We start from the raw sequence: 144,179 nt of genomic DNA on the forward strand, positions 1-144,179 counted from the left end.
ATGGAAAGGACGCACCCGTATGACAGGGTGGGCCTGGAGTTATTTTACAGGGACCCTAGAGATGCCCCTCTCCCACAATTGCCTCCGTTGTCTTCATTAGGTGATTTAGATGAGGCAGCCAACCTATAATTAACTGCCCTGCCGTTGGTTTGAAGTAATGCGTGGAGCCCAATACTTCCTCGGCGTTCCGGCCACCGGTTATGCGCCTCAGTAGGATATTGCCGATCTCGGGGCACGACTCCTACTGTTTCTTTCGCCTTTGTGCTGTGATCTCGTTTCTCACTTCTCCACAATAAACCTCGCTTCTTGTCCTTTCTTAAGATACCGCCGCAATGAACGACTCCGTAACGATCTGTCCTTTTCGCTAGGCCTCTGTCAGGATCCCACCCCTGACAGGGACCCCCCTGAATCTTCCCAAGCAACCTCTTCTCTCACTAGGTGTTGCCTGGGCAAAACTCAGTCAGCTTCTCCCTAACTTCCTATCCAGCCCCCAGTTTTACCAGAGTGTGAGGAGTGGCCTAATACATAGAACCCTTTGCTCCCCCTGGTGGCCGGAGTGTGAAGTGTAATGTGTGACTGTGATACCTGGTCAGGTGAACTCCTTTAGTGCCATCAGACGTACCATCACTCCCCTTAGTGGCGGAGCGACAGTACTGCAACGACCAGGACTCTGGGGCGCTGCACAGGCACAGCTTTCTTTGAGAAGTATTTGCGAATGGGCAACTTGTATTGGTGGACTGCAATGGCTATCAACTTTTAGAAAGTCTGTATCCACCAGGCGGAAAGAGAGCATTTCCATGGCCAACAGATTGGAGATAGTGGAGTTCAAGCTCGCAGTGGTAGTCACTGAACATGCGCAGACTCTCCGCCTGACGCGGTGAACTTGACAGCGTGGGAAAATGTTCAGAAACTTCCCCACGCTACAGAGTTTATATCCGGTCAGGCGGGGAGGCTGCGCAGGCAGCTTTTCATTCATTCCTCTGTGGTTTACAGCCTGGCCGATGGCATCAGCAGCGCTCCGGGATGAAAACTATTTAACCCCTTGAGATGAATTGCAGCTTGGGACTTGAATATACAGTGGACAGGTATGGGATATTGTTGCTTTTTTATTTTGCATTTTTTTACAAGAGAACGAGGGCTTCGCTTAGATTGAGAGTGCAATAAAGATATTAAACCTTTGTGTTTAAGAATACAGTCTTTTAATGAAATAATTAATGTGTGTATGTATTTTTAACAATTTCATACTATTGGATTAATAATGGATAGGTGTCTTATTGACACCTCTCCATTATTAACCAGGCTTAATGTCACTTTACAGTAGCAAGGTGTCATTAACCCCTTATTACCCCATATGCCACCACCACCACCATCACCACAGGGCAATGGGAAGAGAGAGGCTAAGTGCCATCTTACAGATGCGCTTTTTCGTGGGTGGCTGGGGCAGATATTTTTAGCCAGGGGGGTGCCAATAACCATGGTCCCTCTCTAGGCTATTAATATCTGCCCTCAGTCAGGAAATTGTGCGGGAGCCCACGACAGTTTTTTCCGTGAATTAATCCTTTAATTTAACACCTACAGCTCCAAAATTTTACACACACACACACTACTAACATTATTAGTGAGGGACATATAAAAATCTAACGGATATGCAATGGTCTACTCTATGCAAACCATGTCTCATATCCTGTCGGGCTCTGTAATGATTTTACAGAATCCAACAATTGAATTATCAGCTATTCTGCTACTTCTATGAAATATATATATATATATATATATATATATATATATATATATATATATATATATAGTACAGACCAAAAGCTTGGACACACCTTCTCATTTAAAGATTTTTCTGTATTTTCATGACTATGAAAATTGTATATTCACACTGAAGGCATCAAAACTAAGAATTAACATGTGGAATTATATACTTAACAAAAAAGTGTGAAACAACTGAAATTATGTCTTATATTCTAAGTTCTTCATAGTAGCCACCTTTTGCTTTGATGACTGCATTGCCACACTCTTGGCATTCTCTTGATGAGCTTCAAGAGGTAGTCACCGGGAATTGTCTTCCAATAATCTTGAAGGAGTTCCCAGAGATGCTTAGCACTTCTTGGCCCTTTTGCCTTCACTCTGCGGTCCAGCTTACCCCAAACCATCTCGATTGGGTTCAGGTCTAGTGACTGTGGAGACTAGATCATCTGGCGTAGAACCCCATCACTCTGCTTCTTGGTCAAATAGCCCTTACACAGCCTGGAGGTGTGTTTGGGGTCATTGTCCTGTTGAAAAATAAATGATAGTCCAACTAAATGCAAACCGGATGGAATAGCATGCCGCTGCAAGATGCCGTGGTAGCCATGCTGGTTCAGTATGCCTTCAATTTTGAATAAATCCCCAACAGTGTCACCAGCAAAGCACCCCCACAGCATCACTCCTCCTCCTCCTCCATGCTTCACGGTGGGAATCAGGCATGTAGAGTCCATCCGTTCACCTTTTCTGCTTCTCACAAAGACACGGCGGTTGGAACCAAAGATCTCAAATTTGGACTCAGCAGACCAAAGCACAGATTTCCACTGGTCTGATTTCCTTGAGCCCAAACAAGTCTCTTCTGCTTGTTGCTTGTCCTTAGCAGTGGTTTCGTAGCATCTATTTTACCATGAAGGCCTGTTGCACAAAGTCTCCTCTTAAGGGCTTGTTTCCACATGCGAGAATCACGTCCGTGTCTCGCATATAGAAACCAAGCTCTGGCGCCGGCACTCAGGAGCGGAGCTGTGCGGCTCCATGTGTTCCTATGCGGCCGCACGCTCTGCTCCGGAGTGCAGACACCAGAGCTTGGTTTCTACATGCGAGACACGGACGTGATTCTCGCATGTGGAAACAAGCCCTAACAGTTGTTGTAGAGATGTGTCTGCTGCTAGAACTCTGTGTGGCATTGACCTGGTCTCTAATCTGAGCTGCTGTTAACTTGCGATTTTTGAGGCTGGTGACTCGGATAAACATCCTCAGAAGCAGAGGTGACTCTTGGTCTTCCTTTCCTGGGGCGGTCCTCATGTGAGCCAGTTTCTTTGTAGCGCTTGATGGTTTTTGCCACTGCACTTGGGGACACTTTCAAAGTTTGCCCAATCTTTCGGACTGACTGACCTTCATTTCTTAGAGTAATGATGGCCACTCATTTTTCTTTACTTAGCTGCTTTTTTCTTGCCATAATACAAATTCTAACAGTCTATTCAGTAGGACTATCAGCTGTGTATCCACCAGACTTCTGCATCACACAACTGATGGTCCCAACACCATTTATACGGCAAGAAATCCCACTTATTAAACTTGACAGGGCACACCTGTGAAGTGAAAACCATTCCCGATGACTACCTCTTGAAGCTCATCAAGAGAATGCCAAGAGTGTGCAAAGCAGTCATCAAAGCAAAAGGTGGCTACTTTGAAGAACCTAGAATATAAGACATAATTTCAGTTGTTTCACACTTTTTTGTTAAGTATATAATTCCACATGTGTTAATCCATAGTTTTGATGCCTTCGGTGTGAATGTACAATTTTCATAGTCATGAAAATACAGAAAAATCTTTAAATGAGAAGGTGTGTCCAAACTTTTGGTCTGCACTATATATATGTGTCAATGACACACACGTATATCTATCTACCTATACTATGTGTAGACATTTATTTTATCTATTCTATTTTTAACCTGTCAATGTGATTTTACATTATACTGCACTGAAATGCCGGCTTTTCTAAGGGCACCGTTGCGTTTTTCTCGCAAGTGACACTGATGGTCCGCGTGGTGTGCGAGTTTTTCTCGCACCCATAGACTTTCATTGGCGAGTCTCACCGTAATACGGTGACAATCAGGGCATGCTGTGATTTCCTCTGCACGTATAATACGGTCGAGAAAATTACGCATGATGTGAGCTACCCCATAGATTAACAATGGTCCGAGTGCTATGCAAATTTTTCTCGCATAGCACTCGTCCATATTTCTTGCTAGTGTGCCTCCGGCCTAAGGCATGTTGATTGCGCATGTGCCGTGTGCCGGTTTGTGCATGTAGTTGTCAATATCCTCCTCAATATTCCAAATCTCTCACTCCCATCTCAAAATCTTCTCTTGAGCTGTGCCTGTGCTCTGGAGTGCTTCACCCAGTACAATTCAGTTAATTTCCAGTATCCATAGTTACAACCGTGCTTTAAAAACATATGTCTCTAGACTGGCCTATCACCTCACTGTTCCCTTTTCTTCATTCCCAAACTTTCTTCAGAAATTTGACCCCTTTTTCACCTGGTTCCACACCCTCCATACGCTGTCTGTCTGTAAATATGCAGCGCTATTTGAATATTTCTATTTATTTTAGTGATGCACCATACTCAACAAAAACGTTCACCTTTTCCAAATACACTGTAAGCTTGCAAGCATGGCCATCACTGCTCTTAGTAATTGTAGAATCAAGTATTGCTGTGTAATATCAGATAATGGTCTGTACATTTCCTCTCTGAATTGTAAAGTGCTGCGGATTATGTTGGCGCTATAAAATAAAGATTATTATTATTAATTATCAGCTCATCAGGCGGTTTCCCTCTGCAGCTTATTCGGGAAGCGCTATAGCTTGCTGAATAAGAGGGAACCCAAGCAAATTAGCTCAACTCTAATCCTTAACAGTAAAAACACTGGTTCTAGTATCTACAACCCCAGTTCAAAAAAAGAAACGTGTATAATGTGAAGAACACGAGAATAAAATCTCTTACAGGAATATTTTATTCACAATAGAATATAGAACACAGACCAAACCATCAGATATTCTTCCATTTCATTTAAAAAAATATATTAATTTCAAAATTGATTGCAGCAACGTATCTCAAAAAAAGTTGAGACTAGTGTGACACCCCAGGTTCCTGGTTGTCACAGTGGCATTGCTTTCCTCACAGGGAGAGTGATGTCACGCCTGGAAGCGAGGGAAGATCTTCTTTATCAGGTACACAAACATGCAACATGTTCACACTCCCAAGCAATCAAAAGGGGGAGCTCTGATCCAGCTTATGGGTGGCTCCCCTATATATATTCTGGCCTGGAGGGAAAGTCAGAAGAAAGCAGAAGGGCCATGCAGCTATGAGAAGTGCTGCAGCTCCTAGAGAAAGAGAAGGAGAAAGCCGAACAATTTGTAGAGAGCGAGTTGGAGAAGTGAAGCACAGGAGAGTAAGAGCTGGGGAGGACAGCTGCGAGTGTGCTACCTCCCTACAGAATGCAGACACCGGTAGCCAGAGGTCTGAGGTTGTGAGGGACTCCAAGACTCGCAGCAGAAACAGGCAGGACAGCTGGACTACATGTCACCTGTCGGCCCTAACACCTGGAGACACAGTGGAGCATAGAGCCCGGGTCATGATAGAGACCCTGTAAAAAGGCTCAAGCCACCTGTCATACGGGTTAGTGTCCCACCTTTAAAGGGAACCTGTCACCTTAATTTGGCGGGACCGGTTTTGGGTCATATGGGCGGGGTTTTCGGGTGTTTTATTCACCCTTTCCTTACCCGCTGGCTGCATGCTGGCCGCAATATTGGATTGAACTTCATTCTCTGTCCTCCGGAGTACACGCCAGCGCAAGGCAATCTTGCCTTGCGCAGGCGTGTACTCCGGAGGACAGAGAATGAACTTCAATCCAATATTGCGGCCAGCATGCAGCCAGCGGGTAAGGAAAGGGTGAATCAAACACCCAAAAACCCCGCCCATATGACCCAAAACCGGTCCCGCCAAATTCAGGTGACAGGTTCCCTTTAAGGACAGAGAGAACAGTGAGGACCTTGACAGAAGCCACAGGCAGCAAGGGACTACACCATAGAGCTAGTAGGAAAGCTTCTAACTCCACCTGGTAAAGGGGACCCTGCCTGTACCTGTGATATGGTGCCCTGGGCTGTGGCTGCCTGAAGTCTTCAGTAAACCAGGCAAAGAGACTGCAAACCTGTGTCCTCCGTTTCTTTCTACACTACTCACCATCTCCATCTACACACTGGGAGCCCTGGGGACCCAGCTTCACCTGTGGGAAGCTATACCATCTTAGCTGCCATAACATCACCCCAGTGGACCCCTTTAAGCAGCGTTGGTCACCTCTGACCGAGAACCACAGGTGGTGTCACGAACGCAAACTTTATTCAATACCCCATAAAAAGACTTTTCCTTTAACATAGGCACCCAGGGCCACGGACCGGGTCACCGCCACCGTGACATCCCCCTTTAAGTACCAGACCCAGTACAGAGTACCCCACGGCCCTGGCGGATGACTCAATAGATTTTCAAATTATTGCATTTTTGTTTTCTTCAAATTTTGCACAGAATATCAACTTTTCTGGAATTGGGGTTGTACCAAACATTATTTAATTTTATTTAGTATTGAAAGACAAATGTCATGTAGTATAGCTGAATGCATGTGTAGTGACCACTAGAGGGCAGTACATTTCCAGCAAAGTTATCAATGTGAAATAAATACGTACATAATTTACTTTTTACAATACTAAGTGGAATAAAATAAGTTTCTTATTTACCTAATTGTATGCTGAATGAACTGAATGAAAAAATAACTACATTTTAGTTTCTTAATGTTTCACTAATGCCAATGTCGCAGCTGTTTGTCACTGTTTTATCTAATATATAAAGCTGAATGTGTGTGTGTGTATGTATGTGTGTGTGTATGTCTGGGATTGGCATCTGCACCGTCGCAGCTACAGCCACAAAGTTTTGCAGTGTCACACGTCTGGACCCTGAGAGCGTCATAGGCTATGTTGTGAGGCGAAATTTTAATCCTGCGCTTTCGAATTCACCAAACAATTTTGCCCCTATCTACATAATGGGGAAAAAGTGAAAGGAAAAGTGTTGGAGGCAAATTGACAGCTGCCAGATGTGAACAAGGGGGACTTAAAGAATGAGAACGATGGCGCCAAAGAGTATATACCGTACAGTTGCTAAGGTGGGGCCCCGACATGGGATAATCACCACACACGGGGATATGAACACACACACAAAATGTGCCACACACTACCACGTGCTTGAACACATATACCACCCTCAGCACACATTTCACCACACATACACCAACCTCACCACATAAAAGTCAAAACACAAAAGTCGCCACTCAAAACTCGCCACGCGCAAAATTCGCCACATGCAAAACTAGGCTCACGCAAAGCTAGGCTCGCGCAAAACTTGCCACACATGCAAAACTCACCTCATGGAAAACTCGCCACACGCAAAACTTGCACACGCGGAAAAATTGCCACATGCACAAAAGTTGCAACACATACAAAAGTTGCCTCACACAAAACTTGCAAATACTCAAAACGCACCACACATAAAACTCGCCACGTGCAAAATTCGCCATGTGCAAAACTTGCTGCACACAACTTGCTACACTAACCTGTCACATGCAACTCGACACACAGAAAGTTGCTACACGCATGTCGCCACACAAGACTCATCTCACAAAAGTCGCTACATGCATGTCGCCACACGCAACTCAACACACATAACTTGACACATGAAGCTCGCCCTAAAACACACACAAGTCTGGTATTATCCTTCAAAAATAAAAATCTGATTAATTAGCAAACTACAAGAGCAACAAATGTACCATATAGGAAATACGGCAGCTGTCAGTCACATGACCTGTCTATTATGTGTATGTGTGAGCTAATATATACTGCCAGGGGGGAGGGCTTCCTGTTGGCTGGGGATTTATCAGGCTGCCAATAGCAACCAATCACAGCTCAGATTCTATTTTGCTACAGTTAATTAATCTGAGCTCTGATTGGTTAATATAGGAAACAAAGGACATTCTCAGTATAACAAAGCTTGTGTGAGGTAATAGCATGTCAGTTAGGGTGTGTTGGTGGAAAGGCTGATGTCAGTCACATTACCTCTATGTGAGAGGATATAGAAACTGCCAGTTACAGACTATTTTTACCACAATAATGCCTCATAAGAAAAGGAATTCCATGGCACGAATGTCAGCTGATGCGAAAAGAAAAGCTGCATTACGGGCCAATGAAAAATGTGAAGACCGAGAAACAAGGCTTACACACATGAGAACAGCAGCTGCTTCAAGAGCCAATGAACTGTAACAACTCTACTGGCATCACGGCATGGCCGCTCATCTCTCACACTATCTTACCCACTGCTCCAGGTCATGTTTTAGTTTCTGTTTCTTGCCAGCTCCATATTGTGCCTCTGCTCTCGGCATGCTTCCTGGCTGTGTGCATAGGGGGGTGGCGCCTGAACTCTCTGGTTCTTATAGGAATCAGGTGCACCTGTCTAATCTGTTCCTGACCAATTCCAAGAGACCGCCAGTATTTAGTGCAGCTCCACCCAGTGGACTGGGCCTGTGCAATGTGTTAGCTCAGTTTGTGTTTAGCTTCTGAGTTTGCCAGGCCTTGCTCTGTGTTACTCCCTCTCTAGAGGCTTTTCTCAGTGTTCTTGCCTTGATCTTGTTGTCCGCCCTCCAGGAGGCAGAATATCCTGGTCCCTGTGTCTTAGTTCTGACAAGGTAATGGAACAAGACAAGGAACAAGAACATAGTCCTATCTCTGTCTCCTTGTCTGTGGCTTCCTTCCCTGCTATGTCTTTCCTTGTGTTCTCAGTCTGCTTATGCTCCGCACTCTTGCGGCTCTGCCTGCTCTGAACCCTTATGACTTTGCCTTGGCTCCGCTCTCTTGCAGCTTTGCCTCTGCTCCGCCCTCCTGAGGTTCTGCTCCGTTCTACTCTGCTCTGCTGTTGAAGAGACCTCTTGCTGCAGCTCCTCTCCACATTCCTTGCGGTTCTGCTCTGCTTAGCTTTTGCTGCTGCTCCATCTCCTGCTACTCTACCATTCCTATCCGCAGCCTTGCGGTTCTCTTCCTGTGTGAACAGGTCCCAACCTGTTCCTTCACACTCCATTCCTTCCTGCTTGTTTCCATACCAGCATCTCCTGTGTGTACAGGTCCCAACCTGTGCCTTCATACTCCACACCAACCAGCCCTGTCTCTGCCGTTCCTGCCAGCCCTGTGTTCTCTGCCATTCCTGCCAGCCCTGTGTTCTCTGCCGTGCTTGCCAGCCCTGTGTTCTCTGCCGTGCCTGCCAGCCCTGTGTTCTCTTCCGTGCCTGCCAGCCCTGTGTTCTCTGCCGTGCCTGCTTGCCTACTCGTCCAAGTTTCAGCAGTGCTCATCTGCCAGTCGCCTGCACCTGTCCTAGTGTTCCTGTCTCCCAAGTGGGAGCAGCAGCCACAGCCAGACACCACCCTGGAGTAGCACCTGGCAGCTGCCTGCTGCACAAGCCTGACCTCACCATCAGAGGCTCCAGCGAAAACCCAGGCAGCTGTCATAGTCACGCCCCTTCCAGGGTAGTCTGTTTTGTGGCTCAGTGGGGCCACAAACCCCCCCAAGCTCTCGCCCTCCAATCAGGACGTGAGCGTGACATGAACTTTCTGAGGAGGGGGGAAGCGAGGCTTGCAAACAAGAGAACAAGAGCTGCTTCCTCAAGGGCCAATGAACTTTCTGAGAGGGAAGCGAGGCTTGCAAACATGAGAACAAGAGCTGCTTCCTCAAGGGCTAATGAACTTTCTGAGAGGGAAGCGAGACTTGCAGACATGAAAACAAGAGCTGCTTCCTCATGGGCCAATGAACATTCTGAGCAGAGGGAAGCGAGGCTTGCAGATAAGAGAAAAGCTGCTTCCTCAAGGGCCAATGAGTCATCTCAGCAGAGAGAAGGCCGACTTGCCACTAAGAGAATTGCTATTTCTTCCACCAGGGCACAGGAAATGGTTGGACATTTGAAACATGCTGCCTTTTTTTAACAGTCAGACATAAACTATCAGCATAATCCTAAAGTTAAGATAGGAAAAATGGATATGGTCTGCACGTACTGCAGTGCCCTGAAATGGGAAGATGAACCGCCAGGTTTATGCTGTGCAAATGGCAAGATAAAACTTCCACCTCTCCTGTCACCACCAGATCCCCTAAAATCTCTGATGACAGGTACCAGTACAATATCAAAGCATTTCTTGGACAACATCAGGAAGTACAACTCCTGCTTCCAAATGACATCATTTGGTGCAACAAAAGAAATGTTTACACCAGTATTTATGCAGACATTTAAAGTTCAAGGACAATTGTTACCATCCACCTCTTGTGTCTCCCCTTTTCCTCATAGATTGTAAGCTTGCGAGCAGCAGGGCCCTCATTCCTCCTGGTATCTGTTTTGAACTGTGATTTCTGTTATGCTGTAATGTCTGTTGTCTGTACAAGTCCCCTCTATAAGTTGTAAAGCGCTGCGGAATATGTTGGCACTATATAAATAAAATTATTATTATTATTAAGGACAGGTTTACCACTCAATTGGCTCAACCACTGGACAGATCACCTTCCCAAGCAACTTTTGTTGCATTGTGACTTCCATTGAGGAGTTGAAAGCAACGGTTTTTCCAAACATTCAACTCCACTTCAAAAATTCTGGCTGGCTGTGTGAAAGGGCTATTCTAGCTCCCAAAAATGACAGCGTCAACAAGATCAATCTTCAAATTCTAAATCTCCTTCCAGGTGTGTGCACAACCTACAAGTCAGTGGATACAGTAATAGACCCTGCTCAAGCATTATTTTATCCAACTGAGATCCTCAATTCCTTGGAGCCACAAGGACTTCCTCCTCATGACCTCTTTCTAAAACCTGGAGCACCTATTCTGCTATTGAGAAATTTGAATCCACCAAAGCTGTGTAATGGAACAAGACTCTTGATTAAAAACCTGGTTTCCACATGTAATTGAGGCAACTATTTTGACAGGGTGTGCCACAGGAGAAGATGTTTTCATTCCAACAATTCCTCTCATTCCATCTGATTTGCCTTTTGATTTTAAACGCCTCCAGTTTCCAGTTCGACTGGTATTTGCTATGTCCATCAACAAGGCTCAGGGACAGTCCTTGAAAGTAGTTGGAATCGATTTACAATCTCCATGCTTTTCTCATGGTCAACTTTATGTGGCCTGTTCAAGAGTTGGAACAGACAAAAATCTGTTCGTCTTTGCACCTGAAGGAAAAACTAAGAATGTCGTTTATCAAAAGGCTCTCGAATAAGTAGTAGAAGATTACTTCACATTACTTGGCCAATTTAGATAAATCTGTGTGGAAAATCTCTGGTGTTGAAATATATGTTGTGAAAAGCTTCTATTAGATTAGTTTTTGCCTTTTAATGATTACATTTCTATCTATTTGTTTTGTGGTTTGTGTGCAGAATAAATTTTTGTTAACACATTCTATTTCGCAAGTTATTTCTGTGACCATTGTGAGTTTTTCAGTCATTAAACGATGACAACAATTTTGACCACGTGTGTATGGTCGGGATGCATATGACCAGCGATAAAGCAGAGAGTGTGGAGTTCGAGGCAAAGTTTGGAGACCCGTGGTGTAGTTTATACGGAATGTCAATACATATTACAATTTACATGGTTAATATTAATTAGAAAGTAAATATTTAAAATGCATTTTCCTCACAAATATAAAAGCTAACACAAAGAATGAGGGTGGATTTGGGCACCGGGCGCATTGTTAATACGCCGTTTTGAGCTAGTTTTGAAGCCTCTATTGGCAGTCAATATCATTATTGACTCCAAAAAGAGGTAAAAAAAACACTCAAAAAACTGAAGGGAATCTATCACCAGGTTTTTGCTATGTAATTGAGAACACCATGATGTAACGGAAGATAGCCCAATTCCAGGGATGTGTGACTTACTGTGCTGTTTTGTTGCTTCTATACAATCAGTGTTTTGTCAGTAGGAGATTATCACAAGATGCTTTCCTGCCAATTAGTCCAACTATGCCCCCAGTACTGATTAGCAGCTTTCTGTCACTATACAATGTACACAGAAAGCTGCCGATAAGTGGTGTGGGTGGGGATATACAGAGTTCAGCATTCTGAGCTCTGCTTGATCTGCAGCAGAGAAAACTGTGATTCTATCACAACTGTTGCAACCAATAAACTATGTGATACATCGTTGGAATCAGTGTATCTGTCTCTACATCATGCTGCTGTTAGATAACATAGTAAAAACCCACTGGCAGATTCCTTTCAAAATGGTGTTTGAACCCAGACTAGTGACTACCTTCTTGTATGTGACATCTCCGAGCTGGTAAAAGTCTAATGTGCAGTATACATATTGTTATTATACATTACATTGATATTTTTGGCACATGGATGTCAAGAAATTGAAAAACTTTTTTTTATTTAATGCCCAACACTTAAACAGTACATTCATTGTACATTGGCTTACAAGAGGTAGACTATTCACTTAAAGGCAAAAGTTTTAATAAAAGAAAGATCATTGAAATGCCAACCACTAAATTGCATAAAAGTGGAATATATATTTTTTTTAAAAACGTGCAAAGTTGTGTAAATTTTACATATAAACAATATCCTCATAAGGAATCATTAGCATAAAGACCATACACTCATCAAGGTGTTTTCGCCAGAATATGATGTAAAACACTTTAAAATGTTACTAAATTTTTGCACAATTTGAGGTTCTGACTGCCAACAAACAACATTATGCTTGTCCCTGTCAAAGTGGATGGAACCAGGGTGTGACAGGGGCATGATACATCAAATTCACTATTAGTTGCACCATAAAGTGGTGTAAATTATATCACTGGCTGGAGGAATATTTCTGGCGGTGGTGCACATCAGTTGTAAGATGTGACAGGTTCATTAGGAGGCAAACACCTCTTAAAGAATTTGGTGCACCTCACTCCAGCGCCGCTTTCACTAAGGCTGGTGTGCACAACTCCAGCCCTGATGAATCAAGACCTAAGTGCTTGTCATCAGAGAGAAGTCCTCTAAGCAGAATAATAATTCACATTGCAGGAAATTTAAGTGTGACCCCATGGTACAGGAGTGTGTTATTTGGTTCAGTTTGGTTTGATAGATTTTTACTGTGACCTATCATTCTGACATCACACTAGTTCCAGCAGCATTAGCAGTACCGGAATAAAAATGATGCACAGATTTATAACATTCTGCCCTTCTTTTTTACTTCTAGATGAAACCTAAAAAGTCAAAGCACCCAAACTATCATGAATCCAAAACCTGGAGTGTGACTTGAAAAATATAGAAAATACAGAAAAATAACATTTTAAAAACATATTTAAAAAACTTGAGAAAAATAAAATCTACGTAAAAAAAATAAAAACACGGAAAATTCTTCCAAAGGGATTTCTTCTGTTACATCCATCTTCATATTCTAATGTTTATTTCCAGTCTGTTCAAAAAACATGAAATCCTGTAGAAAAGAGAGAGAAGAATTAGAGTCCTCTAGTTACCTGGGAAACTCACTTTTAAGAGTTACAATAAGCCACTTCACAAGAATATATAGCCAGAGATAAAAAAAAAAAAAAAAAAAATCAATGTAAATCTTTATTGATAATATACAAAAAATTGTTAATAAAATGGTACAGTGAGTAAAGCATGTGGTGTATATTTGGGGTGTTTTAGCAGCTATTTTTTCGAGCGGAAATGGGCCAAACACACTAGGGAATCCTTATACCAGTTATTTCAATGACAATCCTGAAGTGTTGTGCACACGATCAGTCATTTTCCTTTGAGTACTTGCAGTGCGTTTTTTCTGCTGCGTGTCAATTCTTTGTGCGGATTTTTAGTGTTTTTACCCATAAACTTCAATTGAGTCAGTCAAATCTTAAGCAAAAACACATGTATTAAAAGGTTTGCTGATTTGCTGAATTGTTGCTTGCATTTTTACGAACTTCCTATAGTGTTTCCCACGCTGTCATCTGTGTGACAGCACGAGAAACAAGGGGGGTTCTGATCGGTGGTAACATTGCTACTGCCATCAGAGCGCTGCGTAGTCATGCTGTCAAGGTGACCCCACAGCTGTGAAATCTTACAGCAACTCAGCAGGTGTTGGCTGATGAGAGACTACTACTCCTATCAGACGATGCCTGCTGTCAGTGATAACAGTGAAAGCAGTCACCGCTGATGGGAGAATCAGGAAAAGTGAAGAGAGCGGCACTTCCAAAGGTGAAATAAAAGCAATATTTTATTTCTTTAAAATTGCAAAACCTGACATACAAAAGATAAAAAGCTGATGCGTTTCTGGCGTCCCAGACACCCCTAATCATACAATGGTAATGAAAAGGCAATGGTCCTGTTTTAAAGCAAGCGCAGCCAATCACAAAGAGGCTGAAAATGACGTGTAATAAGCAGGTGTGCAGGAGCAGAGAACATGCAATGGAGTAAAAGAAGCAACTAGTGATGAGCGAGTGTACTCGTTACTCGAGATTTCCGAGCATGCTCGGATGTTCTCCGATTATCTTGGGCGTGCTTGTAGATTATGTTTTAGTCCCCACAGCCGCATGATTTATGGCTGCTAGATAGTCTGAATACATGTGGAGATTCCCTAACAAACAGGCATGTGTTCAGGTTGTCCAGCAGCCGCAATTCTTGAATATGATAAACGTCTCCTTGAGAAGAATAAAAGTTTTTTGTTTTGTCCGCAGCAATGGCGCACATGTTACATCGATTTCCATTAACCTTGAAAAAACCTTTGTGTTTTAACCAACAGGTCTTTTTGGTCGGACTTTGGAACAGGTTTGGCGAAAGTATATTGCCCAGAGTCCATCCTCTATTTGCCACAAACCTACAGCCCTGAGATATGATTTTTATAAATGTGTCACCTTGATTGATGACTGGGAGCTTTTTTGGGATAATACTTGTAACTTGATCATATTGTAGGCCGTAAGGGTCACGGGTGTGTCAGATGCAGCAGACTGTCGCTCTGCACCTGGATGCAGAAAGTCTCTGCGTTTGGCATTACAGATGCCTCCTTAATCCTTCTGACTCTTGGACCCAGCGGCAACCTCCCTCTGACTTTAGTTGACACACCTGGACCTGCGTGTTTTAAATCCCCATTCTGCTGCAGAGAGTTGTCGGTGAAATGCACATTTTTCCTTTGTGAAAGCTTGGAGCTACAGCAGTCGGCAAACTTCTTCTCTGGAGCTGTTTGAGGACGTTTGGTGTTGCCTCTCTGAGTCTGCCCAAGCTAAGTTCATTCCTCTTGTCTGTCTACCTTTTTGTCTTTAGTTTACAGTGGGGGCTGACAAGTGTTCATCCCTTCCCCCTCCCTATCCAGGGCCTAGCTCTAGGGAGATACAGGTCTTAGGTTTCCTTCTCGGCGATTGGTGAGGAACCAATTTAGGGATGGTAGGGCAGGTAGGTTATCAGATCTGCCTAACAGTCTCCACTCACCCTTTACCTACTGTCTGGGCTTCCTTCCCCTTATCCCTTTGTGTTGCACTTAGTTTTCCCACACTGTGCGTGACAGTAAGATGTGGAAAAAGTAACAGATGCGTTAATAGTTATATTTAAAGGATTATTTTTCTTATCAGATAGGAGTTGATTTCTTGTTTTGTTTTTCACTTTGATAAATGCACTGTGAGTTACCTGACTGCCATATCCCCTTTGTTGCCATTTGTACAATATTACTCTCCGCAAGAAAACAGTTGTCATCTGAACAAGTGCACCCAGCAAGTAACATATCTCCATAGTTGAAGGCCCCCTGCTAGTATGTTTGGGGTAACAGCTTGTCGATTGGAGAATAGTATTGCCTGATATACTTTCCTGCACAAAGATGTATGTACATGGTCAGCAATGCAATCTCGTTCCAGGAAAATATCCAAAACTGAAATTTGATTGGAAAGTGAATCAGCTGTAAACTTCAAATTAAATATATTCTCATTTACATATGCAACAAATTCTGAAAATTCTAATGTAGTTCCCACCCACACCAAGAGGAAGTTGTCCATACCACCTGATGTGGTGGGGAAGGGTCTGTCAGGGTTGAAAATGAATTTGGTCATTGGTGCTCCAACTACTTGTATGAAAAATGTAGAATTATCACGCACTGGTAGTGCCGTGAGAACACCTGAGCTCATTCGCTGATGAATTTGTGTGACCCCCTCACGGCAGCTCAGCGCTATACTGCGGAAGCGATGACACTCCTGTCACTGTTTAGCCGGCAGCTGATTAGAGCAGTCACATTTCCCGATGTCACTGTTCTACAAGTGAGATCACCATGTGACACTCTGGATTATGTGGACTACAGGCGAACAGGAGAGCATATGGTTGTTTATTATTTTTTATTGTGTACAGGGAACATGGGCATCGGGTACTGGGCATTTGGGGAGTATGGTAAGTTTAGATTTAATAATGGAGTCTGTCATTTTTTTCAAATTAAGAACTTTATTCTGGGAGTATTTTATTTACAAACTTTTACTGTGGGGTTAGTAATGGAGGCATCTTATAGATGTCTCGCCATTACGAACCTGGGCTTCATGTCAGCAGCCAATACTATTACCCCACTTGCCAACGCACCAAAGCAAGTGGGAAGAGTGAGGCTAAGTGCCAGATTTGGCACATCTTATTGATGTGCTATTTCTGGGGCGGCAGAGAGCTGATGTTTTAGTCTGAGAGATGGCCAATATCCACGGTCCCTTCCTAAGCTATTGATGTCAACCTGCAGCTGTCTGCCTAGCCTTTGCTGGTTAGATTTTATAGGGGGACCCCAAGTGAATTTTTTCTGGTCCCCCTGTAAAGTAATCAGTAAAGGCTAAGCAAACAGCTATGAGCTGATATTAATAGCCTATATTATGCATTGTTGCCATAGAAGAATCAACTAAGATGCAAATGAAAGAAAAAAATAACATATGAATAGCTGTATTCATCTCCTTCTGCTAGAATGGCGCAGGTCCCAACACTTATTTTAGCGTATAGCCTTTGTCAAGGGGTGTGGTGTCAGACCAACAGGAGGCACATTAAATACTAGTACAGACCATTAGTGTCCAGCCACGTTTTAAAGCATATCCAGTTTGTATGCAGCTGTCACAGGTGTGCCAGGTGCAACAGCCAGTCATTTTGGATCCAGCTGTAAAAGATCTTTGTGCTTGGCTTTGCAAGCACCATCTTGATCTTCATCTCTGTTATGGAGCGATACCCTTCTCCCTTTGGAACTTAGCAGTGACCTCCACCTTCTGCTGCTTATTGACACACCTTTGCTGGATGTTTAAATACCCTGAGTTGTTTCAGTAATGCGCTGGTGTTAGCTGTATTTACCTCTGTCTGTTGCAAGTGCTAGAAGTCAACTAGTTTCTTCTTGAAGCCTCTTGGAGGATTGCTGGCGTGAGTGTATTCCCTCGTTTGTCTTCCTGCTTTGTCTTTAGTTGCAGTGGGGGCTGACTAGCGCTCAACCAGTCATCTCCCTATCCAGGGCCTATCGCTAGGGGCTTTCAAGGACTAGGTTTCTGCTCAATAAGTGCAAAACCTATTTAGGGACGTTAGGGCTGACAGGATGTTTGTCAGATCAGCCTAGGGGTCTCCACTCCCCCCTTTGCTAGTGTTTGGGCTACCCCACTCTCTGTCAGTTAAGCAGCCAGCTTCTCCCTCACCCAGTGTGACAGCGGTGCATTCAGCCGCTTCTAGCTCCATGAAGGCTCATCCCTCACCGTGTCATCTGAAGGGGCCAGGCCGGATGACGTGAGCAAGAACCCATCACGAGATGAGTCACATGATCGGGAGTGGGCCTGGGATTGTATTTACTGTGCCTGATTCTTCTATGGCAACAATGCAACATATATTTGGCCTATTGGTTACTACTTATTGGATATATATCTTCTTTGCATTTTGTACTGTATTTATTACTAATTATATTTTTTCATCTCCTCCTGCTGTTTATGTATCGTCTTTACTGTGCCTTTTTATTAATGATTTTTTGCATATTTTCATTAAACATTTACAATGATTTATTTACAGTACAGGCCAAAAGTTTGGACACACATTCTCATTTAAAGATTTTTCTGTATTTTCATGACTATGAAATTTGTAAATTCACACTGAAGGCATCAAAACTATGAATTAACACATGTGGAATTATATACTTAACAAAAAAGTGTGAAACAACTGAAAATATGTCTTATATTCTAGGTTCTTCAAAGTAGCCATCTTTTGCTTTGATGACTGCTTTGCACACTCTTGGCATTCTCTTGATGAGCTTCAAAAGGTAGTCACCGGGAATGGTCTTCCAACAATCTTGAAGGAGTTCCCAGAGATGCTTAGCACTTGCTGGCCCTTTTGCCTTCACTCTGCGGTCCAGCTCACCCCAAACCTACTCGATTGGGTTCAGGTCTGGTGACTGAAGACAGGTCATCTGGCGTAGCACCCCATCACTCTCCTTCTTGGTCAAATAGCCCTTACACAGCCTGGGAGGTGTGTTTGGGGTCAATGTCCTGTTGAAAAATAAATGATGGCCCAACTAAACGCAAACCGGATGAAATAGCATGCCGCTGCAAGATGCTGTGGTAGCCATGCTGGTTCAATATGCTTTCAATTTTGAATAAATCCCCAACAGTGTAACCAGCAAAGCACCCCCACACCATCACATATCCTCCTCCATGCTTAACGGTGGGAACCAGGCATGTAGAGTCCATCCGTTCACCTTTTCTGCGTCGCACAAATACACGGTGGTTGGAACCAAAGATCTCAAATTTGGACTCATCAGACCAAAGTACAGATTTCCACTGGTCTAATGTCCATTCCTTGTGTTATTTAGCCCAAGCAAGTCTCTTCTGCTTGTTGCCTGTCCTTAGCAGTGGTTTCCTAGCAGCTATTTTACCATGAAGGCCTGCTGCACAAAGTCTCCTCTTAACAGTTGTTGTAGAGATGTGTCTGCTGCTAGAACTCTGTGTGGAATTGACCTGGTCTCTAATCTGAGCTGCTGTTAACCTGCGATTTCTGAGGCTGGTGACTTGGATAATCTTATCCTCAGAAGCAGAGGTGACTCTTGGTCTTCCTTTCCTGGAGCGGTCCTCATGTGGTCCTCATGTGAGCCAGTTTCTTTGTAGCGCTTGATGGTTTTTGCAACTGCACTTGGGGATACTTTCAAAGTTTTCCCAATTTTTCGGACTGACTAACCTTCATTTCATAAAGTAATGATGGCCACTCATTTTTCTTTACTTAGAATTTGTATTATGGCAAGAAAAAAGCATCTAACAGTCTATTCAGTAGGACTATCAGCTGTGTATCCACCAGACTTCTGAACAATACGACTGATGGTCCCAACCCCATTTATAAGGCAAGAAATCCCACTTATTAAACCTGACAGGGCACACCTGTGAAGTGAAAACCATTTCCGGTGACTACCTCTTGAAGCTCATCAAGAGAATGCCAAGAGTGTGCAAAGCAGTCATCAAAGCAACAGGTGGCTACTTTGAAGAACCTAGAATATAAGACATATTTTCAGTTGTTTCATACTTTTTTGTTAAGTATATAATTCCACATGTGTTAATTAATATTGCCATTGTTTATTCATATGCCTTCAGTGTGAATTTACAATTTGCATAGTCATCAAAATACAGAAAAATCTTTAAATGGGAAGGTGTGTACAAACCTTTGGTCTGTACTGTATCTTTGGCTATATTTTCTTGTGAATTGGCTTATTATTGCTACTTTGCATATCTGTATTTGTATATATTTAGATAGATAAGTGCTTTGATATTTTATCTTCTTAACTGGAACTTTTTGTTTTGCTGATGATCGGCTATTTTTAAGAGTTACACTAGATTACCAGATGCAGATATTCAGTGAGATATAAAGTGAAAGGAAAACAAAAAAAAATATGACCAGGAATGTATATTGGTATAAGTGTAATGTGTAGGTGCACATTGACACTGGCCACACAGCCAGAACGTAGGATAAAAACAATGAGCAAATACCCTGGAGTAAGTAAATAAATAGTAATAGTGTCAATTAAGTAACCCATGTTATTTACATGCACTATTTTGATTTAAAAAAAGGCAATAAAGCCGTCCCACCACGACAAGGTGTACCAAATCAGGATGGTCCCTAACTTTTGTAGTTAACTTCACAATGTGTCAGCAGATATCAATATAGATGGGGGCAGAGCAGGACCGAGGCCTGACTGTTCAGATATCTGCCAGTGGAAAGGTATAGAAACAAAATGACCAGACTGAGAAGTACAAAGTACAAAAAGCAAATGAGCAGGAACACATGTTGGTATAACTAGTGTGTAGGTGCACATTCACACTGTGGCCATTTAACAGGCAGAACCTAGGATAAGTACAAAATGAGCAAATACCCTGTTGTAAGTAAATAAATATAGTAATGGGTTTCACAGTATAGTAATGAATCGGGTCCCCTTGTCACGGTGCAATAGCATTTACGTTTTTGTTTTTCTAATCAAAAAAGTGTCAACTAAGTACTCTGTTACATGTACTATTATTCATTCACTTACTACAGGCTATTTGCTCATTTTGCTTGTATCCCAAGTCCTATAAAGTGGAAGGAGTTGCTTAGAGCATGACAACCACTGGGAGGCAATGTACGATCACTGCATTGTGCAATGCGGAAAGACCTGGATGCTACAAATATCAGATGTATTAAACTTGTTGGTGCACTAACAAAAGGGCTATTCCCATTTTCATGGGTGGATATTGCCTGATATTTCTTGTTAAAAAGGATCTGTCACCAGGTTTTTCCTACCCCATAAGGGAGCAGCATAATGTAGTGGTAAAGATCCTGGTTCCAGCACTGTATCACTTAGTGAGTTGCTTGCTGTTATTTTGATAAAATCACAGTTTTCTCTGCTGCAGGTTCAGCAGTTCACAGAAAGCTGTCAATAGTAGGAACAGGGTTATAAGGAGCTCATGAATATGGAGGACTACCCTGGCAGCAGATTTACTGGTCCTGTAATGATAAAATCACTGTTTTATCAGCTTGAAGTTATCAAAACAACAGGCCAGTAAGAGACATCGTTGGAATCAGGGTCTCTGCCTCTATATTATCCTGCTGTCAGATATGGTGTCAAAAATCTTCTGACAGAATCTCTTTAATATATCAATATTATGCCTTTCCGACATTGGGGAGTAATAGTGCGTCCATGCCAGACTCCCCCTGTTGCGTGCAGGCTTCGGCGCTGAGCCAGCACCTTTCTGGGCACATGACAGCTGTTCTATACAGCTGATTTTGCCCGCAACATCTGCGGGTGGAGTCACAATCCACCCACTGTTAACTGGTTAAAATGCCGCTGTCAATTTCTGACAGTGGCATTTAACTCGCACTTACTGGAAGCTTGTTGCTAATCCCGCCCATCGGTGACCCCGTCACAACAGATAGGCTGCCATGACAACTAGAGGTCTGCAGCAGACCTCTATGGTTGTTATTGCCAGATTGCCATGAGTGCCACCCATGGTCAGCACTCATAGCAAGTTAGCATTTCTGCTACACACAGGCAATCTGATCATCGCCTGTGTGTAACAGAAGTGATCAAAGTACTGCAGCATCTAGTCTCCCATGGAGACTAATGAAGCATGCAAAAAGTAAAAACATAAAAAAATAAAAATATTAACCCCTTTCTGACCTCAGATGGGATAGTACGTCCGAGGTCAGAAGCCCCGCTTTGATGCGGGCTCCGGCGGTGAGCCCGCATCAAAGCCGGGACATGTCAGCTGTTTTGAACAGCTGACATGTGCCCGTAATAGGCGCGGACAGAATCGCGATCTGCCCGCGCCTATTAACTAGTTAAATGCTGCTGTCAAACGCAGACAGCGGCATTTAACTACCGCATCCGGCCGGGCGGCCGGAAATGATGGCATCGCCGACCCCAGTCACATGATCGGAGGTCGGCGATGCTTGTACATTGTAACCATAGAGGTCCTTGAGACCTCTATGGTTACAGATCCCCGGCAGCTGTGAGCGCCACCCTGTGGTCGGCGCTCACAGCACACCTGATTTTCTGCTACATAGCAGCGAACAGCAGATCGCTGCTATGAAGCAGAGCCGATCGTGCTGTGCCTGCTTCTAGCCTCCCATGGAGGCTATTGAAGCATGGCAAAAGTTAAAAAAAAAAGTTAAAAAAAATGTGAAAAAAATAAAAAAAAATATAAAAGTTTAAATCACCCCCCTTTCGCCCCAATCAAAATAAATCAATGAAAAAAAAAATCAAACCTACACATATTTGGTATCGCCGCGTTCTGAATCGCCCGATCTATCAATAAAAAAAAGCATTAACCTGATCGCTAAACGGCGTAGCGAGAAAAAAATTTGAAACGCCAGAATTACGTTTTTTTGGTCGCCGCGACATTGCATTAAAATGCAATAACGGGCGATGAAAAGAACGTATCTGCACCAAAATGCTATCATTAAAAGCGTCAGCTCAGCACGCAAAAAATAAGCCCTCAACCTACCCCAGATCATGAAAAATGGAGACGCTACGAGTATCGGAAAATGGCGCAAATTTTTTTTTTTTAGCAAAGTTTGGAATTTTTCTTCCACCACTTAGGTAAAAAATTCGTAGTGACCTGGAGAATCATAATGGCGGGTCAGTTTTAGCATTTAGTGAACCTAGCAAAAAAGCCAAACAAAAAACAAGTGTGGGACAGCACTTTTTTTGCAATTTCACTGCACTTGGAATTTTTTTCCCGTTTTCTAGTACACGACATGCTAAATCCAATGATGTTGTTCAAAAGTACAACTCGTCCCGCAAAAAATAAGCCCTCACATGGCCAAATTGACGGAAAAATAAAAAAGTTATGGCTCTGGGAAGGAGGGGAGTGAAAAACGAACACGGAAAAACGGAAAGTCCCAAGGTCATGAAGGGGTTAAAAAATATAAGTTCAAATCACCCCCCTTTCACCCAGTTCAAAATAAAATAAAAAAAAACCATACACATATTTGGTATCGCCGTGTTCAGAATCGCCCGATCTATCAATATAAAAAAAAATTAACCCGATCGCTAAACGGCATAATGAGAAAAAAAAGAAGCCAGAATTACGTTTTTTTAGTCGCCACTACACTGCAATAAAATGCAATAACAGTTGATCAAAAGAGCATATTTAGACTAAAATGGTATGAATAAAAGTGTCAGCATGGTGCACAAAAAGTAAGACCTCACCCAGCCCCAGATCACGAAAAATGGATACACTACAGGTCTCGGAAAATGGCAAATTTGTTTTTTCTTAAACAAATATTGGAAAAAAAATTTCACCACTTAAATAAAAAAAAGAACAGACAGGTTTGGTGTCTATGAACTCGTAATTACCTGGAGAATCATAATGGTAGGTCAATTTTAGCATTTAGTGAACATGGTAAAACAAACAAACAAAAAAAAAACAACTGTGGAGTTGCACCTTCTTTGCAATTTCACTGCACATGGAATTTTTTTCCCCGTTTTCCAGTACACGACATGTTAAAATCAATGGTGTTGATCAAAAGTACACCTCGTCCCGCAAAAAACAAGCCCTCACATGGCCATATTGACGGAAAAATAAAAAAAGTTATGGCTCTGGGAAGAAGGGGAGCAAAAAACGGAAATTCAAAAACTGAAATACCCCCCGTTGTTAAAGGGTTAATATTTACAAGTACTATCAGACAATAACCAATTTTGAAGATTAGAATAACCCTTTAAAATGGAGTCAGTGAGCAGCAAAAGACCGTTCAATTCAAGCACAAGTATTTGATGCACCCTTTGAGTGGGCAAAAAATTCAGTGCACCTTCTTGTCTTCTATGTGGTCACATTGCGGGTCTACCACGATCATGCAATAAAAAGGCTACACGGCTGCAAACGTTCAATCAAGAGAAAGGGGGCAGAGAGATGTAGAAGAGGAAGGGGCGGGCACACGTGACTGTTCAATCCATATTACAGAGCAATGGCAGTAATAGAAAGCATTAACTGTACTGTAATGGTATGTGCACACGTTCAGGATTTTTTGCGTTTTTTTCGCGTTTTTCGCGATAAAAACACATAAAAAACGTATACATATGCATCCTATCATTTAGAATGCATTCTGCAATTTGTGTACATGATGTTTTTTTTTTCCGCAAAAAAAACGCATCGCGGTAAAAAAAGCAGCATGTTCATTAATTTTGCGGATTTTTCGCGTTTTTCCCGCTATTTAATGCATTGGGAAAAAACGAGCAAAAAAAAAAAACGCATGCGGATTTCTGGCAGAAATGTCCGTTATTTGTCAGGAAATTTCTGAAAGAAATCCTGAAAGTGTACACATACCCTAAGGGTCACAGTCTGTAAAAATTATACAAAACAAGCAAATATTTGATAAAAATGGGACATGCCCAAATATTGCATGTAATGATAATATGCCCATATACTTCAAAAAAATAAAAAAATGCCTTCCAGAAAAAAGAAACCATGTTAATTGCAGATTGTAAGGCTCACTTGTGTTTATTTTTTTTGACCATCAGATGCATTACAAGCAAGCAGAAACCTGATGAAGAACCTGAGGGACCCATTATACTGTAATGAGATCCATAAGGGTATGTCTCCACGTTCAGGATTGCATCAGTCTTTGGTCAGGATTTTATGCAAGTAAAATCCTGACCAAAACTGCACCTGAGGTCACTGGCAGGTCACCTGTGGTGTACCTGCGTGTTTTGCTCATAGTAGCAACATGCAGCGTTTTGAAAAAACGCACAACGCATGCGTTTTCGCGGCAAAAACGCATGCGTTTTTAAACGCATAGTGGAGTCTGGATTTCATAAAATCCCATCCACTATGCTGTAACATCTGGACGCTGCGTTTTTGACGCAGCAGAAAAACGCAGCGTCAAAAACGCAGCGTTTCCTGAACTTGGAAACATACCCTTAGGATTTGCTGCAAGAGAGATTCAGTTAGGGTATGTGTCCACGTTCAGGATTGCATCAGGATTTGGTCAGGATTTTCCATCAGTATTTGTAAGCCAAAACCAGGAGTGGGTGATAAATACAGAAGTGGTGCATATGTTTCTATTATACTTTTCCTCTAATTGTTCCACTCCTGGTTTTGGCTTACAAATACTGATGGAAAATCCTGACCAAATCCTGATGCAATCCTGAACGTGGACACATACCCTTAGGGTATGTGTCCACGTTCAGGAAACGCTGCGTTTTTGCCGCAGCGTCAAAAACGCAGCGTCCAGATGTTACAGCATAGTGGAGGGGATTTAATGAAATCCCGTCTCCACTGTGCATTAAAAAACGCATGCGGAATTCCCGCAAAAACGCACATGCGGTGCGTTTTTTCCGAACGCAGCATGTTGCTACAATGAGCAAAACACGCAGGAACAACGCAAGTGACCTGCCAGTGACCTCAGGTGCATTTTTGGTCAGGATTTTACCTGCATAAAATCCTGACCAAAGCCTGAAGCAAACCTGAACGTGGACACATACCTTTAGATCCATTACGGCTTCTTAGAAAATAAAAGCCATAAAAGCCATGATGCCAGTGTGAACAGAACCTACTTCTAAAGCCATAACCCAAACCACAGGTGGAGCAAGGTCTCCGTACAGGATGTCACATTCTTTTCTCCACCGCGCCAAGTCACAACTGTGGTTTCCTGTTTTCATCAGCATGAATGTGCTCAGTTGTGCTGGTGTATAATATAGCATATTAGCAGGAGTTCATTACAGCAATGTTCGAGAACTGAAGGAGAAATATTAAGTCTCTTCCCACTTAGGATCATTATGGGTCCTAGTAACAGGCCAAATTAACCCCCGCCCAGAATATACCCGGGGTTAAAGTGGCCTAGGACAGATTATACCCCTCCGGGTCAGAATATGCCCCAGCTGGTGTAGATCAGATTTTTCAGGCTTTTGAGAACCATTGAGTGATATACTCAATAACAGGGCCCAAGGCAGCACACGAGGAGCCAGGCTGAACACGGGGCCCTAGGTAGCACATGGGGGCAGAGGACCCCAGGAAGCGCATAAAGGCCCCAGGCAGCGCACAGGGCACCAGGCAGCACACAGGGGCCCCAGGCAGTGCACAGAGGGGTAGAAACAGCGCATGGGACCCCAGACAGCGCACAGGGGGGCTGAGACAGCACACAAGGGGGGGAAGAGACAGCGTGCAGGGCCCCTGTGCGCTGTCTCTGCCCCCCGTGCGCTGTCTGGGACCCCCTGTGCGATTTCTTGGGCCCCGTTCTTGAGTATATCACTCAATCCTGTGCGGTGCCTGGGGCCCCCGTATACTGCCTGGGGCCCCGTGCACGGCCTGGGGTCCCGTGTGCTGCTTGGGACCCTGTTCGCTGTCTCTGCCCCCCCGTGTGTTGCTTGGTGCCCCTGTGTGCTGCCAGGGGCCTCTGTATGCTGCCTGGGGTCCCGTGTGCTGCCTGGGACCCCATTCCCTGTCTCTGCCCTCGTGTGTTGTCTGGGGCTCCGTGTGCTGCCTGGGGCCCCCGTGTGCTGCCTGGGGCCCCCGTGTGCTGCCTGGGGCCCCCGTGTGCTGCCTGGGGCCCCAGTGTGCTGCCTGGGGCCCCGTGTGATGCCTGGGACCCTGTTCGCTTTCTCTGCTCCCCCATGTGTTGCCTGGGGCCTCTGTATGCTTCCTGGGGCCCGTGTGTTGCCTGGGGCCCTTTGCCCTGCCTTGGGCCCCGTGTGCTGCCTGGGACCACGTTCGCTGTCTCTTCCCCCTGTTTGCTGCCTGGGGTCCTGTGCGCTGCCAGGGGCCCCCATGTGCTGCCTGGGGCCTCTGTATGCTGCCTGGAGCCCTGTGCGCTGCCTGGGACCCCGTTCGCTGTCTCTTCCCCCCGTGTGCTGCCTGGGGCTCCTGTGTGCTGCCTGGGGCCCCGTGCGCTGCCTGGGGCCCCGATCTGGAGTATATCACTCAATTCTGTGCGATGTCTGGGGCCCCTTGCGCTGTCTCTGCCCCCCTGTGCGCTGCCTGGGGCCCCCGTGTGCTGCCTGGGGCTCAAATTCAATAAGTTTATTAATCCTTTAGGCACTTCACAGGAATTAAAACAATGTGGATGGAAAGAATGAACATTTTAATTTATCCCACCAAAATGTTGAGATGTGAAAATGAAAAAATACATTTTTCCTTTAAGAAATTAAAATTTCTTTCGCACCACATTTTTCATTTTTACAAGGGTAACAGGAGAAAATGGACCATACAATTTGTTGTGCAGCTTGTCCTGAGTATACTGATACCTCATGTGGGGGGGAAACTACTATTTGGGTGCAAGTCAGGACTCAAAAGGGAAGGAGCACCATTCAACTTTTGGAGCGCAAAATTGGCTGGAAAAGATAGTGGACGCCATGTCATGTTTGCAGAGCCCCTGATGTGCCTAAACAATGAATACCCCCGCACAAGTGACCCTATTTTGGAACCTTCACCCCTCAAGGAATTTATCTAGAGGGGTGGTGGGGACCTTGAACCCCCAGGTGTTTCACTGATACAATTATATTATATTATACAATTGGGGGGGTGAAGAATTAATAATTACATTTTTAGCTCAAAAATTTTGTTTTAGCCCCAGATTTTCATTTTCACAAGATAAAATGGGAAAAAGACCCATCTGGACTCCATTTGCAGAGCCCCAGATGTTGCTAAACAGTGGAAACCCTCCTCTTTTGACCCCTTATTGGAATTTACACTCCACTGTGAATTCATCTACAGTTGTTAATGACGATTTTGATGGGCATTTTTCAGAAACAAATACGCACTGGAAGTTGCAGAGTGAAAATTTCATATATGCCATTGTAGTACCTCCAATACATTGTAGTGCCCATACATTGTGTCCTGCTTGTCACTCTGGAGCCACACACCCATACATTTAGTGGTCTATACTCATTACATTAATGTCAAATATGTGGTCGCTAACTTAAGTTTAGACACATTGTGGAGCTTAAAAGGAAGGGGGAGCATTTGGATTTGGGAACGAAGATTTCACTTGATTTCTTGGTGGGAGCTTTCCCAGAGCTTTTGTGCTACCAATAATTTGAACAGCCCTTATGTCTGTTAATATCTGTGATTCAGATGAAACGCCCGAGGAATCCAATCACTATAATGAGGCAGCCAAGTTACTCTGGACTCCATCTGGCCTCTGTTCAGTGTTGTCTTTCTTTTCAGAGGTGTACATAACTGTTGCTGACAGCGCTTTTGTGCACGCTTAAAAAGACGGGACACAACCAGATCATAGGCCAGTCTGCGTCCACAGTGCCTCTATTTACCTCATTATAGGAAATTTTAAATCTGAGGTTCTGTCTGAATCACGTATTTCAGAGAATTACATGGAAACTCCGGTGCAAGCGCTCAGCGCAGAGCGCAGGATAAATGTGAGACAAGACTTATTGCAATCTTTGGGAGGCAGAATGAACAAAACAACAGGTGTAGAAATGTTTTTTTTTTATCCTGTTCCTCATGCATTATAAGTGATAAGATGGCTTTATTCTTTGGATCGGTGCAATAACAGATTTTTATTGGTTTTATGTTTGGCTGCTGTGACACACAAACACGCTTTTTTTAATTTACAAAAAAAAAGTCTTTGCATCACCGAATTTTGAGAGCTCCAATTTTCATATACCGTATTTTTCGGACTATATGACGCACCGGACCATAAAACGCACCCTAAATTTTGGGGTGAAAATACCAGAAAAAAGATTTTTATGAGATGGGGGTCAGTCTTATTGTCCGAATTCAAGGTATCTTACCTGAGGGCCGGTGGTGGTACAGCAGGGTCACAGGAGGCATGGTCCCTTCCTCAGGACGCCAGCGGTGGCAGAAGTGTGGCAATGCTGCAGTCCCAGGGTGCGATGCTGCGGGTCCGGTTTCGGCGGTGAGGCAGAGCACCAGAGCAGGGTCCCTTCCTCAGGATGCCGGTGGCAGAAATGCGTCCACACTGCTGTCCGGTGTCCACGGCCATCTTTCTGAAGCCGTGGGCCGGTGGAGGCTTCAGGAAAATGGCCGCTGGAGGTCGCGCATGCGCAGACAGATCTCAGCGTCCATTTTCCTGAAGCAGAATGCCGCCGAGATCTCAATCTGCGCACGCGCGGCCTCCGGCAGCCATTTTCCTGAATCCTCTGGCGGCCCACAGCTTCAGGAAGATGGCCGCATAGGAAACCGGTGATGCGCTCGCCGTGGACATCGGGCCGCGGCATGGACACATTTCTGCAGCCTGCATCCTGAGGAAGGGACCCTGCTTAGGTGCGCTCCACACCGCCCACCGCCGCAGCATCGCCACACCACCTCTGTCACCGCCGATTCCACTGCTGCAACCCCCCAGTAAGCCTGTGTTCACACCATAAGACGCACCCCCACATTTTCGGGGAAAAAAGTGCATCTTATGGTTCGAAAAATACGGTATCTATATATATATAATTGCCCCTAAGGGGTACTTCCGTCTGTTTGTCTGTAACTTCCGTAACGGATGCAGCATCAATAGTAAAAACATAAAATGTTAAAAATAATAATAAAAAAAACCAAAACATTATATTCTCACCTTCTGAAGTCCGCCTCAGCCTTTCCCGCTCCGGTCCCAAGAATGCATTGCGGCAATGACTCGAGATAACGTAGCGGTCTCGCAAAACCGCTACATGATCACGGGTTATTGCAGAAAGGCATTACTGGTAACGGAGCATCGTGAGGCTGGATCCGAGGGCCGACGGAAGGTGAGTATATAACTATTTTTTATTTTAATTGTTTTTTTAACAGGGATATGGCACCCACATTGCTATATACTACGTGGGCTGTGTTATGTACTATGTGGCATGTGTTAGGTACGTAGTAAATTGCACAGCCACGTAGTATATGTGTCATATACTACGTGGGCTGTGCATTCTAGAATACCCGATGCATTAGAATCGGGCCACCATCTAGATATATATATATATATATATATATATATATATATATATATATATATATATATATATATTTATTTATTTATTATATATATATATACGCATACATACATACATATACACACACACACACACACAGAGTCAGTCATGCCAGATCTTGTTTTTTGCAGAACGAGTTGATGTTTTCATTTGTACCATTTTGAGTCACAACATTTTTGATCACTTTGTATTCTGATTTTTGGGAAGTGGAATAAACCAAAAAAATAGCAATTCAGGAATTAATTATTATTTTTTTTATGCCGTTCACTGTGTGGTAAAAGTGATAAGGCAGCTTTATTCTTTGGGCCAGTAACATTGCAGCGATACCACTTTTTTATGTTATGGCGTTTTACACAATAAAAACTATTTTATAGAAAGAAGAATTTTTTTTGCATCGTTTTATTCTGAGAGCTATAACTTTTTTATTTCTCAGGTGACAGAGCTGTATGGTGGGACAAGATGGCGTTTTCGCGATACCATTTTTATTTACACTCATCCTTGTCACATTTTATTCCACTTTATTTTTGGCGGTTGGTTGTTTATTTTTGTTTTTACATAACTATACATATTTATTGATAATTTTTTTTTATTTTTTGGTTATTTTGTGATTTTTTTTTTACATTTTCTCTACTTTTTTACTTAGTCCCTCTATGGGACTTTAACTTTTATTACTCTGATCGCTGGTACAATGCACTGCAGCTCCTGTGTCAGCATGATCGTCATGACATACCGATACATCCATTTGCGGGAACGCATAGCAAAATATGTTGTACAAGTACCTCATAAGTCGAGAAAGGGTTAAAGAGGCTATTACAGGACTGCCGATCGGCAAACAAGTGCGCAATTCGCGGTCCTTAAACCCCGCCAGTCTGGTATTGTAAACCCGGTCCTACACAGGCAAACCACGTTTAATATCCAACAGAAACATCAGTAGTGGATCGTTCTTGGCACATAGGCTGCCATTGATCTTGGCAGCGCAGGTCCTGTTAATGTTCTGCCCTATCTGTTTATACTGCATAATTATCAGGAAACGAGCATTCCTAGGAACGCTCGCTCACGTAGTCCTACAGTGTAAATGCACCCTTAGATTGCTGGATTCAGGTCACATAGCATGTATTCCTCCATTACATCCTAAAGCGCATTTTGCATTGGGGTCACATGATTTTCGCCGGTCGGTGAGAAGTCCCTGCCCCCGTGACTACAGCTTGTGTAATGACTCACCTAACTGTTATGACCCCAATGGCGAGGGTCTCAGAGGAACAAGTAAGTCTGCGACGTACAAAAATCCAGCTCATAGGGCAGTGGTAACTGGGTTGACCATATAACTACTCCTAACGCCAACACTAGAAGTAGCCGGGGAACATGCCTACGTTGGTCGCTAGATGTCTCGCGCCAGCCGGAGGACTAACTACCCCTAGAAGAGGAAAACAAAGACCTCTCTTGCCTCCAGAGAATAGACCCCAAAAGTCGGATACAAGCCCCCCACAAATAATAACGGTGAGGTAAGAGGAAATGACAAACACAGAGATGAACTAGGTTTAGCAAAGAGAGCCCCCCTGACTAATAGCAGAATGTAGTAAGATAACTTATATGGTCAACAAAAACCCTAACAAAATTCCACACTGGAGATACAAGAACCCCCGAACCGTCTAACGGCCCGGGGGGAGAACTCCAGCCTCCCTAGAGCTTCCAGTAAGGATAGGATACAGATTATGTACAAGCTGGACAAAAATGCAAACAAAAACAAATAGCAAAAGCAAGAAAGCAGACTTAGCTTAATTTAGCAGGAACCAGGATCAGTAGACAAGAGCACAACAGATTAGCTCTGATTACAACGTTGCCAGGCATTGAACTGAAGGTCCAGGGAGCTTATATAGCAACACCCCTGACCTAACGACCCAGGTGAGCATACAAGGGATGAATGACATACCCAGAGTCAAATCACTAGTAATCACTAGAGGGAGCCAAAAGGTAAATTCACAACACCTAACATCAGATACACCCACTCCGCAGGCTTCATGGATCACGTTTCCCACCTATCTACTTCCGCCAGCGTTGTCCATCGCTTTGCTCCTTTTCTCTCTTTTAGTACATTTTACTATCATCTAACCACTTTAACCATTTACTTACCTTCCTGCATCAATCACAGCTTGTACTTTTAAAATTGAAGTTTAGAGGGTAGGCTAGGAACATTTACAGGCCTTAATAATATAAGAGCAGACTTGATTCAATCTAATCATTCTACTGTACACAAACTTTAACAAAAATGGTTCCAACAAACAACCCATACATTTTATCACAACCCCTCTCCGCAGGAGAAATAAGAAGAAGACATGGAATAAATAATACTTACAATAAGGAAAAGGGCACCAAGAATAACGGCTTTGATTTTGACATCAAGGTCCATGGGGAACTGAACTCCAAAGTTGTCAGCATCTGTGAAATACTCCTTTACCATTCCAGACCATTGTTTAGAAATCCGCCCAATGATCGTTTCGTCATTGAGTGCCTTCAGCTAAAGAGAGAAATTAAGTAGAAAAGTTGCAGCTGTTTAGGCATGTTAGGATTTATGTGTAGACACACTACACAATAAAACACGTCTTCTTGGGGAGCTTTATTTTTGGATTATAACTTTTTGGATACAATGTTTGAAAACATCCCACAATCTTATCACATGATACTGCGCGGTATAAAAAAGGAAAAAGAAGAGCAAAGGTAAATCCCACAGCTGACGCATCAGCACTTCGGGCTATTACACATTAACCATTAAAGTCAAACATATACTAACATCTTTGCTCATGGAATATCTGGCTGAAGGCAGATATGCCAGGAATGGCATTTTTGGGCGATATCATTGGAACATCCAAAACTTATCAGCTTGTTCTTGGACTTACTAGGAACCTGTGATGAGTATTTTATACCTTTTAACATGGAAGTACAGGTGCTCTATGATCATTAAATCTATAAATTAATTGTAGAAATCAGTTTTGCAGTTTCTGAGAAATAGTGTTGAAATTGCATGCAAATGAGCTGCAAGTGGGACATTGCACTTGCAGCTCTCCTGCCTCGCTCCCTATTCCCCTCCCTGTCTGCCTCCTGTCTGACAGGTCACATAGTACTTGCAGCTCTCCTGCCTCTCTCCCTATTCCCCTCCCTCTGTCTGCCTCCTGTCTGACAGGTCACATTGTACTTGCAGCTCTCCTGCCTCTCCCTATTTTCCTCCCTCTGCCTCCTGTCTGACAGGTCACATTGCACTTGCAGCTCTCCTCCCTCTCTCCCAATTCCCCTCCCTCTGCCTGCCTCCTGTCTGACAGGTCACATTGCACTTGCAGCTCTCCTGCCTCTCTCTCTATTCCGCTCCCTCTGCCTGCCTCCTGTCTGACAGGTCACATTGCATTTGCAGCTCTCCTGCCCATCTCCTTATTCCCCTCCCTCTGTCTGCCTCCGGTCTGACAGGTCACATTGCACTTGCAGCTCTCCTGCGTCTCTCCCTATTCCCCTCCTTCTGTCTGCCTCCTGACAGGTCACATTGCACTTGCAGCTCTCCTGCCTCTCTCCCTATTTCCCTCCCTCTGTCTGCCTCCTGTCTGACAGGTAACATTGCACTTGCAGCTCACCTCCCTCTCTCCCTATTCCCCTCCCTCTGTCTGCCTCCTGACCGGTCACATTGCACTTGCAGCTCTCCTGCCTCTCTCCCTATTCCCCTCCCTCTGCCTCCTGTCTGACAGGTCACATTGCACTTGCAACTCCCCTGCCCCTCTCCCTATTCCCCTCCCTCTGTCTGCCTCCTTTCTGACAGGTCACATTGCACTTGCAGCTCTCCTGCTTCTCTCTCTATTCCCCTCCCTCTGTCTGCCTCCTGACAGGTCACATTGCACTTGCAGCTCTCCTGCTTCTCTCTCTATTTCCCTCCCTGTCTGCCTCCTGTCTGACAGGTCACATTGCACTTGCAGCTCTCCCGCCTCTCTCCCAATTCCCCTCCCTCTGCCTGCCTCCTGTTTGACAGGTCACATTGCATTTGCAGCTCTCCTGCCCATCTCCTTATTCTTCTCCCTCTGTCTGCCTCCGGTCTGACAGGTCACATTGCACTTGCAGCTCTCCTGCCTCTCTCCCTATTCCCCTCCCTCTGCCTGCCTCCTGACAGGTCACATTGCACTTGCAGCTCTCCTGCCTCTCTCCCTATTCCCCACACACAACCTGCCTACTTTGTTGGACTGACAGGTCACTCTTGTTTCAGTAATCTGCTTCTCCTGACATGTCAGAGACATGAGACAGGCAACAGGCAGGGAATAGTGAGGGCAGGAGAGCTGCTAGTGCATTGTTCCATCACAAAGCAGCTGTCGCTCATTTGCATATGATTTCAAAGCTGGATTTCTCAGAGACAGTAGAATCAAGGTATGGATTTAATCATCATGAAAGCCCTGGTACTTAGATGTCAGTAGTTTGAGGTATAAGTCCTCATGACAGGTTCCCTTTAACAGGCGATAATGTTCAATCATTGATATATACTCTTGTGAATTTTTCCATCAAGGTTGAGGGCTCATTTTACTGGATAGCTAACAAATGTTGTTCTCGACAGTGCAAATCTTATTTACACCTAACGATGCAATGCCAAGAATGATGATTGTTTGTAAAATAGAAAAGATCATTTCACCAAATTTACAAGAGTTTTGCTCGTTCATCGGGTGATTGTCAACCTATTTACACTGCAGGATTATCGTAAAATCTTGGAACGTTCATGCTCAATAACACAGGTCAACAAAAAAAAATTTTTTTTCTGGTGCCCAAAATATTTTAATGAATTTGGGGTATTTTTGGGGTGCTGATTCTGAATATGCTATCAGTTTTGCCAGATTGGCTCAAGTTTTTGAGATTTTTGGTATCTTATTTATAGCACTTGTTGGTAAATGCGACGCATCATCTCATTAATTTCTTTGGATTAGTACTTGAACTGAGCAGTTCTCAATATAGTTTTGTGTTAATTAGTGTTCTAAAAGTTTGTTCATAGCTTGATTTTTGCACTAACTTTATGTTGTTGTCTGTTTTCCAGTGAAAAGCATGAACTCATCAAGAAGAAGTTGTCTTAACGATCCAGACTCATTCTGTTACATTTGTGGTGAATACACACTGCCAAAACATAGAAGAAACATAACAGACTTTGTAAAAAAAGTGTATTTTGCCTATTTTGGGGTTATGCTTGGGGACCAAGACAAGTTTTGGGCACCACACATAGTGTGCAAAGCATGTATCGAATTATTACGAAAATGGAGCAAAGGACAAAGAAAAAGCTTCAAATTTCGTGTTCCAATGGTGTGGAGAGAGCCAAAAAATCATCATGATGACTGTTATTTCTGTGCAGTGCAAGGATTCAATAAGCATAAGAAACGAAAATGGGAGTAACATGGAATCTGCAAGAAGGCCTGTCCCTCATTGTGAAGATGTGCCTGTACCTGTGTTTACCATAAATAACAGTCATCATGATGATTTTTTGGCTCTCTCCACACCATTGGAACACCAAATTTGAAGCTTTTTCTTTGTCCTTTGCTCCATTTTCGTAATAATTCGATACATGCTTTGCACACTATGTGTGGTGCCCAAAACTTGTCTTGGTCCCCAAGCATAACCCCAAAATAGGCAAAATACACTTTTTTTACGAAGTCTGTTATGTTTCTTCTATGGTTTGGCAGTGTGTATTCACCACAAATGTAACAGAATGAGTCTGGATCGTTAAGACAACTTCTTCTTGATGAGTTCATGCTTTTCACTGGAAAACAGACAACATAAAGTTAGTGCAAAAATCAAGCTATGAACAAACTTTTAGAACACTAATTAACACAAAACTATATTGAGAACTGCTCAGTTCAAGTACTAATCCAAAGAAATTAATGAGATGATGCGTCGCATTTACCAACAAGTGCTATAAATAAGATACCAAAAATCTCAAAAACTTGAGCCAATCTGGCAAAACTGATGACATATTCAGAATCAGCACCCCAAAAATACCCTAAATTCGATGAAATATCTTTGGCACCAAAAATGCTGTTGACCAGTGTAATCTTTCTTTTCTTTTTAAATGCACTTTTAGAGGACTAATTAGGGTTAATCAAGGTATGTTGTTGCTGAGTGGGGGCAGTTTCTTTTCTTCAGGAAGTGTCTATAGGTTTTGATAGGATGAGGGAATCTAACCTTTTTTCATTAAAGGTATTATTAATTTTGAAATGTGTTGTAATTTCAGTTATTACAGTTGTGGCCAAAAGTATTGACACCCCTGCAATTCTGTCAGATAATACTCAGTTTCTTCCTGAAAATGATTGCAAACACAAATTCTTTGTTGTTATTATTATCTTCATTTAATTTGTCTTAAATGAAAAAAACAAAATAAATTGGATATAATTCCACACCAAACATAAAAAAGGGGGTGGACAAAAGTATTGGCACTGTTCGAAAAATCATGTGATGCTTCTCCAATTTGTGTAATTAACAGCACGTGTAACTTACCTGTGGCACCTAACAGGTGTTGGCAATAACTAAATCACACTTGCAGCCAGTTGACATGGATTAAAGTTGACTCAACCTCTGTCCTGTGTCCTTGTGTGTACCACATTGAGCATGGAGAAAAGAAAGAAGACCAAAGAACTGTCTGAGGACTGGAGAAACCAAATTGTGAGGAAGCATGAGCAATCTCAAGGCTACAAGTCCATCTCCAAAGACCTGAATGTTCCTGTGTCTACCGTGCGCAGTGTCATCAAGAAGTTTAAAGCCCATGGCACTGTGGCTAACCTCCCTAGATGTGGACGGAAAAGAAAAATTGACAAGAGATTTCAACGCAAGATTGTGCGGATGTTGGCTAAAGAACCTCGACTAACATCCAAACAAGTTCAAGCTGCCCTGCAGTCCGAGGGTACAACAGTGTCATCCCGTACTATCCGTCGTCGTCTGAATGAAAAGGGACTGTATGGTAGGAGACCCAGGAAGACCCCACTTCTTACCCCGAGACATAAAAAAGCCAGGCTGGAGTTTGCTAAAACTTACCTGAAAAAGCCTAAAACGTTTTGGAAGAATGTTTTCTGGTCAGACGAGACAAAAGTAGAGCTTTTTGGGCAAAGGCATCAACAGAGTTTACAGGAGAAAAAAAAAAGAGGCATTCAAAGAAAAGAACACGGTCCCTACAGTCAAATATGGCGGAGGTTCCCTGATGTTTTGGGGTTGCTTTGCTGCCTCTGGCACTGGACTGCTTGACCGTGTGCATGGCATTATGAAGTCTGAAGACTACCAACAAATTTTGCAGCATAATGTAGGGCCAAGTGTAAGAAAGCTGGGTCTCCCTCAGAGGTCATGGGTCTTCCAGCAGGACAATGACCCAAAACACACTTCAAAAAGCACTAGAAAATGGTTTGAGAGAAAGCACTGGAGACTTCTAAGGTGGCCAGCAATGAGTCCAGACCTGAATCCCATAGAACACATGTGGAGAGATCTAAAAATGGCAGTTTGGAGAAGGCACCCTTCATATATCAGGGACCTGGAGCAGTTTGCCAAAGAAGAATGGTCTAAAATTCCAGCAGAGCATTGTAAGAAACTCATTGATGGTTACCCGAAGCGGTTGGTCGCAGTTATTTTGGCTAAAGGTTGTGCAACCAAGTATTAGGCTGAGGGTGCCAATACTTTTGTCTGGCCCATTTTTGGAGTTGTGTGTGAAATGATCAATGTTTTGCTTTTTGCTTCATTCTCTTTTGTGTTTTTTAATTTAAGACAAATTAAATGAAGATAATAATACAAAAGAATTTGTGATTGCAATCATTTTCAGGAAGAAACTGAGTATTATCTGACAGAATTGGAGGGGTGTCAATATTTTTGGCCACAACTGTATGTGCTTATCGATGGGGACGGCCTCCTGGGACCTCACCCACTTATCCCTAGAACAAGGCTCTGAAAAGCTTTGTTAATATGGAGTTCCATTCATTGTCTAGGGGACACCAGGAGACAGCCATTGTAACCGGATCAGTGATAATTAGAGGTAGCTGGTAATCTGACCTCCACCAATCAGCAAGTTATCATTGCATCAGTGGAGAGGTAATAACTTACCCATTTGGGACAACCTTTTTAGGCTGTGTGCACACGTAGCAGATTTTTTGCGTTTTTTTTGCGGTTTTTCGCTATAAAAACGCTATAAAACCACGAAAAAAACGCTAACATTAAGCATCCTATGTAACAGAATGCAATCCGCATTTTTTGTGCACATGCTGCATTTTTTTCCTGAGCGGAATCGCAATCCAGAAAAAAACGCATGTTCATTAAAATTGCGGAATCGCGGCGATTCTGCACACATAGAAGTGCATTGATCTGCTTACTTCCCGCACGGGGCTGTGCACACCATGCGGGAAGTAAGCAGATCAAGTGCGGTTGGTACCCAGGGTGGAGGAGAGGAGACTCTCCTCCACGGACTGGGCACCACATAAGTGTTAAAAAAAGAATTAAAATCAAAAATAGCGATATACTCACCTTCTGGCGGCCCGACCTTCTCAGCGTCTTCCGAGGTGTGTGTGAAGGACCTGCGATGACGTCACGGTCACATGACCCGCGGTCACGTGACCGCTACGTCAATGGAAGGTCCTGAACACACAGCATTAGGAACGGAAGCCGCTGAGGTGAGTATAACCTTTTTTTTTTATTTTTTTTAAATTATTTTTAACATTCTATCTTTTACTATAGATGCGGCATAGGCTGCATCTATAGTAAAAAGTTGGTCACACTTGTCAAACGCTATGTTTGACAAGTGTGACCAACCTGTCAATCAGTTTTCCAAGCGATGCTACAGATCGCTTGGAAAACTCTAGCATTCTGCAAGCTAATTATGCTTGCAAAACGCTAGTTTTCTGCGGGTATATGCATGCAAATTCTGCATGCGATATACCCGCGGCAGGAGGCGCAGAATTGCCGCGGAAATTTCCGCGGCAATTCTGCAACGTGTGAACTTAGCCTTACAGTTTTACACTGATAGGACCCCAAAATGTGTCAGAAGGCATGGATTTGTTCTCTTAAGAAAGGTATAGAAAAGACTAAATTGACATCATGTCTCGAGAGCCATATAAGCCGTTGTAACCACTGCTCCACGATATGATCAGTGAACAAACACATCTCCATAGGACATTAAATACCTCGAAGTTCACATCTGAACAGCAACTACAGGGGATGCAGGGTCCTTGCACTTTAAGAACATCCTCCTCCCTCTCGTTCTGCAGAGTAAACTTGGGTAGACATGGGTGCCAGTTCTGTTTCACATAGCCGACTGTGTTTCCAGGAGGAGCCTGCACTTCAAGCTGTCAGGAGAAAAGCCACACATCATAATCACTCTCTAATTTTAGAGCCATCTTAAGTCTATCATAACAGATTGTGCATCATACTAGATAACAAAGAAACAATTCTTATATGTCAGTGTGGAGGGAGTTTCTAATTTAGTAAAAACCTGGTGGAGAAGCAGGAGACAGACCTCAGTATCCTGCACAAACTGTATGGAAAAGAGAGGACGCTGAATTACAGGCTGGTGCTTACTGTTCCGACACCAGGTGCACTTTCCACTGCCTGTGTCAGACTCAAAAAGGTCTTAAAGAATTTTTTTGGCGAGATTATGTACCGTTTTCTTCCTAAGTCCGGGGTCACACTGTCGTATATGCTCTCAGAATCGGGTAGTTTATGCTAATGACACTCAGATCAAACTCTGTCAGAGACTGATCCTAGTGCAAGAATCTCTGCAAAGGTGTGGAGAAGATGGGGAAATTCATTTCTCCATTGTCTGTGTCTGCGGTAATCGGACTGCACTCGGATGACATTCGAGTGCAGTTCGATGTTTCACAATCACCCATAGACTTGTATGAGTGCACGTGTTCTGATCATCGGATGCACGCGCAGAATCGGCATCCGAATCGTCATGAGAAAAAAAGTTGCAGACCTGCACTGCCCCATAGTGTAACATTTGGCCAAGGGCTATCCAATAAAACATTAGATAGCACTGTGATATGTTTGTGTGAGCGAGCCATAAAGCAGAACCTCGCCTGGCTAGAAGATGTGTGTGGTAATGCAGCATAGATTCGTTCCCTTCAATGCAAATAAAGTGCAGTAGCAGACACAGGTGTGGACAGGAGGGGCGCTGTCACATACAGGATAGGGAATAACGAAAAAAGAGCCCGTCATCAGCCCAAATGGCTAATATGTGAAGTAGCTTTAATTCCCGGCCCGCTGACTGCCTCCTGGAACATGAGTGACCTATCACTCAGACACAGGATTTGGGCAGTGAGCGAGGAGCAAGGAGAGAGGAAGAAGAGCTGAAGGCCCACCCCGCTGCTCCTGCAACTTATTAGCAATTTCTACTAAGGATTTCTCTAAAACTGCAAAACAGATTTCTAAAAACAAGGTAAGAATTTACTCAGCATTAAAGCAATTCACATATACGCCATTAGTTTAGGGGATGAAATCCTGGTGACATATTCTCTTTAATTATCGCTGGGAGACCAACCGAATGAACCCTACTGATCTCAAAAAGAGGACTCTGAATAGCCGCATCTGAATGGAACAAACGTGAAACATTTGGAGCTCTTCTCCAATCAGTCTCTACAGGACTGACAGAGATAGCCGAGTTCAAGGCGCCAATTCATAAAGATGGGGCTCTAAAAGCCCTGTTCTAGGGACTGGTGGGAGTCCCAGGAATCTTTAAAGGGAATCTGTCACCTCATTTTTCGCATATAAACTGCGGCCACCACCATTAGGGGCTTATCTACAGCATTACAGAATGCTGTAGATAAGCCCCGGTGTAACCCAAAAGATAAGAAAAACTAGTTAGATTATACTCACCCAGGGGAGGTCCGGGTCCGATGGGCATCGCAGATCCGGGTCTGATGGGCATCGCAGGTCCGGGTCTGGCGCCTCCCATCTTCATGCGATGACGTCCTCCTCCTTGCTTCTGTCGTGGCTCATGCGCACTCGTAATTCTCTGCCCTGTTGAGGGCAGCGTAAAGTATTGCAGTGCGCAGGCATCAGTAAAGGTCAGAGGCCCGGCTGTTGTGAATTAGACTTTTTGGCTCCCTCTTGTGGTCACTAGTGATATGACTCTGGGATTGTCTTTCTTCAGTTTGGCACTCACCTGGGTCGTTAGTCCAGGGGTGTCGCTATATAAACTTCCTGGATCCTTAGTCCAGTGCCTGGCATCGTTGTAATCAGATCCTTCTGTTGCTCCTGTCTGCTGGTCCTGGTTCTTGCATAATTAAGCTAAGTCTTGCTTCTTTGTTTTTTGGGTTATTTGCTTTGCTTCTATTTTTGTCCAGCTTGTACTAAATGTGAGTTCTGACCTTGCTGGAAGCTCTAGGGGGCTGGTGTTCTCCCCCCGGCCGTTAGTCGGTTCGGGGGTTCTTGAATATCCAGCGTGGATATTTTAATAGGGTTTTTGCTGACCATATAAGTCATCTTACTATATTCTGCTATTAGCTAGTGGGCCTCTCTTTGCTAAATACCTAGCTCATTCTTATGTTTGTCTTTTCCTCTTACCTCACCGTTATTATTTGTTGGGGGCTTGTATCCAACTTTTGGGGTCTTTTCTCTGGAGGCAAGAAAGGTCTTTCTTTTCCCTTCTAGGGTTAGTTAGTTCTCCGGCTGGCGCGAGACGTCTAGAACCAACGTAGGCACGTTCCCCGGCTACTGCTATTTGTGGTGCTAGGATTAGATATATGGTCAGCCCAGTTACCACTGCCCTATGAGCTGGTTTTTTGTGTTTGCAGACTTGGTATTTATTCCTGAGACCCTCTGCCATTGGGGTCATAACACCCGGCGCCTGCGCACTGCAGTACTTTACGCTGCCCTCAACAGGGCAAATCAGTATGCCTGCGCACGAGCCGCGACAGAAGCAAGGAGGAGGACGTCATCGTATGAAGATGGGAGGCGCCGGACCCGGACCTGCAACGCCCATTGGACCTGGATCGCCCCTGGGTGAGTATAATCTAAAGGTACCGTCACATTAAGCGACGCTGCAGCGATATAGACAACGATGCCGATCGCTGCAGCGTCGCTGTTTCGTCGTTGTGAGGTCGCTGGAGAGCTGTCACACAGACAGCTCTCCAGCGACCAACGATGCCGAAGTCCCCGGGTAACCAGGGTAAACATCGGGTTACTAAGCGCAGGGCCGCGCGCTTAGTAACCCGATATTTACCCTGGTTACCATTGTAAATGTAAAAAAACCCAAACACTACATACTTACATTCCGGTGTCTGTCGCGTCACCCGGCGTCCGCTTCCCTGCACTGTGTAAGCGCCGGCCGTCAAGCAGAGCGGTGACGTCACCGCTGTGCTCTGCTTTACGGCCGGCCGGCGCTGACACAGTGCAGGGAAGCGGACGCCGGGTGACGCGACAGACACCGGAATGTAAGTATGTAGTGTTTGTTTTTTTTTACATTTACAATGGTAACCAGGGTAAATATCGGGTTACTAAGCGCGGCCCTGCGCTTAGTAACCCGATGTTTACCCTGGTTACCAGTGAAGACATCGCTGAATCAGCATCACACACGCCGACTCAGCGATGTCAGCGGGTGATCCAGCGACGAAATAAGGTGCTGGCCTTCTAGCTCCGACCAACGATGTCACAGCAGGGTCCTGATCGCTGCTGCGTGTCAAACACAACGATATCACTATCCAGGACGCTGCAACGTCACGGATCGCTATCGTTATCGTTGTTAAGTTGTTCAGTGTGAAGGTACCTTAACTTGTTTTTCTTATCTTTCGGGTTACATTGGGGGCTTATCTACAGCATTACAGAATGCTGTAGATAAGCCCCTTATGGCAGTGGCCGCAGCTTATATGCAAAAAATGAGGTGACAGATTTCCTTTAAATTATCTTCAATCCAATTGTTAGGGGCAGAAATGTGGTCAGTAACACAAGCCTACGACTCCTCAATTTCCCTGACTCCGACTCCACAGCACTGGTCACTACTGAGCATGTGCATAAAGTGCAGCACAGGTTCATCTCAACTAAAAGACAAGACTCTGAGATCAGGAACAGAACAAACATTTATAGGACATTTCAGAACTTTCCCAAATCCTTCTGAAAACATTACAGCACATCCTGCACTGAACTACTGAACCCAATGTATTATACACTGCTCAAAAAAATAAAGGGAACACTAAAATCCCACATCCTAGATGTCACTGAATGAAATATTCCAGTTGTAAATCTGTATTCATTACATAGTGTAATGTGTTAAGAACAAAAAAACCTAAAAAATATCAAAGTAAAATCACAACTAATATCCCACGAAGGTATGGATTCGGAATGATGCTCAAAATCAAAGTTGGAAAATGAAGTTACAGGTTGATCCAACTTCATTGGAAATGCCTCAAGAAAAGGAAATGATGCTCAGTAGTGTGTGGCCTCCATGTGCCTGTATGACCTCCCTACAACACCTGGGCATGCTCCTGATGAGGCGGAGGATGGTCTCCTGACGGATCTCCTCCCAGGCCTGGACTAAAGCATCCGCCAACTCCTGGACGGACAGTCTGTGGTGCAACGTGACATTGGTGGATGGTGCGAGACATGATGTCCCAGATGTGTTCAATCGCATTCAGGTCTGGGGAATGGGCGGGCCAGTTCATAGCTTTAATGCCTTCATCTTGCAGGAACTGCTGACACAGTCCAGCCACATGAGGTCGGGCATTGTCCCGCATTAGGAGGAACCCAGGGCCAACCTCACCAGCATATGGTCCCACAAGGGGTCTGAGGATCTCATCTTGGTATCTAATGGCAGTCAGGCTACCTCTGGTGAGCACATGGAGGGCTGTGCGGCCCTCCAAAGAAATGCCACCCCACACCATTACTGACCCACTGCCAAACCGGTCATGCTGAAGGATGTTGCAGGCAGCTGATCGCTCTCCACGGCGTCTCCAGACTCTGTCACATCTGTCACATGTGCTCAGTGTGAACCTGCTTTCATCTGTGAAGAGCACAGGATGCTAGTGGCAAATTTGCCAATCATGGTGTTCTGTGGCAAAGAGTCTGGCACGGTGTTGGGGTGTGAGGACAACCCCCTTCTGTGGACGTCGGGCACTCAGACCATCCTCATGGAGTCAGTTTCTAGCAGTTTGTGCAGACACATGCACATTTGTGGCCTGCTGGAGGTCATTTTGCAGGACTCTGGCAGTGCTTCTGCTCCTCCTTGCACAAAGGCTGAGGTAGCAGTCCTGCTGCTGGGTTGTTGCCCTCCTACGGCCCCCTCCACGTCTCCTGGTGTACTGGCCTGTTCTCCTGGTAGCACCTCCAGCCCCTGGAAATTACGCTGACAGACCCATCAAACCTTCTTGCCACAGCTCGCATTGATGTGCCATCCTGGATGAGCTGCACTACCTGAGCCACTTGTGTGGGTTGTAGAGTCCGTCTCATGCTACCATGAGTGTGAAAGCACAACCAACATTCAAAAGTGACCAAAACATCAGCCAGAAAGCATTGGTACTGAGATGTGGTCTGTGGTCCCCACCTGCAGAACCACTCCTTTATTGAGTGTGTTTTGATAATTGCCGATAATTTCCATCTGTTGTCTATTCCATTTGCACAACAGCATGTGAAATTGATTGTCAAATAGTGTTGCTTCCTAAGTGGACAGTTTGATTTCACAGAAGTTTGATTTACTTGGAGTTATACTCTGTTTGAGTGTTCCCATTATTTTTTTGAGCAGTGTATATTTTATGGGTCAGTACATTTTATATCAACTCCACCAAAATGGAAACCGACTCCACAACTCTGCTAAGGGGATCATTTAGAAACTTGGTACAACCCCTTTAATATGTTTTTTCAGCTTTTTATTAAATCTCTTTACTACTTGTTTTCCACGTTTATAACAAGTGAAAAAATAAACATTTGTGTTAGTAACAACCAATATGAAATATAATAATAAAAAAGGCAACATTATATGTTAAGTTAGTAATTGAAGATCTCTTGAAAGTTGTATTGTATAATAAGTCATCATCATCGACTGCCAAATGCCTTAAAGAGGCAAACTGTAAATATATAGATAGGGTGCACTCCTATAACAGTATCATATAACAATAAAGAAATGGGGTGCAAAGCCTAGTCTGTAAACATAGAATGAAAGAACAAAGAAGAAAAAAAGACTAGACTAATAATTGCCTGCACAACCACTAATAATAAGATGCAAAAACTTTATTATACCTCAATACACACTAATAAAATCATTTAAAACCATGAGTACAAACCCAATAACCCAACACCCCTACAGGTATATGTAAACCATAGAAATACCACAAAGAATTCTCAAACTGCTTATGAGTACATACAGTATAATTAGCAAACCATGTACAGTCGGTCCAATAAATAAGTGCATAAATATTCAAACGGTAATATGTTGCCAGCAGACATTAGGATATTGACAATAAAATAAATGGATTATTGATGATATAACCCCAATGCTGCAACTAAGGAGTGATTACCATATTCTGTGGCACCATCACAGGCACATATAGTGTCGTACAATGAATCTTAACATATAAAGCTGTGTCTCCATAGACTATCATGGGCATGATTTGCCCCTATATCAAAGTCCTATGCACGGAAACAATGCAAGACAATAATGAGTGCACCGAGCATAAAGGAGAGAAAAGTGCCACAATAATCGTAATTTCACAGATATAAAAATTTGCAGTAATCAGACATATAACCTGGCAAAGAATCAATCAACGTGGCAGGAGGACCAAGGAAGGATATATACGCCTATGGATTGTTAGACATGGGAGCCATAGTACCAGTATTCAGAAATACCCAGGGCTAGATCTGCCCAAAGTCAAAAGCAAAGCAAAAAGGTAGGGGTGAGGCGAAGGCTTACTTACTTTCTGTAGACAGCAGGGAAAACAGCATGAAGAGCATCTGTAAGGTCGGATGAGCCGAATTACTTCACGTCCGCTGTTATCAACGATGGTCATAGTGAAGGAGCGAGCGGGTCCACAGAAGTTCCGAGTGCAGCAATCATTTTCTTCGGCAGCAAAGTACACCCTCTGTCCCATGCTATTCTTGATCTCATATTTGTTGTTGGTTTCGTAGCCAATCAAAGCTTAATATGGAGATACAAGAAATAAAGTTATCAAAAAGGAACTATCCTTATACAAATATAACTTCTAGGCTTGTTGATCAGAAAGATCTTCGAGGAGAGGTTACAGTAGCACATGTAGTGACTCCCGCACAGGGTCAGAATTGCTGCAGAATTAACTAATGAATAAAGAGAATAAATCAGAATCTATATACTTTGTACAGCTGCCAATCCACATATGTACAGGAGCTGCAGGCTGCAAAAGAGCACCATGTGTGGCCAGTCCGTCGGACGAGTGACAGTGGCACCTAAGACTATGGTGAAGATCCCATCACAGCAGAAACAGATATTGATGCTACCAGCAAATCGTTACATACCGTATTTTTCAGACTAAAAGACGCACTTTTTTCCTCCAAAAATTTGGCGGAAAATGGTGGTGCGTCTTATAGTCCAGATGTACATGCTGTGGCTGTGGATGGGGAGGTGGGGGAGTGGCAGCGGCGGAGCAGCAGGTCATAGGAGGCAGGGGTCGCCCATGGGAGTGAAGAGCAGTGAATATTCATTTCTCTTTAATAGCAGACAAGCTGTTCCTGCGTGCTTAAGTGTGTCCACTACTTGAGGGAATGGATATTCGCTGCTCTCCACTCCCATGGGAGTGGACAGCAATGAATATTCATTGAGCTTTAATAGTAGGCACCATAGTCACAGCCACCGGCTTCCTGAAACGGCCGGGCAATCACGCATGCCCGCTATTAAACAGAATCATCTCCATGGAAGTGGAAAGCAGTGAATATTCATTTGCTAAGGTATCAGGCACACCTGATCGCCCGGCAGCTTCAGGAAGCCAGCAGCTATGACTACTGTGCTCGCTATTAAAGATAAATGAATATTTACTGCTCCACACACCAATGACTCTTCTACTTCAGTCTCAGGACGTACCGTTACGGTCTTACATCGGAGTATAAATAGCCTTATAGAGGGCTAGTTAGGAGGAAAGGCCTCTTCTGTAAGAGACACTTCAAAAACTGCTCCGAGTAAGCGATTACTAAAAGTGCTGGCACAATACTATCGTTTTATTGATGTATGCATAGAAATTGTTAATTGCGTCATATTTTGCTCACATATGACTATTAATTCTCGGTAAGTGTCACTGCGTATACTCATAGTTGGTGTTATTTGCAGTAACTGCGGTCATTGTATTTGTTCCTTATACACGGCTTAACCACAATCTTCTCCTTTGTTTTATAAGCTGGTTAATAAATATTCATATTATATTATGTAATCTTTGTGGGTGTCTGCAGATTGTTGCTGTACCCCTCGTCCTCTGGCCGCCCCTCGTACACGTTTCAGCATCATCAGGAGGCTTAGTCTGCACTCCTATACCACAGCTTCCTTCATCTCCACCCTCTAAAGAGGTCCTAAATCCATGGCGCTGATAGAAGCTCAATGATTGGCTGCTGCACTGATGACATGACATCAGCACCTTGGCCAATACAAGACACCAGGAGCAGCACCAGAAACTCAGCACAGGACCTGGGAGTGCAGCTTTTTTTTTTTTTTTATAGAAACCTGTGCCCACGGAGCAAGTCACAGTGGACTTTTAAATATATTTGTAACATTTTGTTAGCATCCTCAGAATTGAGTGGCTGCGGTTTTATTTAAAGGGAGACTAACATTTAAAAAAATGACTTGTTAAATCAGGTTTTTGCTTTAAATGTATTGTTTGGGGGTCAATGTTTTTGTTTCTCACATTACAATCTGCATTAAGGATAAAATATAGAAATATTGCAATTTTCATGCTAAGCTTTGTTTTAGACTCCAACTTCTTCTTGTTTCAGGAAACACATGTACGTAGTCACAATGAACAGACTGAGCCACTGTTGCTTGTAATACTGCCTCCGATTTAAAGGGAACCCGTCACGTAAAAAAAACACTATTAACTTGAACATAAGTTAATTTGCAGGTTAATAGCACTCTGAACCTGCACGATGCCTGCACTTTGAGCCCAGTTACTTGGAGGACATGAAATTCATTCCTTCAGGCAGCGTTCTGGTTTCAGTCATGGAGGTGGTGCTGGGGCTGTTTCAGTCACCACACTGTCTATGGACATGGGCAACTGTACCTGCGCCCTCAGTGCTGGGGTGCGGTTACAGCGACCCCTCTCCGTACACAGAGCAGTGACTATACCCGTTTCGGCACCACCTCCATGACTGAAACCTGAACGCTGGTGGAAGGAACAAAGTTTATTTCCTTGCTGCAGCATGGCTCAAAGTGTGAGCGTCGGGAAGGTTCAGAACGCTATTAACCTACAGATTAACCCCTTATCTGCAGGTTAATAGTATTTTGTCCTGTAACAGGTTCCCTTTAAATCTAATTTAAAAAACATGCCCTGAAATATCATTTTATTAAACCCCAAAACTCTCCTGAACGATCATTTATAATGATTTGTTCACTAGTAAAGTATCACCTACCTTCCAGTAGCTCTACTTGTTGATGGACAAGAAGTTGGTCTATCTGCAAAATCCAAAGCATAAGTTATCAGTAATGTATAGAATGGGTATGCAGCGGCTTAGGAGACATAGGAACGACAATATCAGGCCAGGCAATTTACGCTTCTAAAGATTAGAACAGTCCACAGACAAAGAAAAAACGGCTTCTGGCATCGATTAGAAAGACAAGTAAAACACTCTCGGGACCTTTTTATTCCCTCCCTTCATAAATACTACCACAAGCAAAACTGCGCATAAAATATGTATTATAAAGCAATATCCATGTCAGATGTAATAATTACAACATTACTGTAATAACCCTGGTGTTAACCTTAAAAGATGGTCAGACATGATTTATCATCTGATACATTATGGTTTTATAAAGCCAGGCAGAAACAATTATATAATGTACATATCATACACTTATTATTCAAATACTAAATGAATCAACAAGTTAATAAAAATGTATTTTTACTGAGGGGTTTAATTACTTTGCTTCAATCTCATAAGGAGATTTAAATGGCAGATCTTTAAAGAGAACCTGACATAAGGTGAAAAGTGGCCAGTGTATGCGCTTACTGGATTCCTACCTCTCCGCTGAAGACTTTTTTTTATTTTTTAGATCCACTATACACTTTGAGAGATTCAGACCTTTTTTATTTAGCGATGCTTTTTATGATCTTTACCAAGGGGTGATGCTCATGGAACAGCTTAAGTACAACCCCCCCCCCAGATAATTCTGTGAGTTTTCCTCATGGAAAAGACCCTAAAAATTAGCACTAAATAAAAAAAAAAAAAAAAAAAAAAAAATCTGTGGAAACAAATGGTGGATTTAACAGAAAAAAAAAAAAAGGCAGAATACTCATGGAAGCATCAGAAATAAAATCAGAACAAAACTGGCCAATTTTGACTTGATGACATGTCCCCTTTAACACTAAACTGGCCACGGACAGGAGAACGCAGTCACATGGAAAAGGGAGCTAAAACTATTCTAGACACTTCTTGCAGTGCAAATCTTCCCAGAAAATAAAGCCCCCCATACACTTAAGGTTATTGTCAGGTGAACAGACGATTTTGGTAGGACCAGCTGAATGTTACATGAGCATGGAGACCTGACGATCGTCCTCTGAAAGCTGATGTTGTGGAACATAAGGATCAGGCGATCTGAATTCACACGCCTGATCCTTCCTTCTCCATGTATATGGGCCACTGGTGGAGATGATGGTTAGCTCCTTATTCTGCTCTTACCACAGAGAACACATGAATGCTTGGTTTATCTGAGTATTCATATTTATGGGGAAATCAGGAGAGATAGATGTGGGCCACATGAGAGTTTGGCTGCCATGTGTCTAAGCCGGTCTGTGTCACCTTAAAATAACCTATATTTGCAGACATTTATGCAATGTGTATGACCCTCTAAACAGACAGTGATATGGGCAGATAAGACTGGTCTCTGTACAAGGCTTGTGCACGGGAAGCCATACATAGGTGGTCCAGGTAAGAGAAGCCCTGTCTGTGTCCTGTGTCAACTTGTAACCGACCACGTGGTCCACTGACCACTTGACACACTAAAGCATCTGTGTAGGTCAGGCAATAGATGGGGGTCTTCATACCTAATTGTTTATACTGTAGAACACACTGTGAGCCATGAAAACCAGCTGGGTGAGGTGGGGATTGATAGTGAACGATGACGCACCCCTCACTCACCAGTGTAGTGGTTGTAGATTGTAGTCATTGTCCTGGGGCAACAACTCTGCCATTATGTGGATGCATTTTATATTACAGCCTCTCCCGGGATGGGTTATCTACTAGAATCAAATATAGTTATAAAATGAAGGTACTTAGCAGACAATCTGGCCCATTCGTGTGTGCCCACTATCCACAACAAGGCATATGTTTTATTTGATGAGACCCTAATAACCATTTCTCTGGGGCCAAAAGCCTACAAATTTAAAGGGTGCACAGGATCCAGCACTAATTAAAAACAGCCTTCAGGCAATTATCGAGGCCGTCACCACCTCCAAATGCATGCTACAAAGAAATCTGAGTGCTCCTCCTCCCATCAGTCTAAGGCCACGTGCACACGTTGAGTATTTGGTGAGTTTTTTACCTTACTATTTCTAAGCCAAAACCAGGAGTGGGTAAAAAAAATGTATTATTGGAGCATGTGTTTTCCTCTGATTGTTCCACTCCTGGTTTTGACTTACAAATACTGACATAAAATATTTACCAAATGCTGAATGTGTGAACGTGGCCTAAGGCTGGTTTAATCAATGCTGGATCCAACATGCTCTTTAAATGTGTATGCTTTAGTTATCCTTGTCATGGCTGGTGGGCACACGTCAATTTGGCGCAAAGTACATAATTTTTTTAAGTATATTCTAAATGGCAGTAATGCCATATAAAAATCATAGATTCAGAGTTTATACCTATCTTGTAACAATAACTCCATGAAACTCATTTACATAGGTTTCCCTATAAGAAGTTAATGCATGTTCATAATGCAAGCATCCACTCTCAGAGAGGAAACTAAGCTTCTATCCGATCTAGAAGCAGTTCGTATAGATGGCATAACAAAGAAGAGATGCAAATCCCATCTTTAGCCAAGAAAGTAGCATTCCATTCAGCAGCTCCGCACCTTTTTTGGGTATGATCACTTTTTAAAAAATATGGTTAACCATTTACCTGGCACAGATATTCTAAACCTGGTGGGCAGTTGGGATCTGCTGGAGGTGCTGGCATCCATGCACCTTGTGGGCCACCTGGACCCATTGGTTGGTTTTGAACAGGAGGTCCTCCAGCGTGTGGGCCATAGTTAGGATGAACTGGTTGGCCTGAAGTTGATAAGTAAAAATTCAAGTTAATTAAACAAGGTAAAATATCTTGACAGGTTCCAGGTACATCAAACAGAAATGTATAGCTCCTTTGTTTCAATCTCTAATGTGAATCTTTGAATAATTATATTGGACACAGCTGAATCAAACAGGATGCAAATGGTTCAAAAGTTAAAAAAAACAAACAAAAAAAAACAACAAAAAAAACTGTACAACGGCTCAAAAATCTCCCAGTTTTTGCATAAATACCGTACTTAAAAATGTACATGCCAAAGCTTCAGAGCCCAGACCATGATCTTTTGATCATCAGAACATTTAGTACAGTTACTCTAGAAACAGAGTCCTACAGTGCCGAGAAAAGGACAAGCCATGCCTGTCTGATTATTCTCCAGCCATATTTATTTCTTTTATGGATTAGCACTGAAAAGTTTCCAAGTATGAGCAAAGTTCATGAGACAAAACTCACAGTGACTTCACTAGAAGGGCTAAACATTCCAGTCTAAACTGGTGATTTACAAAAAAGTTTGTCCCGTCTGAGAAACTGGCAATCATTCACGCAGGACAGATCTAATGAGCAGATGCAACTGTATCAAATGATCAGTACCGGCCCGCATTGTTCTACATATCATCCATAGACTCTATTGAGGCTTAGAAACATTAACCCCTTACTTAAATTAGGGGCATCTCAAGTGTGTGCCTGTCCTACCTAGCAGTAGTCAATGTCTCAGGTCTTCTTCGTATATTTGTCGTCTTTTCACAGTATATAGTGACTGAAAATTCGACTAACTCCTTTTGTCGCATATCCAAAAGACTTTTGACTAGTCGGGAATAACTAGTCCTGCCCCGTCTGCCAATAGCACACCCACTGAGATATTTCTGAAATACCTGATCCGACCTCATTCTCTTTTCTCCGAACATTCTGAACACTGTGACTATGGGCATACGCCATAGACCTCCACCTCCATGCCGGAGACTTGGGGTCACACTGCCCATGCCTGAAATTGCAGCATTCACAAGCATAAGAGAGTTACAAACTCTCTGCCAGAATGAGCTCACTGACTGATTCTTAGTTGACACGTTCTGCAGCCGGCAGTGGCGCACAGATCCTTTAGGAAAGGGTGCAACTTTTACAATGAAAGTAACCGGAAGGAAACATTAAAACACACAAAAAATTGCCTGCAGAGTTGGCCATATCTTTTAAAGAAGGTCAATCAAAAGAATTGGCCTTCCAGATAACAATTAGGTTTTCATTTATTTTTCACAGGGAAAACAATATACAGGGGCAATGGAGCCCTGGACTTTGTGTATGCAATATGGGCCCATCACTGGGAAGATACAAACACACAGTACTTCTACTAAATATGAAAATGGACTTGAAGACAATGTAACGTCATGAAAGTACCTACTATCTCAAATCAGGCTTTTGTGTTCCAAAAAAAAGAAATTGCAAACTTGCAACTTTCACACTGGCAAGTCGGGAAATTTTAGAGTAATACTACCTGTCCTTTCAGCAGACTCATAATCAGAGGCAGGAGTATAATAACAGGTAAATGCTCTATATACAGATGACAACACAGGATCCACAGCTCACAGTAGGGAATGTCATAATGAACCCTGGCTCCATCTCCCTTCACAATGACCTTTGCACACGTTCATCAGAAGCTTCAATAGAAAAGATAAGGTTCATTGCTTCTAATGTACATGAACATTTCTGGAAACTATAGAAACGTAAAGTCTAAAAAAGTCCACTGGCCAGTGAATTGCTAGAGTTCCAATTACATCAAGATTGTGATGTAATTGGAAAAATGTTTTAAACACAAATTTAACACAAAAATCTGATTTAACCAATTGGCAATTTTATGACGTAACAAAAAATTATCTAGATTTGATGGGCTTCATGCAGCAGCCATTTTATACTCCATTATTTACTGTTTCCTGTGGAATGGGGCTTTAAAAGAAACGTGATCGGAATAAAAGGAGCAGTCACAGAAAATGTATGAGGATGCACTTGCTGATAATGAACACAAAATCTAATTGGATTTCATAATGACTTTAAGTGCATTCCGTCATTCCTAAAAAAAAAAAAAATAATAATAATCCTAACAATTATGATCTACACCATTAGTAAATACTTCCATGATCCAAAGTACAGGCATCAGCAGTAATAGATGCTAGTGCTACCATTTGACAGCATTACGGTAGGTCTCTACTTTGGCATGCAATTACATATAAACTAATATAAACTAATCAAACAACACTAACAAGATGAAGGAATGGGATAGTGTCAGGAAAACACAACGACAATGTTTATTACAGCACATGGTCTAGGATCATAGAGAGCTATAGATCACAAACCATGTAACGTGGAACTTACCAATCCCGACCCCTTTTTGCAAACGCTTTACACTTTCTCTTTTTCCACCACTGTTCTCTTTTCTTTATACAACAAGAACATGAGACCGCTGCAGCCAATCGCTGACATCTGCATTATTATCATCATTCAGCCTTTAGCAGACATACTACAGTTATTCCTCCCAACAGCAGACACTAGACCGAGTGTGCATATGTTTTCAATAGGAAATGGTGGTAAGCGTACATTCACATGTCCAGTGATCATCCACTAGAACAGATATTGACTTGTTTGGACATCCATAAAGGCGCCTAAAGTCCCACAAATGTACAACCTCAATTCCAAAACACGTTGACACAGTTTGTAAAATGTAAAGACAATAATGCAATGATATGGAAATCTCGTATAGCCACATTTTATCCACAATAGACTGAAGAACACAGATCAGAATGTGAACATTAGACATTTTTACATTTCATTTGAAAATATTACCTAATTTAGAAATTGATGGCCGCAACACATATCCAAAAAGTTTGGGCAGGACCATGTCTACCATTGTGCAGCATCGCCCATCTGCAAAGTGAGGAGACCAATTTCTGTTTTTTTGGGAGAGGAATATTGTCCCATTCTTGTCTGATTCTATCTGCTCCATAGTCCTGAGTTTTCTTTGCCAGATTTCTTTTGGTTTCATAATGTTACAAATGCTTTATATTGGTGAAAGGAGTGGGCTACAAGTGGCCAGGTCATCACCCGAACTCTTCTTCTGTGAAGACATGCTATTGTGGTGAATGCAGTATGAGATTTAGCATAGTCCTTTAGACCTTTAACTTGCATTTGTGGATTGCACAGTTGACTGTATTCACAATGATTTCAGGAAGTATTCCTGAGCCAAAGCAGTGATTTGTAAGACCGTATTAGGTCAGAATCATCATATTGTCCCTAGTGCACACAGATTTCTCCAGGATCTCTGCATCTTGTGATTGTCACAGGGCTTCCGCGACAGAGAGGTTCCAGAGAACCGCAGCGCTCTGGGCCTCGTTCACACACAGTGAACAGTAGCTCTTCACCTGTATTCTGACCTGGCTGTTTTGTGCCAGCAGTGCAGGAGTTAACCTAATTGCTGTGTTGCTGAGAGCTGGGTCTCTCAGCTGAAGTGGATCTTGTAATCTGATACTCTATATAGACCCAGTCCTGACTTCAGCTATTGTCAGTGATCAGTTCTACTGCCTGGCTTGGAGGTTGAAGGAGCGTAGTGTTGGAGTTGGAGGTTTATTTACAGAGATTGGTGTCTGCTGTTTTGGTTGCATGTAAAACCTGTTTTCCTTCCTAGTTTATTCCTTCTCTTCCCTTCTCTGTGTTTCCTCTGTGGTTGTGTAAGCATTTGGTGAGTTTGAGACTTAGTTACCTTGTCTGTTTACCCTGTTTGTTATAGTTACACTGGTGCAGTCCACCTCCTTTGAGGGGAGAGGGGGCCCCTGATAGGGTCAACTCAGGAGACAGGGATACACTGGTGGCTCAGGCCTCCTAACCATCATAGGTACCCCTGAGATAAGGGAAAGCCAGGGCCCCATTATTGTGGCAGGGTCAGGTGCGGGTCCCAGTACGCCGTCCTGCCCCTTTATCGCCGTTTACGGCGTGACAGTGATGATATTAGTATGTCAGATGGGGGAAGGGGGGAATATTCAAAGTCTTTGCAATTTTACATTGAGGAACATTTCATTTAAATTGATCCACAAATTTTAGATGCAGTTGTTTACAGATTGGTTGAATGTCTGACCATCTTTGCTTCTGAGAGACTCTGCCTCTCTAAATTGCCATTTTTATACACAGTCCTATGATTTAGTTGATAATTGACCCTCCAGCTGTTTTTCATTAGCATCACTTAATTTTCCAGCCTTTTATTAACCTTTGTACCAACTTTTTTTTAGATATGTTGCCGTCATCCACTAAGAAAGTTCTTTTTTCAAATAAAATTTAAATTTGTCTACCTTTACCTTCGATGTTGTCTTGTGAATAAATTATGCTATAAGATTTCAAAATTATTTATGATTATTGATATTTTTGTCTTCTTTACATCTTACACAACCTCTCAACTTTAGGGGAATTGGTTTGTATGTCACAACTATGTAAATGCAATGTATATGGTACAAAGCTGGATCATCTATTACATCTACTCAAACTTGAGAGTAATTCAACTCATTGCAAACAGCCCTTTTACCTTGAAATGCTCCTGGTTGGGGTTGTCCATAAGGACCTGGAGGTGGGTATCCAGGAGCAGGGTAATTCATTGGTGGATATCCTTGAGCAGAGTAGCCTGGACCTGGGTTCATGGCAGGAGGGTAACCACTACCAGAATTTGGGTCCGGTTTGTAGTTTCCATCTATAAAGCATATAAAGTCAATTTAAAGCAACATAAGGTATACAGTAAAAATATTATTAATCCCCGTTTAATCTTCCTTTTGTCAATACAGTAGTGTTTATATTCAACATCTGTTCCAGCAACCCTTAAATAACAGAATATTAAGACTAAATGATCAATTATATTTATGAAGGATATTTAAAGGCGTTTTCATGAACTATCAGAAGTAAAGATGCCCTGTTCTTAAATCAGGTTTTTCTGTTACATTTCTTTTTTGAAAATTTTTGACATTTGTTTCCATAGCACAAGCTTTAAAAACAAAAGAAAGAGTTATCTTGCAATTGTGGCCACTGGGTTTTCTTTTTTTAGACTCATATTTCCTGTTCTTTCAGGTAGAGTTTTCAGTAGGCTCTTTATCATCAGAGGCAGGATTATATTAACAGGTAACAGATTCTATACACAGCTGATAATCCAGAATTCACTAATAGCAATAGGCAATGTCACACTGGACCTTGCTCCCCCTCTCTTCACAATGCCCATTGCATGCTGTCATTAGATACTACAATACAAAAAGATAGGGACAGACAGGGGCGTAACTGCAGCGGTCGCCAGTGCGACCGGGCCCGGCAGGTCAGAGGCACCCAACACCATGTTGCAGTGCAGGAGATTCCTCCTGCACGGCAACAGTCGGAGGCGTATCTAGGGGGAGGGGACAGCCGGGGCACGTGAGAGACAGGAAGCAGCTCCACTGCTCCAGTCATCATGGTGAGAATGTCAGCTTCTGCTCTGCAGCCCCGGGACAGAAGGTGAGAGCAGGGGGAGGTGCGGGACAGAGCCGCTGTAGTCAGGAGAAGCTGAGGAGCTGCAGGTTTATATCAGCCTCCCCTGTACCAGAGGAGATTGTGAGTTGTGTATATGAGCTGGTGTGTGTGTGTGTGTGTGTGTGTGTGTGTGATATCTGTAGTGTGTGTGTGTGTGTGTGATATCTGTAGTGTGTGTGTGTGTGTGTGTGATATCTGTAGTGTGTATGTGTGTGTGATATCTGTAGTGTGTATGTGTGTGTGATATCTGTAGTGTGTATGTGTGTGTGATATCTGTAGTGTGTATGTGTGTGTGATATCTGTAGTGTGTATGTGTGTGTGATATCTGTAGTGTGTATGTGTGTGTGATATCTGTAGTGTGTATGTGTGTGTGATATCTGTAGTGTGTGTGTGTGTGTGTGTGATATCGTAGTGTGTGTGTGTGTGATATCTGTAGTGTGTGTGATATCTGTAGTGTGTGATATCTGTAGTGTGTGTGATATCTGTAGTGTGTGTGATATCTGTAGTGTGTGTGATATCTGTAGTGTGTGTGATATCTGTAGTGTGTGTGATATCTGTAGTGTGTGTGTGTGTGTGTGTGATATCGTAGTGTGTCTGTGATATCTGTAGTGTGTGTGGTATTGTAGTGTGTGTGTGTGATATCTGTAGTGTGTGTGATATCTGTAGTGTGCGTGTGTGTGTGATATCTGTAGTGTGCGTGTGTGTGTGTGTGATATCTGTAGTGTGTGTGTGTGTGATATCTGTAGAGTGTGTGTGATATCTGTAGTGTGTGTGTGTGTGTGTGTGTGTGTGTGTGTGTGTGTGTGATATCTGTAGTGTGTGTGTGTGTGTGGTATTGTAGTGTGTGTGATATCTGTAGTGTGCGTGTGTGTGATATCTGTAGTGTGCGTGTGTGTGTGATATCTGTAGTATGTGTGTGTGTGTGATATCTGTAGTGTGTGTGTGTGTGTGTGATATCTGTAGTGTGTGTGTGATATCTGTAGTGTGTGTGTGTGTGTGATATCTGTAGTGTGTGTGATATCGTAGTGTCTGTGTGATATCTGTAGTGTGTGTGATATCTGTAGTGTGTGTGATATCTGTAGTGTGTGTGTGTGTGTGATATCTGTAGTGTGTGTGATATCTGTAGTGTGTGTGTGTGTGTGTGTGTGTGTGTGTGATATCGTAGTGTGTGTGTGATATCTGTAGTGTGTGTGTGATATCTGTAGTGTGTGTGTGATATCTGTAGTGTGTGTGTGAGGCAGGGGCGTAATTACCACAGTCGCAGCGGTCGTCGCTACAAGCGGCTCTGGCAGGTCAGGGGCCCGTGTGTCCTCCCTCTTGAGCCTGTCTCCCTTGTCCCCTTATGCTTGTGTCCCTTGTCCCCGTGTGCCAGTCTCCCTTGCCTATTAGTCCCTGTGTGTCCCCATGTGCCTGTCTCCTTTGTCCCCTTGTGCTTGTGTCAGTCTCCCTTGCCCACTAGTCCCTGTGTGTCAGTCTCCCTTTCCCACTTGTCCCTGTGTCCCCTTGTGCTTGTATCCCTTGTCCACTTGTCCCCGTGTGCCCCTTGTGTCAGGCTACCTTGCCCACTAGTCCCCTTGTGTCAGTCTCCCTTGCCCACTAGTCCCCTTGTAACCTTCTCCCCTGCCTCCCAGCCCCCATGTGTCCCAGGGGGGTGGAGCATGTGTCTGCCAGCAGCAGAGGGGGGGGGGGGGGCATGTGTCTGCCAGCAGCACAGGGGAGGCATGTGTCTGCCAGCAGCACAGGGGGGGGGAGCATGTGTCTGCCAGCAGCACAGGGGGGGGGGGGGGGAGCATGTGTCTGCCAGCAGCACGGGGGGAGCATGTGTCTGCCAGCAGCACGGGGGGAGCATGTGTCTGCCAGCAGCACGGGGGGAGCATGTGTCTGCCAGCAGCACGGGGGGGGAGCATGTGTCTGCCAGCAGCACGGGGGGGGAGCATGTGTCTGCCAGCAGCACGGGGGGGGGCATGTGTCTGCCAGCAGCACGGGGGGGGGCATGTGTCTGCCAGCAGCACGGGGGGGGGCATGTGTCTGCCAGCAGCACGGGGGGGGGGCATGTGTCTGCCAGCAGCACGGGGGGGGGGCATGTGTCTGCCAGCAGCACGGGGGGGGGGCATGTGTCTGCCAGCAGCACGGGGGGGGGGGGCATGTGTCTGCCAGCAGCATGGGGGGGGGCATGTGTCTGCCAGCAGCACGGGGGGGGGCATGTGTCTGCCAGCAGCACGGGGGGGGGCATGTGTCTGCCGGCAGCACAGGTGGGGCATGTGTGACTGGGGGGGCTGTACCTGCCAGCAGCACTGGGGGGCATATAGTGATCGGGAGGGCTGTACCTGTTAGCAGCACAGGGGGGCATGTGCCTGCCAGCAGCTTAGGGGGGCATGTGCCTGCCAGCAGCACAGGGGGGCATAGTGACCCGGGGGGGGGGGGGGGCATGTGTCTGCCAGCAGCACGGGGGGGGGGGGGAGCATGGGTCTGCCAGCAGCACGGGGGGGCATGTGTGACTGGGGGGGCCTGTACCTGCCAGCAGCACTGGGGGGCATATAGTGATCGGGAGGGCTGTACCTGTTAGCAGCACAGGGGAGCATATTGTGACCAGGGGGGCATGTGCCTGCCAGCAGCTTAGGGGGGCATGTGTCTGCCAGCAGCACAGGGGGGAATATAGTGACCCGGGTGGGGGGGCATGTGTGCCAGCAGCACAGGGGGGCATATAGTGACCAGGTGGGCATGTGCCTGACAGCAGGGGGGGCATGTGCCAGCACAAGGATTGGGGTTATATAGATACCAGGATGAGGGACATATGATTTGTAAGACGGACACTGGTAGTATAAGACAGACCCCCATTTAACATAAAAAAATATTTTTTTCTTCACCAAATTTGGGGGTGCGTCTTATAATCAGGTACGTCTTATAAAGCGAAAAATATGGTAATTGGCTAAACACAGGTCTTTGCATTCCTTTGCTGAGATGGCCACAAAAAATACGGTATGTATCTATAATAATAAACCAAATATTAATATAATAATAATTATTATTATTATTAATAGTACAATTTAATGTATAATAAATAATATTAAATTACATTCATATAATTTGGGGTTAATACAATCCAGCTCAGCTTACCATTAAATTACAATCCACATTACCTTTCATTTCCATGGTGGTTACAGCAAGCAGCTAGAGACGTCTAATGATCCTAAAATGAAGAGATACAAATGAGAACAGAATGTGATGGTGCTTAGTTACTAATCTAAAGGCTCTGCATGTCATTATTTTTTATTTCAAATGAAACAACTGAGCTGCAATTGCAGTGTAGATTTTCAGGTTTAATATAAGGGGTTGAACAAAAATATCCGGTGAAATGTTTAGGAATTACAACTATTTTTTTTACAAAGCTTCCTCATTTCAGGGGCTCAAAAGTAATTGGACAAACTAACTTTGCCATAAAATGTTCAGTTTAAACTTTATACTTTGGAGAGAATTTTTTGGAGGCAGACGGCCTGAAGTGTGGAAGCCACAGATGTCAAACGCTGGTTTTATTCTTTTGTGATGCTTTGCTAGGTCTCTGCTGCAGATGACTTCAGTTCTTGCTTGTTTGTTGGTCTTTCTGCCTTAAGGTTTGTCTTAAGTATGGGAAATACATGCTCGGTGGTGTTGAGACCTGGTGACTGACTCGGCCATTGCAGAATATTCCACTTCTTTGCCATAATAACTCCTACGTGGCTTTCGCAGTATGTTGTGGGTCATTTTCCATCTGTACTCCTTATTGCTGTTCAATAAACCTGGTTACATTTGATTGAATCAGAGCAGAAAGTATAGCACTGTACACTTTAGAATTCATCTGGCTGCTTCTGTCTTCAGTCACATCATCAATAAACCCTAGTGACCCAGTGCCATTGGAAGCCATGAATACCCGCGCCATCACACTGCCTCCACCAAGTTTTACTGAGGATGTGGTGTGCTTTGGATCATGAACCGTTCCAAGCCTTCTCCATATTTTCTTCTTCCGATCATTCTGGTACAGGTTGATCTTAGTTTCATATGTACAAAGAATGCTTTTCCAGAACTGGGCTTGCTTCTTTACATATTTTTGTCAAATCCTAATCAGGTATTTCTATGGCTTATTAATGGTTTGCACCTTGTGGTGAACCCTCTGTATTTTCTCTCATGAAGTTTTCTCTTTATGGTAGACAAATACTGTAACACCTACCTGCTGGCGAGTGTTCTTCATTTGAGTGGATGTTGTGAAGGAGGTTTTTCTTCACTATGGAAATAATACTGTAATCATCCACCACTTGTCTTCCATGGACATCCAGGCCTGTTTGAGTTCCCAAGCTCACTAGTGCTCTTTTTTAGCACAATGTACAAAACTGATTTCTTCTATTAAGAGTTCCTTTGACCGCATGTTGTGGGTTCACAACAACAGCTTCCAAATGTAAATGCCACGCCTGGAATCAACTACAAACCGTATACCTGCTAAATTGATGATGCATGTACATGGGAATAGCCCATTAAAGTGCTTTAGAGATAATTGTCCAATTACATTTGGTCCATCTAAAAAGAGGAAGCTACATAATAAAGAGCTGTAATTCCTAAACCTTTGCTCCAATTAGGATGTGAATACCCTCAAATTAAAGTTGAGAGTCTGCACTTTAAGCCACCCACATTATATAACTGTATCTTGAATATGTTTTGGTAAACAGCTAAAATGTCAAAACTTGTGTCACTATATACTGTATATATTATATAGATATTTATTGGAAAGGTGAACAAAATAGGAGCAGACTTTTCCTATATTCCTTCTGTCTCTCAAGGTTCACCCACAAGGGACAGGTACTGTTGCATGGCAGACATACAAAGACAAGTGGCAGGACAGTTGTCACTAGCTGCCAGTCTAAAATTAGTCATAAACACCTACAGATTAATTAACTGGTTGCCTACTGCACAATGTGCTAAGGTTACAGTCTGTGACTCCCATATGTATTTGCTAAGTAAGCAGAGACAAAAAACAGTGAGTGGCATTCATTATACAGACTACTGTAGTAATTGTTGATATGCATCAACTGTGATAGCTAAATTGACAGCCTAAAGGTACCTTCACACTAAGCGACGCTGCAGCGATATCGACAACGATGCCGATCGCTGCAGCGTCGCTGTGTGGTCGCTGGAGAGCTGTCACACAGACAGCTCTCCAGCGACCAACGATGCCGAAGTCCCCGGGTAACCAGGGTAAATATCGGGTTACTAAGCGCAGGGCCGCGCTTAGTAACCCGATGTTTACCCTGGTTACCCGCGTAAACGTAAAAAAAACAAACACTACATACTCACCCCCTGATGTCTGTCACACGTCCCTCGCCGTCTGCTTCCCGCACTGACTGTGATTGCCGGCCGTAAGGCACAGCACAGCGGTGACGTCACCGCTGTGCTCTGCTTTTACTTTACGGCCGGCACTCACAGTCCGTGCGGGAAGCCGCCGGCGAGGGACGTGTGACAGACATCAGAGGGCGAGTATGTAGTGTTTGGTTTTTTTTTACTTTTACACTGGTAACCAGGGTAAACATCGGGTTACTAAGCGCGGCCCTGTGCTTAGTAACCCGATGTTTACCCTGGTTACCTTTGTAAAACATCGCTGGCATCGTTGCTTTTGGTGTCAAACACGACGATACACGCCAATCTGACGACCAAATAAAGTTCTGAACTTTCAGCAACGACCAGCGATATCACAGCAGGATCCTGATCGCTGCTGCGTTTCAAACACAACGATATCGCTATCCAGGATGCTGCAACGTCACGGATCGCTATCGTTGCAAAGTCGGTTAGTGTGAAGGTACCTTAAGTCAAGATGGAAAGTCTGACACTATTAATGATACTCAAGCAAATGTCCAGTTCATACACAACAATTACTGAATAAAACTACAATACAAACTTTCTTTTGGCATGCCTGCGAGTGGCATTGAATAGGCGCTGTTCATTGTTTCCTGCAGAAGTGGTGCTACTGATTTAAAAGGGAACTTGTCACCTTTAGAATGCTGTACATTTGCAGATATAGGTAATCTACAGATACAGGGTTATTCTGCAGGTAAATAGCATTTAAAACCTGCCTGGCTGCTTTACCGGAAAACGGGCTGCAGGGAAAAAATAAAAATTTATTCTCTGCAGCCAGCTCCCTTACAGTCATCAGGGTGGTGCAGGGAGCAGTTCCAGTCACTGTTCACTACACAGTAAGTTGTGACCACTCCCTGGCGCGCACTCTGCACACGCGCGCACTCTGCACACGCGCGCACTCTGCACACGCGCGCACTCTGCACACGCGCGCACTCTGCACACGCGCGCACTCTGCACACGCGCGCACTCTGCTCTTTTAGTTAGCATGTGGACATGATTTAGACACTATTCACCTGCCTGTTACCACTATATGTGCAGGTAAACTGCGTTATTTTAAGAGGTGACAGGTTCCCTTTGGGGTGGCCATACAGGTGTCCTTGACAGCAAATAACCACCTCTTCCAGCTCCTCCATACACATTCATGTATTTCCATTAGAGAGAAGTCGAGTTATCTTTTTGTCAGGAGTTGGCAGGCTGCCATATATACGTCAGATGATCAGACGGCCATCTTTAAGCTAATGTACATGGAGACTGTACAAAGGTTGAGCAGCGCCGCTCAGTCTCACATTAGGAGGTAGGCACCATGGATGAATTTGTATTGGACATACAGACAAGTGCAGGCCAGCAGAGATCATACAGGTGTCCTATTCTTACGAATACCTGGAAACCATGAAGGCTTCTTGGCAGGTATCTGTTGACACGCTCACCTCCTGATGTGAAAAGGAGAGGCGTGCGACAACCCTTTTAATATGCCATGCTCCCTGTTTAACAAGTAATGTTACAGTTCTATACTGCTGAAAAACAGTAATAAGATTTTTATACATTTGCCTCAATTTGTAATTTTCTAAAAAAAAAAAAAATTTAGTAAAAAATATTTCCGGTATTTTTTTTTTGTGAATGCTGGCCACAATGACAGGACATCGGCACTCTGTGATAACCGACTGTGACATAATCTTGGCCACTGTGGGTATACAGCAATGCTGTCCTACAGATTCTTCATTTCTCAATTCTGGGGTACTTTGAAAAATTGCATCATCCCTTGCATCCCATCCCATGCAAAATTGCATCCATCCCTTGTAGATTGTGAGCCTTCGCGGGCAGGGTCCTCTCTCCTCCTGTACCAGTTATGACTTGTATTGTTTAAGATTATTGTACCTGTTTTTTTACTATGTATACCCCTCCTCACATGTAAAGCGCCATGGAATAAATGGCGCTATAACAATAAATAATAATCATCATCATCATCATCATCATCATCATCATCATCATCAATGTAAAACTCAGCTGCGCCAAAATGTTGTGGTTTTTGGTGCTTTCCCGCCAGGTTTTCATAGTTCTGCCAAAATTGGTGGAGCTGGGGCGGGAAGGGAGCATGGGGCCACAGCTCGTTAAATTCACAATGATCTGGGGCGTTACTTACACCATAAATCCAGTCAGTGACTGGACTAAGATTTGTGGTGTGGTGCAGGACGGCACACAACACTCGTCAGAAGCCACTTCTTCATTTAGAGGAGTGCACCACTCAATGACTCAGAAGCGTGTGACTCCAACATGCCCCCTCATCCAGATCGCCGAGAAAAATCGGAGGTTTTCATGAACTGAGGTCCTTGTGTTCTGTTCAAGCAAACATATTGGGACTGATTGACCTCTTGTTGCTATGGGCAACAAAGACTTGATAAAATTTCATTTTTTAAACTGTTCTGGTAAAATGAAAGCTTCATTATGATTGGTTGTTATGGACAAGTAACATTTTTACTTTATACAGTTTTGATAAATAAGGTCCATTGTATCACGGCGAATCAACGCCAGGTGACAGTGGAGATAGGTTTATCCCTTTTGTTTAGTCTATATGACGGAAAGGCTCCTGCTGTACACACTAAATGTTGCAGTAAGGGTCTATTAATGTGCTTTTGGCCCCATCCACTCAGTATACTGCAAAAAAGGAGCATGGACTAGAGAAGACTAGTTCTACACATTGGAGCCTGTAAAATATGTATTCATTACATTATTGGTTGACAGATCCTACCACATGGGATTCATACATCTAATAAATGTAGGTATGTCAGAAGTTTTTTAACAGATTTTCATAAGCTACAATGGCATCAATTCAAAACCATAAAGAAACTCATATTTTTCCACTACTCCCATATTAGTCTATGGGTAAAGGTACCGTCACACTCAGCAACTTTGCAAAGAGAACGACAACAATCCGTGACGTTGCAGCGTCCTGGATAGTGATCTCGTTGTGTTTGACACGCAGCAGCGATCTGGATCCCGCTGTGCCATCGCTGGTCGGAGCTAGAAGTCCAGACCTTTATTTGGTCATCAGGTCGGCGTGTATCGTCATGTTTGACAGCAAAAGCAACGACGCCAGCAACGAGCATAGGGGGCATCGCAGCATCTCCTTCTAGCCAGTCGGTACACTCCGGATGTTTGACATAGAGCTAACAACCAGCGAGAACGAGAAGTGAGTCGCCGTTATGTCACTGGATCGCTCCTGCATCTTTCTGGAGCTGCTGTGTTTGACGTCTCTACAGCGACCTAAACAGTGACGCTCCAGCGATCTAGTTTAGATCGGCTCGTTGTCTATATCGCCGCAGCGTCGCTGAGTGTGACGGTACCTTAACAGATTCCAGGGAGCTTTTGCTCATCTAAACCTATAATAAAAGCCATTAAATGGGTTATCCGGGACTTACATATTCCTGACCTATCCTCAGGGTAGGTCGTCAAAATGAGATCTGTGGCGATCAGACACCCGGCACCTCCACCTATCTGATCGACAAGCTCATACTTAGATTTATGTAATGTATGGAGAACATCACATCTCCGCATCGAGTGCTGCAATCTCCCATTCACTTAAAAGGGATACGGATGACCCATAGACAGGTCATCGATATGTACCGAAATTCCTGGACAACCCCTAAAATTCAATGTGAACATGGCCTAAACGGCTAAACACCCTATACTGCCGAATGGCTAATTATTGTAGCAGGCTTCCTGAGAGATTCATGAAGCTACTGCTGGCAGTAGCATAGCTCCAGGGGGGTAATCGCCATGGGCCCGGAGGTCAGAGGGGGCCCACAAGGAGCTACGCTACTGTAACTGTATCGGTGCGTGCAGCCGATACAGCTGACCGCATTGATGAGGGAAGGCGCGCTACGTTCCTTCTCCCATCATGCCCCTGTCAGCGTCTGATGTCACCGACACTGACAGTGGGCGCGATGACGCCACTACACGGTGCCGACTGTCAGGAGATGAGCAGCAGCTCAGAGCACCGCTGGAACAAGGAGGAAGAGAGGTATTTATTTATTTTTATGAGGGCTGCCTTATACTACAGGGTCTGCCTATGGAGTTCTGCCTTATACTACAGGGTCTGCCTATGGGAGTGCTGCCTTATACTACAGGGTCTGCCTATGGGGTGCTGCCTTATACTACAGGGTCTGCCTATGGGGTGCTCCTTATACTACAGGGTCTGCCTATGGAGTTCTGCCTTATACTACAGGGTCTGCCTATGGTAGTGCTGCCGTATACTACAGGGTCTGCCTATGGGGGTGCTGCCTTATACTACAGGGTCTGCCTATGGGGGTGCTGCCTTATACTACAGGGTCTGCCTATGGGGGTGCATTATACAATATAAAGTAGGCCTATGGGGAGTGCATTATACTACATTTAGGATGATCTGGTGCATTATACAATATAGAGGCCATCTAGGAGCCATCGTACAGTTTGGGGATTACAGTGAAGGGGCAATCATACAGTGTTGGAGCCATCAAACAGTTTGGTGGCTACTAAGGGGTCAGTATACAGTGTGGGTGGTACTATACAGTGAGTGGGTATTATACTGTGTAAAGAGAGCATCATACTCTGTATAGGGGATCTCTACGGGGGGGGGGGGAGACTCGGGACTTTATTAAATGTAAAATGGGCACTTATTGTTATAGCGGAACTCAGGTTACTGTGACTGTCAAATGGGCAAACAGGGCATTATTACTTTCTAGGGGGCAAAATATGAGCACTGTTTTCTAGGGCACTTGCACCCGGCATTACTATATTCTAGAGAGTTGCTTTAGAATTTAGAAGGCACAGAGAACCGCACAGTAGGTGCAGTAATAGGGACACATACAGCAGCAGAAGCTCAGTATTGGGGTATCGGCAGGATGAGGAGTTTGTGCAGGTTGGGAATAGATGGTGATGGGGCTGGAATATGAGAAGTGAAATGTGCCTTTGTTGAAATCTCTGCAGATGAGTCCTGGCTGGAAGAAGCTGTCATGTCGGTCTGGGCCAGATGAAAAAGACGGGAAAAGTGAACGACTCCATCAGAAAGAACCTCACCTGTAAAGGCCCCGTCTCACACAGCGACGCTGCAGCGATACAGACAACGATGCTGATCGCTGCAGCGTCGCTGTGTGGTCGCTGTGTGGTCGCTGGGGAGCTGTCACACAGACAGCTCTCTCCAGCGACCAACGATCAGGGGAACGACTTCGGCATCGTTGAAACTGTCTTCAACGATGCCGAAGTCCCCCTGCAGCACCCGGGTAACCAGGGTAAACATCGGGTTACTAAGCGCAGGGCCGCGCTTAGTAACCCGATGTTTACCCTGGTTACCAGCGTAAATGTAAAAAAAAACAAACAGTACATACTCACCATCTGTTGCCCGTCAGGTCCCTTGGCGTCTGCTTCCTGCTCTGACCGAGCCGCCGTACAGTGAGAGCAGATCACAGCAGTGACGTCACCGCTGTGCTCTCACTTTACGGCGGCAGTCAGAGCAGGAAGCAGACGCCAAGGGACCTGACGGGCAACAGATGGTGAGTATGTACTGTTTGTTTTTTTTTACATTTACGCTGGTAACCAGGGTAAACATCGGGTTACTAAGCGCGGCCCTGCGCTTAGTAACCCGATGTTTACCCTGGTTACCAGTGAAGACATTGCTGCATCGGTGTCACACACACCGATTCAGCGATGTCAGCGGGACCTCAACGACCAAAAAAAGGTCCAGGCCATTCTGACACGACCAGCGATCTCACAGCAGGGGCCTGATCGCTGGTACGTGTCACACATAGCGAGATCGCTACTGAGGTCGCTGTTGCGTCACAAAACTAGTGACTCAGCAGCGATCTCGCTAGCGATCTCGCTATGTGAGACGGGGCCTTAAGTCATTATCGGTAACTGTGCTGTGATCTCTTATATGTTCTGTAGGACTGGTATCTACCACTGACCATATGGTGGTAATATCTATGTTGGTCTTTATATAGAGATTATCTTCAGTAATAGCGCGGTCATGTGCTGAGGTTCTCCGCTATTAGGGTGCATCTGTTTAGGGATCCACTCAGAAGTTTCACAACCCCCCCCCCCATCCGAACCAAACCCTAGCTAGCCTCTCCACTGCCGATGTATGTACATCTCCGGGTAGGACCAGCTTAGTACATGCTCTTAGTTACTGACAGCTGACCGCTCAAAAAAGTTGTACGGTGAAAAGTTTTGATTCCACTATGGACTCCAGACCATTGCAAGAAAAACACAAATGTGGCATCAGTAGTGTCCAGCTTAGGCAAAAATAACTTATAATTGGGAATCCAGTAGAACCTCTGATGTACTCAATAATCAAGGAGGAATTCCTGTTAATCCACATCATAGGTGATAACCAGATCAGTGGTGGATGACTACTGGGCCCTCACATCACCAAAATTGATTGGTGTCCCGTGTAAAGGCCCCGTCTCACTAAGCGATTTACCAACGATCACGACCAGCGATACGACCTGGCCGTGATCGTTGGTAAGTCGCTGTGTGGTCGCTGGGGAGCTGTCACACAGACCGCTCTCTCCAGCGACCAATGATCAGGGGAACGACTTCGGCATCGTTGAAACTGTCTTCAACGATGCCGAAGTCCCCCTGCAGCACCCGGGTAACCAGGGTAAACATCGGGTTACTAAGCGCAGGGCCGCGCTTAGTAACCCGATGTTTACCCTGGTTACCAAAAAAACAAACAGTACATACTCGCCTTTCGGTGTCCAGGTCCCTTGCCGTCTGCTTCCTGCTCTCTCACTGACTCCCGGCCGTACAGTGAGAAGTGAGAGCACAGCAGTGACGTCACCGCTGCGCTCTGCTCTCACTGTACGGCGAGACTCAGTCAGAGCAGGAAGCAGACGGCAAGGGACCTGGACACCGAAAGGCGAGTATGTACTGTTTGTTTTTTTGGTAACCAGGGTAAACATCGGGTTACTAAGCGCGGCCCTGCGCTTAGTAACCCGATGTTTACCCTGGTTACCAGTGAAGACATCGCTGGATCGGTGTCACACACACCGATTCAGCGATGTCAGCGGGGCCTCAACGACCAAAAAAAGGTCCAGGCCATTCCGACACGACCAGCGATCTCGCAGCAGGGGCCTGATCGCTGGTACGTGTCACACATAGCGAGATCGCTATGGAGGTCGCTGTTGCGTCACAAAACTTGTGACTCAGCAGTGATCTCGCTAGCGATCTCGCTATGTGAGACGGGGCCTTAAGGGGTAGATCAAAGTCTACAGTAACAATGTTAACAGATAGACAAATGCAAGTCAAAGCCTGGATTAGTTTGTCTTTCCTCTGCAGCAGGATTCTAGTTTTACAAGCTAAAGGTTAGGAGCAAACCACTCTTTACTCCACGACACGCAATATATTGTAAGTCTATGCTGACAACTAATTAAATTGCCAGTACTAGGTGTAAACCTGGAAAGAACAATTCATGATATGAAGGCTGCAAGCCAAATATTCCTGCTGTGTAACACAAGAACATGCAAATATATATTTTCCCAGAAGCGTTGAGTGATGCAGTATCATGTAACCACTATAATAATTATTTCAATAGTGCCAACATCTTCCAAACCACTGTACAATTCAGAGGAGACTTGTACAAACAAGATAAGACATTACAGAATAAGGGTACCGTCACACATTGAAATTTTCATCGCTGCGACGGCACGATTCGTGACGTCACAGCGTCGTATAATCATCGCTCCAGCGTCGTAGACTGCGGTCACACGTTGCAATCACGGCGCTGGAGCGATGCCGAAGTCCCCGGGTAACCAGGGTAAACATCGGGTAACTAAGCGCAGGGCCGCGCTTAGTAACCCGATGTTTACCCTGGTTACCAGCGTAAACGTAAAAAAACAAACAGTACATACTCACCCGTCGGTGTCCTTCAGGTCCCTTGCCGTCTGCTTCCTGCTCTGAGTGCAGCCGTACAGTGAGAGCAGATCGCAGCACCGCTGTGATCTGCTCTCACTTTCCGGCCGGCACTCAGAGCAGGAAGCAGACGGCAAGGGACCTGAAGGACACCGACGGGTGAGCATGTACGGTTTGTTTTTTTACGTTTACGCTTGTAACCAGGGTAAACATCGGGTTACTAAGCGCGGCCCTGCGCTTAGTTACCTGATGTTTACCCTGGTTACAAGCGAAGACATCGCTGGATCGCTGTCACACACAACGATCCAGCGATGTCAGCGGGTGATCAAGCGACGAAAGAAAGTTCCAAACGATCTGCTACGACGTACGATTCTCAGCAGGGTGTCTGATCGCAGTAGCGTGTCAGACACAGCGATATCGTAACGATATCGCTAGAACGTCACGAATCGTAACGTCGTAGCGATTGAAATTTCAATGTGTGACAGTACCCTTAATTAGGGTACCGTCACACAGTGGCATATTCATCGCTACGACGGCACGATTTGTGACGTTCCAGCGATGCATTTACGATATCGTTGTGTCTGACACGCTACTGCGATCCGGATCCCCGCTGAGAATCGTACGTCGTAGCAGATCGTTTGAAACTTTCTTTCGTCGTCTAGTGTCCCGCTGTGGCGGCATGATTGCATCGTGTGACACAGGTTGTATACGATGTGCGCACAGTAACCAACGGCTTCTACATCGCAAATACGTCATGAAATTATCGCTCCAGCGCTGTGTATTGCAACGTGTGACCGCAGTCCACGACGCTGGAGCGATAATTATACGACGCTGCTACGTCACAAATCGTGCCGTCGTAGCGATGAAAATGGCACTGTGTGACGGTACCCTTACAGTTCAACACCTACCAAGAGGAGTGAGGGTTTACAATCTATGGGGAACTAGGGAGCACAGAAGATAAAAGGTCCAGCCATTAACCCCTTCATGACCCAGCCTATTTTGACCTTAATGACCTGGCCGTTTTTTGCAATTCTGACCAGTGTCCCTTTATGAGGTAATAACTCAGGAACGCTTCAACGGATCCTAGTGGTTCTGAAACTGTTTTTTCGTGTCATATTGGGCTTCATGGTAGTGGTAAATTTAGGTTGATAATTTTTGCGTTTATTTGGGAAAAAAAATGGAAATATGGCAAAAATGTAGAAAATTTCGCAATTTTCAAATTTTGCATTTTCATTCTGTTAAACAAGAGAGATATGTGCCACAAAATAGTTAATAAATAACATTTCCCACATGTCTACTTTACATCAGCACAATTTTGGAAGCAAAAATTTTTTTTGCTAGGAAGTTAAGGGTTAAAATTTGACCAGCGATTTCTCATTTTTACAACGAAATTTACAAAACCATTTTTTTTTTTTTTTTTTTAGGGACCACCTCACATTTGAAGTCAGTTTGAGGGGTCTATATGGCTGAAAATACCCAAAAGTGACACCATTCTAAAAACTTCACCCCTCAAGGTGCTCAAAACCACATCCAAAAAGTTTATTAACCCTTCAGGTGCTTCAACGCAGCAGAAGCAACATGGAAGGAAAAAATGAACATTTAACTTTTTAGTCACAAAAATGATCTTTTAGCAACAATTTTTTTTATTTTCCCAAGGGTAAAAAGAGAAACTGGACCCCAAAAGTTATTGTACAATTTGTCCTTAGTACGCCGATACCCCATATGGGGGGGGGAACCACTGTTTCGGCACATGACAGGGCTCGGAAGGGAAGGAGCGCCATTTGACTTTTTCAATTAAAAATTGTCTCCAATCTCTAGCGGACACCATGTCAGGTTTGGAGAGCCCCTGTGTGCCTAAACATTGGAGCTCCCCCACAAGTGACCCCATTTTGGAAACTAGACCCCCCAAGGAGCTTATCTAGATGCATAGTGAGCACTTTGAACCCCCAGGTGCTTCACAAATTGATCCGTAAAAATGAAAAAGTACTTTGTTTTTCACAAAAAATTTCTTTTTGCCTCAATTTTTTCATTTTCACATGGGAAACAGGATAAAATGGATCCTAAAATGTGTTGGGCAATTTCTCCTGAGTACACGGATACCTCATATGTGGTCACAAACCACATGGCATGGCTCGGAAGGCAAGGAGCGCCATTTGACTTTTGAATGAAAAATTAGCTTCAATCTTTAGCGGACACCATGTCGCGTTTGGAGAGCCCCTGTGTTCCTAAAGATTGGAGCTCCCCCATACGTGACCCCATTTTGGAAACTAGCCCTAATTCCAACCTTAACCCTAAAGCTATGTGCCCACGTTGCGGAGTCGTGTGAGATTTTTCCGCACCATTTTTGAAAACTCTGCACTGCATTTTACCTGCGGATTTACTGTAGATTTCCAGTGTTTTTTGTGCGGATTTCACCTGCGGATTTCTATTGAGGAACAGGTGTAAAACGCTGCGGAATCCGCACAAAGAATTGACATGCTGCGGAAAATACAATGCAGCGTTGCCGCGCTGTATTTTCCGCACCATGAGCACAGCGGATTTGGTTTTCCATAGGTTTACATGGTACTGTAAACCTGATGGAAAACTGATACGAATCCGCAGCGGCCAATCCGCCGCGGATCCGCAGCCAAATCTGCATCGTGTGCACATAGCCTAATTCTAACCCTAACCCTAACTCTAACCCTAACCCTAGTGGAAAAATAAATATAAATATATTTTATTATTGTCCCTACCTATGGGGGTGATAAAGGGGGGGTTCATTTACTATTTTTTTTATTTGATCACTGTGATAGGTTTTATCACAGTGATCAAAATGCACCTGGAACGAATCTGCTGGACGGACTGCGCATGCACCCGCCATTTTGGAAGATGGCGGCGCCCATGGAGCAGACAGACGGACACCGGGAGGCTCGGTAAGTATGAGGGGGGGGGGGGGGAGATCGGAGCACGGGGTGGATCGGAGCACGGGGGGAGCGGACAGGCAGACGGAGGGGAGTGGAGCACAGGCCGGAGGACTGGGGAGGAGATCGGTGGCGGAGGCAGATCAGGGTTTCCAGCCATGGCCGATGATATTGCAGCATCGGCCATGGCTGGATTGTAATATTTCACCAGTTTTCATAGGTGAAATATTACAAATCGCTCTGATTGGCTGTTGCACTTCCAACAGCCAATCAGAGCGATCGCAGCCACGGGGGGGGGGGGGGGGGGGGTGAAGCACCGACTTTCATGATGCATACGCTGTGTCACAGGTCAGGAAGGGGTTAATATAACAAATAGGGACATTAAAATAACGCTCCATGAAAATAATCTGGATAAGATGACTGAATGGGCAAACACTTGGCAGATGAGATGTAATGTAGATGTAATGTAAAGTAATGCACCTAGGACAAAGTAATTCTATTGCTGCATATACAGTGGGTACGGAAAGTATTCATAGTTACATAGTTATAGTTACATAGTTATTAAGGTTGAAGGAAGACTTTAAGTCAATCTAGTTCAACCCATAGCCTAACCTAACATGCCCTAACATGTTGATCCAGAGGAAGGCAAAAAAAACCCATGTGGCAAAGAGTAAGCTCCACATTGGGGAAAAAAATTCCTTCCCGACTCCACATACGGCAATCAGACTAGTTCCCTGGATCAACGCCCTATCAAGGAATCTAGTGTATATACCCTGTAACATACTTTTCCAGAAAGGTATCCAGTCCCCTCTTAAATTTAAGTAATGAATCACTCATTACAACATCATACGGCAGAGAGTTCCATAGTCTCACTGCTCTTACAGTAAAGAATCCGCGTCTGTTATTATGCTTAAACCTTCTTTCCTCCAGACGTAGAGGATGCCCCCTTGTCCCTGTCTCAGGTCTATGATTAAAAAGATCATCAGAAAGGTCTTTGTACTGTCCCCTCATATATTTATACATTAAAATAAGATCACCCCTTAGTCTTCGTTTTCCCAAACTAACTAGCCCCAAGTGTAATAACCTGTCTTGGTATTGCAGACCCCCCCAGTCCTCTAATAACCTTGGTCGCTCTTCTCTGCACCCGCTCTAGTTCAGCTATGTCTTTCTTATACACCGGAGACCAGAACTGTGCACAGTATTCTAAGTGTGGTCGAACTAGTGACTTGTATAGAGGTAAAATTATGTTCTCCTCATGAGCATCTATGCCTCTTTTAATGCATCCCATTATTTTATTTGCCTTTGTAGCAGCTGCCTGACACTGGCCACTGAATATGAGTTTGTCATCCACCCATACACCCAGGTCTTTTTCATTGACGGTTTTGCCCAGAGTTTTAGAATTAAGCACATAGTTATACATCTTATTACTTCTACCCAAGTGCATGACCTTACATTTATCCCCATTAAAGCTCATTTGCCATTTATCAGCCCAAGCTTCTAGTTTACATAAATCATCCTGTAATATAAAATTGTCCTCCCCTGTATTGATTACCCTGCAGAGTTTAGTGTCATCTGCAAATATTGAAATTCTACTCTGAATGCCCCCTACAAGGTCATTAATAAATATGTTAAAAAGAAGAGGGCCCAATACTGACCCCTGTGGTACCGCACTGCTAACCGCGACCCAGTCCGAGTGTGCTCCATTAATAACCACCCTTTGTTTCCTATCCCTGAACCAGCTCTCAACCCACTTACACATATTTTCCCCTATCCCCATTATTCTCATTTTATGTATCAACCTTTTGTGTGGCACCGTATCAAAAGCTTTTGAAAAGTCCATATACACTACATCTACTGGGTTCCCTTGGTCCAGTCCGGAACTTACCTCTTCATAGAAGCTGATCAAATAGTCTGACATGAACGGTCCCTAGTAAACCCGTGCTGATACTGGGTCATGAGGTTATTCCTCTTCAGATACTCCAGTATAGCATCCCTTAGAATGTCGTCCAGGATTTTACCCACAGTAGAGGTTAAGCTTACTGGCCTACAATTTCCGAGTTCAGTTTTTGCCCCCTTTTTGAATATTGGCAGCACATTTGCTATACGCCAGTCCTGTGGTACAGACCCTGTTATTATGGAGTCTTTAAAGATTAAAAATAATGGTCTATTAATGACTGTACTTAATTCCTGCAGTACTCGGGGGTGTATCCCATCCAGGCTCGGAGATTTATCACTTTTATTGATTTTTAGACGCCGCCGTACTTCCTGCTGGTTTAAGCAGGTTACATTTAATGGGGAATTTTTGTTATCGCTGATCATTTTGTCTGCCATGGGATTTTCTTGTGTAAATACTGATGAAAAAAAGTCATTTAACATTGGCTTTTTCCTCATCCTCATCCACCATTCCACCCAGACTATATTTTATGGGGCCAACACTATCATTTTTTAGTTTCTTACTATTTATGTAGTTAAAGAATATTTTGGGATTATTTTTACTCTCTCTGGCAATGAGTCTCTCTGTCTCAATTTTTGCTGCCTTGATTTGCTTTTTACAGAATTTATTTAATTTTCTTTATTTATTTAATGCCTCCTCACTACCTACTTCCTTTAATTCTCTAAATGCTTTCTTTTTGTCCCTTATTGTGCCCCTTACAGCTCTATTTAGCCATATTGGTTTCCTCCTATTTCTAGTATGTTTATTCCCATACGGTATATACTGTGCACAGGTCCTATCCAGGATGCTAATAGACGTCTCCCATTTTCTTTGTGTACTTTTATGTCTCAGGATATCGTCCCAGTTAATTGCACCAAGATCCTCTCTCTTCCGTTGGAAATTTGCCCTCCTGAAGTTTAGTGTCCTTGTAACCCCTCTACTACACATCTTATTAACCCCTTCCCGACCCATGACGTCACGTAGGCGTCATGAAAACCCGTGCCAATCCGACCCATGACGCCTATGTGGCGTCATGGAATGATCGCGTCCCTGCAGATCGGGTGAAAGGGTTAACTCCTATTTTACCCGATCTGCAGGGAGAGGGGGAGTGGTGCTTCAGCCCAGGGGGGGGGGTGGCTTCACCCCCCCCCGTGGCTACGATCGCTCTGATTGGCTGTTGAAAGTGAAACTGCCAATCAGAGCGATTTGTAATATTTCACCTAAAAAACTTGTGAAATATTACAATCCAGCCATGGCCGATGCTGCAATATCATCGGCCATGGCTGGAAAACCTGAAGTCACCCCCCCCACACCCACCGATCGCCCCCCCAGTCCTCCGTTAGTCCTCCGGTCCCCTCCGTCCGCCTGCCGGCTCCCCCGTCCTGCTGTCCGCTCCCCCCTGTGGTCCGATCACCCCCCCTGTGCTCCAATCACCCCCCCCTGTGCTCCAATCACCCCCCCCTGTGCTTCAATCCACCCCCCCACCACCCCTGCATACTTACCGATCCTCCCGGTGTCCGTACGCCTCCTCGCTGGGCGCCGCCATCTTCCAAAATGGCGGGCGCATGCGCAGTGCGCCCGCCGCATCTGCCGGCCGGCAAAGTACATTTTGATCGCTGTGGTAGGTTCTATCACAGCGATCAAAATAAAAAAATAATAAATAAACCCCCCCCCCTTTATCACCCCCATAGGTAGGGACAATAATAAAATAAAGAAAATATTTTTTTTTCTTTTTCCACTAGGGTTAGGGTTAGAACTAGGGGTAGGGTTAGGGGTAGGGTTAGGGTTACGGGTAGGGTTAGGGGTAGGGTTATGGCATGTGCACACAGAGCGGATCGGCCGCGGATCGGCAGCGGATCGGCAGCGGATCGGCCGCGGATCGGCCGCGGATCCGCAGTGCCTTTTACCTGCAGATTTTTCAAAAATCGTGCGGAAAAATCTCACACGAATCCGCAACGTGGGCACATAGCCTTAGGGTTAGGGTTGGAATTAGGGCTAGGGTTTGAAATAGGGTTAAGATTAGGCTTGTGGTTAGGGTTACGGATAGGGTTAGGGGTGTGTTGGGGTTACAGTTGTGGTTAGGGTTGGGATTAGGGTTACGGTTGGGATTAGGGTTAGGATTAGGGTTGGAATTAGGGTTACGGGTGTGTTGCGGTTAGGGTTGTGGTTAGGGGTTTGTTGGGGTTAGGGTTGTGATTAGGGTTATGGCTACAGTTGGGATTAGGATTAGGGGTGTGTTGGGGTTAGTGTTGAAGTTAGAATTGAGGGGTTTCCACTGTTTAGGCACATCAGGGGTCTCCAAACGCAACATGGCGCCACCATTGATTCCAGCCAATCTTGCGTTCAAAAAGTCAAATGGTGCTCCCGCCCTTCCAAGCCCCGACGTGCGCCCAAACAGTGGTTTACCCCCACATTTGGGGTACCAGCGTACTCAGGACAAACTGGGCAACAACTGTTGGGGTCCAATTTCTCCTGTTACCCTTGCAAAAATAAAAAATTACTTGCTAAAACAATTTTTGAGGAAAGAACAATTATTTTTTATTTTCACGGCTCTGCGTTATAAACTTCTGTGAAGCACTTGGGGGTTGAAAGTGCTCACCACACATCTAGATAAGTTCCTTCGGGGGTCTAGTTTCCAAAATGGGGTCACTTGTGGGGTGTTTCTACTGTTTAGGCACATCAGGGGCTCTGCAAATGCAATGTGACGCCAGCAGACCATTCCATCAAAGTCTGCATTTCAAATGTCACTACTTCCCTTCCGAGCCCTGACATGTGCCCAAACAGTGGTTTACCCCCACATATGGGGTATCAGCGTACTAACAACAAACTGGGCAACAAATATTGGGGTCCAAATTCTCCTGTTACCCTTGTGAAAATAAAAAATTGCTTGCTAAAACATCTTTTTTGAGGAAAGAAAAATGATTTTTTATTTTCACGGCTCTGCGTTGTAAACTTCTGTGAAGCACTTGGGGGTTCAAAGTGCTCACTACACATCTAGATAAGTTCCCTTGGGGAACTTGGGGATCTAGTTTCCAAAATGGAGTCAATTGTGGGGAGTTCCTACTGTTTAGGCACATCAGGGGCTCTGCAAACGCAACCTGACACCCGCAGAGCATTCCATCAAAGTCTGCATTTCAAAACGTCACTACTTCCCTTCCGAACCCCGACCTGTGCCAAAACAGTGGTTTACCCCCACATATGGGGTATCAGCGTACTCAGGAGAAACTGGACAACAACTTTTGGGGTCCAATTTCTCCTGTTACTCTTGCAAAAATAAAAAAATTCTGGGCTAAAAAAATATTTTTGAGGAAAGGAAACATTTTTTATTTTCACGGCTCTGCGTTATAAACTTCTGTGAAGCACTTGGGGGTTCAAAGTGCTCACTACACATCTAGATAAGTTCCCTTGGGGAACTTGGGGGTCTAGTTTCCAAAATGGAGTCAATTGTGAGGAGTTCCTACTGTTTAGGCACATCAGGGGCTCTACAAACGCAACCTGACACCCGCAGAGCATTCCATCAAAGTCTGCATTTCAAAACGTCACTACTTCCCTTCCGAACCCCGACCTGTGCCAAAACAGTGGTTTACCCCCACATATGGGGTATCAGCGTACTCAGGAGAAACTGGACAACAACTTTTGGGGTCCAATTTCTCCTGTTACCCTTGGGAAAATAAAAAATTGTGGGCTAAAAAATCATTTTTGAGAAAAGAAAAATTATTTTTTATTTTCATGGCTCTGCGTTATAAACTTCTGTGAAGCACTTGGGGGTTCAAAGTGCTCACCACACATCTAGATTAGTTCCTTGGGAGGTCTAGTTTCCAAAATGGGGTCACTTGTGCGGGAGCTCCAATGTTTAGGCACACAGGGGCTCTCCAAACGCGACATGGTGTCCGCTAATGATTGGAGCTAATTTTCCATTCAAAAAGCCAAATGGCGTGCCTTCCCTTCCGAGCCCTGCCGTGCGCCCAGACAGTGGTTTACCCCCACATATGGGGTATCATCGTACTCAGGACAAACTGGACAACAACATTTGGGGTCCAATTTCTCCTATTACCCTTGGGAAAATAAAAAATTCTGGGCTAAAAATCATTTTTGAGGAAAGAAAAATTATTTTTTTATTTTCACGGCTCTGCGTTATAAACTTCTGTGAAGCACCTGGGGGTTATAAGTGCTCACTATGCATCTAGATAAGTTTCCTGGGGGGTCTAGTTTCCAAAATGGGGTCACTTGTAGGGGAGCTCCAATGTTTAGGCACACAGGGGCTCTCCAAATGCGACATGGTGTCCGCTAACGATTGGAGCTAATTTTCCATTCAAAAAGTCAAATGGCACGCCTCCCCTTCCGAGCCTTGCCGTGCACCCAAACAGTGGTTTACCCCCACATATGAGGTATCAGCATACTCAGGAGAAATTGCCCAACAAATTTTAGGATCCATTTTATCCTGTTGCCCATGTGAAAATGAAAAAATTGAGGCTAAAATAATTTTTTTGTGAAAAAAAAAGTACTTTTTCATTTTTACAGATCAATTTGTGAAGCACCTGGGGGTTTAAAGTGCTCACTATGCTTCTAGATAAGTTCCTTGGGGGGTCTAGTTTCCTAAATGGGGTCACTTGTGGGGGAGCTCCAATGTTTAGGCACACGGGGGCTCTCCAAACGCGACATGGTGTCCGCTAAAGATTGGAGCCAATTTTTCATTGAAAAAGTCATATGGCGCTCCTTCCCTTCCGAGCCCTGCCGTGCGCCCAAACAGTGGTTTACCCCCACATATGAGGTATCAGCGTACTCAGGACAAATTGGACAACAACGTCCGTGGTCCAGTTTCTCCTTTTACCCTTGGGAAAATAAAAAAATTGTTGCTAAAAGATCATTTTTGTGACTAAAAAGTTAAATGTTCATTTTTTACTTCCATGTTGCTTCTGCTGCTGTGAAACACCTGAAGGGTTAATAAACTTCTAGAATGTGGTTTTGAGCACCTTGAGGGGTGCAGTTTTTAGAATGGTGTCACTTTTGGGTATTTTCAGCCATATAGAACCCTCAAACTGACTTCAAATGTGAGGTGGTCCCTAAAAAAAATGGTTTTGTAAATTTTGTTGTAAAAATGAGAAATCACTGGTCAAATTTTAACCCTTATAACTTCCTAGCAAAAAAAAAATTTGTTTCCAAAATTGTGCTGATGTAAAGTAGACATGTGGGAAACGTTATTTATTAACTATCTTGTGTCACATTACTCTCTGGTTTAACAGAATAAAAATTCAAAATGTGAAAATTGCGAAATTTTCAAAATTTTCGCCAAATTTCCGTTTTTTTCACAAATAAACTCAGAAATTATCGACCTAAATTTACCACTACCATGAAGCCCAATATGTCACGAAAAAAACAATCTCAGAATCGCTAGGATCCGTTGAAGCGTTCCTGAGTTATTACCTCATAAAGGGACACTGGTCAGAATTGCAAAAAACGGCAAGGTCATTAAGGCCAAAATAGGCTGGGTCATGAAGAGGTTAAAGGATACATGAAAACTTATTATTTTGTGATCACTATTCCCCAAGTGACCCCCAACCCTTATATTTGCTATGCGGTCTGGCCTGTTGGTTAATATTAGGTCTAGCAGTGCCCCCCTCCTTGTTGGGTCCTGAACCAGTTGTGAAAGGTAATTGTCTCTCATAGTTGTCAAAAAACAATTAACTTATTATTATTATTATTATTATTTATTGTTATAGCGCCATTTATTCCATGGCGCTTTACAAGTGAGGAGGGGTATACATAATAAAAACAAGTACAATAGTCTTGAACAATACAAGTCATAACTGGTACAGGAGGAGTGAGGACCCTGCCCGCGAGGGCTCACAATCTACAAGGGATGGGTGAGAATACAGTAGGTGAGGATAGAGCTGATCGTGCAGCGGTTGGTTGATCGGTGGTTACTGCAGGTTGTAGGCTTGTCGGAAGAGGTGGGTCTTCAGATTCTTTTTGAAGGTTTCGATGGTGGGCGAGAGTCTGATGTGTTGTGGTAGAGGGTTCCAGAGTAGGGGTAACTTTGCTGGAACTGCAGGTTTCTGTTCCCCAATCTGTTTCAGGGTTGAAGTCCCCCATAATAATGACTTCTCCTTGAGTCGCAGCTTCATCTATTTGCTTTACGAGGATATTCTCCATTGCTTCAATTATTTTTGGAGATTTATAGCAAACCCCTATCAGTAATTTATTATTTTTCCCCCTCCCCTTATCTCCACCCACAGGGACACTACATTTTCATTAAATTCACCTATATTATCACGCCAAATGGGTTTTAAGGACGATTTTACATACAGACACACCCCTCCCCCTCGCTTATCTGTACAGTCATTTCTGAAAAGGCTATAACCCTGCAAGTTAACAGTCCAGTCATGGCTCTCATCCAGCCATGTTTCAGATATCCCTACCATGTCATAATTATGCTCCAACAAAATTAATTCTAATTCGTCCACTTTGTTGGCGAGGCTTCTGGCATTAGTGTACATGCACTTGATGTTCCTCTCAGTACCTCTATTCTTTCTTAAATTATTAACTGTTCTAACCCCACCCCCCATGCCACCGCCACCCCCAACTTCCTTATTTGTGCCCAGGTCTCTATCTGCACTATCTTCCCCTCCTATAAATTGAATACACTCCCCCCCAATCCCTAGTTTTAACACTCCTCCAACCTTCTAGTCATTTTCTTCCCCAGCACAGCTGCACCTTCCCCATTGAGGTGCAGCCCGTCCCTAGCGTAGAGCCTGTAGCCCACTGAGAAGTCGGCCCAGTTCTGCAGGAACCCAAACCCCTCCTTCCTATACCAATTCTTGAGCCACTTATTAACCTCCCTAATCTCCCGTAGCCTCTCTGGCGTGGCAAGTGGTACAGGCAGTATTTCGAAAAATACCACGTTGGAGGTCCTTCCTTTCAGCTTGCAGCCTAATTCCCTGAAATCATCTTTAAGGACCTTCCAGACCCCTTTAAATTTTTCACTCCTTGTTTCATTGGAGCCATTTGGTAAATTCAAAAAAGTTCATTTTTTTTCTCATTAATGTACACTCTGCACCCTATCTTACCTGAAAAAACATAAATGTAGAAATTTTTGCAAATTTAATAAAAAAGAAAAACTGAAATAATATTACACGGTCATAAGTATTCAGACCCTTTGCTCAGACACTCATATTTAAGTCATATGCTGCCATTTCCTTGTGATCCTCCTTGAGATGGTTCTACTCCTTCAATGGAGTCCAGCTGTGTTTAATTAAACTGATAGGACTTGATTTGGAAAGGCACACACCTGTCTATATAAGACCTCACAGCTCACAGTGCATGTCAGACCAAATGAAAATTATGAGGTTCCTAAGAGCACAATGGCCTCTCTAATCCTTAAATGGAAGAAGTTTGGGACCACTGGAAGTCTTCCTAGGCCTGGCCGTCCAGTCAAACTGAGCAATCGTGGGAGAAGAGCCTTGGTGAGAAGTAAAGAACCCCAAATTCAATGTGGCTGAGCTCCAATGATGCAGTAGGGAGATGGGTGAAAGTTCCACAAAGTCAACTATCACTGCAGCCCTCCACCAGTTGGGCCTTTATGGCAGAGTGGCCTGAAAGAAGCCTCTCCTCAGTGCAAGACAAGCCCTCAGAATTAGCTAAAAAACACACGAAGGACTCCCAGACTATGAGAAATAAGATTCTCTCGTCTGATGAGATGAAGATAGACATTTTTGATGATAATTCTAAGCAGTATGTGTGTAGAAAACCAGGCACTGCTCATCACCTGCCCAATACTGCCAACAATGAAACATGGTGATGGCAGCATCATGCTATGGGGGTGTTTTTTCAGCTGCAGAGGCAGGACGATTGATTGTCATTGAAGGAAACATGAATGCGGCCAAGTACAGAGATATTCTAAATGAAAACCTCTTCCAGAGTGCTCTGGACCTCAGACTTGGCCGAAGGTTCAACTTCCAACAAGACAATGACCCTAAGCACACAGCTAAAATAACAAAGGAGTGGCTTCAGAACAACTCTGTGACCATTCTTGACTGGCCCAGCCAGAGCTCTGACCTAAATCCAATTGAGCATCTTTGGAGAGACCTGAAAATGGCTGCCCACCAATGTTCACCATCCAACCTGACGGAACTGGAGAGGATCTGTGAGGAAGAATGGCAGAGGATCGCCAAATCCAGGTGTGAAAAACTTGTTGAATCATTCCCAAGAAGACTCATGGCTGTACTAGCTGAAAAGGGTGCTTCTACTCAATACTGAGGAAAAGGTCTAAAGTTATGACCATGTGATATTTCAGTTTTTCTTTTTTAATAAATTTGCAAGAATTACTATATTTCTGCTTTTTTTTTCCAGTCAAGATGGGGTGCAGAGTGTACATTAATGAGAAATAATGAACATTTTTGAATTTACCAAATGGCTGCAATGAAACAAAGTGAAAAATTAAAAGGGTCTGAATACTTTCCGTACCCATTGTACATTAAATAGGAGTATAATCGGGACTACAGATCAAGAGAAGGACTTAGGTATTCTTGTTTCAGGTAAGCTGAGCAGCAGTACTCAATGTCAGGTAGCAGCTGCAAAAGCAAACAAGATTTTAGGATGTATAGAATGAGAAATAAAATCCTGTCATCCCAATGTATTGTTGCCTCTTTATAAACCACTTATGAGGCCACATCTAGAATATGGGATTCAATTTTGGGCTCCACATTTTAAAATGGATATTCAGAAGTTAAAATCAGCTCAAAGACAGTCAACTAGATTATTACAAGGGATGGAAGGCTTCATATGAGAGGTTGGAAGAGTTGACCTTGTTTATCTTAGAAAAAAAGACAGCCTTAGAGGGATCTCATTTATATGCATGGAGATATATATATATATATTTTTTTTTTTTACATGTGCAGTCAGTACAGAGGACTTGCACATGACATATTCCTTTCAACAATCATACTAAGGACCAGAGGGCACTCATTACGGATGGAAGAAAGGCGATTCCGAAGGCTAAATAGGAACGGGTTCTTTACAGTTAGAGCAGTCAGGCTGTGGAATGCCTGACTACAGGAGGTAGTAATGGCAGATAGCTGTTTTCAGGTTCCAGAGTCACTAAATGAGCACAGCTCCTATTGATGTGAATAGTAACTGAGCTATGATACCTAAGAACAGCCTCTATACAGACCAGTGAGTGCCAGGTGTCAGACCAATACCAATCTGATGTTGAAGACCAGTGTCAGACTGAAGAACATTGGGCCCACCAGAGGATTTCATTCTGAGGGCCCACCTTCCTCCCCCACTCAAGAGCTCCATAGCCGCTGCAAGGTTTGCACTATGAACCCTCCTGAAGAAGCTAGGGCCCACCGAAGGATTCTAGGGTACTCTGGTGGGCCAGTCCAGCACTGTTGAAGACCCATCCTATGGACAGGCCATTAATATCAATGTCCGATTGGTCTGCAAAAGAAAATAAATAAAAAATAAATGTATGAGGGTCCACTGAACAAATAAATATATGGACAGCAGATGCCATCTGAGTTGTATTCATGCGCTGTCCTTTTTAGTCTAACTGGTTGACAGAAAAAGCCACTGAAAACCTCTATTGCTTTTTTTTTTTTTTAACGAGGCAAATGTAAAACACATGGATGGTAAAATGTGATCCAAAAAGGGCTGGAGATTAGATCCGGAATGCTGATGAAAATCGTTAATTTTTTTTTTAGTCTACCAAAAAAAACAAAGTCTAAGGCTATGTGCACACGTTGTGGATTTGCAGTGCACATGCTGCAGAAAATACCGTGTGGTATTCCATAATTGAAATTCGCAAGTGTAAAAACGCAGGCAAAATCCGCACAAAACCCACAGGTAAAACGCAGGGCATTTTACTTGCGGATTTTTCAGATTATGCGCGGAAAAATCTGCACACGAATCCGCAACATGTGCATATATCCTAAATTTGCCCTAAAGTAGAGAAGGGGCGAGGTAAACTAGAAACTGCAGACTTTGCGGGTAGACAACACAGGGAATAGTATGGTATCAGGAACAGAAGTGAAGTGGACTATACAGATAGTATTGGACTGAGCCTGACTTATAGGAATCAGCTATGCCAACCTTAGGGCTCATGCAGATGTCCCTGCAGATCGATCTGATAGGGGACCACAATGCATTGGCTGGCTGGGAGTCTCCCAACCTGAGCGTGACATCCTCATAGAAACATATGAAGTCGTCATGCTCCAGTTGGGAGACATCTGGCCAGCCAATGCATTGTGATCTGTGATCAGACCTATTTGCATGAGCCCCCAATCTTATGGGTCTGGCTAGCTTTTAGGCACATGGTGCCATCCCCTCGGACACCTTGTTATTTTTTTCTGCACGGAGACGGAATGTGACATTAGATGTGCAATATATTCTTTCCAGGATGCTTCTCCGCAAAGTGTAGAAACCTCTGGTGGGACCTACAATCATTAAAAATAAGATCTAGCCCATTGGGGTTTTTATAACCAGCCCAATATGGCATTTCGTATAGAACCTATGATTGGACTTTACTAACTCAGCAAATCGACAAATAATGGAATGGAAGAACACCGCTGCAGTCAGCCTGATTCTTAGATCTCTTCTGCTGAAATAGAAAAGTTTAAGAAGCTTCACATTGTTCTTCTGCTCCAGTGATATTTCCTTCTAGCTTTGTTCACCACATCTGATAACTAAATTCACATAACACAGAGCATTCCAGTGACGTTACTAAGGATTTTTAATACAAAACTATGTGCAGACTTGTATTGTGTGCCGTGAACCCAATAACAATTCACTTCCATTCCACCACTCCCAAAAATAATCTTAATTAAGACCTGAATAGCATATACCTCAGTACGAACAGGTGACCGCTGGAATCAATCACTGACCACAGCGGTGACCAACATGTTACTGTTGCAATAAGTGATTCATTGAACAGTCATAAGTCCGACGTTGCTGGAAGAGGGAGATCGGAGACTGGTGGGGGAACGGAAGGAGCAGTGGGGGATCGGAAGGTGATAAATTTCATGTTAAGCAGAATTTTAAAAAAGGCTAGATAATGTCTTTGATCAAAATGTCCTTTAACAAATTAATTTCTCCTGATGTGATCGCTGCCTTACTAGCTATTAAATATACGAATGGAATAGAAGCATGTTAGAATGCTAGCGTGCAAGAAGATCCCCTGAGATCAGAGGCTGGGCGGCCCTGCAGGGATTGCTATTTCTGATCACAGAAGCTGTGATTTTTGCAAACGACTGTAGATCCTCCCCATCCAGAAGAATCGGCAGATTATACAAATCACACTGACCAGATGATGATTCTCCATCTTCTCCATTCTGGGAGTCCTTGGAAATCGGACTGAACGCAGATGTCATCCGAGTACAGTCCGACTCATTGACTTGAATGGCCGATCTGAGTATCAAACTCCGGCACGCAGCGCTTTTTTTTCCCCTCAAACAGACTTTGTCCAAGGAAAAAAAATCTCACATGTGGACAGCCCCATGGAATAACATTGATCCCAGTGCGAAACAAAAACACTGCCGTCTGCCCCTGCCATGATGTAGGCCTTTACCTACAGCTTCCAAACAGCAGTTTACTTTACCATTAGGTAGGATAAAGGTGAGGCCCACAGACAAGACCGGCACATAAAGCTCATATATGGAAAACAAAGCTACAAGAAGCATGCTGCATTATTATTACAAGAGAACTTTACCTGCTATAATTTTTATTGTATGTATTTCATATTAGTCCCTAAAGGGAACATGTCACGAGAAAAAACACAGTTTTTATTTCCAGTTCACGACCTGTATAAAAAAAAAATTGAAATCTTGCAATTTTCACACTGGCCACTGGGACTATTCCTACATCTTGTGCCTTCGGGAAATCCATATGTATTATCAGCAATCAACTGGCTCAGACCCTATCTTTTGTACTATGACATCAATGAGCGTGTACAAGTCATTGTGGAAGGAATAAAAAAAAAAAAAAAAAAGAAATTTAACTTAAAAACATGATTTAAACAAATAGGTCATTTTCAGGTGGGTAAACATTTTTGAGTCATTCTACATGTATACCCAAGCTGCCTGTGCCGGGTACCTATCACCCACGAAGCTAATTGGCGCTTGTTAAGGACCATCTTTTCCCCAGCGATAGGCCATTTTTACAGACTTAGGCCAGCCTCACACTCACATTCGTTTTTTACGGCCGTAATATGCAGAAAAGTCCCCAAAATAGTGATCCGTATGTCATCCGTAGGCAGGGTGTGTCAGCGTATTTTGCGCATGGCATCCTCCGTATGTAATCCGTATGGCATCCGTACTGCGATATTTTCTCGCAGGCTTGCAAAACCGACATCTAACGGATTTATGGGCTCAAATGTTCGTTAAAAAATATATATATATATATATATATATATATATATATATATATATATATATATATATATATATTTTCTGTATTTATATTTAATTCAGCGCGATATATGTGAAAAGCCGGTAATTCAATTGCCGGCTTTTCATTTCTCCTTCCCAAACCCGACATGATATGAGACATGGTTTACATACAGTAAACCATCTCATATCCCTTTTTTTTGCATATTCCACACTACTGTTAGTAGTGTGTATGTGCAAAATTTTGGCGCTGTAGCTCCTAAAATAAAGGGTTAAATGGCGGAAAAAATTGGCGTGGGCTCCCGCGCAATTTTCTCCGCCAGAGTGGTAAAGCCAGTGACTGAGGGCAGATATTAATAGCCTAGAGGGTCCATGGTTATTGGCCCCCCCTGGCTACAAACATCTGCCCCCAGCCACCCCAGAAAAGGCACATCTGGAAGATGCGCCTATTCTGGCACTTGGCCACTCTCTTCCCACTCCCGTGTAGCGGTGGGATATGGGGTAATGAAGGGTTAATGTCACCTTGCTATTGTAAGGTGACATTAAGCCAGATTAATAATGGAGAGGCGTCAATTATGACACCTATCCATTATTATGTAAAGGCACAGATGATTGGCCTCGGGGAGACCAAAACATCCAACACCGCGGAGACACCATCACGTGTTTCTCAACGCAGTGATCCAGAACACTGCCCCCATCCCTTATGGGAAATATGCAAATGCATGTAGGATATCTGCGGAGACACCATCACGTGTTTCTCAACGCAAGCAGTGAATAGCCAGGCCTTTCCCCGGGAAGGAACAACCACGGGAAGGGCAGCATCCAATAAAGGAAAACATCCAATACAGGAAAACCACCTATGCCAAGCATGGTATCCATCCACAGACAGCTGTTTCGGGGTGTTTGCCCCTCATCAGTGTGGAGTAGGAATCTGGCTATTAGGAGCAGTGCCTAGTAAAAGGCTGTAAAGGCACAGATGATGCCTTTACAGCCTTTTACTAGGCACTGCTCCTAATAGCCAGATTCCTACTCCACACTGATGAGGGGCAAACACCCCGAAACAGCTGTCTGTGGATGGATACCATGCTTGGCATAGGTGGTTTTCCTGTATTGGATGTTTTCCTTTATTGGATGCTGCCCTTCCCGTGGTTGTTCCTTCCCGGGGAAAGGCCTGGCTATTCACTGCTTGCGTTGAGAAACACGTGATGGTGTCTCCGCAGATAACCTATCCATTATTAATCCAATAGTACTAAATGGTTAATAAAACACACACACATGATTACAAAGTATTTTAATGAAATAAAGACACATGTTGTTGTAATATTTTATTAGACTCTTAATCCACCTGAAGACCCTTGTTCTGTAACAAAGTTAAAAAAACAAACAACAATATTCCATACCTTCCGTTGTTATGTCCCACGATGTAAATCCATCTGAAGGGGTTAAATCATTTTACAGCCAGGAGCTGTGCTAAAGCACTCGCTCGTGCCTGTAAACCCCCGGGTACTGAAAGGAAAACTGGGTGACCTGTAGTTACCTTGAGTTGCGGTGAGGCACCCTCTGCTGGATGTCCTCATATGAACTCGAGCGTGGGAACTTTTCCAAGGCTCCAGTTCATGAGGACATCCAGCAGAGGGCGCATCACCGCAACTCAAGGTAACTACAGATCACCCAGCTTTCCTTTCAGTACCCGGGGTTTACAGGCACAAGCGAGTGCATGCGGGTCCGCTGCAGTTTCCATTGCGTTTACATTTACATACAAACCGCTGTGCACATGTTGCAGAAAAAAACGTGCAGAAACGCAGCGGTTTACATTCCGCAGCATGTCACTTCTTTCTGCGGAACTGCAGCGGTTCTGCACCCATAGACCTCCATTTTGAGGGTCAAACCCGCAGTAAAACCCGCAGATGAAAAAATATCTGCCAGTTTTCTGTGGTTTTGGGTGTAGAAACCGCTGCAGCAGGAAGTGCGGGGAAGCGGGAGGAAGTGCGTGGGCGGAGTGTGGCTGTCATCATGGAGGGATATCGTCGCATGGGGATCGATGTCGGTCGTTTGATCGATTTGGTATGTATGTGTATCTGTGTACGTGTGTATATGTGTGTGAAGTGTGTGTGTGTGAAGTGTGTGTGTGTGAATAGTCCATGAGCCAAGAACCAAATTTGACGATATCGGTACCAAGCGGAGTGACTAATTCTCTTTGGTATTTTTAGGTAGATGCATGTCTGTAGTTTATTTTTTGATATGATAGCCCTTACATATACGTAGCTTATTAACCCCTTCAGCCCTAGGCCTATTTGTACCCAAGTGCCTAAGCCAATCTGACCTGTGCCACTTCATGGGCTAATAACTTTGGAACGCTTTCACCTATCCAAGCCATTCTGAGATTGTTTTCTCGTGACATATTGTACTTCACGTCAGTGCTAAATGGGAGTCAATATATTTTACCTTTCTATATAAAAAAATGCTAAATATTCGGAAATTTTGGAAAAATCGGCAATTTTTTAACTTTGAAATTCTCTGCTTTTTACAAAAATACTGATACCCCCCATAATAGTTATTAATTTACACTCCCCACATGTTTACTTCATATTGGCATCATTTTGAAAATGAAACCTTATTGTTTTACGACGTAATAGGGCTTATAGTTTTATGCGCAATTTTTCACATTTACAGCAAAACCCACTTTTCAAAGGACCAAGTCACTTCTGAAGTCACTTTAAGGGGCTTACATAACAGAAACCACCCATAAATTACCCCATTTTGCAAACTACACCCCTCAAGCTGTTCAAAACTCATTTTTAAAAACTGTTAACCCTTTAGGTGTTCCACAGGAATTTTAGCATGAGCCAAGAACCAAATATGACGATATCGGTACCACCCGGAGTGACTAGATGTAGTATTTGTAACAAAATTTAATCCAAGTTATGTAAATACACACTGAACATGTCATGTGCATATATATATATATATATATATATATGTTACTCCATAATATCTTCAACATCGGACTCTGAATCTGACTGTTGTTCTACTGGCTCGTCTTCAGTACCCTTGTTCTGGCATGTCTGTAATCTGCACATGTCTGTGCACTTCAGGCCATTGCTGAGGCAAGTACACTGAGGAAGTTCACATGACCGCACACACTTGCAGGACAGTAGCTGTATAATAGCTTCTGGTGCTGGTGCCCCTTGCATCCACTTGACAACAAGCTTTCCGTCGTTATCTATCATCCAACCGCAGTCTGTTGGGTTTGCAACCCATGGCTGGCTCTGCAGACTTCTCCTCCAGATCGCAGCCTGGTAGTTTGCACGCAGTGCATGCATGAAAAGGCAGTCCTGGCAAGGAGGGAGTTGACTTGACTCTACCACTCCACGTCTGGCACAGAACAGCTGATAACGGAGCCTGTTTACCTCAGTTGTTTGGGTAGTTGGCAGGTACATGTGGCAGGTGATTTCCTGTAACTTCTCAAAAAGTTCGGTAGACACTTCCCATGAACGACCAACTTCCTGAAAGGCATCCTGGTATGTCTTGTTCATCTTCAACTGCTTGAGTGTCGTCATCTTCCCACGGCCAGCGAATGCACTGACGGTGTCACAGCCTGTAAATGCATGCATACCAATCAATGAATCACATACGCTGCCTCCCAATGTTCGGCTCAGAGTGGTGATATCCAGGAATCTTGTCCGGTTCTGTGTACCGCATTTCTGGAACAGGTGGGATGGGATTTTGTGGCACATGCCCAGACACAGGACCATGACATCAGTATCCTCCGAAGTGATGATGACCGACTTGTAACCAGATTCTGCTGCATGAAGAGCATGGAGAAGGAGGCGTGTGTCTGCTTCTTCTTGATTTGACTTAAGGTCAGCAGCCTCTTCCCACTGTTCTTTGGTGATCTTAAAGCAGAGCTGCTCACATGTGACATACAGCTCCTTCTCCTCAAGCTTCTCCCTGTGGTGTTTCGCCTTCCATTCTTCTACCAGAAACTTTATGAGACTTGCCTTGTTGGAGGAACTACTTAGAAGCTTTTTCCACTGCTGGATGTTGTGCCCATGTTGAATGTTCTTGAAATGGATCCCTGTGCCTTCATATCTGTTGACTCTTTCTGTATCTTTGATGGATGTCTCCTTGTAGACGTCAAAGACAATATCAATGCGCTTGCTCTTAGCACCCTCATGGATAGCGCGACTCATTGCTGTGCCTGCTAGCTGGCCAAATGTTGCATTGTTTCCCTTCAGTTTCTGAACCAGGCTCATCCCATCAATGATGGTTGCAGAGGGCTCGGGGATCACTTCTGCAGGACGAGCATTCCTCTCCAACTCCCTTGCGAGGGCAGCCTTGTTGGTCTTGCGGATAGACCCATCACCATTGGCAAGTGCCCATGGCAATGGACCCAGGGGATGAGTCAAGACATCACTCATTTGTAGCTTTCTGTTCTCAGCTACAAGTATCATCTGGCCAAATAGGTTTCTGTCAGCCTTCAAAATTACCTCCTTGCCAAGACCTTGTCTGCGTGTCTTCATTTGGATGTTAGAGAACGTTTTAAGTTTGTTCTTCGTCATCTTGTCATGAAACAATGTAGTTGGCTTATCGGTACCCAAACGCTCATCCTTGAATGTTTGATATGCATCCTCTCCTATACTGTATGCCCCTTGAAGGTCTTTGGCTACATCTGGTGGTGCTACAGTCGCTGTTGACAAACTGATAAGTTCACCATTATGCTCTTTGTTGAAGGGGTTCACCCAACCTGTCTCCAGCAGTTGAACGAAAGATTGGACATCGGCTTCATCTCTTCTAATCCTAGACACCTGTAGGTCTGAATGGCTGAAGTCAGTATATTGTTGGCCTACCAGGGCCCTCAGCTGCCTCAAGTACATACTGCGGTACTCTGATGTCAGGTAGAACCTGGAAACAGCTCCAACTTTGAGGCTGAAGCCTTTTGTGCCCCCTGGTGTCTGGGTGTCTTTGTTGATTGTCTCTTCAATGGTCTGGTCCACAGGAATTCGTCCAAAAGGATTCTTGCTACCGATCTGGACCGAAAAGCCACCTTGCATGAAGTATTCATGGACCTCTGGGTGTTCTATGGGCAGCCGAGACATTGTGGCATAGTAATAGGTTAGGTATCGGGCATAGTTGACCTTGTCATAGGCAAAACACCATGGTATCATCTGTCGGATTGCTCCTAGGTGAAGCATCCAGTTGCCTTCTCTTGAAGCTCGAACCAGGGCCAGCATGGTCTCGACCATGTCCAAGTATGACATCCAGAATGCTGAGAGTTGTTCATTTCTGAGGGTCTCAAGATAAACTTGAAAGAGCTTCAGGGTAAGTGTGCAAGATTCATTATCCAAGAGCTTTTCGAAGGATCCCTGCGACACACTGATGCGAAAGTTTGTGATGTTCTTCAGTGTTTCATCCAGATGGTGAAGGTCCCTTGCATGGTTTTCTTCTAGCCATGGAAGGAAGTTTTTCCATGCAAGCCTCATAAGTGCTTCATAGACCAGCTTGTGTAGTCTCACTGCTCTGTTGTACCTCCGGCCGTCCATCACTCCAGACACTGATCCTTCAGCGATTACACCGGATTCAACACACAGATCTCTAAGGCCTGCATCCTGAAATAGGTGTCAGCCTCTACAGAGGGAGATAGGAGCTCTGCAGAGAAGACCGGAGAGTCCTGTTCAGCACAGAACGTGTATGTGTCAGTGTGTGTGCGTGTGTTGGGGCACCTCAGGGTGTCTTCAAATGTGACATAGCCCCCTAGATTTCTTCCAGTAAAATTTGCACTCCAAAAGTCATTTGGCGCTCCTTCCCTTCCGAGGCCTGCCGTTCCCCAATACTGCAGTGTACGACAACATATCGGGTGTTGTTGTGTTCGGGAGAGATTGGTGAACAAATAGTGGGGTGCATTTTTTGCTGGTACACCTCTTAAAAATAAAAAAATGAGCCTAAAATGACACCTTCATGTAAAAAATGCACTTTTTCCATTTTCTCAACCAAGTGTTTCCAACTACTGTGAAACACTGGTTGGGTCAAAGTGGTCACTATACCCCCTAAAAGATTCCTTGGGGGTGTAGTTTCCAAAATAGGGTCACTTTTTGGGGTTTCCACTGTGGGGGTACCTCAGGCAGCCTTCAAATGTGACATGGCCCCCTAGATTTCTTCCAGTGAATCCGCCACCCAAAAACCACATAGCGCTCCTTCCGTGTTGAGCTGTGCTGTGTGCCCATACTTTAGTTTACGAGTACATGTGGGGTGTTTCTATAAACTGCAGAATTAGGGTAACCAAGTTTGGGTTTGCCGTTAACCCTTGCTAGGTTGCAGGTAAAATTGGATTACAATGTAATATCTGGAAAAAAAATGAAATTTTGAAATTTCGCCTTCATTCTGCTAAAATTCCTGTGGAACACCTAAAGGGTTAACAGTTTTTAAAAATGAGTTTTGAACAGCTTGAGGGGTGTAGTTTGCAAAATGGGGTAATTTATGGGTGGTTTCTGTTATGTAAGCCCCTTAAAGTGACTTCAGAAGTGACTTGGTCCTTTGAAAAGTGGGTTTTGCTGTAAATGTGAAAAATTGCGCATAAAACTATAAGCCCTATTACGTCGTAAAACAATAAGGTTTCATTTTCAAAATGATGCCAATATGAAGTAAACATGTGGGGAGTGTAAATTAATAACTATTATGGGGGGTATCAGTATTTTTGTAAAAAGCAGAGAATTTCAAAGTTAAAAAATTGCCGATTTTTCCAAAATTTCCGAATATTTAGCATTTTTTTATATAGAAAGGTAAAATATATTGACTCCCATTTAGCACTGACGTGAAGTACAATATGTCACGAGAAAACAATCTCAGAATGGCTTGGATAGGTGAAAGCGTTCCAAAGTTATTAGCCCATGAAGTGGCACAGGTCAGATTGGCTTAGGCACTTGGGTACAAATAGGCCTAGGGCTGAAGGGGTTAATAAGCTACGTATATGTAAGGGCTATCATATCAAAAAATAAACTACAGACATGCATCTACCTAAAAATACCAAAGAAAATTAGTCACTCCGGGTGGTACCGATATCTGGCCCGGCTCATGGACTAGAAGTGTGTGTGTGTGAAGTGTGTGTGTGTGTGAAGTGTGTGTGTGTGTGAAGTGTGTGTGTGTGTGTGTGTGTGTCCCCACGCGACGATAGTGCCACCCAATTGTGCTAATCGCCGTATGGGATTACTGCTCCCATCCGGTATTAGGATGGGAGAGTTGTCCCTGTGTCCGGCGACTTAGCACAATTGTAAGTAACACAAAACACATACACATACAATACACATACAATAAACGTAACATATATGACACACAGTACATACAACAGAGTATATACTTACCATACAGCACATACAGGTACGCGAAGCCATCGCCCCTGGGACAAAATCCCCCCCCAAAAAAGCAAGTCCATACTCCCTGTCCGCAGAATCCAATACCGAGTGTCCCACGCCGATCACCTGCTCTCCGGCGATACACTACCAGGAGCGCAGCTCCTAGCAGTGTATCGCGTACTGTTCCGGAGTTCAATGGCACCGGCTTCTCTGTTTACGGCAGTACAGCTGCGTGTGAACTTTCCCACACAGCACTGCCGTAAAGCGAGAGTACCGGGGTCAATGAACGCCGGTAAACTGTCGTGCATGCGCAGTAACACACCGACAGGAGCCGGAGCTCCTGTCAGTGTGTTGCTGCAGCCGTGGAGAGCAGACACATCTCCGGATGTGTCTGTTCTCCATGGCAGATCTTCGTGGGACCCTCGATGGATTTCTGCGGACAGGGCCAGGGAGTATGAATTTGCTTTATTTTTTTACTTCTTTTTCAGGTCGAAGGTCTTCTGGTGGATTGAGAGTTAAATTAAAAAAAATGGTCAAAAAGTGGGTGTCATTATTTGATTAAAATATTTTTTTCTAGTGTGTGTGTTGTTTTTAAACCCTTTCATAGGATTAATAATGGATAGGCGTCTTATTGACGCCTCTCCATTATTAACCGGGCTTAATGCCACCTTACAATAGCAAGGTGGCATTAACCCCTCATTACCCCATATCCCACCGCTACACGGGAGTGGGAAGACAGGGGCTAAGTGCCGGAATTGGCGCATCTTTTAGATGCACCTTTTCTGGGGTGGCTGCGGGCTTCTATTTGTAGCCGGGGGGGGGGGCAAATATCCATGGACCCTTTCCTAGGCTATGAATATAAGCCCACGGCTGTCTGCGTAGCCTTTCTGGCCTCAAAATATAGGGGGACCCCAACACTTTTTTTTTTTTTTTTTGGGGGGGGGGGCTCTTCCTATATTTGAGAGCTAGAAAGGCTATGCAGACAGCTGTGGGCTTAATATTCATGGCCTGGGAACAGCCAGGGGTATTTTAACCCCTTCCCAGGCCACAAATATTGGCCCACGGATGTCTGCCTAGCCTTTCTGGCCTAAAAATATAGGGGGACCCTACACAATTTTTTTATCGGGGCCTCCTATATTTTAGAGCCAGAAAGGCTACGCAGACAGCTGTGGGTTAATATTCCTAGCATGGGAACAGCCATGGGTATTTTAACCCCTTCCCAGGCCACAAATATTGGCCCACAGCTGTCTGCCTAGCCTTTCTGGGCTAAAAATATAGGGGGACCCCATGTCATTTTTTGGGGGGTTCCCCATATTTTTTATCCTTTTAATAGGATTAATAATGGATGGGCGTCTTATTGACGCCTCTCCATTATTAACCGGGCTCATTTTGGTGTGTTATTCCCAAAATGGAGGATGGAAGAAGAAAAGGGTTGGACAAGAAAATGACATCATTTCTTTTTTTTTTTCCCTCTGCAGTTCATGCTTTATTTGTGTCAAACACACAGACAATCTGTAGAGAAAACCGCATTAAAAACCGCATTAAAAAAAAGCACCAAAAAGGCACAAAAACGCACCAAAAACCGCACCTGCGTTTTCTGCCAAGAGCTGCGGTTTTTAGTGCAGAAAAATCCGCAGGAAAATCTGCAACGTCTGCACATAGCCTTATGGTGTATTAAAAAACAAAATACAAAAATTAAAAGATCACTATTGAATGGAGAATTTCTGCTATATGGCTAAAGCCACGTTCACACATCAGTATTGTCAGTATTGTACATCAGTATTTACAGTACAGACCAAAAGTTTGGACATACCTTCTCATTTAAAGATTTTTCTGTATTTTCATGACTATGAAAATTGTACATTCACACTGAAGGCATCAAAACTATGAATTAACACATGTGGAATTATATACTTAACAAAAAAGTGTGAAACATCTGAAAATATGTTTTATATTCTAGATCAGTGATGGGCAACCTTTTGAGCTTGGTGTGTCAAAATTTGCCAAAAAACCGAGCATAACTTGGGTGGTGTGTCACCTTGATAAAAAAATATAATTTTGCGACATGTATAGTTTAAATAACAAATATGTATAATTAGAATTAACTTACCTGCTTAGTGACTTCTTTGTTCATCTGTCAGTTGGTTTCTTTTGTTGGTCTTGCTATTATTTAACTTGTGTGGGGTGCCGTGAACTAAGATAAGTGAGGGGGAGGGGGAATTCTTCCAGTGATGGCGAACCTGTGGCACTCCAGCTGTTGCAAAACTACAATTCCCATCATGTCTTCACAGCCAAAGCCTTTGCTTTGAATGGCCAGCCATGATGGGAATTGTAGTTTTGATGGAATTGTAGTTTTGCAACAGCTGGACTGCCACAGGTTCGCCATCACTGATGCCTCCCTCTCACTTATCTCAGTAATGGCCAGTAAGGGCCTCCAGACAGCTATCACAGGGCCTCCAGACAGCTATCACAGGGCCTCCAGACAGCTATCACAGGGCCTCCAGACAGCTATCACAGGGCCTCCAGACAGCTATCACAGGGCCTCCAGACAGCTATCACAGGGCCTCCAGACAGCTATCACAGGGCCTCCAGACAGCTATCTCCTCAGGCCTCAGAAGTGCAGCCTGGGACTTCTGGTCGGCGCAGCAGGGAGCAGCGCAATGTCGCCCAAACAACACAGATCCGACGCAGAGGCCTGGGACTTCCGGGAGCTGCGCCTGGCCTACCGGAAGTCCCAGGCCTAGATGCTCTGCACCGGAGCTCTGTTGTTTGGACCCACAGACCTCCTGCATGGCATCCGATCCGATAAAAAATCGGATCGGATGCCATTGTTGAGCATTCCGATACCGCAAGTATCGGGTATCGGCCGATATTTGCTGTATCGGAATTCCGATACCGAGATCCGATACTTTTGTGGTATCGGGTATCGGTATCGAAACAACATTAAGGTGTAAAATAAAGAATTAAAATTAAAAATATTGCTATACTCACCTCTCCGACGCAGCCTGTACCTCACCGAGGGAACCGGCAGCGTTGTTTGCTTAAAAATCGCGCTTTTCCTTCCTTACGTGAAGTCCCGGCTTGTGATTGGTCGCGTGCCGCCCATGTGGCCGCGACGCGACCAATCACAGCAAGCCGTGACGTAATTTTAGGTCCTTCAGGATTTTAAAATTACGTTCTGGCTTGTGATTGGTCGCGTCGCGGTCACATGGGCGACGCGACCAATCACAAGCCGTGACGTCACGGGAGGCAGGACAAGCGCGCATTTTAAAATGCACGCGTGTCCAGCCTCCCGTGACGTCACGGCTTGTGATTGGTCGCGTCGCCCATGTGACCGCGACGCGACCAATCACAAGCCAGAACGTAATTTTAAAGGTAGTCACCAGGAATGGTCTTTTAACAATCTTGAACGAGTTCCCAGAGATGCTTAGCACTGCCAAATAACACTTCTATTGTATTGGCAGCCAATTATCAGGTGGCAAAACCAAGATTCTTTCTTTCCACATGAGTGCGACTGGGGAAATATGTGTTTTACTTGTGTCACCAATAACAAGGAATGTGGCCAAAAAACACAAATCAAAAATCTGTGGTGGAACACATGAAGTTTGGCTCACGTTCCTCAATACCTTCGATATTTGGCACCTGTGACAGAACTCTAACTTATTGAGGTGATGGTCCATAGCCATTTGTCCACCGCAGCTCGAATAATCAGATCAAAGCCATGATAGCTTATTTTGTCTGATGAAATACTGTTATAATCAGATAGAAAGAAACGCAACTACTTCATGCGAAGAACAGAACCCTGCTCACGTCACACTATAGAGACGTTCTTCTCTGGAATCCTATGATGCCAAACGGCGGTATGTCTGCCACCCTACAGGCTCGAGAGCATGCTACCATGTGCAGGAGGCCTTATTGTGAAGAACAGAGGGCCCAAACCTGTGGCTTTTCAGCTATTGCAGAACTTTCATTCTTAGTTTGTCCTAACAGCCGCACATTTCCTGTTCAAAAACTGGAAACAGATGATGGCAATGAACGGTAGATCATTTTTTTTTCCAAATAGCAGGGGTCATAAACTAAAAGGTTCAGAAGGGCGTGTGATGTAAATGAATCCCACACATTAATAAAATGTTATATAATATCGCTTTCTGAAGCAAAATAAAAAGGCAAAGTGGTAATGTGGTATACAATAGTATGCTAAGAATTCACTGCACTAGTTGTAGCTGTACTTCTGCGTCATTATACTGTAGGAAAAGAAATATGAATATAGCGGCACCTAAGAGGCCGCATCAAAGGCAGATATGTCAGAATGTCACTCCTCTGTATGTAAGCTCAGCTTCACATGTCCAAGTGTGGAGCACGATGTCCTCGTCCAAACATAACAACCCCATCGTCATACATGAGGCTGATGAGTTTGGGTCAGGAGAACATTGCCGGTCTGGGATTTAGATTCCTTATTTGGACCTTGCATGTTGGACATGTGAAAGCGGTCTAAGGCTGGGTCCATGTAGCGTTTACCATTACATTCAGTGCCTCCATCGGGCTTATATCTGCACCCCGGATGCAGAAAGAGTATATCTGTACCCCATCGAATACGTGTTTCTGCCTTCCTCCAAAAAGCATATGTGGGCACAAATGATGCACGATAGTGCTCAGTGACTGCTGGATCCACTGATTGTAATGGAAAACGCTATGTGAACCGAGCCTCAGAGCGACACAAATCCAGCGTGCGAAAACAGCTTTGCTCATTATTTGTGTAGGAAGAGGAAGCATGGCACCCACCTAAACCCACATTGAGAAGGAGAAATGAAACCGTGCTATGCTTTGTATTTTTAGGTGTGTGATGGCAATGATTGGGCAGCACAGTGCTCAGTGGTTAGCACTGTCACTTTGCAGCATTGGAGTCTTGGGTTGAAATCCCTTCAAGGACAACATCTGCAATTTGCAGACGTTCACATGTTTGCATGGGTTTCCTCCAGGTACTAAAATTTCCTTCCACACCGCAAAGATGTACTGATAGGAAATTCAGATTGTGAGCCCCAATGGGGACAGCAATGATAATATCTGTGAAGCTCTGTGGAATATGATGGCGCTATATACACTTAGGTCCAGAAATATTTGGAAATCGGCAAAAGTTTTGGCATTTTAGGGTACATGCCCATGATCAGGAATAGCAGCGTTTAGGATGGAGCTCACCTGCACTGCGTCCAAAACATGTGTATGGAGCGAGGCCGTGCCCACTAGTGGGGTTCAGGCCGGGAGTATGCATATTATTATTATTTATATAGCACCATTAATTCCATGGTGCTCTACGTGAGAAAGGGGTTACATACAGGGTTATAGATATCATTTACAGTACACAAATTTATGATGACAGACTGGTAGGACCCTGTCCTTGCGGACTTACATTCTCGCATACATTACCGCTGTTCCCAGGTGAGAAATCGACGAATACTCACAGCACACAGCGCTTATGCTGGGGGGATTTTGGACCGGACTTAATTAAACCTGAAAGTTTAAACTTCAATTGCATCTCAGTTGTTTCAGTTTAAATCTAAAATAGTGGCCTGCAGAGCTGAAATCACAAAGATTTGGTCATTGGATATTCCTGGACCTAACTGTAAGTAAGCATAATACATAAGGACTGCTGCGCTTTATCTAGGAAGAAAAACAAAAATACCTATGAGGTTAGAATCACGTATTCAACTTTTGGATTCTGAAACGTTTGCTGGAAGTGAGAATCCAGATTTACCAGATATGTAATCCTGCACATGGAAAGAGGTGAAGATCTGCCTCATTTGTCACGTACAAATCCTTGGAAGAAAAGTCCACAGAATCGCTGCCCCCAATTTCTGACCTTTCCAGGGGTCATGTTTACATCAGTGAACCTGGCTTCTATTAGCATTGTGTTTCTTTAGGGAATACTCCGCTGTAAGCACAACTTCCTTCTGATGAATTGGATTATTCTGATGAAAGAAATCCAGAAATTCCTTATGGAGGGGACACATATTGACCCTCATTTAAAGGAGAAGAAAAAGTGAGGGTGTAGCCCACAGTTACGGTACTAATTTCCAGGAGCAAACGATAAGTCCCCATGTGCCACCGCAGGGTAATCCTGCCCGTAATAGCCTGAAGACACATGCCAGCCCATCAGGATTGCACTAGCGATAGACACATCTTGTATCATTAGGGTGTGTTCACACCGGGTGTTTTTTTGAAGCGTTCTTAGTTTCTGCAGAGTTTTTTTGTGCAGGAAAAACTCTGTATTTTACAGTAGCGGCAAAGTAAAGGAGATTTCAAAATCTCATTCACATGCTGCATTTTTTTCCTTGAGTTTTCTGATATCTGCAGCATGTCAGTTCCTTCATCGGTTTTTCAGCCATTTAAATGAATGGAAATAAAATTCTTCAAAAATGCATGTAAAGACACATCTGAGCAATTTTTCCTGCTACCACTCTGAAAAATATGCAGCAAAAATGCTGTGTGCGAACAAGCCCATTCTGTGGAGCCCAAATCTATACTGCTGCTTAGAAAATGGTCATGATCTATAATTGGTACCACTATGGGGGTTTTGGCAGAAACATCCCAGATTTCAGTGGACACTGATAATATGTCACTCACACCAGGGTAAGAAGTCGCTCTGACAATGGAGATGGCAAGATGTCTTACAGTATCAGGTCACGACGGTCTTGCAGCCATCGCCCCAGCTCCCATACAGGCCATTTTCTCTGCTACTAAGTGCCTGAGCTCATCAGGGCCTGCTGTCGGCTGATCCCTATTGTATAAGTATGGTACTCTCCTACTCTACTGTATTCGGCTGATCCCCATTGTATAAGCATGGTACTCTCCTGTATTTGGCTGATCCCCATTGTATAAGCATGGTACTCTCCTGTATTCGGCTGATCCCCATTGTATAAGCATGGTACTCTCCTGTATTTGGCTGATCCCCATTGTATAAGCATGGTACTCTCCTGTATTCGGCTGATCCCCATTGTATAAGCATGGTACTCTCCTGTATTCGGCTGATCCCCATTGTATAAGCATGGTACTCTCCTGTATTTGGCTGATCCCCATTGTATAAGCATGGTACTCTCCTGTATTCGGCTGATCCCCATTGTATAAGCATGGTACTCTCCTGTATTTGGCTGATCCCCATTGTATAAGCATGGTACTCTCCTGTATTCGGCTGATCCCCATTGTATAAGCATGGTACTCTCCTGTATTCGGCTGATCCCCATTGTATGAGTATGGTACTCTCTTGTGTTCGGCTGATCCGCAGGGTATGAGTATGGTACTCTCCTGTATTCAGCAGATCCCAACTGTATGAGTATGGTACTCTCCTGCATTCGGTAGATCCCCATTGTATGAGTACGGTACTCGGCACTCTCCTGTATTCGATAGATCCCCATTGCATGAGTATGGTACTCTCCTGTATTCGGTAGATCCCCATTGTATGAGTATTGTAGTCCCCTGTATTCGGTAGATCACCATTGTATGAGTATGGTACTCTCCTGTATTCAGTAGATCACCATGGTATGAGTATGTTAAGGTACCGTCACACTAAACGATATCGCTAGCGATCCGTGACGTTGCAGCGTCCTGGCTAGCGATATCGTTGTGTTTGACAGGCAGCAGCGATCAGGATCCTGCTGTGATATCGCTGGTCGTTGATTAAAGTTCAGAACTTTATTTGGTCGTCAGATCGCCGTGTATCGTTGTGTTTGACAGCAAAAGCAACGATACCAGCGATGTTTTACAATGGTAACCAGGGTAAATATCGGGTTACTAAGCGCAGGGCCGCGCTTAGTAACCCGATGTTTACCCTGGTTACCAGTGTAAAATGTAAAAAAACAAACACTACATACTCACCTTCTGATGTCTGTCACACGTCCCCCGCCGTCCGCTTCCTGCACTGACTGAGCGCCGGCCGTAAGTGAAAGCACAGCACAGCGGTGACGTCACCACTCTGCTGTTAGGGTCGGCGCTCAGTCCGTGCAGGAAGCGGACGCCGGGGGACGCGAAGGTGAGTATGTAGTGTTTGTTTTTTTTACATTTTACACTGGTAACCAGGGTAAACATCAGGTTACTAAGCGCGGCCCTGCGCTTAGCAACCCGATGTTTACCCTGGTTACCCGGGGACCTCGGCACCGTTGGTCGCTGGAGAGCGGTCTGTGTGACAGCTCTCCAGCGACCAAACAGCGACGCTGCAGCGATCGGCATCGTTGTCTGTATCGCTGCAGCGTCGCTTAGTGTGACGGTACCTTTACTCACACAATTTGGGCTTCTGTACTCGGCTGATTACTTGCACACACCTTGTCATTGTTTTGCCTTTTCAATTCTTCCTTCATTGAAACTCATCAGGTGACATTTAAATTTAGCTCAAAGAAAAGGAATTACTCATAGCGAAGGGTTAAATGGCAGCATTATTACCCAATACTAAAAACATAAGCTGTGACTGGTGATGGCTCCCCCAGTTTATGATGAAGAAACTCACATGTGCTTAATTCACACCAAACCCTGAATATACAAACCCATCATCTCGCCCATGTACCATGCACACAGCACTGCCTCATGCTGTAATAGCCAGGTATATCCAGTATTATCCTGCCTGATGCTGTAATAGACAGATATACCCCATATTATACAGCCTCATACCGTAATATACAGATATACCCAATATTATACAGCCTCATACTGTAATATACAGATAGACCCCATGTAATACAGCCTCATACTGTATTATACAGATATACTCCATACTATACAGCCCCATACTGTAACATACAGATATACCTCATAGTATACAGCCTCATACTGTAATATACAGATATACCCCATATTATGCAGCCTCATGCTGTAATATACAGATATACCTCATAGTATGCAGCCTCATACTGTAATATACAGATATACCTCATAGTATACAGCCTCATACTGTAATATACAGATCCTGTACTATAGAACCATGCTGTAATACACAGATATACCCCATATTATATAGCCTCATACTGTAATATACAGATATACCCCATACTATACAGACCCATGCTGTAATATAGAGATATACCCCATACTATACAGCCACATACTGTAATATACAGATATACCCCATACTATACAGGCCCATGCTGTAATACAGATATACCCCATATACAGCCTCATACTGTAATATACAGATAGACCCCATAGTATACAGCCTCATACTGTAATTTACAGATATACCCCATACTATACAGACCCATGCTGTAATATACAGATAAACCCCATTTAATACAGCCTCATGCTGTAATATACAGATATACCCCATGTAATACAGCCTCATACTGTAATATACAGATATACCCCATATTATACAGCTACATACTGTAATATACAGATATACCCCATACTATACAGACCCATGCTGTAATATACAGATAAACCCCATTTAATACAGCCTCATGCTGTAATATACAGATATACCTCATAGTATGCAGCCTCATACTGTAATATACAGATATACCTCATAGTATACAGCCTCATACTGTAATATACAGATATACGTACCCCATACTATACAGCCTCATACTGTAATATACAGATATACCCCATACTATAGACTCACTGGATTATACAGATATACCCCATGTAATACAGCCTCATACTGAAATATACAGATATACCCCATACTATACAGCCTCACACTGTAATATACAGATATACCCCATACTATACAGCCTCCTACTGTAATATACAGATATACCCCATACTATAGACTCACTGGATTATACAGATATACCCCACGTAATACAGCCTCATACTGAAATATACAGATATACCCCATACTATACAGCCTCACACTGTAATATACAGATATACCCCATACTATACAGCCTCCTACTGTAATATACAGATATACCCCATACTATACAGACCCATGCTGTAATATGCAGATATTCTCTGGTGTTTTCCAATTATGTCCGAGTCCTGGCCCCCATCACAGACCAGACCTCCTGGCTATCAGGCGGTGCCACATCCACAGGCGGAGGCTGCAGGGGCTCAGAGCTTCCACCTGACAGAACCTCTAGTGACCTCACAGGTGTGAGGAGAGCTCCGGTCACCAGCTGTGCACCGGGCAGGCACTCACCCCTCACCAGCTGTGCACCGGGCAGGCACTCACCCCTCACCAGCTGTGCACCGGGCAGGCACTCACCCCTCACCAGCTGTGCACCGGGCAGGCACTCACCCCTCACCAGCTGTGCACCGGGCAGGCACTCACCCCGTCCTCCGCAGCTGCTCCCTCGGTGTCAGTGCCGTCCTCACTGTGGGGAGCTGAGCCGGAGCAGGTAGCTATACGGTGCGGGAGGAGCCTGCCCCGGGAGGAGGCACAGTCCTAGGGAGCAGAAGTGAAGGAACTACATGGGAGGGCGACCATCTCCTCCCGTCTGGGGGATGGGATTGCAGGGGGAAAGTCCAGGAATTGGAAACTTGACACCAGCAGTTTGTTTTCTGTGGAGGGGCAGTGATTTAGTATCCTCGGGCTCCCCATGGCTTCTCTCGTCCTCCTTTATCCATAGGAGCAGCCACAGGTGGGACCTTATAGACTGCCAGCTCCTGGGACCAGCAGGTTCCCAATATGATGTTTTCTCTGCAACTTCTAAAAATTCAGTCATATTTTTTTGAAGACGCCCTGGAAAACCATAATAAATCATTAAGTCTACGTTCACATTAGTGTTCGGCGCCGCAGCGTCGCCGCATGCGTCATGCACCCCTATATTTAACATGGGGGCGCATGGACATGCGTTGTGCTGCGTTTTGCGACGCATGCGTTTTTTTGGCCGCATGCGTTGGGCGCAGAGAAAGCAGCAAGTTGCATTTTTTTTGCATCCAACTTTCGGCTAAAAAGGACGCATGCGTCGCAAAACGCAGCGTTTTAGCGTGCGTTTTGTTGCGGTTTTGTTTGCGTTGTGCGTTGCGTCGCCGACGCAGCGGCGCACAACGCAAATGTGAACGTAGCCTTAGGCTACGTTCACATTTGCGGCCAGCGCCGCAGCGTCGGGCGGCGCCGCATGCGTCATGCGCCCCTATATTTAACATGGGGGCGCATGGACATGCGGCGCACTTGCGTTTTGCGCCGCATGCGTCGCTGCGGCGCCCGCGTCGGGGCGCAGAGGACGCAGCAAGTTGCATTTTTGCTGCGTCCAAATTCAATGAAAAAAACGACGCATGCGGCGCAAAACGCAGCGTTGTGCATGCGTTTTGCTGCGTTTTTGTTTGCGTTGTGCGCTGCGGCGCCGACGCTGCGGCGCACAACGCAAATGTGAACGTAGCCTTAAGGGGTTGTCCGGTCTTCTGCTAAACATCGGTCACTCAGCGCACCGTACGCGGTCAGGGACAAGGGAATGGAGCGAGGCGAGCACTTCTGGAGGAAATACAACCCGCTGTCACCGGCAGCACCGGAGAATCCCGTCAGCGAGCGGTGCCTGACCTGTACCGTCTCAGTCTGCGATCATACAGGGTGACTACAACTTTCAACAGAAGACCAGACAACCCTTAGACTTTAAGTGGTACATGGCTATGGCCTATAATCCTGGTATGAAGCCATCAGCTGCATTCATTGAACTGGAAAATGGTGAGAATTACAGTCATAATAATCCGTACAAGCTTCTCCAACATCCAAGAAAATCCAAAAATATGGATGGGAGAATAGTGTCCTATTTATACCCCATGACTTTTGATCAGACTGAATTTCATAGAACAATATTTTAACCCATAACATGAAAGTTAGGGTAATACTATAATATAACTTTCCTTACAAAATCTTCAGTTCTGCACAAATTAGTTGATGTAAAGATGAATGCACCCCACATCAAATGCTACTACATCTAGTATTTTGCATGAACTCTATGATTTTTATAGTGAACCTGTCACCAGGTTTGGCCCTTTCAGGGCTTATCTACAGCATTCTATAATGCAGTATATAAGCCCCCGATCCGACCTGAAAGAGAAGAAAAATAACTTTTATTATACTCACCTGCGGGGCGGTCCGGTCAGAGGGGTGACGCTCTTCTGAGTCCTGTTGGCTTCATGTGGTCATCCACACAGGCTCCCCGGCATCGCGCTCCTGAGCGGGCATACTTATCTGCCCTGTTGAGGGCAGAGCAAAGTACTGCAGTGCGCAGATGCCAGGAAAGGTCAGAGAGGCCCGGCGCCCTCGCACTGCAGGAATTTGCTCTGCCCTTAGCAGGGCAGATAAGTAGGCCTGCTCAGGAGCGCTGCGCCGGGGACCCTGTGAAGCAAGCAGGAGGGCGGCATCGCAAGAAGATGGGAGACACAGGACCAAGGAGAGCGAAACCCCTCTGACCGGACCGCCCCCCAGGTGAGTATAATAAAAGTTATTTTTCTTCTCTTTCAGGTCGGATTGGGGGCTTATATACAGGATTAAAGAATGCTGTAGATAAGCCCTGAAAGGGGGTAGCTGTAACTCATATCAGCCAACCCTGTTGACAGGTTCACTTTAAGGACAGCACCAAGTCCTCTAGGCATTAAATGAACAAGTTGATGACATAGCAACATCTATCTTTTTCTATTTTTCAATAACGATCTCTTTAGAGCCTGGATGTTGGATGGAGAGTGATGCTCTACTTGTCTCTTCAAAATTCCACATAGGTGTTCGATTGGGTTTAGATCAGGAGACATACTAGGCCACTAAATTACTTTGTCTGTGTTCTTATTCAGAAATGCAGCAGATTTATGTTTTGGATCATTGTCATGTTGGAACAGTACACATGTACCAAGGGCACAGAGTGATCATTGCATCTTCTTATTCAATATAGAGCAAAATATTTTCATGGCACCATCAAGAAATGTATCCCCCTGATACTAGCAGCACTCCTGCAGCCCCACATAAGGACTCTGCCATCACCATGTGTTACTGTAGACACCATGCATTTAGAAAAATAAATTTTGCAAAATACATGGTGCCTACAGTGAAACATGGTGGTGTCAGTGTCCTTACATGGAGCTAGAGGAGTCCTGCTGGTGTCAGGGTGCTACATTTCATTGAAAGTATCATGAATTCACAGATGTACTTCTCTATATTGAAAGAAAAGATGCTGCTATCACATTGCGTCTTTGATAGATGTGCATATTTCCGGCATGACAATGCTCCAAAACACACATTGTTTACAAGAACAGGGTGAATGCAATTCAGTGGCCAAGTATGTCTCCTGATCTGACCCAGCAAAACATCTATGGAGAATTCTGAAGAGACCAGTTCAGCATCACTCTCTATCCAAGCTCTAAAGAAGGTTGTTCTTAACACCTTAAGCTCCGAGGGTGGTTTGCACGTTAATGACCGGTCCAATTTTTACAATTCTGACCACTGTCCCTTTATGAGGATATAACTCTGGAACGCTTCAACGGATCCCGGTGATTCTGACATTGTTTTCTCAAGACATATTGTACTTCATGATAACGGTAAAATTTATTTGATATTACCTGCGTTTATTTGTGATAAAAACGGAAATTTGGCGAAAATTTGGCAATTTTCCAACTTTGAATTTTTATGCCTTTAAATCACAGAGATATGTCACAAAAAATACTTAATAAGTAACATTTCCCACATGTCTACTTTACATCAGCACAATTTTGGAAACAATTTTTTTTTTGTTAGCGAGTTATAAGGGTTAAAAGTTGACCAGCAATTTCTCATTTTTACAACACCATTTTTTTTAGGGACCACATCACATTTGAAGTCATTTTGAGGGGTCTATATGATAGAAAATAACCAAGTGTGACACCATTCTAAAAACTGCACCCCTCAACGTGCTCAAAACCACATTCAAGAAGTTTATTAACCCTTCTGGTGCTTCACAGGAATTTTTGGAATGTCTAAATATAAATGAACATTTAACTTTTTTTCACAAAAAAATTACTTCAGCTCCAATTTGTTTTATTTTACCAAGGGTAAGAGAAATAAATGGACCCCAAAAGTTGTTGTACAATTTGTCCTAAGTACCCCAATACCCCATAAGTGGGGATAAACCACTGTTTGGGCGCATGGCAGAGCTTGGAAGGGAAGGAGCGCCATTTGACTTTTCAATGCAAAATTGGCTGGAAATGAGATGGGACGCCATGTTGCGTTTGGAGAGCCACTAATGTGCCTAAACATTGAAACCCCCCACAAGTGACACCATTTTGGAAAGTAGATGCCCTAAGGAACTTATCTAGATGTGTGGTGAGCACTTTAACACACCAAGTGCTTCACAGAAGTTTATAATGTAGAGCTGTAAAAATAAAAAATAATATTTTTTTCACAAAAATGAACTTTTCGCCCCCAATTTTTTATTTTCCCAAGGTCACCAGAAGAAATTGTACCCTAAAAGTTGTTGTGCAATTTGTCCTGAGTACGCTGATACCCCATATGTGGGGGTAAATGACTGGGTGCATGGCAGAGCTCGGAAGGGAAGGAGCGCCGTTTGACTTTTCAGTGCAAAAATGGCTGGAATTAAGATGGGACACCATATTGCATTTGGAGAGCCCCTGATGTGCCTAAACATTGAAACCCCCCACAAGTGACACCATTTTGGAAAGTAGACCCCCTAAGGATCTTATCTAGATGTGTTGTGAGAGCTTTAAACCCCCAAGTGTTTCACTACAGTTTATAACGCAGAGCTGTGAAAATTAAAATTATTTTTTTTTTCCACAAAAATTATTTTTTAGCCCCCAGTTTTGTATTTTCCCAAGGGTAACGAGAGAAATTGGACCCTAAAAGTTGTTGTCCAATTTGTCCTGAGTACGCTGATACCCCATATGTGGGGGGAACCACCGTTTGGGCGCATGGCAGAGCTCGGAAGGGAAGGAGCGCCATTTAGAATGCAGATTTAGATGGATTGATCTGTAGGCATCACGTTGCATTTGCAGAGCCCCTGATGTACCTGAACAGTAGAAACCCCCCACAAGTGACCCCATATTGGAACCTAGACCCCCCAAGGAACTTATCTAGCTGTGTTGTGAGAACTTTGAACCCCCAAATATTTCACTACAGTTTATAACGCAGAGCCGGGAAAATAAAAAATAATTTTTTTCCCACAAAAATGTTTTTTTAGCCCCCCAAATTTTTATTTTTGGAAAATTTTTATTTTCCCAAGGGTAACAAGAGAAATTGGACTGCAGAAGTTGTTGTCCAATTTGTCCTGAGTACGCTGATACCCCATATGTTGGGGTAAACCCATGTTTGGGCGCACGGGAGAGCTCGGAAGGGAAGGAGCACTGTTTTACTTTTTCAACGCAGAATTGGCTGGAATTGAGATCGGACGCCATATCGCATTTGGAGAGCCCTGATGTGCCTAAACAGTGGAAACCCCCAATTCTAGCTGAAACCCTAACCCAAACACACCCCTAATCCCAACCACACCCCCAACCCTAACCACACCCCTAACCCTGACACACCCCTAACCCTAATCCCAACCGTAAATGTAATCCTAACCCTAGCCCCAACCCTAGCCCTAATGGGAAAATGGAAATAAATACATTTTTTTTATTTTTCTATTTTTCACTAACTACGGGGGTAATGAAGGGGGGTTTGATTTACTTTTATAGCGGTATTTTTAGCGGATTTTTATGACTGGCAGCCGTCACACACTAAAAGACCCTTTTTATTGCAAAAAATATTTTTTTTCGTTACCACATTTGAGAGCTATAATTTTTCCATATTTTGGTCCACAGAGTCATGTGAGGTCTTGTTTTTTGCGGGACGAGTTGACATTTTTATTGGTAACATTTTCGGGCACGTGACATTTTTTGATCGCTTTTTATTCCGATTTTTGTGAGGTAGTATGACCAAAAAACAGCTTTTTCTTTGGTGGGGTGGGATTGCGTTTATACCGTTCCGTGTTTGGTAGAATGGATAATGCAGTTTTATCCTTCGGGTCAGTACAATTACAGTGATACCTCATTTATATCATTTTTTTATGTTTTGGTGCTTTTATTCGATAAAAACTATTTTATAGAAAAAATAATTATTTTTGCATCGCTTTATTCTGAGGGCTATAACTTTTTTATTTTTTCGCTGATGACGCTGTGTGGCAGCTCGTTTTTTGTGGGACAAGATGACGGTTTCTGCGATACCATGGTTATTTATATCCGTCTTTTTGATCGCGTGCTATTCCACTTTTTGTTCGGCGGTATGATAATAAAGCGTTGTTTTTTGCCTCTTTTTTTTTTTTACGGTGTTCACTGAAGGGGTTAACTAGGGGGACAGTTTTATTGGTCGGGTCGTTACGGACGCGGCAATACTAAATATGTGTACTTTTATTGTGTTTTTTTTTATTTAGATAAAGGAATGTATTTATTGGAGCAATATTTTTTTTTTTTTACACATGTAAATATTTTTTTTTTTACTTTTTTACTTTTCCCCGGGGGGACATCACAGTGAAGTGACGGATCGCTGATCTGACACTTTGCTGTGCACTGTGTCAGATCAGCGATCACACAGCACAGCAGGGAGGCTTCCAGGCGCTTGTAAGCCACCTCCCTGCAGGACGGGGATGCAGCCCCGTGGCGATTTTGGATCTGGGGCCTGCAGGGAGGAGACGCTCGGTACAAGGTGAGCACATCGCCTTGTATCGAGGGTCTCAGGGAAGCCCGCAGGGAGCCCCCTCCCTGCTCGATGCTTCCCTATGCCACTGGAACACTGCGCTCATGTTTGATTGCAGTGTGCTGGGGGTTAATGTGCCGGGGTCGGTCCGTGACCACTCCTGGCACATAGTGCCGGATGTCAGCTGTGATAGCCCCCGTGAGCGCGGCCGATCGCTATGACATACTATCCCGTCCCTGGGAATTAAGTCCCAGGTCACCTTGATGGGATAGTACGTCAAATGGGATTAAGGGGTTAAAGAATGGAAAATGATATTGCAATATGTTGCTAGCTTGTTCAATCCATGTGTGGAAGACTTGGTACTGTCCTTAAAAAGCATGGAGGTCATACAAAATACTAGATATAGTAACATTTGATGTGGGGTGCATTCATTTTTGAGTAAAACTGAAGGTTTTGTAATGAAAAATATATTATTAACCTCACTTCCATGTTATGGGTTAAAAAATGTTCTATGAAATTCAGTCTTGTCAAAATTTGGGAAATTATTATTGTATTCAGTGAAATATTGATTAAAATCTTACTTTTCAAAGCGATGCACTCATTTATACTGAGCACTGTATATATAGAGTTGTGTGAAAAAAGTGTTTGCCCCCTTCCTGATTCCCTAATCTTTTGCATGTTTGTCACACTTCAATGTTTCAGATCAGCAAAAAATTTTACATATATTAAACAAAGTTAAACTGTGATTCATCACATCTTTGGAAAGCGGAGTTGAAATTCATTAGCCACATGCAGGACTGAATACTGCCACGCCTGTTCTCAATCAAAAAATCACTTAAATAGGACCTGCCTGACAAAGTGACGTAGACCAGAAGATCCTCAAAAGCTAGACATCTTGCTGCGATCCAAAGAAAATTTGGAACATATGAGAAACAAAGTAATTGAGATCTACCAGTCTGGAAAAGGTTATAAAGCCATTTTTCAAGCTTTGAGAGTCTAGTGAACCACAATAAGAGCCTTTATCCATAAATGAAGAAAACATGGAACAGGGGTGCACCTTCCCAGGAGTGACCGACCGAATTACCCCAAAAGTGCAGCCAAGACTCATCCATGAGGTCACAAAAGACTCCACAACAACATCCAAAGAACTGCGTCACTTGTCTCAGTTAATGTTAGTGTTCATGACTCCATCATAAGAAAGACTGGGCAAAAATGGCCTTCATTGCAGATTTCCAAGACAAAAACCAGTGCTGAGCAATAAGAACGTAAAGGATTGTCTCGGTTTTGGCAGCAAAAATCTTGATGATACCCAAGACTTTTGGGAGAATACTTTGTGGACTGACGAGACAAATGTTGAACTTTTTGGATTGTGCATGTCCCATTACATCTGGTGTAAAAGTAAAACAGCATTTCGGAAAAGTAACATTATAACAAGAGTAAATTATGGTGGTGGTAGTGTGATGGTCTGGGGCTGTTTTGCTGCTTCAGGACCTGGAAGACTTGCTATGGTAAATGAAGCCATGAATTCTCCAATCACACCAGCAAGCCATGAATTCTCCAATCACACCCCCGAGTACTGCACGAATTAAGTACAGTCATTGATAGACCATTATTTTTAATCTTTAAAGAGTCCATAATAACAGAGTCTGTACCGCAGGACTGGCGTATAGCAAATGTGGTGCCAATATTCAAAAAGGGGACAAAAACTGAACTCGGAAATTATAGGCCAGTAAGTTTAACCTCTACTGTGGGTAAAATCCTGGAGGGCATTCTAAGGGATGCTATACTGGAGTATCTGAAGAGGAATAACCTCATGACCCAGTATCAGCACGGGTTTACTAGGGACCGTTCATGTCAGACTAATTTGATCAGCTTCTATGAAGCGGTAAGTTCCGGACTGGACCAAGGGAACCCTGTAGATGTAGTGTATATGGACTTTCCAAAAGCTTTTGATACAGTGCCACACAAAAGGTTGATACATAAAATGAGAATAATGGGGATAGGGGAAAATATGTGTAAGTGGGTTGAGAGCTGGCTCAGGGATAGGAAACAAAGGGTGGTTATTAATGGAGCACACTCGGACTGGGTTGCGGTTAGCAGTGCGGTACCACAGGGGTCAGTATTGGGCCCTCTTCTTTTTAACATATTTATTAATGACCTTGTAGGGGGCATTCAGAGTAGAATTTCAATATTTGCAGATGACACTAAACTCTGCAGGGTAATCAATGCAGGGGAGGACAATTTTATATTACAGGATGATTTATGTAAACTAGATAAATGGCAAATGAGCTTTAATGGGGATAAATGTAAGGTTATGCACTTGGGTAGAAGTAATAAGATGTATAACTATGTGCTTAATTCTAAAACTCTGGGCAAAACCGTCAATGAAAAAGACCTGGGTGTATGGGTGGATGACAAACTCATATTCAGTGGCCAGTGTCAGGCAGCTGCTACAAAGGCAAATAAAATAATGGGATGTATTAAAAGAGGCATAGATGCTCATGAGGAGAACAAAATATATCTTGGTACCGTGTTAGCCAGTAGATAGAAAAATATTTAGAATTGAGAGTCCTCAGTGGTTGATACCTTTTAATGGCTAACTGAAAAATATGTGATTCTTCAGAATTTGTTTTAGTCTTTGCCTGATGAAGAGACGTATGTAGTCTCGAAAGCTTGCAATTTGTTACCATCTTTTCAGTTAGCCATTAAAAGGTATCAACCACTGAGGACTCTCAATTCTAAATATTTTTCATGAGGAGAACATAATTTTACCTCTATACAAGTCACTAGTTCGACCACACTTAGAATACTGTGCACAGTTCTGGTCTCCGGTGTATAAGAAAGACATAGCTGAACTAGAGCGGGTGCAGAGAAGAGCGACCAAGGTTATTAGAGGACTGGGGGGTCTGCAATACCAAGATAGGTTATTACACTTGGGGTTATTTAGTTTGGAAAAACGAAGACTAAGGGGTGATCTTATTTTAATGTATAAATATATGAGGGGACAGTACAAAGACCTTTCTGATGATCTTTTTAATCATAGACCTGAGACAGGGACAAGGGGGCATCCTCTACGTCTGGAGGAAAGAAGGTTTAAGCATAATAACAGAGGCGGATTCTTTACTGTAAGAGCAGTGAGACTATGGAACTCTCTGCCGTATGATGTTGTAATGAGTGATTCATTATTTAAATTTAAGAGGGGACTGGATGCCTTTCTTGAAAAGTATAATGTTACAGGGTATATACACTAGATTCCGTGATAGGGCGTTGATCCAGGGAACTAGTCTGATTGCCGTATGTGGAGTCGGGAAGGAATTTTTTTCCCCAATGTGGAGCTTACTCTTTGCCACATGGGTTTTTTTTGCCTTCCTCTGGATCAACATGTTAGGGCATGTTAGGTTAGGCTATGGGTTGAACTAAATGGACTTAAAGTCTTCATTCAACCTTAATAACTATGTAACTATGCAAGTCCACTTCTGAATGGCTTAAAAACAAAATGAAGACTTTGGAGTAGCCTAGTCAAAGTCCTGACCTTAATCCGATTGAGATGTTGTGGCATGACTTTAAAAAGGCACTTCATGCTCGGAAACCCTCCAATGTGGCTGAATTACAACAATTCTGCAAAGATGAGTTGGCCAAAATTAATCCAGAGCATTGGAAAAGACTCATTGTCAGATATTGCAAACATTTGATTGCAGTTGTTGATGCTAAGGGTGGCCCAACCAGTTATTAGGTTTAGGGGGCAATCATTTTTTCACATAGGGCCTTGTACGGTGGAATTTCTTTTTCCCTTAATAATTTTTGCTTTCTTAGCCTTTTGTCAGAGAATATGAATGATAACACCAAAACTTTTTCTCCACCCATGGTTAGTAGTTGGGTAAAGCCATTTTGCTGTATTTTCTCTTTTTAAATCACAATGACAACCCAAAACATCCAAATGACCCTGATCAAAAGTTCACATACCCCATTTCTTAATACCGTGTATTGCCCCCTCTAATATCAATGACAGCTTGAAGTCTTTTATGGTAGTTGTGGATGAGGTTCTTTATTTTCTCAGATGGTAAGGCCGCCCACTCTTCTTGGCAAAAAGCCTCCAGGTCCTGTAAATTCCTGGGGTGTCTAGCATGAATTGCACACTTGAGATCTCCCCAGAGTGGCTCAGTGATATTGAGGTCAGGAGACTGAGATGGCCACTGCAGAACCTTCACTTTGTTCTGCTGTAGCCAATGACAGGTCGACTTGGCCTTGTTTTGGATCGTTGTCATGTTGGAACTTCCAAGTACATCCCATGTGCAGCTTCTAGGCTGATGAGTGCAAATTTGCCTCCAGTATTTGCTGATAACATGCTGCATTCATCTTTCCTTCACCTTTGACCAAATTTCCTGTGCCTTTGTAGCTCACACATCCCCAAAACATCAGCGATCCACCTCTGTGCTTTACAGTAGGAATGATGTTCCTTTCACCATAGGCCTTGTTGACCTCTCTCCAAATGTAACGTTTATGGTTGTGGCCAAAAAGTTCAATTTTGGTCTCATCACTCCAAATTACCTTGTTCCAGAAGTTTTGAGGCTTGGCTCTGTGCTGTTTTGTGTAGGCGAGATACTTTGTGGCATTTGCACAGTAATGGCTTTCTTCTGGCGACTCGACTATGCAGCCCATTTTTCTTCAAGTGCCTCCTTATTGTGCATCTTGAAACAGCCACACTGCTAGTTTTCAGAGAGTCCAGTATTTCAGCTGATGTTATTTGGGGTTTTTTCTTTGCATCCCGAACAATTTTCCTGGTAGTTGTGGATGACATTTTTGTTGGTCTACCTGACCGTGGTTTTGTTTTTACAGAGTCCCTGATTTTCCATTTGTTAATCACAGTTTGAATGCTACTGACTGGCATTATCAATTCCTTGGATATCTTTTTGTATCCCTTTCCTGTGTTATACAGTTCAACTACCTTTTCCCATAGATCCATTGACAATTCTTTTGCTTTCCCCATGACTCACATTCCAGAAACGTCAGTGGCTGGATGAAAGATGCAAGTGTCTGTCTGGATCCCGGAAACTCACTCAGCTTTTATGCACACACACTGATTACAAGCAAACAGGACACAGGTGAGGATGTTACCTTTAGTAGCCATTCAAACCCATTTGTGTCAAGTTCTGTGCATGTTATCAGGCCAAAATCACCAGGGTATGTGAACTTTTGATCAGGGTCTTTTGGATGTTTTTGGTTGTTATTATGATTTTAAAAAGAAAACACAGTAGTTTGACAATAAATTGCTTCACCCAATCACTTAGCATGAGTAGAGAAAAAGTTTTGGTGTTATCATTCATATTCTCTGAAAAAAGGCCAAGAAAGCAAAAATTCTGCCGGGGTATGTAAACTTTTGAGCACGACTGTACAATGCATTATTTCAAAAAGAGTTTTACAGTGTAAGTATATATGTAAGTGTAACACCCCAGGTAACCGGTTGTTAAAGTGATGTTGCCTTCCTTTCAGGGAGGGTGATATCACGCTTGGAGGCAAGGAGGATTTGTTTTACCAGGTAAGGCACTCACATTCAACACATTCTGAATCCAGGCCAGAAGGGGGAGCTCAGGACCCAGATTCAGGGGAGCTTCCCTTAGCTGTAGGCTTCCTGGTCTGAAGGAGGAGTTGGGGAATCTAGAGGAGAGAGTGAGAGGTGAAGGATGTTTGGAACAGACAGAGGGGCCGAGCAGGCACGTGGGAGCTGCGACCCCTGGAAAGAGTGAGAATTTTAAGGAGTTGAATAGTGGAGGAGCTTATCGGAAAGGAGCACAGAGGAAGAAGAGGCTCAGCAGGGGAACAGCAGAAGGACACCCTCAGAGCCAGAGCGCAGAAACCGGGTACCGGGAGCCTGAGGTCGTGTTGTTCTCTAGGACGCGCGACAGAACCACAGGGCATAGGACTGTATGTCAATTGCCCGCATCAAGTCTGAGGTGAAGCAGTAACCTGAGAGCCTGGGTCGTGATAGAGACCCTATAAACCGGCTCGCACTGCCTATCATACAGACATCTGTCTTAGGACAGGAGAGAGGGGACTTTGCAACCAAGCTTCAAGCGACAGGGACCTCGCCAACTAAAGTAGCGCAAGTAGGAAAGGCTTATGGACCTCACCTGGGAGAGGGATCCCCTATTGCCTCCAAGCCGGCCGGACCACAGCTACCCTGCACTTGGTACCCTTGACTAAGGACTGCTATCATCAGTAAACCAGGCAAAGACTGCAAACCTGCGTCCTCGTTCTTTGCCATACCATCCACCACACCATCGGTGCCTTACACCTGGGGACCCCGCTTCACCTGTGGGAAGCATCACCACCATTTTGCTGCATACCATCACTCCAAAGGACCCCTTTAAGCAGCGTCGGTCCCCACTGACCGAACACAGGTGGTGTCACGAACAATAAACTTTATTCATAAAACCCCTAAAAGACAAACCCCTTAATTTGGGCGCCCGGGCCATGGACCGGGTCGCAGCCACCGTGACATCCCCTTTAAGTACCGTACCCGTTATCGAGTACCCCATGGCCCTATCGGGCGTTCCATAAGCAAAATCAATTACAATAAGTATTCATATATAAATGAAGTGCTTTGTGCCTCAAATTGTTACAGTTGTGCTCAGGTGTTTATTTCTAATTTGGAAGAACGATTCACCCAATAGTTAAAATCAGGATAAATCATCAGTGTTGCCACACTGTTCTCGGCATCCTATGCTCCCCACTGTGCATGTCCACAGTGGAATGCGTACATGATTAATGTTTTTAAACACCTTCTTGTTGCATGGGGCTATGTGCCCACAATCCGAATGTAGCAGCGCTTTGGACGCAGCGTATTTTCGCTGCGTCCATAACTCTGCATTCTATTGAATGCAGGTAAATCAGCATGTGTTCACTCTACCATGTGGATTTACCGCATTTACTACATTCTCCGCACTGGCTGAGGGTGCTGCCTCCTGCCTACCTGAGGGGGACACATTTAAAAAAAAACCTGTTGATTGTCTGCGGTCGCCAGACATCTTTCTGCATCTGCAGACATTTAGTACAGTGACGGCTGGGGGACAGTCACGGATGTGAGCTATGTCAGTCACTGTAATAATTATCGGGGATAACTCAGGAGACTCTTTGCGTGGAACAAGATAACTTCAGGACACAGTTTTATAAGTGGTAAAGTCTATTATCACATGGTGATTCAAACAGGTGCAGAGAGAAACTCAAGTCCACTACACTTGGTGCAAATATCAAATGCAGCTCAGCAGTCTATAGGAAACTTCAGAGGAAAATGCAATCACTCAGAAAGTCTTTGAAGCACAATTATTCTTGAGGATACTTGACACGAATAAGACCTTGCTTAGTCCAAAACACAGATAGATATGCTTATAAGGCAGTTCAAATAATATCTTAGCTCAACCAGGGAGATCTGGGTAATAGTCTCAGGTTCTTGCAGAGCAGCAACAGCTTACATGTCCAGCAAATGCAGATTGAAGTAAAACAGGAGCAGCAGATGAAGGAGGATTACTGGAACTGGTGTATGCAGCAGGAACTCAGAGCAGAGTAGCAGGATAACCCCACAGGTTCACAGGAGCAGGTATATAGCCAGGGAGTCACCAGAGGTCAGGAGCAGGATGCAAGGCAGAATATTCTATCACAGACTGAAGGCTGGGGTGGAGTTTTATAGCAGGAAGACACAGGGCACATGAGACCAAAGACGCCATCTTGGAAAAGGGCAGTAATGCACAAAAAGGTAATAAAAAATGTTCAGAGTCCTGACATTACTCCCTCCTTAGAAGCGGCCTCAGGATGATCCTGGACCTGGTTTCTCAGGGAATCTCTGATGAAAACGAGAAATCTTCTGTTAGGCATTGATGTTTTCCACAGGTTCCCAAGAGTCTTCCTCAGGAGGATATCCCTGCCATCTTATCAGATATTGGAGCCGATTCCTGCAAATCCTGGAATCAACAATTTCCTCCACCACAAATTGTTCTTGCCCATCAATCACCACAGGCTGCGGAGGTGGCACAACACGTCCCTGGAAGGTATTAGGAGATACAGGCTTTAGTAAAGATACATGAAAAACTGGGTGTACCTTCATAGTCCTAGGCAGCTTCAACCCGCAGGCCACAGAGCTCACAATACCGTTGATCTTGAAAGGGCCAATGAATTTCTGTCCAAGTTTTTGTGAAGGAACGTTTAACTTCAGAATCTTAGTTGCTAACCACACGGAATCTCCTACCTTGAACATGGGTGCATGTTTACGGAATCTATCAGCCGATCTCTTATAACCCTCTTGAGCTGTGGTCTGGGATTCCTTCAGAACCTCCAGATTTTGCCTCATCGCAGTCAGCCTTTCCTCCACTGCCGGAACTGTAGAATTAATTGGAGACCTAGGTAAGATACACGGATGATAACCCAGATTGGCAAAGAAAGGTGTAAATTTAGTGGAGGCCCTCTGAGAATTGTTATATGAAAATTTGGCTAATGGCAGCAACTCCAACCAATCATCCTGGAGATGGCTGACATAGCATCTTAGATATTGTTCCAGCGTCTGGTTGGTACGCTCAGTCTGACCATTTGTCTGGGGATGGTAAGCGGAAGAGAGACAGACATTAATATTGAGTGCAGAGCAAAACCCCTTCCAGAATCTTGAAGTGAACTGCACTCCACGGTCAGAGATGATCTCATCCGGAACCCCATGCAACCGAAAGACATTCTGTATAACCAAGTTCACTGTATCTTTAGCTGAGGGGAGGCCGGTGCACGGAACAAAATGAGCAGCTTTAGTCAGGCGATCAACTACCACCATGATTGTATTCATGCCTCCCGATGTAGGCAGCTCCACAATAAAGTCTATTGATATAGACCCCCAAGGGCGGGCGGAACAGGTAATGGTTGTAGAAGACCCATAGGTGCCACATGAGGAGTCTTGTAACGAGCACATACCTCGCAAGAGAGAACATAGTCCTTGGTATCCTTCAGGCAAATTGGCCACCAGAAGAATCGGCTCAGGAACTCTTGTGTCTTCTGTACCCCCCTGTGACCAGCCAACTTGGAGTCATGTACCATCTTGAGGATCTGCAAACGGACGACCTCAGGGATGTAGATACATCGATCTCTGAATCACATGCCACCCTTAAAGATAAGATTAATATCCACAGGTGGGTTGGCCAGAAATACATCATAGGCCTCCCTGCACTCCTTCCACAAGTCCTGATCGTGGATAACTCCGATCAAATTGGCATCAGATAGAATGGTCTTGGACAGGGCTCCAGGTATGGAATCCGCAGCATGGATTCGGGATAAAGCATCAACCTTCCCATTACGAGAACCTGGATGGTACGAGATAACAAAGTTAAATTGATTTAAAAATAAGTTGCAATGAGCCTGATGAGGAGAAAGACATCTAGCGGATCTAAGGAACTCTAAATTGCGATGGTCAGTTAGCACTATGATCTGTTGTGCAGCTCCTTGCAGATGATGCCTCCATTCTTTGAAAGCCGCAATAATAGCCAGCAATTCCTTGTCTCCCACATTGTAATTCTTCTCTGCTGAGGTTAGTCTACGGGAATAGAAAGCACAAGGATGTAGCAGACCCTTCTCTCCAGTTCTTTGGGAGGGAATAGCCCCCCAAAGCATTATCAGAAGCGTCCACCTCCACAATGAAAGAAAGTGTTGGATCTGGGTGTATCAACAGCAGTGCTGAGGTGAAACAGATCTTAAGCCGATCAAAAACTTCTTGAGCCTGTGATGACCACCTAAATGGCTTTTCCTTCTTTGTCAAGGAAGTAATGGGACGGACAATATCAGAAAAATTTCGAATGAAGCGTCTGTATAAATTTGCAAAACCAATAAAACGTTGGACCTCCTTAACGTTCTTGGGTACCGGCCAGTCAAGGATAGCCTGAATCTTACCAGATTCCATGTTCAGCCCCTGGGGAGAGATGATATAACCTAAGAACTGTATTTCAGAACGATGGAACTCGCATTTCTCCAGCTTAATATACAGATGGTTCTCTTTCAGACGTCTTAAAACAGTTTTGACATGTTCTTCATGTTCCTGTAGAGAGTCAGAAAAGATTAGTATATCGTCCAAATAGATCACTACAAACTGATCCAACAAATCTCTGAAAATGTAATTAGCAAGGTGTTGAAATGTTGCAGGGGCGTTACAAAGCCCGAAGGGCATCACAAGAGATTCAAAGTGTCCATACCGGCATTTGAATGCTGTCTTCCACTCATCCCCTGGACGAATATGCACCAAATTATAAGCCCCACGAAGATCCAGTTTAGAGAACACCTTAGCATGGCGGACTCTTTCCAGTAATTCGGGAATCAGAGGCAAAGGGTAACGGTTTCGTACAGTTACCTTATTGAGTTCCCGATAGTCAACACAGGGTCTCAGGGTCCCATCCTTCTTTACAAAATAGATAGGTGCCCCTGCTGGTGAGGAAGAAGGACGTATGAAGTCTTTGGCCAGATTTTCATCAATATACTTCTTTAAGGCTTGAAGCTCAGGTGCCGCCAAAGGGTATGCATTACCAAAAGGAATAGCTGCCCCAGGAAGCAACTCAATGGGACAGTCATAATGCCTGTGTGGAGGAAGCTGATCTGCATTCTTCTTGTCACAGATGTCAGAGAACTCTTTATATGCTGGAGGTAAAGAAAATACCTGTACATGTGGTTCCGTAGCCGTGGACTCAGGGACAGCTTCTGTTAACGCTGAGTTGCTCCTTGTTGGAAAGATAATCTCCTTGGTCTCCCAGTTGATAATGGGGTTCTGAGAACGCAACCAAGGAATGCCTAAAATCACAGGAAAATGAGGAGAAGAAATTAGCAAGAAAGAAAGTTGCTCCTGATGATTAGGCTCCAACAAAATTTCAAGGGGTACGGTCTCCTGATCCACAGGCCCAGAAATTAAAGGTGACCCATCCACTGTTTCCATGGTAATTGGAGAGGCTCTGCTGAATTTCAATACCATGTTCCTTGGCAAATGCGATATCCATGAAATTGCCACCTGCACCAGAGTCAATCATAGCTGCACTGGAAATCCACTGTCCTGAACACAGGATCTTAATAGGGAGAAAACAGTGAGAGTTCTTTTCCTTAAGCTCCTTGGGGGGTGAAGTCATAGAAAGTGAATGGAATACAGCATTTAAAGGCAGGCTACAATCAGAGATGTCAGATTCATCATCACAGTTGTCATACTCCCCTACTGCTGCTAGCACCTTGTTAGGCCGTCTAGGACACTTAGGACAATTGATCAAGAAGTGGTCAGACTGGCCGCAGTAGAAACGTAGACTTTCACGAAGGCGATGCTCCCAACGCTCATTGATCTCGCGCCTCTGAACGGAATCAATTTGCATGGGCACCTCCTCCACCTCCCGAGATGTTTTACCTGCAGGCTCTTTGGAAGGAAGGGAAAAGTTAGAAATACGGTTATATGCAGCAAACTTCTCCTGCCTACACTCAGTAAGGCGAATGTCAATGCGCACACAATAATGTATAAATGTCTCTAGCTCTTGTGGTGACTCCGAGCGAGCTAGTTCATCTTTTACAATACTAGACAGACCCCTTTTAAAAATAGGCAATTGTGCATAACTGTCCCAATTGGTATCTACCGCTAATCTCCAGAATTCAGTAGCATACTCAATAACAGAACGTTTTGCCTGACTTAAAGACAATAAAGCAGATTCAGCGGTTGCACGGCGATTAGGATCATCAAACATTAATGCCATAGCAGCCAAGAAATCATCCAAGTTAATTAACCGTGGGTCACGAGACTCAATCATCAGATTTGCCCAGGCGAGCGCTCGTGCGGTCAGCAGCATTATTACACACAATACTTTGGATCTATCATTAGGAAAATGGTCAGCATGCACATCAAAATATAGCATACATTGATTCACAAAGCCATGAAATTTGTCACGATCACCATTAAATCTGAATGGGGGCAACTTAGGTGGGCTAGCTGGTGGCAGTTGCCCAGAGGGAAAAGTCGCTTGTGCAGCTACTTGCGTGCTTATGTCCTGAAAAGCCCATCCATACTGGGACTCTATGCCAGCAAGTTTGTTTTCCTGGGCTGCCATGCGGGTGCTTAAGTCCTGCAAAGTCTGTCCAAACACTTGTTGATTGTGTTCAAAGCTTCCCAACTTCTTTTGTAGACCTTCCACATCTTTCTGCAGTGATCTAATTATGGAAAAAACCTGCTCTAGTCTGCTTTCTGCAGTCATTGTTCCAGCAGTCTCCTTTTTTTTTTTTTTTAGGCTAGAGTATCCTGTAATAATTACAGGGGATAACTCAGGAGACTCTTTGCGTGGAACAAGACAACTACAGGACACAGTTTTATAAGTGGTAAAGTCTATATTATCACACGGTGATTCAAACAGGTGCAGAGAGAAACTCAAGTTCACAACACTTGGTGCAAATATCAAATGCAGCTCAGCAATCTATAGGAAACTTCAGAGGAAAATGCAATCACGAAGAAAGTCTATGAAGCACAATTATTCTTGAGGATACTTGGCACAAATAAGTCCTTGCTTAGTCCACAACACAGATAGATATGCTTATAAGGCAGTTCAAATAATATCTTAGCTCAACGAGGGAGGTCTGGGTAATAGTCTCAGGTTCTTGCAGAGCAGCAACAGCTTACATGTCCAGAAAATGCAGATGGAAGTAAACACGAGCAGCAGATGAAGGAGGATTACTGAAACTGGTGTATGCAGCAGGAACTCAGAGCAGAGTAGCAGTATAACCCCACAGGTTCACAGGAGCAGGTATATAGCCAGGGAGTCACCAGAGGTCAGGAGCTGGATGCAAGGCAGAATACTCTAGCACAGACTGAAGGCTGGGGTGGAGTTTTATAGCAGGAAGACACAGTGCACATGAGACCAAAGGCGCCGTCTTGGAAAAGGGCAGTAATGCACAAAAAGGTAATAAAAAATGTTCAGAGTCCTGACAGGCACTGACACCACTCACCCCTCTCTCTGCCTGCACCCCGGCCTTCACTCCTTCCCTGTTCTCAATTGTATTCTGGTCTATCAGACAGGAGCAGAGGAGCTGTGATTAGCAGCCCACTCCTCTGGGATCTCCTGCAAGATTTAGGCCTCTTCCGGCCTGCACCTTGGTAGAGAAGGCGCACGTAGGGGACGTAGGATTACACAGTGCAGTAATGTCATCGCGCCATCCAGCATCCACTTCTGCACTTCACAGAAGAGGAGACGGTGTACGGGAGCCAGGATTATGTTTGAGCTTCTTTTTTTAATTATTATATTACTTTGCAGGGGTTCAGAAAATGAGTGGCTGTGCAGATAGGGTGAATAAAATGATGGAACTGTGCTGATGGGGAAATTAAAATGAGAGGGGCATAAACTGACGGACTGTGCATGGGGGGATTAAATGAGGGGCCATGCAGGGGGCATTAAATGAGTGGCTGTGCCATGAAATGAGAGGCTGTGCAGTGGCCAGTAAAGTATGTGAGAAGCTGTGGTGACTATACTGTATATTGGGCTGTGGAGGTCATTATACGGGTGGCTGTGGTGAATAGCATACTGTTTGAAGTGTTGTTTGGGAGCCATGATACTGTATGGGGTGTTGTGGGGATCATCATAGTATACATGGGGGCTGTTTTGGACATCATCGTATTTATGGGCATCTGTGGTGGACATCATACTATATATGGGGGCTGTGGAGGTGGCAATATGTATCGGGGAGTTGTTGTGGATATCATACCATATGGACGGCTGTGGTGACCATCATACTTTGTAGGGGGACAGTGTGAGGAGTGGTTACATTTTGAAGAAGGCAGTATGAGGGCATAGTGTGAAAGGGGGTAAAGAATTGATATGGAGAGGGGCCAGCATGAAATAAAGGCACAATATGGGGAGGGGTTAGCATGGTGGGGGATAGAGTGGAGAGAGGACAGCCATATCATAGGCCATATTCATAAGGGCAGATGGTGTGGCAGTTATAGCTGATAATGGTAGACAGCGTGGAAGCCATATACCATGGGAGGCTTATTTAGGGCCATACTATGGACAGATATTTTTATGCAGAGGACATTTTTATAACTCTTATTTTTAAGTGCACTGTGTTGGGATGTGCTGCAAAAGACCAGAAAAAAGGGAGGTCTTCAGAGAACAGCTGTGGATGTGAAAAGCCATCATGGCATCTAGACAAGATGGAGATGAAAAGAAAGAGATGAGTGTAAATGTAATCTATAAGGTACCTGGATGTAAATGTTTATTTGTGATACTAATTCTCATCCGTACTGTGATTCATGCATGGCCCGTAGTCTGATGATGGCCAGTATTCCGTATACTCCCAGTATTTCCTTACCATTGTGAAGGACATAGTTGTAGGGTTGTAGGTTCATGCAATACAATTGTTTATGGAACTGACTTGATATTATAATCAACTAGTTGGTGGCCCGATTCTAACGCATCGGGTATTCTAGAATATGTATGTCCACGTAGTATATTGCCCAGCCACGTAGTATATTGCCCAGCCACGTAGTATATTGCCCAGTCACGTAGTATATTGCCCAGTGACCTAGTATATTGCCCAGTCACGTAGTATATTGCCCAGTCACGTAGTATATTGCCCAGTGACCTAGTATATTGCCCAGTCACGTAGTATATTGCCCAGTCACGTAGTATATTGCCCAGTGACCTAGTATATTGCCCAGCCACGTAGTATATTGCCCAGCGACGTAGTATATTGCCCAGTCACGTAGTATATTGCCCAGTGACCTAGTATATTGCCCAGTCACGTAGTATATTGCCCAGTCACGTAGTATATTGCCCAGTGACCTAGTATATTGCCCAGTCACGTAGTATATTGCCCAGTCACGTAGTATATTGCCCAGTGACCTAGTATATTGCCCAGCCACGTAGTATATTGCCCAGTGACGTAGTATATTGCCCAGCGACATAGTATATTGCCCAGTTACGTAGTATATTGCCCAGTTACATTGTATATTGCCCAGTGACGTAGTATATTGCCCAGTGACGTAGTATACAGCACAGAGCCACGTAGTATAATACCCAGCCACGTAGTATATTGCACAGCCCATGTATATTGCCCAGCTACGTAGTATATTGCCCAGCGACGTACTATATTGCCCAGTTACATTGTATATTGCCCAGTGACGTAGTATATTGCCCAGTCACGTAGTATATTGCCCACTCATGTAGTATATTGCCCAGTGACGTAGTATATAGCACAGCCACGTAGTATAATGCCCAGCCACATAGTATATTGCACAGCCCATGTAGTATATTGCCCAGCTACGTAGTATATTGCCCAGCCACGTATGTCACAGGTTAAAAAAATAAAAAATAAACATATACTCACCTTCCGCAGGTGCGTTGTAGCTCTGTTGCCTGTGTGGGGTGCAGGCGGCAGCTTCCGGTCCCAGGGTGTGATGTGATGACGTCGCGGTCACGTGACCGTGTTGCGGTCACATGACCGTGACGTCACGGCAGGTCCTTCTCACGCAGGACCTGTGATGACATCGCGGTCACATGGCCGTGTCGCGGTCACATGACCGTGACGTCACAGCAGGTCCTTCCCGCGCAGGCGCGTAGGACTTGTGATGACGTCGCGGTCACATGACCGTGACGTCATGGCAGGTCCTTCTGCCAGACCATCCTTGCCTCCGGAACGTGCCGCTTGCATGGACCGGCCGGAGCATCGCGAGGAGCGGGAAAGGCGGCGTAGGTGAATATATAATGATTTTTTATTTTTTTAAATTATTTTTAACATTAGATGTTTTTACTATTGACGCTGCATAGGCTGCGTTAATAGTAAAACACTTGGTTACACAGGGTTAATAGTGGCGGTAACGGTAACGGGGTGTATGCGGGCGCCGGGCAGTAAGTGCGGGGAGTAAGGAGCGGCCATTTTCTTCCGGACTGTGCGCGTCGCTGATTGGTCGTGGGCGTGTTGCCACGACCAATCAGCGACTTGGATTCCATGACAGACAGAGGCCGCGACCAATGAATATCTGTGACAGACAGAAGGACAGACAGAAAGACAGAAGTGACCCTTAGACAATTATATAGTAGATTGTTGTTCTAAACTTGCTTCTTCTATTCAAATACTCTTAGTAGGGTCATATATTCATGTACTTATGGTGGTTCTGGTGCAGTGTTCATGTACTGATGGAGGTTCTAGTGACATGTTTATGCACCGATTGTGGTTTTGGTAATGTATTTCCTTACTAGATGATGTTTCTGGTGCCATATTCATGTATTATTAATCACTCTAGTGCTCTAATTTTGTACTGATAATGATTTTGGTTCTCAAATAATCATTGTCTTGTTGGAATTTCCAGTCCTTGCATTCTTTGGTTTTACCATGTGGCAGCATTAAATTCTCCAGTATATCCTTGTACATGGTAGCATTCATATTTCCATCAACTTTATGCAGAGGGTAAATAGCAGATACACAAAAGCAGCTCCAAACCATGACATTGCCACCACCATGTTTCACTGTAGGTGTTTGATACCTTACACCATTATGCTCTCCAATTGGGTGGCATATACAGTGGGGGAAATAAGTATTTGATCCCTTGCTGATTTTGTAAGTTTGCCCAATGACAAAGACATGAACAGTCTATAATTTTAAGAGTAGGTTAATTTTAATATTGAGAGATAGAATATCAAAAATAAAATATAGAAAATCACATTGTACAAATGATATAACTCAGACTCTAACCTGTACAACATGGGCAAAACCAAAGAGCTTTATAAGGGTGTCAGGGACAAGATCATAGACCTGCACAAAGCTGGAATGGGCTACAAAACCATACATAAGACGCTGGGTGAGAAAGAGATGACTGTTGGTGCAATAGTAAGAAAATTGAAGAAATACAAAATGACTGTCAATCAACATCGATCTGGCGCCCCATGCAAATTCTCACCTCGTGGGGATGGCTTGATCATGAGGTAGGTGAGAGATCAGCCTAAAACTATACAGGGAACTTGTTAATGATCTCAAGGCAGCTAGGACCACAGTCACCAAGAAAACCATTGATAACACATCACGTCATAAAGGTATAAAATCCTGCAGTGCTCCTAAGGTCCCCCTGCTCAAGAAGGCACATGTGCAGACCCGTCTGAAGTTTGCCAATGAACACCTGGATGACTGTATGAGTGGTTGGGAGAAGGTGCTGTGGTCAGATGAGAAAAAAAATTGAGCTCTCTGACATTAACTCAACTCGCCGTGTTTGGAAGAAGAGACATGCCTATGACCCAAAGAACATCGTCCCACTGACATGGAGGTGGAAACATTATGTTTTGGGAGTGTTTCTCTGCTAAGGGCACAGGACTACTTTATAGCATCAATGGGAGAATGGATGGAGCCATGTACCGTAAAATCCTGAGTGACAGTGACCCAAATCATACAGCCAAGGAAACAAAGGAGTGGCTCAAAAAGAAGCACATTAAGGTCACAGAGTGGCCTAGCCAGTCTCCAGACCTTAATCCCATAGAAAACTTATGGAGGGAGTTGAAGCACCGAGTTGCCAAGCAACAGCCTCAAAATCTTAATAATTTAGAGATGATCTGCAAAGAGGAGTGGACCAAAATTCCTCCTGACATGTGCGCAAACCTCATCATCAACTATAAAAAATGACTGCTGTGCTTGCCAACAAGGGTTTTGCCACCAAGTATTAAGTCTTGTTTGCCAGAGGGATCAAATACTTATTTCTCACTACAAAATGCAAATAAATTTATATAATTTATACTATGTGATTTTCTGGATTTTATTTTTGAAATTCTATCTCTCAATGTTAAAATGAACCTATCCTCAAAATTATAGACTGTTCATGTCTTTGTCAGTGGGAAAACTTGCAAAATGAGCAAGGGATCAAATACTTATTTCCCCCACTGTATAGTGCTTGCCATCACTACCAAACAGATTGACCTTGGATTCATCTAACCACAACACCTTAGACCAATCTCTTTCCATTGGCTGTGTTCTTTGGCAAAATCAAGTTGGACCTTCTGTTTTTTTTCAAAGATGAAAGGCTTCTTGACTGGAACTCATAATAATTCTAGTGGAGGTGGTCATCAGAGTTTGCTACCTAAGCCATCACAGGGGAAGGGGGGATGTGCATTAAGGGTCCTGTTACCTTAGTCTCTGAGCCATTCCTTTGCTATGGTGTGGGGGCATTGACTTCACCTGCCTAGGGCACCAAAATACTTTGTCCTGGCTATATACAGTCCTGCTAATCATTATCAGCACCCATGAAGTTTAAATACATAATGTGGAATACCTCCTGAAAAAAAGATGACTGAAGTGAAACTGTTTTTTTGTATAGAGCACCCGTGTTAAGTACAAAAAAGCAAATGATAGGCAATAATTTAAAACAAAAAACAATGGGAGTGAAAAATAGAAAAACCTAAATCTTGCTGTGACATTGGTATTGGCATCCTTTACATTAATTTAGTATGGAAACACATTTTGACTTGCCTGTGGTAAACCACAAATGAGAAACACCTGTGATTAATTGTCGGTGCCCATGTGACAATGGTGAAGACAAAGGAGCTGTCTGAGGACATCAGAACTGCTATTATTAACAAACACAAGACTTCCAAAGGGTATAAGCCCATCTCTAAAGACCTTGGTATCCCAGTTTCAACAGTGCGCAATGTTATTAAGAAGTTTGCCAAGCACGGAACTGTCAAGAACCTCCCTGGACGTGGGGGAATGAGGAAAATTGACAAGAGATGTATTCTAAGGTTGGAGAAAAAATAATGGAAAAAACACCACGTCAAACATCCAAAGACCTGAAGGCCTACCTGGAACAGTCTGTGGTCATGGTTTCAGCAAGTACCATACACCGCACATTAAACGAAGTAAAGCTTCATTGGAGATGGCAAAAGAAGAAATCATTGCTAAAGAAAAGACATAAAAAAGAACAACTGATCTTTGCCAAAGAATATTTTGCCAAACCATAATCCTTGTGGGAGAATGTTCTGTGGACAAATGAAACAAAAATAGAGTCCTGCTTAACTATGAGCAGGTGTGTGTGTGTGTGTATACACGTACGTACTTACATACATACTGCTTAAAAAATAAAGGGAATACTTAAACAACACAATGTAACTCCAGATCAATCACCCTTCTGTGAAATCAACCTGTCCAGTTATGAAGCATCACTGTGAATCAATTTCTCCTGCTGCTGTGCAAATAGAACAAATAGGTAGAGAGAGATTGTAGGCAATTAGCAAGAGAACCCATATAAAGGAGTGGTTCTGCAGGTCAGGTGGTGACCACTGACGATTTCTCTGTTCTCATCCTGTTTTGCTGTGTTTGTCACTTTTGCATTTTGTCATTGCTCTAACTTCTCCATCCAGGATGGCACATCAATGCGAGCTGTGGCAAGAAGGGTAGATTTGTCTGTCAGCGTAGTGTCCAGAAGGTGGAGGTGCTACCAGGAGACAGGCCAGTATACCCAGAGATGTGCGGGAGGGACATAGGGGGCAACAGCCCAGCAGCAGGACTACTACCTCTGTGCAAGGAGTAACAGCAGGAGCAGTGCCAGAGCCCTGCAACATGACCTCCAGCAGGCAACTAACATCCATGTGTGTGCTCAAACTGTCAGAAGCAGACTCCCTGAGGACGGTATGAGGGCCCCATGTCCACAAGTGGGTGTTGTACTTACAGCCTAACACTGTTCAGGGCGATTGGCATTTGCCAGAGAACACCAAGCAGGGCCGTATTTGCCACTAGGCATGTGCCTAGGGCGCCAGGATGCGGGGGGCGGCACCTGAGCAAGGTTTTTTTTTTTTTCTTTTTTAAGGCTGGGGTCCGCCCGCCCACCCTCCTTTTAATGTGTGGGGTGAGATTTGAGGACACAAAATGAATAGCAAAGAGGCAGATGGGGAAACAGTACAGGGGAATGGGGGGCATGTATGATGAAACAGTACTGGGGAATGGGGGGCATGTATGAGGAAACAGTACTGGAAATGGGGGGCATGTATGAGGAAACAGTACTGGGGGAATGGGGGGCATGTTTGAGGAAACAGTACTGGGGAATGGGGGGCATGTATGAGGAAACAGTACTGGGGGAATGGGGGGCATGTATGAGGAAACAGTACTGGGGGAATGAGGGGCATGTATGAGGAAACAGTACTGGGGGAATGAGGGGCATGTATGAGGAAACAGTACTGGGGGAATGGGGGGCATGTATGAGGAAACAGTACTGGGGGAATGAGGGGCATGTATGAGGAAACAGTACTGGGGGAATGAGGGGCAGGAATGAGGAAACCGTATGGGGGATGGGTGCAGACATTATGGGGAGCGACAGGGGAATGTATGTGGACACAGTATGAGTAGTGATGTGAAAAATATCTGTGGACTGAGTACGGGGAGTGTGGGTGATGGGATGTGTGCAGACACAGTATGGGGAGTCAGGTGAGCAGGCAGTATAGAAAGTGAGGAGGTAAATATATGAGGAGACAGTATGGTGAACAGAGGGGATGTGAGAGGAGGCAGTATGAGGAGGGAGGGGAATAGTGTGAGGAGACAGTATGGGGGGAGAAAAGTGAGTGGGCACAGAATAGAAACTGAGTAGTGGGGGCGTAGCATGGAGGGCACAGCCAGGGGGGACAGTATACCTAGGAGGGTGAGTGTGATGAGAGAGTACAGTATAAATACTGGGCCCTATAGGGGGGACACATTGTGAGAGGACAGTGTGAAGAGGGGGCCGGTATGGAAAGGAGAGGTCAGTGTGAAGAGCATGTACCATAAGAGGGACAGTGTGGGGGTCATATTTTGTGCAGACAATATAGTGAGGGGCAATTTTTTATTCAGGAGCATTATAATCACACTTGTATCTTTAACCACTTCCCGACATGTGACGGTATAGTACGTCACATGTCGGGACCCCCGCTTTGATGTGCGCTCCGGCGGTGAGCGCACATCAAAGCCGGGACATGTCAGCTGTTTTGAACAGCTAACATGTGCCCGCAATAGGCGCGAGCAGAATCGCGATCTGCGCGCGCCTATTAACTAGTTAAATGCCGCTGTCAAACGCAGACAGCGGCATTTAACTACCGCATCCGGCCGTGTGGCCGGATATGAGCGCATCGCCGACCCCCGTCACATGATCGGGGGTCGGCGATGCTCCTCCATTGTAACCATAGAGGTCCTTGAGACCTCTATGGTTACTGATCGCCGGTGGCTGTGAGCGCCACCCTGTGGTCGGCGCTCACAGCACACCTGCAATTCTCCTACATAACAGCGATCTGATGATCGCTGTTATGTAGCAGAGGCGATCGTGCTGTGCCTGCTTCTAGCCTCCCATGGAGGCTATAGAAGCATGGCAAAAGTAAAAAAAAAAAGTTTTTAAAAATGTGAAAAAAATAAAAAAAATATAAAAGTTTAAATCACCCCCCTTTCGCCCCAATCAAAATAAATCAATAAAAAAAAACCCCAACCTACACATATTTGGTATCGCCGCGTTCAGAATCGCCCGATCTATCAATAAAAAAAAAGCATTAACCTGATCGCTAAATGGCGTAATGAGAAAAAAATTCGAAACGCCAGATTTACGTTTTTTTTGGTCGCCATGACATTGCATTAAAATGCAATAACGGGCGATCAAAAGAACGTATCTACACCAAAATGCTATCATTAAAAACGCCAGCTCGGCACGCAAAAAATAAGCCCTCACCTGACCCCAGATCACGAAAAATGGAGACGCTACGAGTATCGGAAAATGTTGCAATTTTGTTTTGTTTTGTTTTTTGCAAAGTTTGGAATTTTTTTTCACCACTTAGGTGAAAAATAACCTAGTCATGTTAGGTGTCTATGAACTCGTAGTGACCTGGAGAATCATAATGGCAGGTCAGTTTTAGCATTTAGTGAACCTAGCAAAATAGGCAAGCAAAAAACAAGTGTGGGATTGCACTTTTTTTGCAATTTCACTGCACTTGGAATTTTTTTCCCGTTTTCTAGTACACGACATGCTAAAACCAATGATGTCGTTCAAAAGTACAACTCGTCCCGCAAAAAATAAGCCCTCACATGGCCAAATTGACGGAAAAATAAAAAAGTTATGGCTCTGGGAAGGAGGGGAGCGAAAAACGAAAACGGAAAAAGCTCCGGGGGTGAAGGGGTTAAGGGCGTCATGTGGAGATTTCTACAAAAGAACGGAGAAGATGGATGTCTGCAGAGATGGCTGTGGATGAGAAAACTCATCATGGGGTCTGTACAAGATGAAGAAAAGAAGGAGAACGACTCCAGAGACGATGTCATCTATAAGGTACCTGGATGTAAATGTTATTTGTGATACTGACTAATTCTCATGTTTTTATTTATGTTAGGAGCATTAAAGGGGATGTCCAGGTTTGTAATGAGTCTGCAGTCATTTTATGTGACTGCAGACTTCTGATTTCTCACAGTGAGCACTGCACGCTCTCAGGATTCTCTCGTGCTGCGATCTACATACATGCGGTCACATGCTGACTAGACATGTGTGGCCTCACTCAATGAAAATGAACTGAGCGAGGCCGGGCACGTCTAGTCGGAATGTGGTCAGAAGTATACAAATCGCAAGCTTGTGCTGACATGGCTGTCCACCGGCCAGGGAGAATCCTAAAAGCGTGCAGTGCATTAGTTGTGAGAATTCAGTAGCCTGCAATGTCAGGATTCAGCTCTGCAGGTTCCAGTAGTCGTCACATGGACACTTCACTCATATGTGATTTTCATACTTGTGGTCCTGTAACAACGAGCTTCTCTTCAGCTTCTCTGTTTTTCACTGATGATTGAGAGCATTAGGGAGAGGAGATCCTGCGTACATGACTAAGTGTGAAAATCACATATGTCCTTGGTGAATTCTTGCCCCGGGTGCCAGAAACCCTAGGTACACCTCTGCCGGTATGCTACTGCGAGCGGCGATTACCAGGTCCGGTGGAGGAATGTCTGTGCACAGGCAGTGAGGCAAGGACTGAGGGTGTCCACAGAGAGAGAGAATGGAGACCCGGAGACTGCCCATCCCAGTCTACGCTGTAGCCTGGAGCCTCATTATTGTAGGAATGTCAGTTAATTGTTTTTCTAAAGCTTTATAGAGTAGTTTTAGGTCAGAGGGGGATGGTTAGGGATGAGCTAGCAAGGTGCAGGGACAGGTAGTGATGGCTACTTGCGGACATGTGCGGCACTTGCGGTCTTGCCCTTGCGGTGAGACAAAAAAAAAAACACTGCTAGCAGCGTTTTTTTCCAGTGTTGCCGTAAGTGATCCGTTAAGTGGCAGATGCGGAAAAACTGCTGGATCTGCTGCAAAAGGCGACTTTCACATCAGCGATTTTTGCCAAAGTCACTGCCGATAGTGTCATACTCACCAAAGGGGGAGGCAGCACTAAAAGTGCCTAGGGCAGCCGAAACTCTAAATATGGCCCTGACACCAAGAATGGCAAATTCGAGACTGGCATCCTGTGCTCTTCACGGATGAGAGCAGGTTCACACTGAGCACATGTGACAGAGTCTGGAGTCACCGTGGAGAATGTTCTGCTGCCTGCAATATCCTCCAGGATGATTGGCTTGGCAGTGGATCAGTAATGGTGTGGGGAGGCATTTCTTTGGAGGGCTACACAGCCCTCTATGTACTAGCCAGAGGTACCCTGACTGCCATTAGGTACTGGGATGAGATCCTCAGACCCATTGTGAGACTATATGCAGGTGCAGTGGTTCCTTCTGATGCATGACAATGCCAGGCCTCATGTGACTGGCGTGTGTCAGCAGTTCCTGCATGATAAAGGCATTGATGCTATGGACTGGCCTGCTCGTTCATCAGGCCTGAATCCAATTGAGCACATCTGGGACACCATGTCTCTTTCCATCCACTTATGTCCACGTTGCATCACAGGCTGTTCAGGAGTTGACTGATGCTTTAATCCAGGTCTGGGAGGACATACCTCAGAAGAACATCCGCCGCCTCATCAGAAGCATGCCCAGGCATTGTTATTATTACTATTATTTATTTATATAGCACCATTAATTCCATGGTACTGTACATGAGAAGGAGTTACATCAAAATTCAAATATCACTTACGGTAAACAAACAAACAATGACAAACTGGTACAGAGGGAAGAGGACCCTGTCCTTGGACAGGTCCAGAAGGAGGAATATAGAGAATTGTCTGTTAGCTTTGGCTGTAAGTAAGTCGTTAGTAATTTTGGTCAGGGCAGTCTCAGTGGAATGGTGGGGACAGAAGCCAGATTGCAGGTTGTCGAAGAGAGAGTTAAATGCAAAGTGATAAGACAGTTCAGCATGGACGTGCTGCTCAAGGAGTTCGGAAGCAAATGGGAGCAAAGATATGAGACGATAGCTGGACATAGCGCTTGGGTCAAGGGATGGCTTTTTGAGGATAGGTGTGATTGTGGCATGTTTGAAAGCAGACGGGAAGGTATCAGAAGTTATTGATAGGTTGACGAGATGGGTTAGGGATCGGATTAGTGTGGTGGTGAGGTTGGGGAGGAAGTGGGAAGGGAGGTCACACAGGCATGTGTAGGCCACACAGTCTACTGAGCATAATTTTCTTGTTTTGATGCTTTTCCACTGAAGTTGGACCTGCCTGTTATTTGATTTTCTACTTTGATTTTAAATATCATTCCAAATTCAGACCTCCAGGGAATATTAATTTTGATTTACATTGATCATTTTTATGTTTTATTACTCTCAACACATTACACTATGTAATGAATAAAGATTTGCAAATGGAATATTTCATTCAGTGATATCAAGGATGTGGTATTTTAGTGTTCCCTTCAGTTTGTGAGCAGTGTATATATACACACACATACAAATATGTGCATATTATTGTGTTGTCTTACATTCACAGTAAATAATGGTCCGATCTCTTCATTTACCATGTTTGCTACAATTTCTTAAAATAGGTTGGAGCAAGGATGAGGAGACACCAGGTAAATCTAGATGATGCCTCTGTTTCTCTAGCTCAGGGCTCACTTATACATCAGAGTTCCATGTATTTCATGCATTTTGTTCATGATCATTTTAAAATGTTCATTTTTTTCTTTCATATGTGCAAAATGAATGACAAAAAAGAAAACTGGAATTATAGATTAAAAATATATAAAATATGTTTCTTTTCTTCTGTGGATTAAAATTGATGCTGAACTCAGCCTGCAGGGATCACATCATAAGCTGCAGTCTGTAGATTGTTGACAGTACCCAGAGCCGACATCAGCATTCAGGCAAATGCTGAGACCCAGGACAAATGTAGGGGCCCACTTCTCGTCAGCAGGGCGTAACTACCGTGGTCGCCACTGTGACCACCCAGACTCGGCGGGTGAAGGGCCCGCTGACATCAACAAATGCGAACAGCACATTCAGGTGAAGTGTATTGCAGCTTAAAGACACATTATGCAGCAGCTGACGTCGGCATGCACATGTCTGGGGGTGCATGGCAGTGATTTTGTGCTCTCCCGTCACTTGCACGCTGAAATCAGTTGCCGGTTTCAGAAGAAGACGCTGTGCGGCAGGGGATTGGATGGCAGATATTTTGTATATTTTTTTAAATCAGTGAGTACACGGTGGCCATACTACTACGTGGATAACTGTGGGATGTGAATTATACTTTATGGATGACTATGGGATGTGCATTATAGTACATGGATGACTATGAGCTGTGCATTATACTACATGGATGACTATGGGCTGTGCATTATACTACATGGATGACTGTGGGCTGTGCAATTTACTATATAGATGACTATGCGGTGAATTATACTATATGATGTACTATGGGCTGTGCATTATGATACATGGAGAACTATGGGCAATATATTATATATGGAGGTGCATTATACTATATGGAGAAATATGGGCTGTGCATTATACTATATGGAGGAATATGGGCCATGCATTATTTTATGAAGTATATAGGCTGTGTATATAGTACACTAATATGGAGGACTGTGGGATGTGCATTATATATGGAGGTGCATTATACTATATGGAGGAATATCGAGGACTGTGGGGAGTGCATTATATTATATGGAGGACTATGAACTGTGCATTATACTATATGGAGAACTGTGGGCTGTGCTTTATACTATGGGTTGCATTATACTATATGTATGGTATTGTAGAATTTACAAAAGATGTCACTCATATAATATAATAAAAAGTTAAATCTTTGGCATTGTACTATACCTCTGCCATATCTGTGCATCGTAAATTGTGGTATGTGTTTAGGGGCCCACTGAGACTCTTTCACCTGGAGCCGACCCAGACTGTACCGTTTAGGCTGGGGTCACACTTGTGAGTTCAATTTGAGAAACTCGCATCAAGTCCCGGCACTGCCGCCGGCACTCGGGACCAGAGCGTGCGGCTGCATAGAAATACATGCTGCTGCAAACTCCGGTCCCGAGTGTGACCCCGGCCTTAGAATCATTGTTTAACCATCTGACAAGTTTATCATGTGCAGTTAACAACAGGCAAACTTCTCTATGTGCTTCAGGAGGTTCCTGGGACTATTTTCCACTGATGATATGGAATTTGAGTGCATTGAACTGCTCATAACCATAAGGGAAAAAAAATCTTATCTCTAATAGTTTACAACCAGCAGGTCTTTGATGTTTTGCTGCCTCTCCCATAGAATTATTAAAGGAAGCTGCAACTCCTGGCCTGAATGTGGGTCAGATCACGAACATTATAAGGAAGATGACAGAAAATAAAAAGCATAAGATAGGATGTTATAGTATGGGGTACAGCATATGTGGGAGGATGTATAGTAAGGAAACTTTTTGTCCTGTTTCTTCTTGTGTATAGTCTGTATAATTCTGCAAAGAAAAGTCCTAAGTTTTCTGAAAAGCTGAATAAATTCATATTATAAATGACCCTGTTAGGATAACAAGGACCAAGCACCAGCTGCTTTATCTAGAAGGACTATGAATGAATCCACTGGACCACCTGGAACGAGACAATGTCCACTAAAAAAACATTGATCTAAGCACACAAACCCTGGTCAGTGAATTACCCATCAACATTGGAGACAATCAGGGGGAGCAGAGGCAATTCTCTTTAACCTCTTCCTGACAGAATGTCCATGCCCAGGTACCATGTATGTAGTTGGCTCAGGAGCTGTGCCAGCATCATACTCAGCAGATGTCGGCTGTGTCATAAAGCTGGCATCTGCCTGTAACAACGGTGAGCAGAATTTGCTCAGATGGCTGCTGTTTAATGGGAACGAAATGACTGTTCAAACCTAGTACTAGCGCTTGGTGCATCATGGCAGCTCCAAACATTTAAGTGCACCTTCACACCTGCTTTTTCCCCCCCCGTATCTCCAACCCCCACCTTCTTCTTTGATTGACAACTCTGGCTTCATAGCGCTGCAGAAGGCCTGTTTCACACGTCAGTGACTCCGGTATTGAGCGGTACCATGTGACCGCTCACACAGGACAAGCTGCCGGCGCTGAGAGGAGGCATCACGGGAGCTGGGTGAGTATTTTAATGCAAGCGGGCGGGCGCACAGGGGGTGGGAGGCGGGAGGTGACCATGAACTTTATTTTAAACACAAAAAAAATTAAAAAACCTTGATTTTTCATTCCTTCTCTCCAGCGAACACTGCTGGGGAGAAGGAATGAATGCCGGCTACAGCACCAAAAGCAGGGGACAGTGCTTAACTCTAGCGCTGTCTCCTGCATGGTCCGTGTGGTCCTCAGTCGGCACATGGGCGGCACACGGCTGCCGCACGTGTGCCACACTGATGTGCCACATGAGCACACGGACACGGATAACTCCGGTACCGATTTTTCCGGTACCGGAATTATCTGGATGTGTGATACTGGCCGAAGGGGGAGATAGATGGGAAACAAGCAGTTTGGAAGGTGTAGTTAAATGATTGTCCCCTCCTTTGTGCACCGAGCTCCTGTACTTGGTTTGAAAAGTCATTTTGTGTAAACAGAGTCTCTAAAGAGACTCGTCAGCACAGAAAGACTGATCAAACCAAGTACAGGAGTTCAATGCATCATGGTGTGGCCAAATATTTAACCCCTTCACCCCCAGGTCATTTTCAGTTTTTGCATTTCTGGTTTTGCTCCCCTTCTTTCCAGAGCCATAACTTTTTTATTTTTCTGTCAATATGACTGTGTGAGGGCTTGTTTTTTGCAGGATTAGTTGTACTTTGAATGACACCATTGATTTTACCATATAATGTACTGGAAAATGGGAAAACAAATTCAAGTGCAGTGAAATTGTAAAAAAAGTGCAACTCCACAATAGTTTTTTTTACCATGTTCACCAAATGCTTAAAGGGAACCTGTCACCCCGTTTTTTCAGTATGAGATAAAAATACCGTTAAATAGGGCCTGAGTTGTGCTTTACAATAGTGTATTTTTTGTCCCCTGATTCCCCACCTATGCTGCCGAAATACCTTACAAAAGTCGCCGTTTTTGCCTGTCAATCACGTTGGTCTGGTCAAAAGGGGTGGTGAAATGGCTGTTTCTCCCCCACCTCTTGCTTATCTTCTCGGCATTGGCGTATAGGTTCTTGCATGCGCAACAGCCGAAAAAGAGCGCGATCTGTGCTATTCCCCTGGTTATCGGTGGCGGCCATCTTCCTGAGGCCGCGCATAGGAGTTAAATTTAAAAAAACTGCGCGAGTTTGGTACCACCATCGTCATACTGACCTGGAGAATCATTTTGTCAGGCCATTTTTATAGTACAATGAACACTAAAGAAAAAAGGGTCGGAATTGCGTTTGATTTCAGTGCAATTATTCATCTAATTTTTCAGCACATTTTTTCATAATGCGACTGGTGTCATTCAAAACTACAACTCGTCCTACAAAAATAAAGCCCTCATATGCTCATGTAGCTACAACGATTAACGAAAGAAAAAACTAAAAAAGTCATGGCTCTTAGGAAAGGGGAACGCAAAAATGAAAACAGAAGGAAGAGGATAAGGTGCTAAATCAGAAAAATGTTACTATCCTATATTGTTAGAATTTTGGGTATAGGATTGTTCTGTTTGAGTCCCAGTGTGACCCTGCTGGTCAGAAAAGGCTTGATTCCATGTATGCCGGGTACATGAATGCACAAGTGGGTTTCAGCTAGTGCAGAGATATCTTCACTGTGTGGACTCGACAGTTTTCGTGATGTACACATAATAATTCTGTGGACTTTAAACCTTTTCGCACAATCTTCCATTCATAAATGACTTTATCACCACCGTCATTAGTTAGATTACCTGGTGCTCGTTAACAAACTTATCTAAAAAATGACAACACTTGAAATGTAATCATGTGTCATAAAGTTCCATCACCAAGGGAAGCTCTGTGTAACTGCACATTGTTCCTGGAGCTTTACTCAATCATTCCATAGCACCAGCTGAATTCAGATGATATCAGCAGCTGATGACAGCAGAATACTAGGAACACTGTTCTGTCCATTCTAATCAAGGACAGGGTGTTCGTTTCATGCATTAAAGGTTCACTACTATTAGTGTTTTGGTTTTGCTGTGTTATGGCACCACCCAGTGGTGGTTAAATTTATAAGTAACCTGTTTTTTTTAGTAATAATTAGAGTGTTGCATTGTGGGTTGCACCAAGGCATTTTGGGATGAGGAACCTCCATTTTCCCTCTGTGTTCTTCCTGGACACACGTGTTCTTCTGCTGTGCTGGAAATACCTTACTTAGTTGCCATCCTGGTAAAGTTTATCCGGTAAGATCATTATCCCTGTTCTTGCAATGTAGTGTTGTACAGAATGTGATTAACTGTATAGCAGCCAGTGCACAGGAAATGTGATTACCAGGGACTTACTGTATGTAGTTATGTACATAGGTTGCATCATACTGTATACTTTCTTTGTCAGTTGTAAAGTATCAGCTGTGTGATTGTTTAGCCCAATATTTATATATGTCATTTGTATTCCTTTAGTTTTACCGCATTTTCAATACCTGTTACCAATAAACAAGTTAGACTACAGAGAACAGTCTGCTTATTTGGAAGACAGAAGTGGTTTATGCTGTATGTTGGATCACACACCGTATCAACGTCTATGAAGACAGAACAGTAAAACGGATGCTAGACGCCAGCGATAGCAGTAATAGGAGGCTAGACGCCAGCGATAGAAAATACCACTTACGCAGCCGCTTGTATCACACCGCACTGCCTGCAGATACCGCAGCAGCCGCCATACAGTCACAAGTACCGAGAGTGCAGCCCACCAAGCACGACACGTCTCAGTCCACGCTGAAGTCATTCCTACCCGTTCTGAGACGTCCTGCAGCCTGCAAACGGACACGAAATGTCTGCAAGTCGAGCATCTTCACTCGGGACAAGGTCCCAAACAAGCCGCTCTAGCAAGTCTTCCTCGAAAAGGTCTGTCACCCTCACCCGTGCAGAAGCTGAGGCGGCGAAAGTAAGATCCTCCTTCACTGCACAAGAGATGCAGTTAAAGTTAAGACAAGCAGAACAAGAAGCAGAAAGAGCTCGCCTGCAAGCAGATAGAGAAGAAGAAAGAGCCCGCCATGAAGCAGAAAGAGCCCGCCTGCAAGCAGAGCAAGAAGAAGAAAGAGCCCGCCTGCAAGCAGAGCAAGAAACAGAAAGAGCCCGCCTGCAAGCCGATAGAGACGCAGATACAGCGCGCCTGCGAGCAACTTTGGAAAGGCTCTAAACTGAAAAAGAAGCAGCAGCCGCAATAGCCAAAGCTGAGTTCTTAGAAGCCGTGGAGTTTCCTGCTGAGCGAGACATTGATGTACGTAGACCAGACCTTGATCGACTCAGGACCCAGCCCAACACATCTCAGAATATGTCCACCAACATCCTAAAATAGATGATAACTCTGATCCGTTACACCAACCAGCCTATACAGATTACCAGAGATCCTTCCTCCAAACGCCGTTCTGGAAACAGGAAGGTACACTGCAAAACGATGTCGACCACCACTACCGTCTTACAGCACAGAAGGTACAGCCTCCTCCCAGACTGACAGGGACACCCTTTGCCTCGGAAAGGTTTGATACAGACTTTCCTAAGCCAGAAGCTCCTACCAGGTATGAGGGTGCACCACACACACCACATGACAACAGCACACCAGCTCATTTTGGCACTGACTCAGCCACTATGAACTTTGCAAGGTTCTTTACCCGCCGGGAGCTGGTGACCAAGGGACTTGTAAAGTTCACTGATCGAGCTGAAAGCTACAGAGATCTACTGGTAAAGTGGCTTGGGAACGAGTCAGCTGAACACGCCAAAAGAATCAGGAACATTAACATAAAGTACCCACACACAGGACTTCGTATGGTGTGGGAGAGACTTGAAGAATGTTATGGGTCAATAGAAGCTATAGAAAACGCTTTGTATAAAAGAATTGATGATTTTCCCAAGATAGCAAATAAGGGTTATCAAAAGCTCAGGGAACTGAGCGACTTGTTAATGGAGGTACATGCTGCTCAGGCAGAAGGTGACCTACCAGGGTTGGCATTCCTGGACACTGCCAGAGGTGTCAACCCGATTGTCTAAAAGCTCCCTTACAACTTACAAGAAAAGTGGGGCAGTCACGGGTCCCGTTACAAACAGGCTCATAAGGTACCATTTCCTCCTTTCAGGGTGTTTGTAGACTTTGTTGCTCAGCAGGCTAAAGTTAGAAATGACCCCAGTTTCGATTTCACTATGTCATGTACCACTGCCTCTGGTGAAAAACCCAGTAAATCACCAGTGGCAGTCCACAAAACTAATGTTACCTCCACAGGTTTTCCTTACAGGGAAAGTAAGTCCTCTCCAGAAGAGGACAAACCTCATTATCTCAACAAACACTGCCCCCTACACAAGAAACCTCATCCTCTACTAAAATGTAGAGCCTTCAGGGAGAAGTCTCTAGAAGACCGTAAGAGTTTCCTAAAGGAAAAGAAGATATGCTTCAGATGCTGCGTGACGACCTCACACTTCGCCAAAAACTGTGAAACCAGCGTGAAATGCGCAGAATGTACTAGTGTGGAGCACAACACGGCTTTAGGGCTTGTTCACACCGTCCTTTTTTTGCTGCGGATTTTTCAGGTCCTGATTTGGAAATCCCGCAGTGCAAAACCGCGGTGGATTTCCCTGCGTTTTTTTGAGCGGTTTCTTCTGCGGATTCCACTGCGGTTTTCCAACTGCACTTTTCTATTGGTGCAGGTGGAAAACAGTTGCGGGATCCGCAGAAAGAAGTGACATGCTACTTCTTTTTTTCTGCAGAAAATCAGCGCGGATTTTCCAGCGGAAAAAAGGAAAGTGGGAACAGCGGATTTGGTTTTCCATAGGGTAACATTGTACTGTACCCTGCATGGAAAACGTCTGCGGATCCGCAGCTGCAAATCCACTGCAGATCCGCAGCAAAAACCGCAGCGTGTGAGCATAGCCTTACACCCTGGACCACCCTTGGGGGTATCATCATGAGTAGAAGAGTCTGCCGAAAAACAGATGGACACTGATATAGACACCCCAGTGGTCACTTCTCAGTGTACAGAGATCTGCAAGGAACTCGTAGCAGGAAGATCCTGCTCGAAGATCTGTCTTGTCAGAGTATTCCCAGTGAGCCAACGGGATAAGGCAATCAAGGTATATGTGTAGCGCCCCCACTGTCGCAGGGCCGAGGGGTATCCGGTACCGGGCCTCTGAGTCTCTGTTCTGGGGTTGTCATGGTGGCTAGACCCGGTCCGTGACTCTGCTGAGGGGAGTACAATGATAGGTGTGAGGGAATGGTGATGATGTTGTGGTGGTGCGGTGCAGGTTGCAGTAAATAACGAGGACACCAGGTTGCAGTCTCTTTACCTCTTTACTGAAGGCTTCAGGGTCCTCAGTCCGGAATACGGTTAACTGGGCTGCGCAAGCCTGGTCGGTCCGATGGCACCTATAGAGTTCCCTTTGCAGGTGGAAATCTGTGCCTACCCGCTAGCGCTTGTGTGTTGTAGTCCTTCCCTGCTGAGCACCACGGGATAGTCCTCACAACTGTTGTGTCTGTTTCTCGTGTTCCCTCACAACTCGATTCTGATGTTCTTCCATGTCCCCCAGATCTTATGGTTAGGACGCACCCATATGACGGGGAGGCTCGGAGCTCTTCCGGGACTCTAGCGTCGCCCCACTCCTGTTGTTACCCCCCTGTGTCTTCCTAGGTCAATTGGGTGAGACAGCA

General features: G+C 44.2%; 1 protein-coding gene across 4 annotated transcripts; it reads right to left on the reverse strand.

The window, feature by feature from the left end:
• Positions 1–12,214: 12,214 nt before the first annotated feature.
• Positions 12,215–104,972, reverse strand: LOC143808301 (phospholipid scramblase 2-like). 4 transcript variants are annotated; one of them, XM_077290815.1, is made up of 9 exons: positions 104,711–104,972; positions 59,771–59,820; positions 55,669–55,830; positions 50,952–51,100; positions 48,249–48,291; positions 45,581–45,801; positions 38,864–39,025; positions 32,062–32,223; positions 12,215–13,292 (listed from the first exon to the last, which is right to left on the reverse strand). In XM_077290815.1, exons 2-9 carry the CDS (start codon positions 59,781–59,783, stop codon positions 13,254–13,256), a joined length of 951 nt encoding a protein of 316 aa, XP_077146930.1. In that variant the 5' UTR covers positions 59,784–59,820; positions 104,711–104,972; the 3' UTR covers positions 12,215–13,253. The 4 variants fall into 4 exon arrangements, with proteins under 4 accessions (XP_077146930.1, XP_077146931.1, XP_077146932.1 ...); XM_077290816.1 differs by having other exon boundaries at positions 104,678–104,970; XM_077290817.1 differs by lacking the exon at positions 104,711–104,972 and adding an exon at positions 104,579–104,599.
• Positions 104,973–144,179: the final 39,207 nt, after the last annotated feature.

The sequence above is a fragment of the Ranitomeya variabilis genome, chromosome 2, assembly GCF_051348905.1.
Source record: "Ranitomeya variabilis isolate aRanVar5 chromosome 2, aRanVar5.hap1, whole genome shotgun sequence".
NCBI lineage: Eukaryota > Metazoa > Chordata > Amphibia > Anura > Dendrobatidae > Ranitomeya > Ranitomeya variabilis.

Excerpts from the sequence above, each read along its gene's own strand:
- LOC143808301 (XM_077290815.1), bottom strand. Across the intron at positions 39,026-45,580 it reads TTCCCTGCTGTCTACAGAAA|CTTGAAGTGCAGGCTCCTCC; the intron begins GTAAGTAAGCCT and ends TTCTCCTGACAG. Across the intron at positions 13,293-32,061 it reads TTGGTGCCCTTTTCCTTATT|GATTTCATGTTTTTTGAACA; the intron begins GTAAGTATTATT and ends TCTTTTCTACAG.